This window comes from Pantherophis guttatus, chromosome 4, assembly GCF_059756535.1.
Source record: "Pantherophis guttatus breed Tessera chromosome 4, ASM5975653v1, whole genome shotgun sequence".
NCBI lineage: Eukaryota > Metazoa > Chordata > Lepidosauria > Squamata > Colubridae > Pantherophis > Pantherophis guttatus.
This window is the reverse complement of record NC_142066.1, coordinates 31,898,730-32,004,143: the sequence shown is the minus strand read 5'-3', so window position 1 is coordinate 32,004,143 and position 105,414 is coordinate 31,898,730. Positions and strand designations below refer to the sequence as shown.

The 105,414-nt window shown below is 40.0% G+C and overlaps 3 protein-coding genes, 1 long non-coding RNA gene and 1 other non-coding gene across 17 annotated transcripts; 2 read left to right on the top strand and 3 right to left on the bottom strand.

Annotated features, from left to right (window-relative positions):
* Window positions 1-5,346: 5,346 nt before the first annotated feature.
* On the bottom strand, window positions 5,347-14,666 carry LOC117669139 (integrin alpha-X-like). Its single transcript, XM_034423344.3, has 7 exons — window positions 14,519-14,666; window positions 12,921-13,001; window positions 11,869-11,996; window positions 10,499-10,644; window positions 10,116-10,266; window positions 7,114-7,258; window positions 5,347-5,678 (listed from the first exon to the last, which is right to left on the bottom strand). Exons 1-7 carry the CDS (start codon window positions 14,568-14,570, stop codon window positions 5,506-5,508), a joined length of 876 nt encoding a protein of 291 aa, XP_034279235.1. The 5' UTR covers window positions 14,571-14,666; the 3' UTR covers window positions 5,347-5,505.
* Window positions 14,667-16,582: 1,916 nt separating this feature from the next.
* Window positions 16,583-32,261, top strand: LOC117669140 (testicular acid phosphatase homolog). Its single transcript, XM_087893553.1, has 11 exons — window positions 16,583-16,672; window positions 19,430-19,525; window positions 20,070-20,156; window positions 22,008-22,145; window positions 25,180-25,278; window positions 27,697-27,792; window positions 28,561-28,693; window positions 30,163-30,245; window positions 30,994-31,100; window positions 31,796-31,965; window positions 32,051-32,261. Exons 1-11 carry the CDS (start codon window positions 16,583-16,585, stop codon window positions 32,134-32,136), a joined length of 1,185 nt encoding a protein of 394 aa, XP_087749679.1. The 3' UTR covers window positions 32,137-32,261.
* A 1,653-nt stretch (window positions 32,262-33,914) lies between these two features.
* LOC117669142 (uncharacterized) lies at window positions 33,915-58,519 on the bottom strand. 3 transcript variants are annotated; one of them, XR_004592381.3, is made up of 5 exons: window positions 58,135-58,519; window positions 37,795-37,915; window positions 35,440-35,712; window positions 34,347-34,441; window positions 33,915-34,167 (listed from the first exon to the last, which is right to left on the bottom strand). It is a non-coding gene; the product is annotated as an uncharacterized LOC117669142 (long non-coding RNA). The 3 variants fall into 3 exon arrangements; XR_004592379.3 differs by lacking the exon at window positions 58,135-58,519 and adding an exon at window positions 40,130-40,261; XR_004592382.3 differs by lacking the exon at window positions 58,135-58,519 and adding an exon at window positions 38,943-40,007.
* Window positions 38,966-39,055, bottom strand: LOC117669188 (small nucleolar RNA SNORD88). The gene has a single exon (XR_004592390.1). It is a non-coding gene; the product is annotated as a small nucleolar RNA SNORD88 (small nucleolar RNA).
* Window positions 40,156-102,344, top strand: LOC117669136 (protein kinase C and casein kinase substrate in neurons protein 1-like). Of its 11 annotated transcripts, XM_087893938.1 has the most exons (14): window positions 40,281-40,334; window positions 44,559-44,666; window positions 44,917-46,087; window positions 62,936-62,993; window positions 71,562-71,629; window positions 73,696-73,852; window positions 76,361-76,596; window positions 76,993-77,154; window positions 79,684-79,859; window positions 82,367-82,487; window positions 85,143-85,240; window positions 93,805-93,899; window positions 100,440-100,550; window positions 101,930-102,344. In XM_087893938.1, the coding sequence occupies exons 5-14, from the start codon at window positions 71,570-71,572 to the stop codon at window positions 101,950-101,952; spliced, it is 1,239 nt and encodes a 412-aa protein (XP_087750064.1). In that variant the 5' UTR covers window positions 40,281-40,334; window positions 44,559-44,666; window positions 44,917-46,087; window positions 62,936-62,993; window positions 71,562-71,569; the 3' UTR covers window positions 101,953-102,344. The 11 variants fall into 11 exon arrangements, with proteins under 11 accessions (XP_087750058.1, XP_087750057.1, XP_087750063.1 ...); XM_087893937.1 differs by lacking the exons at window positions 44,917-46,087; window positions 62,936-62,993 and having other exon boundaries at window positions 40,250-40,334; XM_087893939.1 differs by lacking the exons at window positions 44,917-46,087; window positions 62,936-62,993 and having other exon boundaries at window positions 40,313-40,334; window positions 44,559-44,613.
* The last annotated feature ends 3,070 nt before the right edge of the window (window positions 102,345-105,414 follow it).

Below are 105,414 nucleotides of genomic sequence, written 5' to 3'. Positions count from 1 at the left end.
TGGAAGTCCATGCATCTTTTTTTTTAAAAATGTTATCTAATTCTGGGTTTTATTTAATTGACCAAACTAAGTAATAATTTTAATTAGCAATTTTATGATGTTTGTGTGTCTATATTTTTCTTGACTGTACACCGCCTTGAGTCCTACGGGAGAAAGGCGGTATAGAAATATAATAAATAAATAAATAAATAAATAAATAAATAAATCTTAAAGTTGCTGAGGTTGAGATACACTGATACAATCTTTGGTAAATGTCTCACGTTGGATACAGTAGTGCAAGTATAGCCTAGACTGGGTGTAATTTTACAAACTTTTCAAAGGCAAGCCAGTTCATCTTCTGAACTGAATGGCTGTTTCTTACCTTGAGTAAGTAAATTGAGTAATTTCTTACCTTGAGAGGAAAAAAACCCCCTCTTGATTGTGGGGCAGATGCCCTTTTTTGCCTTCTCATTTATTGCTGTCTCCAGGGAAACATCTGCAGGTAGTTATAGCTGCAAAATCTCTATTAGACATGGCAAAAATTAAAAACAAATATGTTGTTTATCCCCAAATCTCTTTTGGGATAAACAACATTATGCAAAGTGAAGAAAGGAACAAGAAATAGCATGCCTGAGAAATTAGAGGCATGAAACAAGAAAAGTTAGAAATATAACCAAATCTGGTTTACACCAACACCATTCACCATTCCTTTCTGTCGTAAAGCAAAGCAAGTTCATGCACTTATACATATATATCCTTCTTGTTCCTTAAACTTTATTGCTATCTTTCTGAAGAACATATTAACTCCATCAACTTTCTCAGTTTTCTCCCAATTGTTGTTCTGTAATATATGAACTCTTCAGTCTTAATGTGTTCTTTTTTGTTTTTCCACTCAAATTTAAGGACCCCATTTGCATTCAACTTTTATGCACATCTTAAATTTTCCCATCTACTTGCTGTATTTTTTACCATTTCTACCTAAATTGCTATCTTTCATTGTGTGTTCTCTGCCAAAGATATCTAGTAATATTTAATAGGTTAGCAACTCTATTTGGCTCCTCACAAATTCCAAATCCAATGAATTCTTTCTCAGTTTCGGGAGGAAAGTTTTAAGCGGCCAAAATCACCCCATAATCTTAATCCACAATTGAAGGAAACAATCCCTGCAAATCAAACAAATTTGACAACCTACGCCTTATTGAATAAGTCATGATTGGATGGATTCATGAAACTGGCTGATCCATAATGTCATAGTTAATAAACTATGAACTAAGTTTGACATGTTAATTCACAAACAAGCATGCTAAATTATATTTGGCTTATTGTTGTATGTGAACTAATCTTCAGTAGTGACTGGAGGCTTTTTTCCAAAGAGAACAAAGTTTACATAGTAAAAATAGATTGTCATCTGACTAGTTATAAAAACAAAGTTTAGATCATGTCTGCTTCTCAGTTTCAAGTCTGCTGTCTTTCATCAAGATAATAATTAGTAAAACAAGGTGATATTACCAAGCAGCTGGCCTACCCATGAATGCTAAACACTATAAATAATAAAAAACACAACTATTATTCATGCTATAAATAATAAAAGGAAATCTCTAAGCTGAATGGAGACAGCAGACTAAAAGGTATTCTTTGTTTTGGATACCAGGCAATTTAGCACTAGTCCTGATTGTGTAAACACCAATAAGTATCTGGAAACCATCTACACTTGTCTGGAACTGTAGTTTCCATCTGAAATCAAGGTAGGCAGGATTTCCCAAATTTGGCAACTTTTGAGGTGCATGGACTTCAATTCCCAGAATTCCTGCTGGCCGGGGAATTCTGGGAATTGAAGTCCACGCATCTCAAAGTTGCCAAATTTGGGAAATCCTGAGGTAGAGGCAGAATGATGAAGCACCCCTCTGGATTGGGGTAACAAAAGATCAAGATTCCAATTGTACAGTAAAAGTCCCATTATAGCAAGTAAAAAGGGGCAGGCTATAATTGTACAGTTGGGGCCACCATTTTGATTTCTTTGATACTCCCACCTGTGATCCTCAGTAAAGAATTTATATTCTGCATACTTTCATTATCCAGCATGCATTATCCAGCATGTATGCCATGAAGACATTTTCAGCTTTTTGGCAGGTACTTGTTATAACTGCAAAACCCTTTAGGAAATAAGTTTTTTAAAAACTTTCTGACAAGATTACCATAATTCTTTTTTAAAACATCCTTTTACATACAAAGATTAACCAAATTTCCCTTGAAAATTCACACAGGAGTTGAAGAAAAGAAGCCTTTCCTGCTCTGCGTGTCTCAATGCAACACAGAATCTGTGATATACTACTGCTGAACATGGAAGTTTTATTTTCACCATCCTGATTATTAACCCTTGTCATTCTCTTCTGGATTTGACTAATCCTTTCTGAAAGCTATCAGAGAGTGCATCATTTGTAACAGTGATTTTGAAATAGTAAGTATATATTGAATCACCTGTTTCCATCTTTCTTAAATACAAGTAGCATTTGACTTAGAATAGTCCATTTAGTAACAGTTGCACGGTCTCAGAGTCGTGATCACCTTTTGTCACCTGACAAGCAAAAGCCAATGGAGATGCCAGATTCACTTAACAACCATGTTACTAACTTAACAACTGTAGCAATTCACTTAACAACCGTGGCAAGAAAGGTCATAAAATGGGACAAAATTCACTTAAAAACTGTCTTGCTTAGCAACAGAAATTTTAGGTTCAATTATGGTCATAAGATTATGATCATAATTATGGTCATAAGAGGATTACTTGTATGGTGTCAGCCCACTTCACTGAGTAATTTTAAATTCTTATATTACGAGAGAGAAAAACCTTATATTTTCTCTGTATTGTTGTATATGGTACACTTTTTAGATATAATCATTTGATATATGGAAACAACCTCCCTTAAATCCAAGGGAGATTACTTCTGAGTAAAATTGCCTTCAGGATTATTTATTTGCATGCTTTTTGCTCGTCGTGCTTCAAGAATTGAATTAAAATGATGTTGCAAATCAGACTGGGCAATATGTGGTTTCTAAGATTATGCTAAAGCAGGGTGGATAAAAATCAATGATTTTTTTTTAAAAATCAAAAAAATCAGATTTTTTTGATTTAAATCGGATTTTTTTGATTTAAATCGGATTTTTTTGATTTTTATTGAATTTATTTTAATAAAAAACTTTGGGGGTAAAAATCTATCTTAAGATAGTTTTCTATTTAAGATACATAAATAATTTAGTTTATTCAGGATGAAATGGAGCTTAGTTATGTAGCATGAGTCGGTATATTCTGCAACACTGGGACTATCGGTGAGTCAACAGTGGGTCAAAAGAGTAGAAGAGATGACAGTTGCTCTTTAAAAATTATGATTTAAATCGAGTTGATTTAAATCAAGCCTTTTTACTAGTGATTTAAATCATGATTTAAATTGTGATTTAAATCAACTCGATTTAAATCAAATCCACCCTGTGCTAAAGTACAGCTTCCACCATCTCTTACTCTTAGTCTTGCTACCTAAGGCTTCTAGAGTTTATGGAGGGCTACTTGCTGCTACATATTCCTGCTGAGAGACTTGGTGAAGAAAGCCCTCACAGCTCACAGAGCACTGATGAGGCTGTGCAGAGAGCCACACAGATGACTTTGGAGAAATTATGCAGAAATGTTACAAAATCATGTTGTAAATAAACAAAGAAAAGGTTAAGATGAAACCTAGGCTGGCTCTGTTCTAGTTCTAGTTCTGTGGGACATAAGAAGAAAAGAAGGAAAAGCACAGTCAACCCATTAAGATTCTGTTACTGTAGTCTGTATCAATATGTACCATTTCTGTCAATTTTGTGTAGTTTGTTTCTGGTCTAGACTACCTCAGAGATCTCACATAGGACATCAAACCCTGCCAGCGTTTTTCCTTCTCTCTCTATTTTATGCCCCAAGAAATTAAGGTAGGGTTTGTCTTCTTCTTAATGCCTTGATTCCTTGATTTAAGGTATGTTTTTAAACATGTTATTGTAATCATTTGTGTAGTGAAATTTTGCTTTGCATCTTGGAAAAACCATCTGGATTTAACCAACCCCATTATGGACCACACTGATCTGAATTCACACTGGCCATGATAGATGTGCAGATGCCCTCCATAAGTGGGGTAAAAATAACATCATCAAACTGTGGGGCTGAAAAATAAATTATCCAACATATACCAAATTTTTCACACTATAAGATGCTCAGGAGCATAAGACACACCTAGCTTTTGGAGAGGAAAAGAAGAAAACAAAATCTGCCTCTGCTTTTGCCTTCCAGCAATTTGCCTCTGTGCAGCAACAGCAAACAGCCTGGTCAGCTTCAGCACAGCCTGATTTAGCACAAGTAGCTGATTGGCTTCGATCAGCCTCCCAGAATACCGCCAATCAGCTGTTCCAGGCTGCAGGGATTGCTGCCACTGTGGCCACCTATTGCCGCCTCTGTGTGCTCCATTTTTGGCCTCTGCACCAGTGGTGGGTTACCCCCGCACTGGTTCTATAGAACCGGTAGTAAAACTGGAGGGAGGCTGCGCCCACTGACCCTGACGTCATCAAAGTTCTTCTGCACATGCGCAGAAGCTTCTGCACATGTGCAGAGGAGTGCGCTCTCTTCGCTTGCGCGCACACACAGCCCTGTTGCAGATCAGTAGTAAAGGTAAGTAGAACCCACCTCTGTTCCGCACATCCTGTTTTTGGCCCATTCCAAGCGACATGGGAGAACGGGCTGAAAATGGGATGCACGGAGGCCGAAAATCGGGCGTGCAGAGGCGGCGACAGGCAATGGCAGCGATGAGCAGTGGTGATCCCCACAGCCTGGAACAGCTGAGCGGCGCTATTCCGATCCAACAGCCAATCAGCTGCTCATGCTAAATCAGGCTGTGCTAAAGCTGACCAGGCTGTTTGTTGTTTGTTGCAAAGAGGCAAATTGCTGGGAGGCAGAGGCCGAAAGGGGGGGCCAGTGGGTGGGTGGGGCTTCAGCAACATTCTCTCTATAAGACACACAAACATTTCCACCCACTTTGGGGGGGGGGAAGTGCACCTTATAGACTGAAAAGTACAGTAAGTGATAGAAAGCCAAAATAGAGCCTATAATGGAGACTTTTATTTCCTGGCTTTGACAAATGAAGGAAAAAATTATATCTGTGAACCAGACATGTGTTTGTAATATTTTAGATCTTATATTTCATATTTTGTGTTTTTATTGAAACATGATGTGAATGTGCCACATGATAAATAAATAATATATAGTGAGCATCTCTAAGGTCATTTATACAGCTTTCTACAGAACGGGAATATATTGTTGCTATATTTTTTTAAAAAAAGCAGATACAAGACTGATGAGCTAATGGTTTTATTGGCATCAAAGGGTCTTCAGTATCATATTGGATCTAGATTAAATTCGTAAGTTTGGCTCCTTGAAACTGAACCAAAAATACAACTTTTTAAGCTTGTCCTGCATTTCTCTGCATTACTCTCTTCTTGCTGCAAACTATGTTAACCATGGGAACCAGGTCCACATTTCCCAACCTTGGCAGCTAGCTGGTCCAGCTTGGATTTTACTTGATCCAGGCCTTGTACTAATTGCTCCAGTTTCTGCAGCACACGGGGGTCTGAGCACGAGGTGCAAGAAATTGAGGGTGCTAATGTGGGCTGTGGAACCACAGTACCTAGAAGACACAAAGCAAACTTTCTCACAGTGATCTGCCATTCCATCCTTTCTTTATCAATTGCAATAATTCTTTCCTCACCACCCCCCTTTATATATAGAACCCTCTGAATATTGACATATTCACCGAGGTATGCGTAGCAGTTAAGGATTCAGCCACATGGGTTCCATTTAGGAAAGGGGTTATGGTTGTTAGGATTTTAACCAATAAGGAGAAGCAGATAGTGACTGATAAGAACTATTTCTGTCTCTGACAAATGTATACAAATGTATAATCTATGACTGAATTTTGGTCCATCACATTACTCCAATTAAGCGGCAAGAATTTTATTAAGGAGAAAAATTGGTTGCTGTTTTTTTTTTAATGTTTATAACAATTTTATGGTTACTGGTTTATCTTGAGATGCTTAATAAAATTATTTTCCTTCACTTGGCAGGGATTTACTTCTCATGATCAGTTTTAAAAGGTATATAGTAAAGCTTCCATCAGGTTAAACCCAATTCCTAGTGACATCCTGGGCATGTCCATATAGTTTGGAAGTAATTTGCCACAGCCTTCTCCCAAGATATGTTTTCAACTACTGTACCCAATCTAACATAACAACTCTGGTATTATGCAGTAAACTTCTATCTAAGAACCAACCGGGTTTTGTTTTGCAATATCAGCCTAGTTGCTGACATCATTTTTCTTCAAATTCATGAGCACCACCCCATTCAGGCCAGACAGGAAGGCAATTTTGCCTTCCCTTAAAATATAGGAAGTTACTTCAGCTACCCCTCAGAAATATTGCTACATTTTGCCTCCATTTATTCATCTAATGCCATTTTGAAGCCATTTATGCTGGTTTCAAAATGGAGGCCATCATCACATCACCTGGAATTAAATTCTTCAAATTCATTCTTGTACAAATAAAATCATCATCAATCCAATCATTCACCTGGTCTTTACTCTTAAAGTGCATATAGAAATTAAAATAAAATAATTCCTGCAATCTTTGATATTCAGTCATGAGTGTCAATGCTTTAGTAGCCGGAATGGCACACTCCATACACAATAAGGAGATATCAGCTAACCTGGAAGAACTTCATGGTTTATAAGAGGACCAAAACTGGCCCTTGTTTTTAAAAAAATCTGTGATCCCCTTTTGTCACCTTCTGATAAACAAGGTTAGTGGGGAAGCTAGATTCATTTAACAACCATGTTACTAGCCCAACTACTGCAATGATTCATTTAACAACTGTGGCTACAAAGGTTACAAATTGGGGCAAAGTTCACTTAACAAGTGTTTCACTAAGCAACAGAAATTTTGGGCTCAGTTGTGATTGTAAGACAAGGACTACCTGTAATACATGCATAGATTTGCAACGTGCCCTTAACCCTTTCTGGGTATATGAATGGGTACTCCTATATTCCCCAAGATCCTAAATCCTATTACCGTGACTGGCGCAAATCTTCTCTTTCAGTTGGATATCCATAAGATCTGAGAACTGTCTCAGCATGAGGGTATGTTCCATGGCAGGTCGGGAAGCCATGGCGTGAAGCTCCTGCTGGAACAGTCTGCTTGTAACCACTGGACCAACCTTCCAGGAAAAAGAAAGTCAGTGAAAGATCATTGAGTACTGATGGTCCAAGGACATTTGTAGAAATGAAGAAGAAACTAGGCTTCACTCCTACTTGGCCCTCTGCCCTGTTAGAGGATGGACAGTGAGCTTCAAGGAGTACATATGACCCAGAATTCATCTACTCCAAATTCCCAGTGCTCTACACTTATCGGTATAAGAAACATTGCTGCCTTCATTTAATATATTTTCTTTACAAACTGTAAAAGACCTGAATGCATGTTGTTGATTAGTGGAATGGTTTAGATCTGAGAAGTTGTGGGTACTCCATCACTGGAGGCATTTAAGAAGAGACTAGACAGTCATTTGTCTGAAATGGTATAAGGCAGTGATGGCTAACCTTTTCGGCACTGAGTGCTGAAACTGGAGCGTCTGCGTGCCGGAGCACTGGAACCCGGAAGACAGCAGCTGGCCAGTGCGTATGCGTGCAGCGCCCAGCTGCTCTTCCGGGTTCCGTCGCATGCATTCGCAACGGACAGCTGATCTTCGCGCGACGGAACCCAGAAGAGGACTCTGCATGCCACCTATGGCTCGTGTGCCATAGATTCGCCATCACGGGTATAGGGTCTCCTGCTTGAGCAGGGGCCTGGACTATAAGACTTCCAAAGTCCTTTCCAATTCCATTATTCTGCTATTGTTGGCTCCCACCATTTCTGTAAGTGAAAGTCTACCTATCTTATAGTTGCCAAGTTTGAGAAAGGCTGCGACAATGCAACCAGGTTCTAAAATTTATCTTTTAATCTAGAAAATCTGGAAAGGAAGATGAAGATTGTTGCAGGGAAGAATGTTATGGCATCCTCAACAGGCAAAAACAGAATAAGGGGCAAGGATTTAGCAAGGAGGACAACAAGAAAACACAGCCTCTGCTTGATAAACTGGCCTAGAGGCATTTCAGTCAAGTTGCAGGAAGCTGGTGTATTACCTGCCACAAAGCAACACCAAAACAGCTCTGACAGAACTTGTAAAGGAGTGTTCAGTTGCAAATGTTGATAATTATACATCAACTCCTCTTCCTTAGGTTTTAAACAGGTTAATTATTAACTGTTACCAGCAGGCTGGACTGATTTTTGGAAAACACGGTTTCCAAACATCCTTGCAAACTGCAGACCAAGCAATTTGCCAACTCTTACCGACAACAAGAAAAAATTCCTGTTGGTTGCTATATTGTTGCTGGCCCCATTGAAACTTTGGCAGGCAGTTGTAATTAGAAAATCTCTGTGTTTCAGGCTAGTTTTTGAAATAGTCGTGAAACTATTAGTATAGTTTCACTACTATGAAATAGTAGTGAAACTAAACTAAGTGAAACAGTTGTTAAGTGAAATCGCAATTGTGTTTAACTTGTCACTTCAGCTTTATTTTACTTTACTGACCCACAAAGGTCTTACACATGCAAGGATTGATCTCAAACTTATTTTTCAATAACTGGGAACTGGGAACAGTCATTAAATGAGACAATCATTAAACAATGACTACTTGTATTACAGACAGCTAGCATTTCTGGGAACATTTGGAAGTCTGAGAGTCTGATATAGCCATACTCACAAAATGGTGGTGGTTGAGAGGGGAAATTTGCTTATTGCTTATTGATAAAAAAGCTGCTCTAATTTGTTACAAAGCATCCATCCTATATAGCAGAAGACAAACTGGTGACAAAGCTTTGTGCTATTCCTTCCAGCTCCCCCTCCCCAGGATATTCTTTAACAACATCATCTTACTTTTATTTTTTATTTTTTATTTTATTTTTTTCCTGGACTAGTACACACTTTCACGGAGAGAACTGGGTAGGAGCCAATGACTATTTTTATTTTGGTAGCAATGATGATAATGGGTGATAATAATAGTTATTAATCTGTGTGTTTACAAAGGTGTGGTACAATTCCGAAGAACCTAGTAATTACAAAACTCCATCCAATAAAAGTAGTTCATGAAATAAAAGTCAAAGCAGTAAGTACATATTCACACTCATACAGTCCAAACACAACAACTACACACCGGGTTCAAACTAGTGGTGGGTTGCTACCGGTTCACCCCGGATTGGGTGAATCGGTAGCGTCGGCGTTGGGAAATTCCACCCACCTGCCCGAGCACACGCGCGCCCACAAGCAAATCAGGGATTTGAAACCCACTATTGGTTCAAACAACATCCCACGATACCTCCATTAATTCCAACAAAATAAGAATTAATGTAGAAATAGTTAAAGAGAGGAAAGTGGCCTCATTGCAATTAGATACTTTTAGATGTAGGTGTCTATGTATATGAATGTTACACAGATTGATTGATTTCCTATTTCCTATACAATGGTTCCTCGATACTCATTGGTTTCGGGGGACATGATGAATACCAAAAATGATGAGTACTAAACAATTTTTCTCACAAGAAATAATGTGAGTTAAAGGCAGCCGACACCGACAAGTTCTAGTTTGCATTGAGTACCAAACAAACAGAGAGTACTGAATAAAATTTTCACCTAACTCAATGAATTTCAAAGCAGTTGGGTACCAAGGCACTGTACATTATTCTGGGCAGCTAACAGTTAAAGCGAAGTAAAAACAATAAAAGCAACCAGAATGAAAAACAACAAAACTTGAGGCTGTAAGCTGAAGAGTGACTCTGGTGGCCTTCTCCATGATCCTGGTTGGGTTCTATCATCTATGCCAGTGTTTCTCAACCTCAGCCACTAGAAGATGGGCTGGGGATTCTGGGAAAGATGACATGTTCAAGTTGCCAAGGTTGAGAAACACTGATCTAAGCTCCCTGAAGGTGGGGTAGGAAAATATGGAAACGAAGGACAAGACAGGCAAATAAGCTGGACCTCACCCCAACAGCGAAGCGCGTGATTCCAGCTCTGTCAGCCGCCTGGACAACCTCTGCATAGTTCAAGGGATCCCCAGTTTTCTCTCCATCGGTCACAATCACCAGGAACCTCTTGGCATTGCTGCGAGCACCTTTCTGTGGGGTGAACTGTTCCCTAATAAATAGGAGGGGAGGGGGGAGAGAGAGAGAGAGAGAGAGAGACCAAAGTGCCATTGCCCACTTCCTTTTCCAGATCCGTATCCTGGCCCAGCAGAAGACATTCCAAGGGTTGAGGATTCTTCCATGGCAATGGCTCCATGATAGGGGATGTAAAGCCCCAGATCCAACCAAGCAGGAAGGAGCCCAGCCCAGGGTTGGGGAAGAGGAAAGGCTGCCCAGAGACCTACACAGCTTTCTTGATGGCAGTGGCTGTGTAGGAAGAGCCGTGCAGCTGACGGATTTCTTCTAGGACGTTGTTTAGGTTTTGGTCATTTTGGAAAGTTCTGAAGTCAAAATGCTCCTGAATTTTGTTGGAGAACTGCAGTAGGGAGAACTAAGGAGGGGAGGAAAAGGAGGATGAAAGTGGAAGCAGCAATCTGGAATTTCTGAATAATTCATATTGATTTATTAATTAGCTGTATTCCCACAACAGGCAAGGTCAGACATTCCCAAGCTGATGCTTTTCAGATGGTCTGTTAGTTCATCCTTCAACTCTTACAAATCCAATTCAAACTATATCTGGGACTGATTTATTTCTGGCAATATATTTTAAGGCCTGTTTTGACATTCAGGCATTCTCAGTATGGTCCCGTTTGTGAGTTTAGAACTCACAAGAACCATTGGCCAATCATCACTTGCTGTTTCTGGCTAATAAAAGAATTTTAAATTTAAAAGAAACAAAGAATAAAAAAATCAGAAAATAATTACTCACTCACCAGCCAGCACTTGAAGGTGTGAACCTACCTGTTCAGGTATATGGTTAAACCAGAGTTTCTCAACCTGACTAATTTTAAGATGTGTGAACTTCAAGTCCCAGAATTCCCCAGCCAGCATGCTAATTAGCCAATTTAACATGGCATAGTATGTTACATGAACATAGACAAGGACAAGGAAATCTGCTTTATAATTTTGTTTTTTACAATCCAGAGGCTGATTAGCATCAATAGCTGGTTAGCATTTCCCTCTCTCTCCCTCCCTCCCCCCTTCTCTCTCTCTCTCTTTCTTTCTTTCCTTCCTTCTGTCCATCTGTCCTTCGTTCCTTCTTTCCTCTCTCCCTCCCTCTTTTCCTTTCCTTCTGTCAGTCTGTCCTTCCTTTCTTCTTTCCTCCCTCTCTTTCTTTCCTTCCTTCCTCTCTCCCTCCCTCCCTCTTTCTTTCCTTCCTCCCTCTCTCTCTCTCTCTCTTTCTTTCTGTCCATCTGTCCTTCCTTCCCTCCTTCTTTCCTCTCTCCCTCCCTCCCTCCCTCCCTCCCTCCCTCTTTCTCTCTCTTTCTTTCTGTCCATCTGTTCTTCCTTCCTTTTTCCCTCCTCTTTCTTTTTCTCTCCCTCCCTCTCCCTCTCTCTCTCTCTCTCTCTTTCTTTCTTTCTCTACAAATTGTAAACCTTTTAGGCAGTTCTTCTTATTACACCATTTCTTACCATAGCTCACAAAGGTATTCCCCTCCTCCCCAAGTCTAACAAAATATTTTCCCTTCATTCCCTTGCATTCCCTTGGCTTCAAAGAGCAATCCAGATTGAAAATATTATCCCCCTTATGGGATTCCCCATTCTTCCAACTGACCAGAGTGTTTTCAGGAAAAGTTTTACTGAAGAGTGTAACAAATAACTTCTGTGCATGAAATTCTGCATATCGAACGCTGCTAGACCCATCAATCAATAACACAATGTCTCGGGCAACATTTGGACACTCTGGAAAGAAAGGAACAAAGGAAAATCTCTCATTTCAAAGTCAAAGCTATCCTCTACTGTTCTGAACGTATCACAACCAATGTCCAGCTGAGGGCCTCCTGAATATATATATATATATATATATATTGAAAAAGTTTTACAAAAACCAATTTTTCCCCATTTCCCCCCCCCATCCCTCCCTAACCCCCCCTAACCCTCCCCTCTTCCCATGACTTCCCCAAGGTGAAATCCGTCCACATTATATTATATCATACTTTACCACCCCTCTATTCTCCCCTGTGCGCTATACATTTCTACATAACAATATGCTATTTTAGCCCCTATATACTATGCATTTCTACACAACATCCTGAATATTTTAATAGCTTCCTAACAAACAAAAATTCAATTTTTTTCATCTTGGTATTATAGACTATTGTGAGGAAAAAGTCACAGGATAAAGGTACTGTCATCTTGCCAGGGGAAAAAATGCTGGAAACATTCTTTCTCATCCTCAAAAAAAATCTCTTTCCAAGATACTCCTGATATACATAAATGAACAATAAAGAACTGTATTTGAGTACATAGAGAATGCCCTTTTCATGACTTTATTCTGCTTTCAAAGCATGGTAGATAGAACCTGATTTTACCCATTTGCGCTAACACTGAACCCACTTCATTTCTAATCAATATACAGCTAGAAATTATGGTTGACAATTCACCATATATGACTTATATCCAAGCTTGTCCAGAAAAGTCTAACTAGTTAACAAAAACAAAAACTGAAATTTCTAAAATGCTAGATTTAAAAAAATCTCCAAACATTAATAGAAAAAAAGAAAATAAATCTCATTACTTATTTTCAGTGAATCTAAGAGCTTTCCCATTTAAAGATAAATTATAAAATTTATAGAATCCAAATTTTTATTTTTATTTTTCACTTACCCTGATTTTCTGGCTTTCTTGGGGAAGCTGTTGTGGTATCTTGAGAAAGAGCGTCAGAAAGATCAAAAAAGTCGCCTGACACTGTAGAAAAGGAAAATAGTGAAATATTATCAAAAATATCAATGCAATTTTGAACAGAATTTTCTAAGGCCAGGACTGTGCTAATATATATGTATGTAACCATATGCATATCAGTTGTGTAAATGCATGTATCAAAGAGGAGAAAAAGAAATTTAAAGGCTCTCTATGTCTCTATCACTGTGCCTATAAATTATATAAATATTTGTAAATACTTAGCCAAGGTTGGCTGATGGCTAGATAATCAAATGGTCTGCTGATTTTTTTTTTAAATTATAACTCCGATTAATCTTAGCATAAGACAAAACCATTAATTTTAGGAGCTACTAGATTGCCAGTTCAGTAACTATATTTATCCTCATTCAAATGCATAAAACCATTAAATCCAGACCAAAGCTTTAAATCATTGCAGCACGGTTTATATGCCAAGAAAGTATTTGTTACATATTCTTAAATACACATGTTGTTTTAGTCTAATAAAGATGGGGTAACGATGGTTTTCCAGCTGTTGTACTCCAGCATATGCACCAAGACAAATTCCTTGTGTGTGCAATCACATCTGGCCAATAAAGAATTGAATTCTATTCTATTCTATTCTATTCTATTCTATTCTATTCTATTCTATTCTATTCTATTCTATTCTTCCATCAGACATAATCAGCATGGCAATTGTCATAGAGATAATCAATAGAGCTGAAAGGGACTTTGGAGCACCCACAACTTCTGAAAACAATCTGTTCCACTGGTTAATTGTTTTCACCTAGGAAGCTTCTCCTTAATTCTAGGTTGCTTCTCTCCTCAATTAATTTCCATCAGTTTTTTTCTTGTCTTGCCTTCTGGTACTTTGGAAAACAGGTTGACTCTCTCTTCTTTGTGGCAGCCCCTCAAATTCTGGAATACTATTATCACGTCACCCTTAGTCCTTTTCTCTAGACTGGCCATTCCCAATTCCTGCAACCTTTCTGCATATGTTTTTGTCTCATTTTGATCATAAGGGATATTCCTGGTTTAATGGAGATTTAAATCTCTGTCTTATTGATTCCTGAACATTCTTAATTAGTAGACTACAATAATTTTCATGTTGGTTTGATTAAGGATTTTTTTTAAGGGTGGATGGACTGTGACCCCAGGCTGCTGTTATGTTCCACATATGTGGTCACCAGAACTCTGATCACAACTCTGATCATGATTGCTGAAGGATGAACGCAGACTGCACAATTTCCTGGCATTTCATTTTCATGAGAAGTATAACATTAACTCTAAAAGAGCCACATTGTCCAAAGTCACGTCGCTCTCAAAACCTCCCCCTAATCTTAGATATGATACTTTGTCCACTATTTGGGGACCTTAGTTTGCCCTAAAAAAATTAGTGATGCTAATCATGGAAAATTTGTCAATCTCTGGCTTCAAGGGACTATTCCAAGAGCTATCAACTACGTCCATCAACAACTCCTATCTGACACAATCATCTCTCTTTACCTGACCACAGCACCAGCTGCAGTTGAAGTATTTGTACCCACCTGTTACTCCAAGGAAAAGGAAGGTGACAATAAAAACTCCAAGTGCTCCCATGGCTGGCCTCTAAATTGTTGCCAGTTAGTTTTTAGTTCTGAGGGCAAAAGCTGTTTGGAGAGTAAGCTGGAGACTGAAAGAGACCTGGCCAGAACAGGTCATCTAAATAAAAAACAGCTTCACTTTCCTGATACTAGCAGCCACTCTCCGATATACAAACATTTGCTCCATTAGATCATTGAACTCTTGGGCAGTAGTCATGTTGAGTCACTGCACAGACAGTCCTTGACTTATGATCGTTCATTTCGTGACCGTTCGAAGTCACAATGGCACTAACTGGTTTTCACACTTACGACGGTTGCAGCATCTCCATGGTCACGTGATCAAAATTCGGACACTTGGCAAGTGGCTCATATTTATGACGCTTACAGTGTCCCAGAGTCATGTGATTTCCATTTGCGACCTTCTGACAAGCAATGGGGAAGCTTGAAATTCACTTAACAACCCTGTTAGTAACTTTACAACAGCAATGATTCGGTTAACAACTGCGGCATGAAAGGTTGTAAAGTGGAGCAAAGTTCGCTTAACGTGTCACTTAGTAACATAAATTTTGGGCTGAATTGTGGTCATAAGTCAAGAACTACTGTACAGAAATATGAGATGCCTTATGTAGACATCAGTGGCACTTTAATGATGGATGAGTATCATTATATATACGTGGATAGATCCCTATTGAATATCCCCATGATTAGTTTGCCAGACTTAAGTCCAAGATTTGCTTTGACCCTTGGCATCTTTAACAGTGGATTGTGGTTCAGTTTCTCCCAGAAGTTTTGCTACCCATCAATTATAATACCAACCACTGCTCTGCCTAATACTTATCCTCTTATCTTCTAAGTGCCCTACTGGCCACTCTGCACAAAGATATGTTGTCACTTGTACAGTAAAGTTTGCAGGGCTTTGCCACTCAGATTAGAGTTTCAGAAATAGCAGGAAGGCAATTATTTTAAATCCAGCACTCTTGCCTTGCTATTATTTTAATGTGAATCAAAAGAGCAAATTAATCCAGCATTTTAAAATCTCTCAACCAAATCAATGTGAAAATGTATGATTAATGTATATTTTGAAGTTCCACTTTTAAAGTGGAATTCTGTGTCTGGTGGAACATTTCCAACTGGTCAGCTCATTTGTATAAGGTTTAAGTAAACATGATATTTTGGAATATCTGTACTTTCATCATTCTGTACAGAAAACTCATGCCCTGACCATTCATATGGGGAGCTGGACAGTTAGAATATTTGTTGACCTTTTGCTCTGAAACCAATCAATAGCTATTTCAGGATCTGGTTTCAAGAATAGGAAAAAAAAAAGTAAGGTTTATCATGACCGTAACAGGTTTGGATTTAAAATGAATCTAGAAACTGGATTAGGCAGACTTAAATTGTATTTTTCCACACCGTCTCTCTTTAAAGATTTGATCTTACCTACTGGAAATCAAGATAACCCTGGAATCAAATGTTAAGGGAATATTTAGCTATGATAATTTCAACTGCTTGCATTTATTCATTCTACTGACCTATTAAGTCAATGAAAACTTAAAAGTCACTTTTTTCAGGGCCTTTGTAACTTCTTACAATCACTAAGTGAACTGTTATAAGTTGAGGACTACCTGTAAATTATTCATTAGTAGCTGAGAACTGTTGCCTCGTATCCATAGTTGTAGAGGAGAGACGCAGGTTTACTCACAGGATTTCTGTCTGTCATATAATCATGACAAAAACAGAACATACAAACCAGCCAGCCCGCCCGCCCGCCTGCCAGCTAGCCAGCCAACCAACCAGCCAGCCAGCCAGCCAACCAACCAACCAGCCAGCCAGCCAGCCAGCCAGCCAGCCAGCCAGCCAGCCAGCCAGTCAACCAACCAACCAGCCAACCAAGTTTGTCATTCCTTGACCAAAGTTCAATCCTTCCTCTGAAAAGCATCTGTGCCTAAATTTTCTGGGAAATTAGCAGGATTCCATCAGGCACTATGGTGCATCTTCATACATGCATCCTCTGAATTTGGCTCAGTCATGCAACTTCTAATGGTGGAAGAGCTCAGCCTGAAACAAGCAGAATTACCAGTCGCCACACGTCTTGACCTTTATCTGCAGTTTGAGCACGCAAGACGTAATGTCTTGGCTGAGATTTGTAATCGTGGAGAATAATCCTCTCCCCCCCCCACATCTCACTTGTCCACAGAGAAATAATTTTAAAGATGATGAGCAAGTGTGAGATGATTGGGGAAAGCTCCATAACTGAGATAGAACAATCCCCTCACCTCCACATGCTTTGTGGTGGGGCACCTGTTATAATCTGTCAGCAAGGAGGAAAAACAAGATAATTACATGGTTTCCTTGAAGCTAGAGCTATATAATTGGAGCCCTCACTCTTCTCCTGTGTTTTACAAGGGGCTTAAGACCATGAAGTTCCCAGCTTGGATTCTTCTCCTCCTGGAGATGCTGTTTCCCTCAGCTGCCCAAGGAAGAATACTCCGCTTCATTACGCTGGTACACAGACTGGGACAATGGCAGAGCTAGGAATCCCAGGGTCTCTGGCCAAACAAAATGGTTTCGATCAGCCTTCTCCCATTAAGTGCTCAAACCCATTATTTTCTTGCAGTCAGGATAGCCAAAGAGAAAGCTGGCTGGAGTCAAAAGTGGGGAATGCAGCAGCTATAGAGAACATCCTGTTAGAAGAGAAGGCTGGTCTTATCACTGGGTTTTTTTTTCAAAAATAGACTGGACAAACATTTGAAAGGTTAGATTAGAAGATCCCTGAAGTTCTTTCCAGCCCTATGATTCTATTTTTTTATGTTCTCTTTAGCGCAGCCTGTGCCAGGGATTGGAAATAACTATCTGTTTGGTTCTTGGGATGGGTTAATTGGATCTCAGGCGAAAAAGATGGAGACCTAAGTTGTGGACTGTATAGAGTTTGATCTGGTAAAAGGGCACCATGTTGATTGGGTTTAGTTAGTGCCTATCCAACATTAATAGTTCAACAAAAATGCTGTATAATGATTACTTTGTCATGTCTCCACTTAGTCCTAACTAGTTGCATGAAAAAAAAGAAAGCAAAAATATCAGTCTTGTGCAAGTGATAGAGACAACTGAAATATACTTCAGAAGGATGGATTTTATAGCAACAGAAGTTCTAATATGCTATCGTGTCCATGATCTATATCATCAGCAGTATTATAGCTATCTTCCTCAGAAAAAAGAAAATATGGAAAAGAAAGCCCAGGGGCGGGGGAGAGAATGTGTCTGTGTGTGTCTGTGTAAATGAGAGAGAGAAATGGATTTAATACAAAAAGATAAATTATAGTAGGAACTATTTTGTATTTGTGGGTCAAGAGGGTTCTTACCTCTTTTTAAAGTCCATGCCTTGTGGCACAAAGTACTTTATTATCTTATTTCTGAACATTATAGATGAACCCAGATATCATAGTCCTCCATTTCTAATTTATGCTCATCTGGGTGTTGATTGCTGCTGGGTAAGTGTTTTGGTCTTTTCTGTTTCCTTTTTGGATTGTTAACTGTCCCTTTTGCACAGTATGTAGATGTTATTTTTATGTCTATGTGTCTATAGATTGCTGATTTGTCAGAATGCCCAGGTTTCCAGGAATTCACTAGCATTTTTGGACTTGGTTTGGTGTAGGATGTCATGGTTTCCCAGCTGAAACCGTGGTTAAGTCTGTCTATATCAGGGGTGTCAACCTTGCGTCGTCACAGCGTTGTCGCGTAACGTATCATGACTTTTTTTCCCTTTGCTAAACCGGGCGTGAGCGTGGCCAGCACCTGACGCATCTGGCCCGCAGGACACGAGTTTGACAGTCCTGGTCTATATGTTGTGAAACTAAAGAGTTTTCATCATGTCTTCTGACTGCTAGCTGATGTTCATGGATTTGCTCGGCTAGTCTTCTGCCTGTTTGTCTTACATAGTGGCTGTTGCAGTCTTTACATATTATATTATAGATGAACTCTTGTTTTTTTTTTTCTGGGCTGCTGAGTCTTTTGGTTTACTTACGATGTTTTGGAGGTTTTAGTTGTAGTTGGTTTGTGTACTACACCAATGCCATGTGGTTGTAATAGTCTGTTGGTGGTTTCTGAGATGTTTTTGATGTATGGCAATGTTGATGTATGACTTGTGTTGGTTGTGCTATATTGGGTTGAGTGATCAGGCCCATTCTGATGAACTTGCAGATTATTACAGAGACATAGACATAAACATCTACATACTGTGCAAAAGGGACAATTAACATGCCAAAAACGGAACAAAAGGACCTCCCCTGCAGCAATCAACACCCAAATGAGCATAGATTAACCACAAGATTGACATCAGACCAATAATCAAGAAGAAAACAATACCCCAATCAAAGAATTACCGAGCAAGCTAACAGTGAACAGCCCACCAAAGAATCACCAAGACCACTTTCATCAACATTGACAGGGCAATCCAACTAGAATTGAGGGCAAACCCCACTCCCTACTAGCACTGATGATTTTACCTAATTTGGGTAATGAAATGTCTGCAAGAAAAGAACCAAGCTCAGAGAGTATCAAGGACCCTTCAATTCAACCCTGAGCTACTAATATTCTCCTTTATCTGCTAGATGGGTTTGCACAAGTTGCTATGTTAGGCTGGATAACCTGTGGTTCAGCATATTATGGGATTTTAGCCTTGGCACGTTGTGTAAATAAGCCCATTCACCCTAAACTATAACCGAGTTTACTGATTTGGACATCCGATGTTGGATGAACAGAGTAATGGTGCTTTACTGATCCTTGTTTAAGGTAGTTATGTAGTTAACCCTCCTTAGAATTAAAGAAAAATTACTTGGTTGTCTATAATTGCCAATCTTTCACCTCTTCCTTTCTCAGGTTTATCGCCATGGTGACCGATCTCCCCTTAGCACTTACCCTACAGATCCCCACAAAGCAGCAGCTTGGCCACATGGTTTCCAGCAGCTGAGTGAGGTACGTTCAGGGCTGAATTTTAATTATTGTTATGGCAGCCTGTGCCGGCATGCAGAAGAGGGATCAAATGACAGTCCTTGCTTGATGCCAGCTGAGGCCTGTCCTACATAACATCTGCCTGTCCCAGGTCCTTGACTCAATAAGTGGACAAAAATGCCGAATACTGTCTAAACATTTGGCAACTTTTTGACCCACCAAAATAATAATAATAGTAATACTGTAATTTCCTGGAAGTAACCTTATAAAGTATCCTGTTGCCAGCAGTTGCCTGTGCAGGAGCTAGATAAAAGTTCTTGAAGGCAGCTATAAATCTTACCACAATACAGGAATGCAAAAGCTAAGGAATAACAAACAAATGCTTCAGAAGCTTAAGTTCCTTGCAGACAAATCCAAGAAGCAGAGTAACACCAGGTCTTGTATCAGACCAGAGGTCAGCCAAGAAATCAAGTTTGCACATATTCAGGCTGTTATTCGGTTTATATCTTACTCTGCAACCCCAAAGCAAGCCTATTAATATTTTAATATTTGCTTTTTCCCTGTTTAGGTGGGCATTTTGCAACAGAAGGCTCTGGGGAAATTCCTCCGGGAAAGATACGCTGGATTTTTGAGCCCTTCCTACAAACCACAAGAAGTAATCTTTCTTTAATAATACATTGGTGAACATAATTCAGCTCCTTTGAATTCCCGAGGCAGCAAACAAACTGAATGGAACTGTAAACAGGGGAAGAAAAATAATAATTAAAAATAAACAGCAGCAACCAATGAATCCAAGCCCTAACCACAATCTTGCTCAGACTTTTTAGTTTGTGGGTGGGTGTCTTTGGCTAGATCTGTCAAAACCAAAAGATCTTAATCTAAGACCAGCATTTCTCGAAAAGTCATTCTAAAAATAGGAAATCTCCCAATTGTTTCTCCCTTACTCCATCAAGTTGCCACAGGATGTCAAAATATGGTATTTGCAGAAAATCCTCTATTAAATATGTAGATTAGGGTCAAATTAATGGAAGAGAGTAAGCAATATATATGAATGAGTACATTCATATGGGTTATAAGGGATTGCATTACCTCTGCTTTTCAAATAAAACCTAAATACTGTAGCCAGCATTGGTCTCTTTCCTTGCTTAGTTACATTTATCAGTGCAGAATGAAGATTGGCTTATTAATAGTTCTTAGCTTGTATTCAGAAATGCTGTACCATTAAGTAATACAAGTAAGGGGAGTTTTAAATGCATGCAATGTACACATAGCGTGGGGTACAGGTAGTCCTCCATTTACGACTGTAATTGAGCCTGGCAATTACGGTCATAAATCATGGCAGTTGTAAAGCAGGTCATCACACAACCAAGCCAATTTTATGACCTATTTTTGCAGTAGTTGTTAAGTGAACATGGTGGTTGTTAAGTGAACACTATCGGCTGTTTTTTTCTGGAAACCAGAAGTAAATGCTGGTTTCTAGCAAAAACATAGTTAATCGCAGTCACATGTCAGGCCAGCTGGTTGCAAAGCACCCAAAATGCAATCATGTGACTATGGAGGGGCGGACTGTCCATCGGTACTTTGGAACAGGGTTGTAAATAGATTTTGGTGGGTCTGTTGTAACTTTGGACAGCCTCTTAGTGACCGATGATAAGTCAAGAACTGCCTATAGTGGTTAAGAAGTCGGACTAACATGGGGAAAACTCTGTTTGTAGTTCACTCCATTCAGACATGGAAGATAAATGGACGATTTGGGGCCAGACACTCTCAGTCAGCCCAACCAACTTCACAGGGTTATTGAAGGAAGAAATAGGAGAGAGCACTAGTGATGCACGCTGCCTTGAGCTTCTGTACCAAAGAATTTAACTAATATCAAACGTGAATACTGCTAATATCCTACGGTGACTGCCGTTATAATAAACCAGTAATAGTCATTTCTTCAATTAAGGCACAAATACAGGTAGTCCTTGACTTACAACCATTCATTTAACGACTATTCAAAGTTACAACAGGGCTGGAAAAATGGACTTATGACCAATTCTCGCATTTACTGTGAGTGCATTTGTGCATTCACATTGTCCCTGTGTCCCTGTGGTTCCTTGATCAAAATTTGGGTGCTTGTCATCAAGTATATACTTATGAAAGTTGCAGCATCCCAGGGTCATGCATTCACCTTCATGACCTTCCCAGGGGGCTTCCAACAAATGAAATCAATGGGGAAAGCCAGATTCATGTGATTTACTTAACAACTGTGGTGATTCACAGCAAAAAAGGTCCTAAAAATCTGGCATAACTTACTTAATGACTTCATCACTTAGCCATGAAATTTTCGGTCCCAATTGTGGTTATAAATTGAAGGCAAGCTTGGTCCTACCATCTCCCTAGTTCTGTGGAGGAAGAAATTGTGTTCCCCAAGAAAGGCTACACTAACATGTATAATGTCAATGTTTTGGTCATTGTTGTGGCTAATATAGATAACTCACTGCATGGTTATCCACTGTTTCAGATCTACGTCCGCAGCACTGACTATGACCGCACCATCATGAGTGCCCAAGCCAATCTGATGGGACTCTATCCAAATTCACATCCAGAGATTCCTTGGAAACCTGTTCCCATCCACACCGTGCCTACTAAGTATGACAAAGTAAGTGAACACAACCTGTATGTGGTCCATTAAATGTCATTCTCTTTGTTTATATGGCTGCTCGTGATACATTGCAAGGAACAGTTCAGTGAAATGACATGTGGGGCAGTAGAAAAGGAATTTACAACAACAAAAAGTATAAATATGTAACTTCATAAATTTGTGGTATGATTGTTTAAAAAATAATTATAATATGGATTACAAGATATGTATCCAAAACTTTGGTGAATGGATAACAGCCTTGAGTACTAATTCCTAACTGAAAAGTTCCCTAGAAATAAAATACTCAACTTATGACTACAGTTGAACTCAGTGGTGAAATCCAAATTTTTTTCCTACCAGTTCTGTGGGTGTGGTTTAGTGAGCGTGGCAGGGGAAGGATACTGCAAAATCCCAATTCCCTCCCCACTCCTGGGGGAAGGATACTGCAAAATCTCCATTCCCACCCCTCTCTGGGGCCAGCCAGAGGTGGTATTTGCCATTTCTCCGAACTACTCAAAATTTCCTCTACCGGTTCTCCAGAACCTGTCAGAACCTGCTGGATTTCACCCCTGGTTGAACTCCAAATTTCCACTGTTAAGCAAGGCAGTGAGTCATGCCCCATTTTATGGCCTTTTTTTTGCCATGATTGTTAAGCGGTTCACTGAGGTTGTTCACTGCAAGATTCACTGAGTGAATCTTGCATTCATTAAGGGAATCTGGTTTCCCTCATTGACCTTGCTTGTCAAAAGCTCCCTAGGAAGATTGCAAACGATAATCCAAGGACCCCAGGACACTGCAACCACCGTAAATATATGCCAGTTGCCAAGCATCAGAAGTTTGATCATGTGAGTGTGGGGATGCTGCAATGGTCATAAGTGTGAGAACTGGTCATAAGTCACTTTTTCAGTGTTGTTGTAATTTTGAATGACCATTAAACCAAGAGTTTTAAGTTGAGGACTACCTGCAAACATTTTCAGTATACTTTTGACAGTTGAGGTGAATCTGGTCAGCGCCACCTATGGAAAGAATATATTATTTTAGAATATGCCCTGGTAGTAACTTTGGGACAGTCAATCTCTCTTATCCTGACCTTCTTCAGAAGAATTTTCTTTTGGAGAAAAACAGGAGGATGAGGATAAAGCACTATTTTTTATATGCTGCTTGTGTCTTCTATGTGAACGACAGGACATAAATCTAACCATAAATAAATAAACTGGATGAGGATAAACTGTGCATTATGTGTGTTCTTTTTTTTTCTTGGCCCTAAAGTATCCAGGGGTCATTATTTTTCTACAAGAGTCAAAAACAGAGTTTTGTAGAAATTTAGTTCCACCTGGAAGCAAACATTGGCTTAACATAAAAGAGAGTTATAGCATTGCAATAAAGTTTTTTTTAAAAAAAAATAATAATAATGAAAGAAATGCTGATCACAGAGAGATTTGATTCTCATACACTGCTTCTGTGGCAGCGAGCTCTCAGTCAGTATTCCAACATATATTTTAATTAGAATTTAGGGAAAACCTGCTTCAATAGAGGCACAACCTGTTAGCTTTCTCATTTGGATTCAGGAATATCTGCAGAGAATCAAAAAAGCCAAGTCATCAAACTCCTGCATATGCAACATACATAAAAAGATGTGGGGTTTTGATTGCCTGATTGTGTAACACCTTGATTCATACATATACACACCACTTCCTTTGCATGTATTGCTCAGGAGTAAAAGAATGAAAAATAAAATAAGACCATCTTTTGCACTAGTAAGCTTTCATTTATTATTTGCACATATGGTATTCCACATTTTTGGCTTTGTTAGCCAGTGCTTGCTGGCTAAAAAATAATTTTAGACCCAGTTACTAATGATGTGTTCACTTTAGGGTTTGAAGAAAAACAGAATGCACACTAAATAGAAGACTAACAATAAAAAGAACAAATAAATATATGCAGTTTGCATCACATGAAAAAAAAAATTCTTCAGAGGTTTATTTTAGAATGCTGAAATATGGTAATCTTAGCTTTAATATTATAATTTTGTTTATTTTTTATTGTATATGCTTCCCTGGAAGTCTTGCAGATTATGAAGGTAAATTATAAATGTATGGGAACAAAGTTTTCAGCTACGTATTTCTTAAAAGTTTTTTTTGTAGTGGAAAACTAGGAGAAATTATATCACTAAATCCATCTTTAACAATGTTGTAGGTGATCTCATCCTTACTTCTCCTCTTGCTATTTTACTACGTTTTCTTTGCTATCCTACCATAAGGGCATTTTTGTATGATTCCAGTACTCTTTGCTAGGTATTTATTCTGCTCCATAGAACTTGGGAAGACTCACCTTGTCTCTTAAGTCTACTTAATTTATCTTCAGCTCTGTGTGGTTTTTTTAATAGCTTTTGAATCACATGCTAGCACAAAATTACTACAACAGTAAAACCTTAATAAGGTTTTAAAACTGGTACAAAGCAAGTATTTGATTTTGGCAATTGCAAATCTGCCATTCAAATCTTTGTATTGGAAATAAAATATGAACTGGACTGATGAACCTGCGAAAGATTTAGTAGTACAGGTAGTCCTCGACTTATAACAGTTTGTTTAGTGACCTTTCAAATTTACAACAGCAATGAAAAATGTGATTTATGACCCTTTTTCACAATTACGACATTTGCATCATCACATGATCATGTGATCAAAATTCAGACGCTTAGCAACTAGTTTATACTTATGACTGTTGCTGTGTCCCAAGATCATATGATCACCTTTTGTGACCTTCTGACAAGCAAAGTCAATGAGGAAGCCAGATTCACTTAACAACGGGCTTACTAACTTAATAACTGTGGTGATTCACTTAACAACCGTGGCAAGAAAGGCCATAAAAAGGGGCAAAACTCACTTAACAATTGTCTCACTTAACAATACAAAATCGGGCCTCAATTATGGTCGTAAGTCGAGGATTACCTGTATTTAGTCAAAGCACCTGATTTCTTTAACAGTGAACCCAATAGCTTCAGCCTGGAACAAATTATCTAATTCTCTATATTCCCTACTTCTGTTCCCAGCTTTTAAAACCACCAACCAGAACCTGCCAACGATATCAACAATTGATGGAAGAGACTATTAATTTGCCAAGCTATCAAGTTAAATTGAGAAAATGGAAGGTATGATGGAATAGGGCTAAGAAAAGGAAAACAATTTAAATCTAAATTCTAGAAGTAGGATTCCCCACAATCCAAAATTGAAAAAGAAGTTGCTGAATGGTAAAGCCAAATTAATCTTCTACCAGTTGTAAGATACGTAAATTTGTAGAATAGCTATTCTATCGCCAACATTTTTTGCTCATGGAAAGTGATAATGTTTTCATACAATTTTAATTGTCCCAGCTTTTTTCCAAGGAATCATTAAAATTATTATGATTCTTTTCCTTGATTACCATCACAATTGTAGTCCTTGAGAGTCTGAATATCAAGTCAGTGTGTTATTTTATGAAGAAGTGCTGAAAATCAAAGTCTGGAAGAGATCTTCAGAATACATTTACATAGTCTCAAGAATCAATCAGTCAGTCAGTCAGTCAATCAATCAATAAACCATTTTCCTATCTAAACATGATCTAAATGAATTACTGCATACCTACAAGATATGCTTCAAGTCTCCACTAGCCAAAACAGATTCTCCCAGCCATCCACTTCAATATTAAGTCTAGACACTTTGACTGTAATTAGGCTTTTTTAAAATCATGGTAGACAAAGTAAATAGGTTGTCTTCTGTCTCGCTGAAGTCTTGCAACCCATTAAGCATAGATTAACAAATATAATTAATATTTCACTTAACATGTTATGTCCAAACAAACTATATTATGCTTAATGTAATATATGTTTCCTACAATATGCTAGGATAATGTTTGGATTCCCTAAACAAATTATCCAAGTTCATTTTAGCCTAATTTTGCATGTTGGATGAACCATGCTTTTAGATACTTGATTTTTGAAAAAGACAAGATATTGCTGAACTACAGTATTTAATAGCTGGGAACAGTAGGGAATCCTGGGACTTGTAGTTCAGTAGTATGTGAAGGACCCAATACTGATTAAAATGCTTTTATTTCACCTTTTATCTGGATGGTTTCATAGTGGCTTGCAAAATAAGAACAAATAAAAATCTAAAGCATTTGTAATAACAAAAGAAATGCAAAACATATTAACAGTGGCCAAAATATAAAACTATAGCAATACAGTGAAACTTCAGTTTATGGACTCCTATATAGTAGACCAAAGGATATCTTGAAATAACAGACAAGTCTGTGGCATCTGAAATACTCCAGATAAGACAGTTAAATATAACTGTACATTAATTGTATGCCATTTGCAATTATTTTGGTCATTTGACCTTGAATGACAAAAATTATATCATTCATCAATTTTGAAACAAACTGATCCATTTTACATCATCCTATAACCATGATGGTGAATCTATGGCATGTGTGCCAGAGGTGGCACGCAGACCCCTCTCTGTGGGCACACGCGCTGTCGACAGCTGCTCTTTTGGTTTCTGGGGCGTGCATATGTGCGCCGGCCACCTGATCTTTGGATTTCTGGTGCTCTGGCGCACTCGCCTATGCACACTCGTGTTCTGGTTTGGACACTTGGTGCGGAAAAAGTTTGCCATCATTGTCCTATTTTTATGTAGATGTCATTTCCATTGATTTTAACACCTATTAATACAAATGGAGTTAGTTATTTGTGAATGAGTCTCTGGGTACTTAACAACAAAACAGCATGAAAAAGAAATAATAAAAATCTAGGAAAAGCAATATCATAAAAAGCACACATGCTAATTTGCATCATTTGCATAGTCATGTTATAATACAGGCTGATATAATGTGTTATTTAATAGGCATTTAGGAATAAAAAAATACATCTTCCATAACTCTTTCATTATATTTAGGTCTCGCTTTATTTGAAACAGTTGCCAATGTCATCCTAGACAGAAACATTTAAAAGAAAGCATCTTCTTTTTATCAGGATCTATTCGATGAAGAGAGATTACTGGTTGATTTGCAAGGGAAGAGTTCACTGCCTCAGAATTAATCAGTACTAATTTACACATGGCTTATCCCAGATGGGATACAGGACAGGGCTTGAGTAGGATTACTTCAGTGAGAAATGGCTCAATATAAAGTTTTCTTGTTGAAAAAACATTTTCAGATTTCAAATGCTTCATAGCACAATTGTAATATCTCAAATAAGAATAATAGCGTATACTTTGATTAGGCTGTATGAAAATCTACAAAATCATCAAGTGAATCAATCCTAGGACCCAGATATGATTTAGTGGTTTCTGAAATTAATCTCTCTTACTGCTGCAGTGAGAAGAATCTCTGCTAGGCAGATCTAAGTTTGGGGAAACAATCATAACTTCTCCTAAATTATTTGGACCTAAATAGTTCATGTCTGCTTAGATTCACCCTGAAAATCTGCAATGAATGAAAATAAGACTGCAGGGTTAGTTGAGACGGAAATAATTGAGCACAATGAACCTTGAGTATTTTAGTCAACTATTTCTGTTTTCCTCTCTTGCAGGGCTTTATAGAAAAGATGGCTAATTATACAGGGCTTAAATCTGAGCAGCTGACCCTGAGAGGCCTCTGGAAGGTGCATGACACACTCTTCTGCCAGGTAAGATTACAGATAGTCCTCAATTTACAACCATTTGTTTAGCGACCATTCAAAGTTAGAACTGAAAAAATTACAACCATTTTTTACACTTACAGCCATTGTAACATCCCCAAGGTCACATGATCAAAATTTGGACACTTGACAATAGACATATACTTACAAAGTTTGCAATGCTCTAGTTCAGTGTTTCTCAACCTTGGCTGCTGGACGATGTGTGGACTTCAACTCCCAGAATTCCCCAGCCAGCAGAGCAGAATTCTGGGAGTTGAAGTCCACACATCGTCCAGTGGCCAAGGTTGAGAAACACTGCTCTAGGTCATGTGATCACCATTTGCAACCTTCCCAAAAGGCTTACAATGAGCAAAGTCAATGGAGGCAGCCAAATTTGCTTAACAGCTGTGTGATTCCCTTAACAACTACAGTGATTCAACTTAACAAAATGGCAAAAAAGGCTCTACAATTGGGAGCAACTCACTGAATCAGTCCCTTAGAATAGGGCTCTCCAAATTTGGCAACTTTTAAGACTTCTGGGCTTCAACTCCCAGAATTGCTCAGCTGGCATAGCTGAGTATTTCACATAACATGGTTGGCTGAGGAATTCTGGAAGCTGAATTCCACAACTCTTGAAGTTGCCAAGTTTGAAGGCCCCTGCCTTAAAAATTTTGGTCCCAATCGTGATCGTAAGTTGAGAATTACCTGTATATTATAGCAAGAACATCATTTAATTAGAAAATTTCTCTTTGATTTTTTTTTTCATTTTCCATACAGAAAATCCATAATATGACTTTGCCTAGCTGGGCTACACCACAGGTTCTGGCAACTCTTTCAGAGATAGAAGTGTTTAATATTGAAGCGCATGTGGGAATGCACGCTGCCCAGGAGAAAACTCGATTCATTGGAGGTACGATTAAATTTGAATTATTTGCTCTGTTTGGAATCAAGACCTAGAAGTACATGGTAAATGTCTCAAATGTGCTCTTTTTTCTTCAAAAGGCAACTGGACTGGGTTTTTTTTTCCTTGAGGAAGAAAACATTTTGCTTCTCATTCAAGAAGCTTCATCAGTTCTGATGGCAGGGAGATGGAAGAACTGATTAAGCTTTTTGGATGAGAAGCAAAACATTTTCTTCTTCTTCCTCAAGGGAAAAAAGAACAGTCCAGTTGTCCACCTTTGAGACAACTATGACCTGGATGACTGAGAATCTCCACAGACATATACAGTAGTCCTTGACTTACTTTACTTAGTTCATTTAGTGACCGTTCAAAGTTACATCACTGAAAAACGTGACTTGTGACCATTTTTCACACTTACAGCCATTACAGCATTCTCATGGTCAAGTGATCAAAATCCAGACACTTGTCAACTGATTCATATTTATGATGGTTGCAGTGTCCTGGGATCATATGATCATCTTTTGTGATCTTCTGACAAGCAAAGTCAATGGGTAAACCAGATTCATTTAACAACCATGTTACTAACTTAACAGTTGCAATTATTCACTTAATAACTCTGGCAAGAAAGGTCGTAAAATGGGGCAAAACTCACAACAAATGTCTGACTTAGCAACATAAATTTTTAGCTCAATTGTGGTCGTACATTGAAGACTACCTGTATGGCAAATTCTGTAATACTAAGTTAAAAAGTAAACACAGGACAGTTTGACGGAAAACGACTGAAAGTACAAAGTGTGTAGCAGTTTGGAAGTCTGTCTGTCTGTCTTTCTTTCTTTCTTCTTTCTTTCTTTCTTTTTTTCCTTCTTTCCTTCTTTCTTTTTCTTTTTCTTTCTTTCTTTTTCTTTTTCTTTTCCTTTTCCTTCCTTCCTTCCTTCCTTCCTTTCTTCTTTCTTTCTTTCTTTCTTTCTTTCTTTCTTTCTTTCTTTTTCTTTCTTTCTTTCTTTCTTTCAATTTCTATACCATCTCCCATATAAAGTGACTCTTAGCCAGGTAAACTTACCACATTTCCCCATTAGCAATCTGTAGAATGATGCTAGCATAATTGTGCCAAATGAGAACAGGCTTTCTATCCATGGTTGAATGATGCCATAGTAATACTATTATTCACTAGCAGGGAATGAATACTATTCATTCGTTCACTCTTCAATCTCATTGGGAATTCTGCATTTCAGAGTCCAGCAACTAGCCAAGTTAGCTTGATATCGCCACCATGTGGCAGGAATTGCTGTTTAACATGTCAAAACAAAGTCAGGGCTGAGGGAGATCAGGACCCCTTCAACTTCCTTTCTAAGCTTTAGTACATTTTCTGATGCAACACTGTGCAGCTCCTCTCTTCTCGGTATTTTTCAGCCTTGTGCTTTTCTGAATGTCAGATACATTTCAGTATATTATCTATCAGCATATTTTCCTCTCTGCAGGATTGCTGCTGGGTGCTATTTTGAGCAACTTTTCCAAAATGGTGTGCCAGGATCTGCCTCTTAAGATGATAATGTATTCTGCTGTAAGTTCTCCCATTCCTTACAATTGCAAAGATCCACTTTGGAAAATGGGATAATCCAGAGAATTTAGAGCAATCTTCTCCTCTCTGCAGCTATCATTATCTGCAGCACAGAATTGGTTTTAGGCAGAATTTGATCATTTTTCTATAATCTTGAGAATTCTAGCTTCTGCCTTGTACGGATGCTGTTATGGCAAAATTTCAGGGCTTACCAGAAAAAGATGGAGCCTTGCCTCCCTTCCTCCCACCTGCCCCAGCTGAATGAACATCTTATTTCAAAATAAGCAAAGGAATTCAAACAAGGACGGATCAAATCCAGTCATGCTTCATTATATCGGTGGTTGAATATTTAACTATTCCTTGGTTTATTTCAAATCTATATAGCTACCCACCTCACCATGGTGATTTTGGGCAGATAACATAAACAATCAAAAAAAGGAAAATAGCTATAATTGCCAATGAAAGAAACAAAACTGAACATAAGCAGAATAGACTTTTTTTTTTAACTTTCTCTGGACTTAAATACCTTTCTTCACTTTGAAAACACTTTTCCTTCCATAGGGCTCTGGCATTCTTGGTACAAAATCCTGCCCTGACGGTACAGAGAGTACAATTTGATATGCCAAGTTTTATTCAAGAATAAAGATAAGGATAGGAAGGCAATCATGGACATGAGAAGTGTGGGAAGAAAGAATATTCTGGTCTATTCTAATATGTAAATGGCATAATTATTTCTTCTTGTTTTCTTTAGCATGACAGCACCTTGATTGCTCTGCAGGCAGCCCTCGGGGTTTACAATGGCCATCCACCACCCTATGCAGCTTGTCATGGATTTGAATTCTACCAAGAAAGCAACAAGTAAGTTTAACAAAAGAAGGGTGGGCAGGTCTCTCTTTTGCATGTGCCAAGATGCAGACATGGTTCATTGTTCTCCACCACATTCAGGACAATTCTTGGGATTTTTGTATGTGTTCAGCATACAAAGTCTTGTGAATATTGAACCATAGGATCTAAGATTGGCCAGATCACCTGGTGTTAATTTGACAAATCAGAACCATCTTCAGCTTGCAAAGATATCCAGACAGGATATTTAAACGAGCTTAATTAGGCAGTATCCTACAGACAAAAAAGATTATTTAACTTTTGCCTTTCCGTATTATGTAGTTCACTGAAGTATGTTAAAACGGAAATTTTTGCACGCCCTGAACTTGAGAAGGTACTAGATTCTAAACAAAACTCATTTCCATTTTGTCATTTCATTTTGCTCTTCCTTTCTTACAATATCCCTTCCGAGCCAGACTTTTCATCACTTTCAAAACCATTTCCTTGCAGCAGAGCTGGCTGCCTTCAAACAACCTGTCAGCAAATTTAGTTGCTGACGCATTAGTCAGACTGTAGCATCACGATAGAGAGAGGCTGAGGTGGCAGAACCTGAACCTTTTCAAGGATTGTGCAAGGGGAAAAGCAGCAGCAAATAAATATATCTTTTGGCAGATACGTAAGGAGGTAAAGCAAGTTCCAGAGTGATGTTAAAAACTATTTTCACATTTCAGCTCTTTCAGCGTTGCCATGTTCTACCGCAACAGGAGTGACCAGAGGCCCCATATCCTACCTCTGCCTGGGTGCCCCACACCTTGCCCATTGCCACTGTTCATTCATCTCACTCGTACAGCTATCCCAGAGGACTGGGATGCTGAATGCCAAAACCCTCAGAGTGGTCCAGGTAATGAGATCATCTTCCCCCTCCTCTCTTAGCACAGAGCTAGTTAATTGAAACTTTTATGCCAGATCCAATATTCTATTTGCAGGGCGTGCAGTGATAGCCCTGGCTGCAGCAGTAGGTGTGCTGAGCGTGGCACTGCTTGGCATGGGTGTCTTGTATTGGAGAAGGTGATAATGAAGATAAGCTGAATGGCAACCATCCAAACCCCATGGAGCAAGAAGCAAACTGCCTTTTTGTATTTTTTTTTTTTTTAATATGGTGCAATGCAGCCATCTCGGACTTCTCACCCGCCTTGCTCAGCTAGCATTCTAATTGGGAGAATGTGACAAAGGGGGGAGCTGACACAGACTTTGTGCCAGGCAGTTCCTAACCAACTACTTGGAGGTCAACGCCAGCAGGAAATTCAGCACAGGATGTTAGTAGGAAAAGGAATGCAAAGCGCTTAGCTGAAATGCCATTATGGCACAACTGTTAGATTTTAGCGCTTATCAACTACATGTCCTGCACTCTAAATTCCTAGTAGATGCTTTCCCTTTAGCATGTTTGGGTGTCCAGCCCAATTAAGGTTCATTTAAATACACTGCATCAACTTGATAAAAGAATATTGTCCCCCCTCATTTCTCCCCATCTTGCCCAATATTCTGTAAGCTCTGCACTAAACAACAGGGACAGCTTCATTATGTCATTTCTGTTCCCACTAAATGCTGCACTCAGTAGTTTGAGAAGTGTCCTTGACCAAAAAACCCTGCATTTTCATGACTTTAGTAGTTTCTCATCATCTAGCAGGAAAGCTGGATTTTTGACTTTACACAACATATATACTACAGTAGAAGGAAATTTTTATTTAGTAGTTTTGGGGTTAAAGCTGCCCATTTCAGTACTGACTGGGTTACCAGATTCACAGAACATGTTGCATAGGACAGGATTGTTAAGCTATTGTGCAAAACCCAGTTAAGTGTTGCACTACACCCAATGCTGCAAGGTAAGTCAGGTTCACCCACCTACTCAAGGAACCAGTTTCCTATCAATAAAGGAGGCATCCTAGGGGGAAAAAACCCCAAACCCATTTCAAAGATTAAGTTCTTGGGGTCTACCTGACATGAGGCAAGGGTAACAGACCAGTTCAATGGCAGGGTTACCTAGTGGTATAGTATACTTTCACATCACTATACCAAAGGCAGCTGCTACTTTCCCATTACAGGCACATATTGTGGATACTTCATTCATACATTTAGTCTTGCCAGTAGGAATAACCACCCCTTTTGTTTAATGTCAATAAGCTTGTTTGCAGACAAGCTGCATGAAAAATAAATGTACTTTAGTATTTCATTTGTGACTAATACTTGCAGGTGCCATGAATTCCCAAGAGATGGCTATATTGTCTCGGCCAGGATCTCTCAAAGGGACACAAATTCATGAATACAGGGAACCGAAAAGAAACCCAACTGTATGGAAAGGCAGGCAGTGTCCTTGAAAAGAACATTGCTTGGAGATTTTCTGACTGGGCAGCTATAATATTTAGTAGCCCAAGATCACCTTCCAAAAATGTAACTGCTACATTTTGCTGCAAGTCAAAGATTCTCCCCCACTCTGCAGAGTAATTTTTGCTGTTCCTTTCCCAGCCACCGAACTTGGCTGCTTGACCCAGTTCTAAGTAGCATCTACAGCAGAGGTTCACAACTGATTGCATCATATGGTATTTTAAGTAAGCTGCACAGCTCTTCAGTGGCTACCCTTTTCCTGCTACTAAGAGCAGGGCTAGGAGTCATAAAAAAACACTTGAAGAGAGGGGTTAAGAAAGTAACCCCTTTTAAGAAGGCATGCTTTGCAGCAGCATTACCAGCTAGTTTACTCAGATGGGTGTGTGTATAAGGCTGCTGCTGGAGTCCAAAGTCATCAAGTATTTTGCAGTTTAGTGGTATTGCCCCTTTGCAACAGACATAACAAAGTTATTCACCAATTAATGAAATGTTTATTGAGTAAGAGAGTAAGTAAACCTCCCACTGCTTTCTAATCAGGATCTGGTAAGTAAGCCTCTCACTTCTGCATGAAAAACAGAATAAGAGACATAATGGACAAACAATGCCAAATCCCTCCCATCGCAAACATTGGATCCAGGAAAATTTCTGAACTGCATTTCTTCTTGGGGAAGAAGGTCTTCTATGCAGGCTTCCTCGATGCTCTCGTTAAAAGGTGGGCAGGCTGAATGAAACAAGTAACACAAAATACATTAGCATCTCAACACCTAAAAGTTTGGACAGCCAACCCCAATCAAGTATCACGAGATTAGTTGGATTTCAATTCCCATACATTCGATAGGCACCAAACTGGGGTAGACCAATGAAAATTACTAATCATATTCGCAGTACATAATTACTTACCAACAGCCTTTTAAGGGTCCTAGTAGGCTACACTGCATACGTTCCAGAAGAGCTGGCTCACATTAAAGCCTGCCAGCAACTGTGTAACATCTCACCTAGGAAAAATAAAAGATATTCAAATTAGAAATCTACTCGGGCTTTCTCTGTAGTGGCTCCCTCCCTGTGGAACATCATTTCTTCAGAGATAAAATTGGCCCCCACTTTGGCACTCTTTCCCAAGGCCTTGGACATGGTTCTGCCAATGAGATTGGGGACTTCAGAGTGACATGGAGTCCATCAAGTGGCTGGTCTAATTATTGTCGGGGGGGAGGGGGGAGGGGGCACTGTATTGCTTTTGTATTGGGAGTTTATCCCTGTAAACCCACCAAGTTGGGTGGCTGTATAAATTTTCTTAATAAAATATTTAAAATGTGCTTTGCTTAAATTCCATTCTCGAATAATACCATGCTCCGAGTGTAATAGAAGCACGGTTTCAAAGCAACAAGGCAAGTTAATTCAGTATTGTGTTTCATTTCCATTTACCCATCTTCCAAGAGTAATTGACATTTTTTGCCCATTAAAAACAAAATGTTTACAATACTCAGCATCTAAAGCTTTATGCAAGTGATTATAGGTAGTCCTCGATTTACGACCACAACTGAGCAAAACCTCAATTGCTAAGCAAGACAATTGTTAAGTGAGTTTTGCCATCTTGCCAGAGTTGTTAAGTGAATCACTGCAGCAGTTAAATCAGCTACACAGTTGTTAAGTGAACCTGGCTTCCCCACTTTGCTTGTCAGGAGGTCTCAAAAGTGGATCCCAGGACACTGCAACTGCCATGAGTCAGTTGCCAAGTGTCCAAATTTTGATTACATGACCACAGGGGATGCTGGAAGAGTTGTGTGAAAAATGGTCCTAAGTCCCTTTTTTCCAGTGCTGTTATAACACTGAACAGTCACTAAACGAAAGGTTGTAATTTGAGAACTGTATAAAAGCATCCTAATTTATGGGAAGGGAAAAGAGGCAGAAGGTAAACAAAGCATGGGGGGGAAAATTCTGAAGATGGTTCTAACATGAAGTCCTTCCCTTCTGCATTTTAATATTATATCCTCACCTTCCACTATGAGATCCTGTCTCTCAAAAGCAAGACATTTGGAGAAGGAACACTAGGAAAAGAAGGAATCAACAGGCCAGTCCATTCCAGGAGGCAAAGCGCAGATCATCTCCCTCTCTGTTCTGCCAATTCTTCCCTTTGTCAGGTTCTGTTGGAGGTTAAATCTGGTTTATTTCTTATTCCAAGCCAGGAGGAGAATGCAGGCAGAGAATGAAGTCTGAGGCAGGCTGCATTTTGGAAAAGAGGTCTCTTTGTTTATTTGATGTCCAGAAACTACAATGACAAAGCATATATACTTAAAAATGAAGCATACCTTAGGGGAAAAAATTAAACTGCTTACAAACACACAGAATAGCGGGAGGATATGATATATTCCAGAACTCAACATACAGGGAGGCTGGGGGGAAAAGAAGGGGGATCATATCTGCAGCCCTTTCCCCACTTTTTTGATACCTCACTTTAGTTCTGGGATAATCTGCAGGTGAAAATGAACAAGCACAAGAGAATGCACACTGAAAAGAATGCCTCAGCCCTCTACTCCCAATCACTTAGAATACAAGAGACTCTTTGAGACTAAATTTATCGGGCTCAACACCTTTCAGGAAAAATGACTTATAAAATAACTGAAACTCTTCCCTCCTAGAGCATGTAGATAAAAAGGAAACTATTTGAAAGGAAGAGTTTACTCTTTGCATTGCAAACACCAAGTTTTCCCACTCATTTACAACTGGCTTGCTTTCTTTTTCTTTCCAAGTGCAAGTTTAATTGCAACAAAATTGTTCCTTTGGCTGCAGTGGGGGAATCATTCAGATTCTATTATCATTTAACTCAATAGGAATCTATAGAGCAATTGGGTAGGAAATGAGGAATGGAGACTCGGGAAGCGAGATGGAGAAGTGGAATGGTGTGAATAGTTTGTAGCCAAAATTTGGAAAGTCCAAGGCTTAAAGATATTATTGGGAAGAGTGGTTATTTCTTGGCTTGTAAACTGAAATGAGCTAACAAGAAAAGGCATTTGCACAGGCAAACAGACTTGAGGTCAGAAATATATAGGCATTTGTGAATAGACGTATTTCCTGGTTTACAGACAAACAAAATCCACCCACAAAACACTTAGCTAAAACATACATACAATAAAAAAAACTTTACTTTTAAATGAGTTTAGAACAGTGGTTCTCAACCTGTGGGTCGCGATCCCTTTGGGGGTCGAACAACCCTTTCACAGGGGTCGCATAAGACCATTGGAAAACACATATTTTCAATGGTTTTAGGAATAATTTTATGGTTGGGGGTCACCACAACATGAGGAACTGTATTAAAGGGTCGCGGAATTAGGAAGGTTGAGAACCACTGGTTTAGAACATTCCCTCCTGACAGACTTGGACTGTTCTTAAAAGGTCAGGGAGAAAATAGGGAACACGGTTCTCTTCACCTCATTTTGCTGGCCAGGCAAGCTAACATTTTCCTAACAGGATTTAAAAATTCTTTTCTCTGGGGCTTATAGGAATTTAACAGTTGCGCTTATCTCGAGGGCACACAAAGACTTTGACACACATACACAAGGGAATGCACATTGTAAGCCGCCCTGAGTCTCCAGAGAAGGGCGGCATATAAATCAAATTTTTTAAAAAAAAAAAAGGAAAGAAAAACAGAACTCGGGTTTACACAGTTTCTCACTTTAAATCTTAAATTAGGAAAGGCAAAAATCTCAATGAACATATTAATTGCCCAGCGATTGCACAGAGCAGGAGAAAGATCAGTTACATTTTTTCCCTTTGTTTTTAAGTATCTTTATTTAGCCAAATTGGTTTTCCCGCTTCATCTCTGAACAAAGTCCATTTCCTGCATAATTGGTGCATGTGCTTCCCGCCTGGACAGGCAACTTCCTCTGATCAGAGGCTCCCATTAGTCCCTCTAGTGGAGAGACAGCAACATGTTTCTGGGGTGGCTGCCCACACATTGGCACATCAGCAAGGTTTATATACAGTTTTAGCCTTTGGTGTGAGTGAAATGTTTTTATGACCACAAGGAAGCAGGAAGTATAGTCTTTATGGTTGGAAGAAATATTCTGTTATCTTCTTTATTAGCAAAGATCTTCCTGGCCAGGCAGGGTTGTAAGAGCATGGGCACAAGTATTAAAAACTGCCTGCTTTTAAAATGTTGACTACAGGGCTGCTTATCAGCATTTTATTTCCTTTAAGGAAAAATTGTATTTTAATAGTAGGGTTGGGTTTCTCTGACTTCAGATTAGAAGGCTATTAAAAGGAGGGAGGGGGAAGATCAAAGGCTTTTGATCTTATCAGTTCTTTTTGTGCAACAATAGTGTAACACAAACCCAAGCCTTGCTGGTCCTACCTTCAACCATTCCACATGTAGAATGGCCTCCTGTCTTCCATTTGCAGAAACATCTGGACTTGCGTTTGGTTTGCTAGTAATTTCCTGTTTCCAGGATCTGGTATAATCGTATCTGCAAAATCTAAAGGAGACACAGATGGGTGTGGGAAGGGAGGGATAAATAGGTCACTTTCAGAAAGTTATATTAAAGCAAAAAAAGCAACAACTTTCTAACATGCTCAAATCATCATACCTACCACTCAAGATTTTTATTTGTATCCCACTTTTATTTTACAAATAATCCGACAAAAGCAGTATTCCAATTTTCCACACAACCTTGTGCAGGGGGGGGGGGGGTTGGGCTGAGAGTGACTGGCCCAAACTCACCCAGCTGACTTTCATGGCTAAGACTTGAACTCAGTCTCCCGCTTTCCCGTGCCTTAACCTGTAGACCAAACTGAGCTTTCTTGATACTCACAATTAAATTATTTGGAGGACAAGGCAACAGTTTTTTCTCTGTTGCTTGGCCTTTTTCATGATACCTAGAAGGTCTATTCATTAAATGGGTATGCATGCACACTTTTTGTGTGCATTTAGAGCAGTGTTTCTCAACCTTGGTAACTTTCAAGGTGTGCAGGCTTCAACTCTAGAATTCCTCAGTTGGTCATGACAGAGTGGGAGAAACTTATTCTTCAGTTAGCTTAGCTGTTATGGCAAATACAAGTAGTCCTCAATTTATGACCCAAATTGAGCCCAACATTTCTGTTGCTAAGTGAAACATTTAAGTAACTTTTGCCTCATTTTACGACCTTCCTTGCCATAGTTAAATGAATCACTGCAGTTAAGTTAGTAACATGGCTGTTAAATGAATCTGGCTTCCCCACTGACTTTGCTTGTCAGAAGATCACAAAACCTTCAGAAGGTCACATTAGAAACATTGCAACTGTCATAAATGAGTCAGTTGCCACATGTCTGAATTCTGATCATGTGATGATGGGGATCCTACAACGGTCGTAAGCATACAGTAAGTCACTTTTTCAATGCCGTTGTAACTTTGAACAGTCACTAAACAAATTGTTAAGTTGAGGACTACCTGTACCAGTGTTTCCCTAACATGGCAGTCACTACCAGCAATCAAACACTCCCAAGAGCTTCTTCCTCAACCATACATTTTAACAGGCAGGCCAGGATTCTGTTCCTCAGTCCCCCAAGATGTCAAAGGCAAGGGGGGCACTGTTATCATCATAGTAGTCTGTGCCCAGTGCTAACATCATTGGAAGAATCCTGTTGCCACTTTCTTCTCATCTATACTCCTATCCCACCTACCTACCAAAGGAAAAGGAAAAGATGCTTAATTCAATTAAATCAAAGGTAGGTACAAGTACAAATTAGGCAAAACGTGGCTCAAAACAGTAAAGGAACCTTGGAGTCCTAGTGGACCATCCTTAAACATGAGCCAGCAGTCTGTCAGCAGCCAAAAAAGGTAATACAATCCTTGTTCGTATAAGCAGAGGCACAGGATCAAAATCACATTAAGTACTAAGCATCGCTTTATATAAAACCTTGGTAAGGCCACATCTGGAATACTGCATCTAGTTTTAGTCACATTACAAAAAAATATGTTGACACTTTGGAAAAAGCGTACAGAAGAGCAGCTAAGATTATTAAAGGCCTGGAGACTAAAGCAAATTAATAATGGTTGGAGGGTTTGACTAGTGTAAAGAAAAGGACTAGTGTGGACATGATAGCAGTATTCCAGTATTTGAGAGGCTGCCACAAAGAGGAGGGGGTCAATTTAATTTCCAAAACACCAGAAGGCAGGACAGGAAGCAATGGATGGAAATTAAGGGGAGAAGCAACCTGGAATTAAGGAGAAACTTCCTAACAGTGAGGACAATTAACCGTTTGCCTTTAGAAGTTGTAGGTGCTTCATCACTGAAAGTTTTTAAGAAAAAACTGTCAGTCACTTTTCTGAAATGGTATGTAGGGTCTTTTCTGCTTAAGCAGTGGGGTTGGACTAGAAGACCTCCAAGGTTCCCTTCCAGCTCTATTCCGATTGATTGGATTCCCAATCCATAGATCCTTCAAGGCCTTTTCTATAAGGATCGGATCGGATCTTCCTGCCCATATCATAGTCCTATTTCTTATTCCAATCCTCCTTTGCTAAGGAGTCCCCTTTTTCCCCTCCCCAACTTTTTAAACGATCAACAGGTCCGGCTTTCACCTTCTCGTTAAAAAAAAGGAGAATCATTGCTGACAGTATCACAGCAGCAAATGAAAGTGATCCAAATAATCCTTAACACCCCCCGCTCACCTCCAACCCCCCCCTCCCTTGCGGCCCCCCGCAAACACCAACCTGTAACCGTCCGCCATTTGAAACAGAAAGGAACGCCGGCGCACGTGGCCTTTTTATACCGCTTTGGCCCCGCCTCGCTTTTCCTAACCTCGCTCTCGCAAGACCTTACATTTTACGCATGCGCGCTATCAAGGGATGCGCGCTCGAAAGGAGGTAAAGTCTCCGCCCTTCGGCCGGTCTTTAATGAGCGCGTGCGCGAAAGGAGGTAAAGAGAAAGCAAGTTGAAACTTTTATTAACGTCGTAAAGGCGTAAAGGCAAAGAGGAAATGGGATGTGGGCTCGCTTGTGTTTTGTTGAGTTTCTTTGGCATCCGGCTGCCTCTTTGTCAGGGCAAGGCTTAATAGATAAAGCCGTAGGACTGTTGAACTAATTGACTTGTCCAGCGTGTCTCAACTTTTCAACTTTTTAAAGATGTGTGGACTTCAACTCCCAGAATTCCCTTTTCAGCGATGCTGGCTTGGGACTTCTGGGAGTTGAAGTCCACACATCTTTAAATTGCTAAGGTTGAGTCACAACTACCTTTGGCAATGTAAACTGGAAAAGTGCATGTGCAAAGGAGTATATTGTAACCAAATAGGCAGCGACCTTTAGAAATTTTAAGTTAAAATTCTTCTAAAAACAAAAGGAAAAAATGCAGTCCTATTGGAATGGACTACATCCTCTAGGTCTAATTTTGGTTTTATGACTGATTAATGTATGTAGGTTTATTGGGATTTAAGATTAATAATTTGACAGTGTCTTTCCATTTACTAACTGCTGTCCTCCTTTCTAGGCTGTAGGATGAAATTGAGGGCAAATTATTGGCTTGCTATGCAAATTTTAAGGCTAGTAGCCTACATCATTTTAAAGATGAATTCTTCAAATTTGTGGAGGAAATGTGTATTACCAATTAAGGTTTAAGAGAGCCATTTTTTACTGTAGTGGTTAAAACCACAGACTAGAAAATAGAGAGAGAGTTCTAATCCTGTCATAGGCACAACAGCCAAGTGAATGACTGGGTCAGTATGCTCTCTCAGCCGTAGGGCAAAAGCAGTGCAAACCACTTCTGAAAATGGGATAGCCAAGAAATAACGAGTCACCTGGAATCAAAACTGACTTGAAGATGCACACAGAAAATATTATTCTTAGAGGAACTATTAACAATTATTTTCCAGAAAGCACCAAAAAGAATATTGTTTCCCAGAAATATGATTAGCCACAGAGGTAAAATGCTATAATTAAATTGTCTTTCCTAACAATAATGATTTTATTGTTATTAAAATGCTTCATTGTCAGAGAGAAAGATAAAGTATTAGTTGTGATGTCTATACCAATTTCTCTTACAGTTACCACTAAAAAATGTTATGAAGCTTCATAAATCACATATTTGGAAACAACTAATTTAGGGAAAGTTAAATCTTTGGCTCTCTTAGGATGAATAATCTTTTATGGTAGTAAACAGAAAAAATATAGACAAAATCAGATGTATTAACATGCTTAAATAGCTGGCAAAATCACAAAGGCTACAAAATGTCAATATCAACTAATCAGATGCTAAGTATACAGCTTTAAGCAATAGAAAATTCTACAACAGAATTATTGTAAGTCAAAATCCTTAGGGATTTTTTCAGACAAAGTAAAAATAAGTGACATTAAGTACTGCAGTAGGAATTATTGGCATGCAGCGGTGCTGATTGAACGTTATTTTAAAGCCAGAAAAATTATATATTTGGCCAATAGCTCCTTGAAAGTGACTTGCATTTGGAACTTCAGCCACTGTACCAAGCACTTGGTACAAAAGGAATAGAGTAGAGTAGAGTAGAGTAGAGTAGAGTAGAGTAGAGTAGAGTAGAGTAGAGTAGAGTAGAGTAGAATAGAATAGAATAGAATAGAATAGAATAGAATAGAATAGAATAGAATAGAATAGAATAGAATAGAATAGAATAGAATAGAATTCTTTATTGGCCAAGTGTGATTGGACACACAAGGAATTTGTCTTTGGTGCATATGCTCTCAGTGTACATAAAAGGACAAGATACATTTGTCAAGAATCAGAAGGTACAACACTTAATGATAGTCATAGGGTACAAATAAGCAATCAAATCATACTAGGAACCAATCAATATCAATATAAATCATAAGGATACAAGCAACAAAGTTACAGTCATGCAGTCATAAGTAAGAGGAGATGGGTGATAGGAACAATGAGAAGACTAATAGTAATAGTAATGCAGCCTTAGTGAATAGTTTGACAGTGTTGAGGGAATTATTTGTTTAGTAGAGTGATGGCATTTGGGAAAAAACTAGTTGTTCTGGTGTGCAGTGCTCTATAGCATTGTTTTGAGGGTAGGAGTTGAAACAGTTTATGTCCAGGATGTGAGGGGTCTTGTAAATATTTTCACAGCCCTCTTTTTGACTTGTGCAGTATACAGGTCCTCAATGGAAGACAGGTTGGTAGTAATTGTTTTTTCTGCAGTTCTAATTATCCATTGAAGTCTGTGTCTGTCTTGTTGGGTTGCAAAACTGAACCAGACAGTTATAGAGGTGCAGATGACAGACTCAATAATTCCTCTGTAGAACTGTATCAGCAGCTCCTTGGGCAGTTTGAGCTTCCTGAGTTGGCGCAGAAAGAACATTATTTGTTGTGCTTTTTTTATGACATTTTTGATGTTAGGTGTCCATTTTAGGTCTTGAGATATGATGGAGCATAGAAATTTGAAGGTCTCTACTGTTGATACTGCGTTGTCTAGTATTGTGAGAGATGATAGTATGAGAGGGTTTCTCCTAAAGTCTACCACCATTTCTACGGTTTTGAGTGTGTTCAGTTTCAGGTTCCAGTCGCACCACGAGGCTAGTTGTTCAACTTCCCATCTGTATGCAGATTCATCATTGTCTCGAATGAGATCAATCACTGTTGTGTCATCTGCAAACTTTAGTAATTTAACAGATGGATCGTTTGAGATGCAGTCACTGGTATAGAAAGAGAAGAGAAGTGGAAAGAGTACACAGCCCTGGCGGGCTCCTGTGCTAATTGGACAGGTATCTGATGTGATTTTGCCTAGCTTCATCTGCTGTTTCCTGTCTATTAGGAAGCTTGTGATCCACTTACAAATGTGTTCAGGTTTAGTTTAGTTGGAAGAATGTCTGATACGATGGTACTGAATCAGGGGTGAAATTCAGCAGGTTCTAACAGGTTCTGGAGAACTAGTAACAGAAATTTTGAGTAGTTCAGAGAACCAGCAAATACCACCTCTGGCTGGCCCCAGAGTGGGGTGGGAATGGAGATTTTGCAGTATCCTTCTCCTGGAGTGGGGCGGGAATGGAGATTTTGCAATATCCTTCCCCTGCCACGCCCACCAAGCCACGCGCACAGAACCGATAGGGAAAAATTTTGGATTTCACCTCTGTATTGAATGCTGAACTAAAGTCTACAAAGAGGACCTTTGCGTAGGTACAATACACAATGCACAAGAAAGCTAGTGAGATGTGTGTGTGTATATATATAAAGGTTGTGTGTGTGTGTGTGTGTGTGTGTATTGTATATATAGATGTAAATATATATAAAATTACTCTTGCATCTGGGGAGAAAAACCAAGATCTACAAGATCTACAAAGATCTACAAAGCTATAGAATGTCTTGCAATATGAGAATTATGTATGTAGTCCTCAATTTACGATAAGTTGCTTAGTGCCATTAGTGCCAAAGGTACTTACAACCAGGTTTCAAAATTATAAAGGCTAGTCATCTCCTCCCCACCCCCATGGTCATGTGACTTCATTTTGGGTGCTAGGCAACCAGCCCACATTTACGGACATTTGCAGTATCCTGCAGACACATGACCACAATTTACGATTATTTAACTGAAAATCAGCATTTACCTAACAGTTTTTGGCAAAAAATGTCCCATAGCAAACAACGAGTTTGCTTAATGACTCTATACGCCGCTTAACAATCATTCAAAAAAGATCTTAAGATCCTGCTTTACAACCATCTTGAGTTACAACCATAATAGGCAGACCCTGTATTTTTTTTTTAAAAAAAAAACCACCTTCCTAAAACCGAAATAAATATATTCTGTCTTTCACAAACCTCTTCTTCTCTTTGACAATTTGGAAAAATCTTTGGCTTGCCTTGCTGCTGATTTTCTGAAAATTCCTAGCATGTTCTTCCTCCAAGTGGCCAAAAGAGAGACAGTCATTTTTCTCTGTGGTCTTTAAACAAGCACATACTCTGAGCAGTTCATGCCCTCAAAATGCCAACACAAGGGACTGAAATCAGATACGCCCCCAAAATAGATGGTTGGTGAATTCCTGACCCTGGAGTTGGGCTATGCTGTGGAAGCAAACGTAGGGACCTTTCTAGCTGTGTAGAGGGAAAAGGAACAGAACAAACAAAACCTAAGTTTTGATTTTATGCTGGACTTCCTAATATAGCAATTTCCACTTGCAGGAGTGGGTTGCAACAGCTACTGTAGAAGTCACTGCTTTACCCACAGAAGTTGTTGGTAAGAACCTTAATCTGGAGTTTGGAATCTGAGCTTTCATTGGTTTAAAAAGAGTAAGTGCTTAGTTCTTATAATCATGGAGGGGGTGGGTGGGAAATTATTGGTATTTGCTAACAGCAGACCTGTGAATAAGAGTTTCTGTACAGAAAGACCTCAACTTATGACCATTCATTTAGCGACTGTTCAAAGTTACAGTGGCACAAGTGACGACCAATCCTTGCATTTAAGGCCATTGCAGCAAGTCACATGATCTAAATTTGAGCATTTGGCAATGTACATAAACTGTATCTATGATGGTTGCAGGGTCCTGGAGTCGTCCGATCGCCATTTTGCAACCTTCCCAGCCAATTTCTGACAAAGTCAATGGGAGAGACCTGCTTTGATTATCAACTGTGTAATTTATTTAACAACTGCAATGATTTTCTTAAGAACCCCGGCAAACGAGATTGTTAAAATCAGGTGAACTCACTCAACAACCACCTTACTTATCAACAGAAATTCTGGTCCCACTTGTGATGTATAAGTCAAGGACTACTTGTAGTAAGGATTGAAAAACCCAAGGACTTTAAAATGGCGCTTTCTGTTATTTCCATTATTACATACTACTTGCCAACTGCTCATAATATATATCCCAATGTCCTCATGTTCCTTTAATTCTTGCAGTAAACATGCCCACATACATATGGAACATACGTTCCATGCACATGCTTCAGACAGTGAAACTAGAATTTGATATGCCGAAACAAAATAGATCAGCCAGTTTTACTGACAACCCTAGCATATTCCTGGTCCTGCACAGATCAGTTTACTCTGGTTGTATGCTTTCCATTGTAGTTATTTGTAGCTTTAGGGTGGAGCTCTATACTTTGGGCTCTGTCCCCCCTTTCCCTATATATTGCATGTGAGTGTGTCGGTTTTCTTTTCTAGTGTTCCTAGCACAAATCAGTCACAGAGTAAGAAATTCTACCTACTCTGGTGTCTTAGAGAATTTAGAGAGAGAAAGAAAAAATAAGAATATGCTCCCTTATGTATGCCTCTTCAGTTTCCTGGAATAGAAAAGCTGTTCTCTCCCAAGTTTTGGAAAAGATCCAGGGGTACAGCTGTGGCAGCTGTCGGGGCGTGGAGGGATCAAGAATCTGCTGGGACAGCACGTAAAGATCAATGCTATGCCTGTCTGGGACATCGAGTGGGAAAGGTAACAGCTTCCTCTTAGTATGTCCCAGCTACAGGACTGTGCAATGCTCAGAGCTTGCTAGCATCAGTGGCTCGGTAACAAAGGGTTAACTAGTCCTCTCCCCCCCACCAAAAAAAAAAAAAAAACACCACTCCTGAAGTTTGACATTCCCCAGCAAGGAGGAATTTTCCAGGCCTAAATTCATCTCCTACCAGCAACAGCCCTTTTTCCAAGTTTGGAAGATTGGAAATCGCAACAGCATGAAAGAGAAAGCAGAACCGAACAAGGAAGACGGGAAAGGTAAGTTCAAGTAACTTGTACTTGTGAATGTGTGCAGCAGTTATGAGAGGGAATGAGTAGAACTTGGACAATCAGGGAAGACGTTAGGCTCCAGAGGCCACCCCAGCTATGGGAAGAAAGACAGAGCTGAGAGGAAGAAAAAGCAAAGAGAAATATGAGAAGAGCAGACATTGAGGGATGAGTGTGTTGTGTGAAGAGAGACACAGCAGAAGCAAATTAATGTGGCAGGGAAGAGCGTGCAGAGTTTAAATTTTTGTTTCATTGTCCATGAACTGGACCGCTGCATCAGATCTCCAATTAGGAGAGTGGAAATGATCGTACAACTTGCTTCATAGTATTGTAAAAATTAGGAACAGTTAACTAAAAAAATTTACCGTCATGAAATTATCCAAACCACAACTATTTATCTGTAATACATCATGCGCTTTATACTGTAAAAAGAATTGTTGCTTTTTGCAATTTGGCAATAGCAGAACCTGTACTGGATACTATTAAGAATTTTTTAAAAAAAGGCTAGGATTAAAACATCAATTGAATCAATAATTTAGTAATATTTTAAACTGGAGTAGATGATCTACCCTAGACAGTTTAGTGGATTTATTTGCATGCACAGGAATACACACACATTTATTTGAGGAATAAATGTTAGAGTATAAGCAGCATAAGATTGTTGTATCTGGACAATAAAATAACGGTGCATCATTTTAATAAGTAGATGATTGATCAGATAGATAATCAATTGATTAGATCTGAGGTGCAACAGATCCACAATTGTTAAAATACTAGAATTTTTAAAAATCATTCTTTTTGACAAGTAAATTTCTTTGAATTAGTGATGATTACTTCAGTGGTGATTATTTCTAATTAAATGTACTGTTGAGATTATCTTTACTCAAAGTTGTATTTTACCACAGTTTTTATTGCCATAATTTTTACTTTTTGGTGCTTGCTTTTAACATTGCATTATTCCCTGCTCTTAGGGTTTTTAAAAGACCTTTAAATGGAAAATTTTAGCAATCAGGTAACTCCCATTGAATGATTGATTGAAAAGATTAATCTTGTAAATGAGTCAGAAAGATAAATTTTCAGGATAAAATAGGGTTAGGTAGGAAGATATATCTCCGTTTGAAAGAGGAAAAGGGTGCACAGTAGAGAAGGTGCATTCATCACAAAACTTGTAAGGAGAAAAAAGAAGAAATTTGGGGACCCGATAGCTGATTTAAGAAAGTAGAAGATTAAATATTAAAAGAGAAAGACAAATAGTAAAAGGGAAAGCTGTCAGGGATAAGTGAGGAAGGGGAAGAGATAAAGGGGGAGGATGATACTGAACTAGAAGGAGGTGCTATGAATTAGTGAGGGTGGCAGGCACGGATGGAGAACTGAGAGGCAGGGAAAGGCAAGAGAGAGAGAAAGAAAGGTGGGAAGAGAGTTGGGGTGAGGGTGGCTGGGAGGAAGAGCAGCACAGCTAAGTCTTCTCTGGCACCTGCCCCAACTCTCTCTCCCCTCCACCATCCCACTGGTGCTGAGCCATCACCATCTGTTGCTCTGGAACGGAGCAAGCGGAGGACGGGTACGGGCAGGATGGGGGCTCCACCAGAAGGTAGGTTTTCCAGCCAGAAGCAAAATTGCTCAATGGGCATTTGTAGAAGTGGGGGGGCGGAGGAAAGGGGTGGGCCCATAAAATGGAAGTTTAGATACACTCGGAGAGTGGCTGAGGGTGTTCAGTCTTCTTCAAACTTCTACCCTCCACATAGTTGGACTGGTAGCCCCTTTGGTATCCAGTGGGCAAGGGATAATGGGAATTGTAATCCAGCACATCTGAAGGACTTTTCCAGGCCTGGGAGAGTTAGTGTCCACTTCCCTGCCTGTGATTGTTACGCAAAATAAATGGGGAAAAAGTTTATGGGGTGCAAATGGAGAGACTTAATTACTTTGTCAAGGAAGAGGTACTATCTGTCCTGGTTCTCCAAATATTGTTCCCAATACTGTAGAATAAAACACAATGTCAACTGTCCAGGTGATGAATCCAGGAAAAAAAAGCTTTTTGGGGACGTATGAACATTTTTTTGAGAGAGAGGGAGGGAGGGAGGGAGGGGGAAAGGGAGAGAGAGAAAAGGATACCTGTATCTATAAATGTGATGCTGGATGGAATCCCAAATTCATCTTAAATTATTCTTACGTTGTTTTTGTTTTATTTCCTCTTATCAAATTTTTATTGCCTTTCCTCAGAAGTCTGGGTGGCTTCTGTGGTTTTCTTTCCTCCCCATTTTATTCTGACCACAACCCAATGACAGGAAGGAAAAACTAAGAGAGAATGCAACATGAAAATTTAGAAAGCAAGACTATAATTTGTGGGGCTGATATTTGGGGAGGAAGATGGCTGCGTGTGGTAGCTATAATGGCTGGGACTTTTTGGACCATAGATGGCAGTTGGAGAGTATTTCTCAACCTTAGCAGCTTGAAGATGTGTGGACTTCAATCCCACAATTCCTTAGCCAGCATGCTGGCTTGGGAATTCTGGGAGTTGAAGTCCACACATCTTCAAGTGGCCAAGGTTGAGAAACACTGCCGTAGAGTAAAGCAAAGTTGGCCGAGGCCTCTGCTGTTAGCAAAAGGATCATCAAATGATTGTAGTGTTTGTTGAAAGTAATCCTTGGATGAGTCGATGCGGTTTGGATTTGGGGGTGATTTGGGATGCTTCCCAGTGGACATGTCTTAGCACTGTTGTTAGAAAAAATATGTAAACAAATGAATGGATTTTCTGTGAGTCTTTTAAAAGATGAAGGAGCCAGTATAAAAAGGGAACATGTGCAGAGGTTTCTGTGTGGGGAAAAAATGGGATTTTCATGACGTGGTGGCTACCATCTTGACTTTTCTGACTTCCTCCAGCATCCATACTTACATGGAAGCTTAAGCTTGCTTTTCAATAAAATTCCAACAGGTTGATTGGGTAAGAAAGTCCCCTTCTAAAAAAAAGCAGTATGTTGGGGAGCATTTGGAGAGATTAGTGGGTTGTTGCGTTTATTTAAACAGGATCTAGTTGTGTGAATTATTTCAGTTTGATTTGGATAAACTTAATAAGTGCTGATCATATATTGATGGGGAAAGCTGTCAAAATTAATTTTTCTACTTAAGAAACAGTGCCTGAATTTGCTTTCTCCCCCATCCCCTTCTCTCCTCATTCCTCTGCTTTGTACAATATACGTCATCTTGGTTATGCATCAAAAGACAGGGAATATCCCACAATCCATATTTGTAAGCCAATTTGGGAGCCTTTATTTTCCCCTAATGAACAGGGAAGAAATTAGTAATGATCCAGGCGATCTGAAACCAAAGGAAAACTGAAGTCTTAAATTTTAACCAGCTTTGACTGACTTGGAACTGAGATTCTAAGTGTCATGGACAGTTGGGGGTGCCAAGAGCTTTCATTCTGAACCATCGAAGAAAATTTGGGTAGATCTTGGAAAGCTGGCAAGTCAGTTCCTAGAATTTGCTTTGCCTCCACCCTGCTGTGGGAAATAAAGAGACAGCCTCCATCTGGCAATTTTGACCAGTTTTTTTTTAATTCCCCCCCCCCTCCATTTTTTCTTAGTTGGATGGAAAACTGCAGGCAGTGCAGCCAAATTTGAGAGGCAGAGAGGAGCCATTTCCCCCAGAACAAACCCTGAGCCATCTTCGCAGCCCAGCCCAGCCCTTGCCAACTCCAGCTGGGAACTGCCTTCTCTCCCCTCTTCTTATTTTCCAGGTTCTTTTTTCTTTCTTTTTTGGCTTGTGAAAAAAGCAGTTGGAGCCAAAATAAAATTAAATCGCAGTGCTGGAACTCAGTGGTAGGAGGGGAGTTTAATGTAGTCCTAGAGGCTATAAAGAATAGAAAATGGAAGAAACGGCCATTCTGACTACCCCAGTAATGGAGCCTGGATGAGGAATAACTTTGGTGGGGTAAAACCTCTGAATAATGTGTGAATTGTTCAGAGCTGTTTAAACTGAGAAATACACAGTTTAGAAAGGCAAATATACACTTCGTGGCAGGACTGTTAAATCTTTAACAACTTCTGGCACACAACAGTTCAACAGATGTAGATTTTGGACGCACTGGCAGAGAAGACTGTATCTGCTGATGATATCACATTATTTGGAGACGTTAAAAACAACATGGGCGCTGGACAGAGCTTAAAATGAACAACTCCAAAATGTAGGAATGAGAAGAATATGGCAAATGCAATGCAGTGTAACTAAATGTAAAATGCTAAAATGCAAAATAAAAATAAAAAAAAAAGGCTTAGTTGGGACCTTCAAATATAATATATAAAAATATAAAGTCAGTTTGGTCTAGCAGTTAAGGTATTGGCCTAGAAACTAGGAGATTGTAAATTCTGGTCCTGCCTTAGGCGTGAAAGCCAGTTGGGTGACTTTGAGTCAGTCACTCTCTCATAGCCCAACCCACCTCATAAGGTTGTTTTTTGTGGAGAAAATGCGAGGAAGAAAGAGTATTATGTATGTTCGCTGCTATTTATTTATAAAAATGAATTTTTATAAATATTTATTATTTATAAAAATGAAAAAGCATAACAATCTAACAAATACATAATCAATTTCTCTGGAATATCTGTTACTCTGAGAGATACTTCAGAATCCTGATGGGATTACCAGATTCCCACTGTTGAAATACTGTATGCCTCCAACTTTCCAATGTGGCACTTCGTAGATATGGGATTCCAACTCAGGGGTGCCATTTTAAACAAGGCTGCTGAATTGCATTAGAAAATCTCTGGACCTCTATCTCCCACCTAGCATCTCTCATTTTGGTGGCCAGCATTATTAACCCTATTGATTGGAGACTCCTGGGAGGTCAGGGCTTCTGAAAGGCTGAAGTTTCCAAAGCACTTCTGATTGTAATTTAAACATGTTATTTATGAACTAGAAAAAAAGGACATTTGAAAGAAGCAACATTAATTGTTCATGGAGGAAATGTTACAATGCTTGGACTTTTTTGCTTAAGAAAAGGGGGCATGATATATAATAATATCTCAGTTTAATAGACACCACGAGCCATTTACCAAATTCTGGATGCAATAAGCCAAATTTTTATATTTGTGCAAAACCTGAAAATGGGTTTATTAATAAACTATATTTTTGGTGGGTTTGCAAAACATACAGTACCATCAACTAACCACAGAATCTAGGTTTGTGACCAGAGATGGGATTCAGCCGGTTCGGACCGATTCAGGAGAATCAGTTGTTAAGATTTTGCACAGTTCGGAAAACCAGCTAATTGCACCATTGGCTGGCCCCTCCCACCATGCCCCTCCCAGTCACTCCTTATCTCGCCTTGCCTGCAGCATAGCAGCTGCTGCACTCTGGTTCCCTCGCTTGCTAGCTTGCTTGCCTTGACCACGTGGCCCCTGCAGCCCAGCCCACTTGCCTGCCTTCACCTCAGTCTCGCACGCAGCCCAGCTCCCTACCGAGTCTTCCTTTGCCATTCTCCGCTGCCTCCCACACGGCTCAACTACCTGCCTGCCTGGTGAGCCTTCCTTCGCCTCTTTGCCAGCACGAGGGGCCTCCAGCTGCTGCATCTTTGCCAGCACAAGGGGCCTCCAGCAGCTGCCTCTTTGCTGGTGCAAGCATCCTCGGCTTCTTGTGCCAGAAGAGTGGCGGCTGGATGCTTCTTGTGCCAAAAAAGAGCGGCGGCTGGAGGCCCCTCACGCCGGAAAAGAGGCAGTGGCTGTAGGCTCCTTGCACCGAAAAAGAGGGGCGGCTGGAGACTTCTCGTGCTGAAAAAGAGCAGCAACTGGAGGCCCCTCGTGCTGGCAAAGAGGCAGCGGCTGGAGGCCCCTCGTGCTGGCAAAGAAGCGAAGGAAGGCTCACCAGGCAGGCAGATAGTTGAGCTGCATGGGAGGCAGCAGAGAAAGTCAAAGAACGACTTGGTAGGGAGCTGGGCCGCGCACCGGCAAAGAGGCAGCAGCTGCAGGACAGTATCTCAGGGCGGGGTTGTATGTCCAGGTGCACCAACAAATGCTAGAAGTATCCACCTGCCGTTTCCTGCTGCAAAACCCTTTTTAAAAACCCTGACTGCTGGGTAGCAAGACCCAGCAAGAGATGAGACATCGGAGAATCACTGTTGCTGTTGCTGCACAAAGGTAAGTCTAAGGCTCTGGCCACCGCCGCTTTGGCCTGCCTGCACCGCCCACCTTGCCACGAGTGACATCGAATTGATCATGCCCACTCAGTCACATGACACCTCCCCAGCCACGCCCACCCAGTCTTTAGGATGAACTAGTTGTTAAATTACCATATTTTTTGGTGTATAAGATGCACTTCCGCCTCCCCCCACCAAAAGTGGGTGGAAACGTCTGTGCATCTTATGCATTGAATGTTGCTGAAGCTCCGCCCATCTGCCAGCCCCCACCCTTCAACCTCTGTCTCCCAGCAATTTATCTCCTTGCAGCAAACAAGCCTGGTCAGCTTCAGCACAGCCTGATTTAGCACAAGCAGCTGATTGGCGGTTGGATCAGCCTCCCGGAATACCACTTATCAGCTGTTCCAGACTGCAGGGATATCCACCACTCATCACCCCCATCGCCGACCATCGCTGCTGCTGCCTATCACTGCGTCTACATGCCCTATTTTCGGCCTCTGTGCACCCCATTTTCAGCCTCTGTGCGTCCCATTTTTGGCCCGTTCTAGGTGGTGGGGTTAGGCGGTGGCAGCAGTTTAGTATACTTGCTTAGTAAGTAGCCCCTGTCTTCTTCCTGCTACATTTTTGAGCTCCATTTAAAAAAGATTAAACTACAAGATTATAAAGACAAGAGCTGCTAAAAAAGTAAAGAAAACAAACCATGGTTGCTTTGCTCTGCTCACCTGTGAGACTGATTACCTTATTTCTGGTTTGTTTACAATTGTAATTAAAATATAGCCTTCATCTTCAAACAGAAATGCTCCATAAATACGTGGGCAGAAGAGAGAAGAATGAAGGGTTCTGTCTGAATGCAAAATTGGATTCACACCTGAACTTCATCATATGACTGGTTACAGCAATGGGAGTGCCACACCTGTGTACCTTTCCCCTTAGGGGTTGCAGTGGACCCCCAGTGTGTATAGAGCAAAAGTCTCCTTTCCATGCACCAGGCAATGATCTTGCAAGACAGAAATCTGCCTGCATCTTTGGCCAACAGAAGACATTTTGGCAGAACGATGGACTTTCACAACATAGAAATTATCAGCTGGGACCCCTGTGCAAATGCCTCCCTCATGCCCCACCACTTTATTCATAGCGTTTCAAGGAGCCTCAAATGATATTTGAGCTTCCATTGTAATTATTCTTAGTTTTTCTAACACTGCTTCTTTGTTCCTGGAAGGAAAACCTCTAGTCAAGAAGGAAATGAAATGGCAACTCCACCATCATTTTCCCCCTCAGGAGTCCTTTATCTAGATTCTGTATCCCCACAGTGAGGCAGTAGAAAATGAATGTTGGAATAATATTTGATTTTATTAAATTTGGTAGAAGGAGTGATGGGGAAAGAAAGGAGATGCATACAGTGGTTACATTTTGAAGTCTGGTTGTCCTCTTTGCACACTTCCTAATTGTGTGGGGCAGTTTTTTGGATTCACAGGCTATTCTGTATAAGTAAAGTAAGAATGAACAATGTGCTTCTGTTTTCCTGTGCTTGAAGGAAATTTAATGTTGCAATGCACTGATGTTGTGCCAGAGGTCCATTCCCTGCTTCTCTTCATCAGCATCCCTTACCATTTCTGTAGTCCACATATACCAGGACAGAGAAATTGTGCCAGAGCCCCTACACATTACAAGTAGTCCTCAATTAGTTTGCCGATTGTGGTTGTAAATTGTGACAGTCGTAAAACAGATCATGTGACCAACCCAATTTCACAGATCTCTTTTCGTGGCTGTTATAGAGCAAACACAATTTTTAAGCAAATGTTGCAGATAATAATAATAACAACAACAACAACAACAACAACAACAACAACTGGTTAAGATCAGGAGTACTGAAAAAAGAAACAGAAAGCTTTATTTTGGCAGCTCAAGAACAAGCCCTAGCCATAAACTGCATGAAGGTAAAAATTCAACATGTTACCACCAAGAGCAAATGTAATGAGAAAGATGAGGCAGTCGACCACCTGATCAGTGTGTGCAGCAAAATTTCACAAACTGACTACCTACAACGCCATGACCGCGTTGCTAAGATCATTCACTGGAAATTGTGCCAGAAGTTTGGATTTGAGTACAGCAAAAACCACTGGGAACATCAGGTTGAGAAAATTTTAGAGAATGAGAAATTCAAGATCTTGTGGGACTTCAGGATTCAGACTGACAGGCACTTGGTCCACAACACACATGACATAACAATAGTTGAAAAGAAAAAAGTATGGTTCATTGACATTGCAATACCTGGTGATGCACGGATTAAAGATAAGCAGCAAGAAAAAATCACAAAGTACCGGGACTTGCAAATTGAAGTTGAGCGACTGTGGAAAAAGAAATCGTGTGTTGTCCCGATTGTAATTGGAGCCCTTGGAGCAATACCCAAAGGGCTACCCCACTATTTAGAAATTCTAAATTTACCGGACTTGAACATTTTGACTCTACAAAAAACCAACCTACTTGGAACAGCTTACATCCTCCAACGATACCTTAACAGTTCCTAGGTCCTTGGTTAGGACTCGAGCTGCTGAGCTATTAACCAGCCTCAAAGGCTGTGAATCTCACTAAAGATTAACCAATAATAATAATAATAATAATAACTTTATTGTCATTGTACGTGTATACATAGTATACCCATACAACGAAATTCACTTAACCCAAAGACCAGGTCCAACACATAACAATCCCCAAACACACTTTTACCCACCACAATTCCCCACCCCTAAACCATCCAAACATCCGCACAACAGACCAAGTAATCCTGTCCAACAGCTCACTGATTGTGGCCCTTTAGCAAACCCATCGTTCACTATGAGGGCGCTTTTGCCAGAGACAGGAAGTAAATGCTGGTTTTCAGCATAATTGTCAAAAATTGTAGTCACATGCAACAGCTGTAAATGAGGGCTGGTTGTCAAGTACCCAAAATGCAGCCACATGACCACTAGTGGGGAGCTGCCGGCAATCAGAACCTTTGGGGTGGGGTCTGTTGTAATTTTCAACAGTTGCTAAGCGACTGATTGTAAGTCAAGGATTACCTGAATTGCCTCTCTTGTGCTTGCTCTTTTAACGTTTTTAAATTGATGCGATTTGCTGAATAGGGGTGGAGAGTTACATAGGTAGGGTGACTGTTGGTAAAGGGACTACTTCCCCTTTCCTGTAGCTATGAAAGGAAGAGATGGAATAAAGTTGTACAATTCAGTGCAGTTTTGTCTATGAGTTGGAAGTGCATAGCAGGTAGCTGAAGTGTGTTCCTCCTTCATCCCTCTGCTGGCCTAGCCTTGCCAACCACATGGAAATATTACATCTCTAATGACAGCACATCTCTCTCATTCTGCTGACCATGAACTTATGCTCAAACCCATCACTCCTTAGCTGGCTGATCACTTGGCACTTTGAGCCTTTTTAAAATCCCAAATACTTTTCAAGTTAGCATGCAGGATTTGCCAGATATTTATTTATTTATTTATTTTGAAAGATGCATTCGGCTTATGACCAAATTTGGTTTTAGCCAAGGGGAAGATTACAAAATTAGGCTAAGAGGAGAAGAATTTACGTCTCAGTGGTATATTTTTAACATTCCTAAATAATTTATTAGGACCAGTTTCACAGAGTAGTATTTCTGTGATTATTGTTGGGATCTAAAACAAAAAGGATCAAAGGAAGATTAGATGCCCACCTACATTGTGCTAGGGGCACAGTGCATGGACAATGACTGGATTTGCATCGTGTTGGTTGAAATGTTGGGGATTTTTTTCACCATAGTTAGTAAACCAATAACTGGTTGGTTTACATAATATACATTATGTAGAGAAACAATCTGGGTTCTCACCCTTCCTCAATCACCACCTTTTTAATCATAAAAATACATTCATTCAATTCAAGGCTAAAGAAGGCAGGGTGTTATAGGATTAGAAATGTAATCATCACTAGAAACCAATACTGTTGAATATATTTTGCAAAAAATATGACAGCAAGTTCCAACTGGTTTGGTTAAATTCATGCATTCATACATTTATTAGACTATTATAACCTGTGTGGTGAATAACACACAGAAACTTTGTTTAAAAACATACTAAAATATTAACCATAACAGGTTCTTTTGAGTTACAAAATTGCAGGAGGGGGATTTGATGTTTGAGTGTGATAAAATCTCTTAATGAACTCTTTGTGCCATAAATTGGTTTTGAATCAGTATTCTTTAGCAACTACTATGATGATAAACCACATAACAGCACTATCATATACACACATATACATATACATATACATATACATATACATATACATATACATATACATATACATATACACACACACACACACACACACACAGAGATGACTTACTCTGGAAAAAAATACTGTTGGGGTAAGACACCCCTAACATCCCTCGGGGTGTGTGTTCTGTTAAGATATAGCCTGTTGTGCCTTAAAATGGCTTCTACTGGACTGCCTTAAAATGGCTTCTACTGTACAGCACAGTGGAGTTGCCATGGTAATGGCTTCACAGTACTTCACAAGGGGGCTCCCTCTGGTAAGGGGGAAAATCCAATATTAGAAATTATGTTTGGTCTGGACATTTTCAACAAGGCTTTGATTATTCTTGAGGACAAATGTATGGCCATGATCAATAAAACATTACTGCAACTTGGCCTGCCTGCACCACTACAAGACCGACACGACATACTTCACACAGATTACATATAAGAAAAGAACTACAACGTTGAACAGCTTATTGCATGGAAAACATTTTTAACTAATTTAATTCTCGCCGAAATCAGGGCTCAGGGTGAAGTTGCTCTTCCTGTCTAATACAGGATTGGGATAAATAAATACCCGGGCAACATCAGGTTATCAACTAGTAGTCTACTAAAATTAATATTACTATTATTAATATTAAAATTACATACATTGTACATTCTAGGCTGTTTTGATGATATTGTAAGCAAATTAATACATGCTATGCTTGTCTGTCTGTGCTTTTGAGTCAGCTTTTGACCCTTGACAACTGGGTAGATTAATCTCTGCAGTTTTCATAAGGTTTTTCAGAAGCGCCATTGTCTCCTTCCGAGGGCTGAGAGAGAGTGACAGGCCTAAGCTAGCTTCCTGTCTAAAGTGGGACTAGAATTTCCAGTCTCCCATTTCTAGCCTGATGTCTTAATCACTACACCAAATTAATCTTATTATCTTTGATGCAAGTAGTCAATTACAATATTTGAGGAAATCAGGAAAGTTACCGAACAATATTGGACAATTTATTAAATACATATCCCACTTTTAATTTAGGACTTCAAGATCATCCTATTGATCCCTTCTCCTATCTCTCCCTACAAATGCATCCCTGTATGGTGGGTTGGATTAGAGAGTGACTAGGTGAGTGGATGAGTCTATGCCCCTAATCCAGCATCTTCCAGCTCTGTACAATGCTGATTTACATTGTTTTTGTTGGTTTGTGGTCCATTTTTAAAAGGAAGAAACACCAATTCAACATTTAAAAAAATATTCAATTCCTTTTTTTTAATTGCCAGATTTGCTATTGTAAATCACTAGAAAATTATTGTGCAACTTATTTAGATCAATAGTATTTAAAATATGGCTATTCCCATTACCGCAACAGCAAAGAATTATCCAAAACCAATTTCAATTTCTTAGCCTTTTAACCACGATTTTTTTAAATATTATCTTCATCTGTACCAAGATCTTTCTGGAAAAATACATTGAATATGGATCTTTAAAATATTTCTGTTTTTCCTTAAGACTACGTACATATTATATGAATGATAAGTTATAATGGCTGAGTTTGCACACTATGGTATAAATCATGATTTGCAAACAGCAAAGCTGCTAAACCAAGACAGAAATTACCATTTTATGGTTTTATGTCACTCACTTGTCTAGATGGGCTTCAGGGGAGTTCACAGGCCAATTGTGCAGTATTCATATCTTGGGAGTTGTCATCATGATAGACAAGATAGCAGTTGCAGGCCAGACCATGGAAACAGTCCATATCTAATCCCAGGATTTAAGAAAAGTCAGATGCCAAGCATGGAACAATTTGCAGCCTGTAATAACCATAGTCCATGTAGAAACGAAGGTTCTGCCTTCACAGGAAAATAGTAATTCTCCAATATTTGTTTCCAGTTTTGTCCTGTTTAGTTGCATGGTCTTATCTAATTGAAACCTACCCTATTATAGGACAAAATTGTTTTCTTGTTCTTGCAGTTCTAGCAGATTTACTATTTCTAGGGTCTCCCAAGTGAAGGGAAGGAATACCAGTTTCTGACACTTCTCTTACTTAAATTAAGCCTGAAATTGAAAGAATGGGGTGGAAGCAGGGTGGGGCGTGGAAAACTTGTCTGTGGCATGCTGACAGCTGCATGCATAGCAGAAGATAAACAAGAATGTGGGATAATGGGCTAATTGCTAGGAAGCCCCTAACATAACCCTCTGCTCACTCAGAAATAATTAGATGGACTTTAAATGAAGGGTGGGTAATTTGGCCGGTCTACCAGCTAAACTCAAAATCCCTAAACAAGAGATTAATTCTAACTTCCAATAAGAGACATTTATCCCTTCTTTGAAGTCTGCAGGTTAGGAAAGATTATAAGTGTCAAAGCAAATATTGGGTATCAGAGAAAAAAAAATGAAAACACCCATCCCCAATTCTGACACTGGATAGGCTACCAGATATACAGATAATTCAGAAATTATTGCAAAGATGAAGATCCAGTTAAGTCTGAGAGGGTCTCCTCAGAGTGCTGTCGGTCAAGTAATGTCGACTGGCGACCCCCAGGGGGAGAGCCTTCTCTGTGGGGGCACCCTCCCTCTCTGGGGGCACCCGCCCTCTGTGGGGGCATCCGTCCTCTGTGGGGGCACCCGCCTTCTGGAACGAACTACCCCCAGGGATACGACTGATCCCGGACCTCCGTACTTTCCGCCGGGCTCTGAAGACTTTTTTGTTTCAGCGAGCCGGGCTGGCTTAAGATTTTAATTGATTAATTTTATGGGTAAGAGGTTTTAAAATTGGAAAGCCAAATTGGATTTAATTATTTTTTAAACTATTTTAACTTTCATATTGTATGTATTTTAACCCTGGCTGTTCACCGCCCTGGATCCTTCGGGAGAAGGGCGGTATAAAAATTTAATAAATAAAATAAAATAAAAATAAATAAATAAATAAATGATCTGGCCTACCATTGGGGCTTCACCCCCCATTTAAAAGAACCACCAGATAGGGTGGAACCATTGGCTATGCTGGATTAGAATTGATCGCTGTAAACCTAATACATCTGCAGAAAACCAGGATGGAAATAATGTATCCTAGAATAAACCCTCAAAGAACATATGATGACTTTTTTCTAGCTTAGTAATCACAGCTGCAAAATTCCAGGTACCTAGTGTCTCTAGTATCTATGGAGATTCTCAGTCATCCAGGTCACAGTTGTCTCAAAGGTGCTTTTTCAAAAAGAATCTGGACTGTTTTTCCTTGAGGAGGAAGAAGATGTTTCGCTTCTCATCCAAGAAACTTCATCAGTTCTGAGAAGCTTCATCTTCATTCCCAAGGAAAAAGCAGTCCAGTTACCTTTTGAAAAAGCACCTTTGAGGTGCTTAGTTTCCGATAGCTATTGAGTAGCGACCACTGGATAGGTGCAAAAACCAGTTCCTCCTTCCCTTTGACTCATAGGAAATTACACTAAACTGGCACTAACCACTCATTTTGTTAAGCCAGGGTTTCTTTAATTTTTTAAATTAACCACAATTGATAAATTTAGAGGCACAGCAAATGTAATGATGTAATTTTAATTTGAATTTTAAATGGGGGATTTTAACTGTTGGGCCAAATTGTTTAATATATTTTTAAATTGTTTTTAAATTTTGTATTCTAAGTTTTTTATCTATGGCTGTTCACCGCCCTGAGTACTTTGGGAGAAGGGCGGTATATAAATTTAAATATTAAATTAAATTTAAATTCTGCATAAGAATCCAGGAAATGCTGACTTTTACGTTTCCCAAAACAGTGCATCCCTGATTTGTTATTTGAAATTAAAGTCACTTTCAGAGAAGGAATAGCTTTCAGACGTTCAGAAAATTCAGTTGTCTACAGCACATTTCATTTTATGGAGCTGAACAGATCCTGATTTTGCTTTTTGCATCCTTGCTGGGTTGATGCTACTGCTGTGCTCTTCTCTGCAATATGCTATTTATTTTCCAGCCCGCAGTCCCAGTTAACTGCAAACACATGTTCTCCCATCTGCAGCCTTTTCCCATCCCACATTCCTCTTTTTCAAATGTCTTTTCCATCTAGTATTCAATGGATCAGTCCATTTTCAAGCCGTGCTGTCCAAAATCCCTTGGCAGGCTGGCTGGAAGTTCAGGGAGAGGAATGGTGGGGGATGAAAAGGAGAAGCATAAACAAAGCCAAGGAAAGAAAATGGAAACCCACAATCAGGCAAGACTATTATTGGGGCCAACCAAGTACAATTATGGGCAAGATTATATAGTTTTCAGATCCCTTCATCTGATAAAGATCTTAAATAAAGCAGCTGCATCAGGCAAGGCAAATGAAAAGGCAACATACAAATCCAGAAGTGTGCATGGTTAGAGTTTTATGGTGGAGGAAAGGAAAAATCAGACTTCAGTGTACTACCTCAGAGGTGGATCTCTAAATCCACAAATGTTATGCCAACAATTACAGTAGTGAAATGATTTTTTGGCAGGAAATTAAACAGAAGAAATGCATTCTAGCCCCAATCAGTTTAATATTACTTTAGAAGTAAAAAAAGAATCATTCTCTATTAAATCTGTGGTTTTCTAAATGTGTTAGATTTCAACATTTTGGGGGTAGCAATGCAGTACATCTGGAACGAACCAGGGTGAAGAAGGCAGTTTCATTACATGTCATTTGTTTGGATATAAAAACTCAAAAATGCAATAGTTAATCAGCACTGTCGCCAACATTAGACAACAAACCAGTCCATACTGCTGAATCATCACATCAGTGGTTTATTTGGTTTTGGGTTAGCATATTTTGTGGACTCATTGCAAATGGGTTTTAGTTTATGGCTTAGTGTTACTCAGTCAGTCACAGATTAATCAATAAGCCATTGTTTAAAAAATCATTCATATCAAGGTAGGGAAGTGGATATGGTTGTTGAACAAGATTGTGCACTGGAAGTGCGTAATCAAAGGCCCAGGGATCAGAAATAGCCCTTGAGCAACACTATCGGAGACCTGTAATGGTTATTACAAAATTACAATTTTCATGCAATAGAAGTGGGAAATAATGAAATATGTAACAACTGAATTTAATTATAATATAAATCTACATTTGATTAAATAGGACTTAATTGTTTTGTAGGTCCCAATGCACCATTTAAAAATGAAGTATGGCATTGGCCCAGAAAAAGTGAAACACTCCTGCACCAAAATTCTGGTTGCTCTCTAGCTCACCAAAAATAAGCTGATTATATTTGACCCATTAAGTTCCTCCCTATTTCCAGTAATAGTTCCTTTGCTCTAGCAGAATGATGATATATACATTTTTAATTTATGTCAGTTCTTGTTCCAGGTGGCAAAGTATTCCTGTATAAAATATCTCAAAGTTGTATACAGTTCAATTGAGTAATTACATCCAATGGTTTTTGAAGTTCTGTCCCCTTCTTTTGGTGCTTCTCCCAAAGGATTTATTTTTTGAAATTATTGCATCGTGAGTTTCTTCCCTATATGAAATGTGTTTATTCTGCAAAATGCAACAATACTTTTTTTAAAGCCTGGTCCATAATAAATTTTACTTGATAAGTAGGATCCCTACATTTCCTGAAAGGTTTCAAAGAAGGGAAAATCAATCATTAAAATATATCACATCAACAGTATGAATGCCTATAATTATTTTTCTGTTTTTCTATTTAGGTTAACTATAAATTGTTAGGATTTGCTAAACTGACAGAGGACAATTAAGCTTAGAATCTTGTACAATACCTAAGAAAAGATCTGAAACATTTCAGACCAGAAATCTATCTAATCAAGTATATTCAGATGCTTCTAGGCATCCGGTAATTAAGGGTGTGCCTCTTGAGTTTTAGTAAATGACATTAATCTATCTATTGTTGAATAAGTTTAGAAAATTGTGGGCTTCACTTCAAACTCCTGATCTTAAAAGGCCACAGAGTTTTTAGGGATGCTACAAATAGGACAAGGTCAATTTTTGGTGTTGGGGAATACAGATGGCTGCAGGATGCCCACCCAAAGTTGTAATTTATGTATTGTGTAAATAAATGTTTATTGAATTAACTGTGGTTATATGAATTAACACTGTGATCTTATACTCAGAACCATTCACTTTATTAAAAAATTGCTAAACTAATGTAAAGAAAAGCGTAGATACATATAACAATCATGACAAAAATATAAGTATAATTAATTATAATAAAAAAGGAAAGAGTTTGGAAAATTACTAATAGAACAACTTTAATTTTTAGCTATATTATCTGAAAGTTTTCTTCTTTGCCCCTTTGTAAAAGAAAATATGCAAATATTGTCAAACAACACATATTAACAATTCATTGCTAAAGTAAGGTGTAGATACCTACTTTTAGTTATAGTATATGTATATTAATCGATTTCAAATACAGGAATTAATATCTCAAAAGAACTTGTGATTTATTAACACAGTAATCAATCCACACTTACAGCAGCAGTCCTGTTGATTTCAACCCCATATGTGACAATAGGAGGACAAGATCAAATCGGGTCTGTATGACAATTCACTGTCGCCAACATGCCACGGCCAACTTGCTGCAGGACAACTCGCTGTGGCACAAGAATTACGCTATATTAAAAAAATGGTGGAATAGAATCATTAAAGAAAGGATGGAAAAGGAGGGACAGAATGAAATGTGAATGGCAAAAACTAAGAATAATTTTTATTTATTTTAGATATTTAAATAGAATTGTTAAATTCTCCTGCAGCGAATTGTCCCGTAACAAGTTATCTGTGGTAAATTGGCCCATGGTGAGTTGGCCGTGATGAGTTGGCCATGGTGAGTTGGTTGTGGCAAGTTGTCCCATTCCTGATCAAATCATTTTTGTTAATATTCCATATCCTGTGTATCTCTCCAATTACAGTCAAAACCAGCCCTTTATTAAACATTCCCTGAAGTGTCCAATATATGCCTAATTTTAGATCACAGGAAACATTCTGATCTTAAAATGAGATGAATACCTTCAGTGCTTAATCTGCTGAAAGACAGATACTTCCTCTACGCCATCTTAAAACTCTGACCAAACAATTTCCATTAGTGTGCTAGCACAGGACATTCAAACCTGTTATTCTGGAGGTGACATGTATGACTAATATAAATTTTATCTGCTTCTATAAAAAATGATTGGAGCCAGGTCACAGTTAATTCCTCCCCCGAAACTCCAGATGCAGCAAAAGCATCTGGACTAACTAAACAAAGAGCAAACCCTTAAGTTGAATCAACTGCCAAGAAACACTCAGGAATAAATTAAACTCATTTTTAATGCTGCAAAAAGTTTTTAAAAACAGCTTCATCAGAAAAGAGTTGATCCAAATTGCAGTATTTGAGAGATGCAATTTAGATGCTAATTTTAAGCTCAGATTACCCTAGTATCCCATCGCCATTATTTTTCCATATATGGCTTGAAGCTTTGAGTTCAGCTAATCACCATCATTCTTAAAGAGAATTTTCATTAGTTATCCCTTACTTTTCATCCTGCCCCAGATCTAGCCATAAACTAAAAAGGTTCTTTTTTTTTCCTGGATGATTAAAGCTTGGAAGGAAAAAATAGTGATCTCCAAAAATCCAGAGAGAATCTTTGTATGGGCTGATGAAATTCAGGGTGGGATCTGGAGTGCAGTCAGCCATGATAGGCATTGGATTGCCAACTGCCACAAAACTTTATTTTTACCACATTATATAAAACTCCCTTTTTCTGAGCCATGCAATCCTAAATTGATTGACTGGCCAGGTTCTAAGAAATTTAATCTTGTTACTTGGGAACTGTACTTAGAACAACTGCATCACAAGTATTGTGCATCTTAGAACAACTGCATCCTCTTCAAGGATTCCTACCAGGGTGGATAAAAATCAATTATTTTTTTAAAAAAAATAAAAAAAAATCAGATTTTTTTGATTTAAATCGGATTTTTTTGATTTAAATCGGATTTTTTTTATTTTTATCCAATTTATTTTAATAAAAAACTTGGGGTAAAAATCTATTGTAAGATAGTTTTCTATTTAAGATACATAAATAATTTAGTTTATTCAGCATGAAATGGAGCTTAGTTATGTAGCATGAGGCTGTATATTCTGCAACACTGGGACTATCGGTGAGTCAACAGTGGGTCAAAGAAGTAGCAGAGATGACAGTTGCTCTTTAAAAATTATGATTTAAATTGAGTTGATTTAAATCAAGCCTTTTTATTAGTGATTTAAATCATGATTTAAATTGTGATTTAAATCAACTCGATTTAAATCAAATCCACCCTGATTCCTACTCTAAACACTGGAATGTTTCAGTTCTTAGAATATGGTCAATCTTCAAGTACAAATATGAAGTTTTCTTGGAAGGCAGGAAGAAGAAACCCATTTTTTACAGGACTCTGATAGAGAAACAACCATTTTGTGAAAATTAGCTGTTTTGTATCCAGAATGGCATCCCAGCTTTTTTTTTTTTTTTTTTTTTATTGAAAAGGTTTTCAAATACAAATTTTTCCCCCTTTTTCCCCCCCCTCCCCCCCCCTCCCTAACCCCCCCTCCCCACCCTTCCCCCCCTGTGACTTCTTCGTAACAAAAAAAACCCTAATTCATAACAGATTACTTACTCCCTCCTCAAAATACTGACCTTTACTTACTAAAAGTATTATAAATCCCCCTTTATCCATACATTTCAGAAAAGAAGAAGAGAAAAAAAAAACAAAAAAAAACAAACACATTATACTATAACTATTATAAAATAACTCTAATTTAGCATAATAGTGTTTTATATCTATGCATTATTGCAACAATTCAAAACCACCTTCCACTTTAAAACTATACAATAAGTCCTACTTTAATAACATTTCAAAGCGGGCTCCCCATAAAATCTAATTTAACATTTATTCCACTCTATCCATTTCCTCCACTCCCCTAAATGTATCACTTAAAAATCCCTTTTCTTAAACTAATCAGTCTGTAGCTAGCTTATTCACCCACTGTCTTACAAATTTACCATACACAACAATTCTTGATATCTTTAATTCACTGCCCACACTACTTAAATATATATATATATATATATTCCATTATATCTAAATAAAAAAAGAAAAGACAATAACTTTAAATTTATAGTCCATATAATATCTTCTTGAAGTCTTTCCACTGGATTGTTAAAACCAACATCCATAATAGGGTGACATAGCTTGCGGATGCAACAGTTTATTCAAGATCTCCAATCATATCTGCCCCCATCAGTAGTAAACATCTTCTTATATATATAAAAGTAAAAACAACCACCCGAGTGACATTATAATTGTATTCCATATAATAATAATTGTGGGTTTCATCAGGATTATTAATTTCCATCATCGTATTGGGTAACAACCCGATCTTCTGCATGTCCCAATGTGATTCTCTTGCCTTATAATTCAAGATAATTATAATATATTTATCAACACAAAAAGAAGTATCAAAGTAGATAATTCAAAACCATCAATTTGAGGCTCTTTCCATGTCCCAAAATTACGGCAATGCAGAGATCTGCCACTATCCTCAGGATGATATTGACCAATATGTCGCCTCCTCTATGTTTTCACATAATCATTCATATTTTAAAATCACTGGCTTCACTGTTGCTTGGGTTAGAAATTTCTATTTTTGTACAACCTATTTCTTTTTTTGTTTTCTTTTTGTGGGTTTGACCTCCATCCTAATTTTTTGTGTCTCGCATTTCTTTTTTATCCCTTGTATATCCTCTAATTGGTTTCCATGCTTGTCCTTGCCTTGATAAGTCATCACATTAAAATCAGATGGCACTTCTCTCAAATTTGTAGATAATCCAGCTGGGGTATCCGATAAATCCAAAGGCAATTTATCTGGTACAGTCTCTGTCTTTAGTTCCAGCTCCTTCTGCTTATCCTGTATTATATCTGAAGACGTTAAATTCATTTTCAACCTATTTTGATAAAATTCTTCCGCCCTTTCAACAGTATTTAACTGGTATCTTTCTCCTTGATATCTCAATATAATACCAACTGGGACGTCCCACCGGAATTGAATATTTCTCCTTTTTAACTCAGACACCAGAAAGCCAAATTTCTTCCTTTCCATTAGTATCTTAGGTGGGAGTTCCTTGTAAATCCAAATCTTTCTTCCATACAATTGCAAATTAGAATTGAAGGAATTGAAGGAATTTTGCACAATTTTATTCCTAATTTCTTTATCTGAAAAATAGATTACCACATCTCTAGGCAATTGCCTTTGCTTGGCAGTCCAGGAGTTTATTCGATAAGCTCTGTCAATCCTACAAAACACTTCCTCAGGTTGAATCTTTAAAATCCCAGCTAGAAATTCAGAAGATATTTTCCTTAAGTCATCTCTGTTATTTTCCTGCAAACCTCTAAGTCTTATTGCATATTCTGTGAAATTATATTGTATCTTTAGAACCTCTTTTTGAATCCTCTGTTCCAGATATTCTACATTACCAGACTTTTGGTCAGCATCCATTTTAAATTTTTCTTCTGAACTATAATCCTGAATATTTAACAAATCATTTTCAATTTTTTGAATTCTATTGTCCAATTTATCTTGAATTTCATCCATTTTTGACTCTAGTAAATTAGTATTTGTATCCAACCGAATCATGAATTCTGACAATTTTAAAATTTTTTGCTGCAAAAAGTCAAACTTGGATTTCACCAATTCCTTAGTTTCCTGCTTAAATTTTTCAAGTTGCTGATTCACAATCTCATCCCTTCTTTCAATCTCCTCTAAGAGAAATTCTATTATATTAAAATCAGGTTTCTGGGACTGAAGAGTTAAAACTTGTTCCTTTAAATTCTTAGTGGGGGAATCCCCCCCACCTATTTGTTTGTCTGACTTCACAAGCCTCAGTGCCATGTTTCCGCCTAAGCAGGCTTTGTTAGAAGAAGAAAAAAAAAAAAAACAAGACAAAAGACTTCCAGCCAGCAACACTCAAGCCTCCAGGGAAAAAAGAGAAAAACAAAAACAGGAGCGGAGTTTTGTCTACAAATGTAGCCAGTGGTATTTATTCCGCTACATTGTAATAATAAAAAACGGAAGAACTTTCCCTCTCAAACTCTTCTCCAGCCGCGGCAGACGCCATTTTAAAAAGAAACTTTTTTCCTCTTTCTCTTCCTCTATTCTCTTAAGTAATTTTTAAAAGATAAGTAAAATACTTGCGCTTCAGTATTACAGGTCCAGCTCACATTTTCTTTGAGTAATCTGTCAAATTCGCAGGCTTGCTTTTGACGCCTGGCTCTGCATTAGCAGAGGTCTCCCAAAGCCCGGAGCAGCGGCTGGGGATATGGGGCATCTCATCCGCTCCATCCCAAAAGTAAAAGAAAAACTTTTGGGACTCTGCAGAGAGTTCTACCCACCCCTGCCGGCTCTATCTCCGTTTCCTCATGGGAACGGAGTTTTTTCGAGCCGCCGTTCCGTTGTGAAGGCGGCTCTGACAGGCAGTGGAAGCTGACGATCCCAAAGGAACGTCTGGCGGCGGCCAGCAGCAAACAGGAAGTCGCATCCCAGCTTTTTTGATCAGCAAGTTAATAGCTGAACTTAAACTCTTAATGGATCCTTCTATTGACTGCTAATAAAATGGATCTATTTGCAATGGGATCACTCATTGCAAAAAAAAAGAGCGTGGATGCATCTTAAAGACAAGCATGGAAAGTGACACCAAAATCAATATAGCAATTGACAAAAGATGTGAACTTTTATTCAGGGTTTCTTACACTGTACTGTATAAAACTCACCAAATACTCTAGGGGCAGTGTTGAACTATGTAAGTACTATTTAGAAATGTACAATTTCTAAAAGTGCCTCTTCTATACTTCTAAAAAGAGAATGCTGAAATAATGCATGTCATACAATGTTAACTGTAATAGTTGGGATAAGCAACTTCTAAAAGATCAGAAGATAATGTATGGAGAAAGATAATTTCTTAAGATAAACATATGAAGGGTAGATCCTGAAATTGCCAAAGTGATCAGGCAACTCCCAAGGGTTTTATCTATTGCTTTATGAGGTCCAAGATTGGGAATGTCTGAATTGAATTCAGATAAGTAGCTTTGGATTTAATTAAAAATTTCTTCTATAGTTTGCTTACTCCAAATCATCTATGCTGCTAATGCATCAATTTTTATGTGATCTACGTGGTTTGAATCTCTTTTGTAATTAAGAGTTGCAAAAAGGTGCTTATCATGACAAGTATGTTTGCGCAGATGTATTTTCTTACTCCATTTTCTGAAATATGATCAATGGAGTCATTTATTTCATAAATAGAGGGGGGAGATTTTCTACCTCATCTCATATGGGGAAAGTCTGTCTATCTGCATGAAGCTAAGGAACTTGGGCAAAAAAACCCCACCCAGCTTTTCCCAGCTGGTGGGACTTTTAGTCATTGAATCAGGATAAAGCTGGAAGGGACCTTGGAGGTCTTCTAGTCCAGCCCCCTGCTCAAGCAGGAGATCCTATATCATTTCTGACAAGTGACTGTCCAGTCTCTTCTTAAAAAACCTCAATTTTTTTACATACCTAGAGGTGTGTATATGAACAAAGTTGTTCTGATTCAATGTGAGTCACTTTTGAACATTTAAGAGCAAATACTTGCAGTTTTCTTCTGCTTTCAGGGATTGATTGGTTTAGTAAATTTATAGGCCACCTATCTCATACACAAGACTGGATAGCTCACAATAAAACAGAATGAAAAAGAACAAAAGGAACCAGAGTAAAAAACAACAAAAATAACATAAAAATAGCAGTCAAGGAGATTCACAAATACTTTTAACAAGCCGTGAATCAGACTCATCCATGTAATTAAGGCCCCAGGCTCAGTGCAAAATCAGTTTTTTAGATCCTTCTGTAAGGCCAACAGGATTGGGGCAAGTCCGGTGGTGGGATTCAACCAGGATAACAACTGGTTCTCTGAGGGTGTGCTTCACTTGCACGTGTGCCAAACACGCTTCACATGCACGCAGTGCGTTTGAAAACAGCTCTAAAATTTACCTTCTACTGCAGCCCCGGTGAATAAAACAGCTAAGGCGTGGCAATCCGCTCTGCCGTGCCTTAAGACAAAGGAAATATAGGTCGGTATAGCGCAGGGGAGGGAGGGAGGGTCCAGCTGATCATCGAAGCTACCAGTTCGACCGAACCAGTCTGACAGGCTGAATCTCCTGCCAGATCTTACAGGATGGATAGACACCACTGGGGAGAGATAGTCCTGTAAAAAGGTTCTTATAATGGTGGGCAAACAGATACCCATAGGTCATTTGCAGTCCCCTTTTTATGGTCTTCAGTCCTTCCCCAAAAATCTGTAAAAACCAACTTGACATCTTCCTGTCATGGGAACTGCACACATTTGGAAGAGAGAATGAGGGGCAAATAAATGTAAGAAGGGTCTTGAGATTCTCCTTTTTCATAGGGAGATCCCACTTTATCAGATTACCCTAATAAACTGCTTTTAAATGATCTTCTGACTCGGTTGCTTATTGGAAAGGTAAACCAAGGCAAAACCTAGGGCCAGATTTGGCTATCAAAAGCACGTGAAAACTGTAATGGAAGCCCTAAAAAAAACTTTATCATAATTTTAAATTCAAAGAATTTCATTCTCATCAAATGCCCCAGGACAGGAGGGAAATTAGAAAACCGAGCCACCCTCAACATGTATAAGAAAGCACCTTCCACTTTCTATAAACTTCTCATTTCTGGATACTTCCACTTCCCAAAAAGAGTACCTCCATTTACCAAACGTTTGCCTGAGAGACAGGAAGCTGTATCATTGTACCCATGAAGCTGTGCTATTTTAACACAATACTCTTAGACTGGCCAGGCAAAGTGTGATAGCCAAAGCAGCATTCATCTTGATTAGGGGTTAGTCTTAGCTTGGTTAATTTATTATTCAGGGTTTTTATACAAACTAATCCAAGGAAAATAAATGAAATTATATTCCATAAACGCAGGATTTGGGTGTCCTACCCAGTGCTTTGGTTTATGAGGAAGCTCTTGGAATTCAGAGAGGTTGTTTTTTTTTAAAAAAAAAATTGTGTTTTACTTGAAAATATTGTATGTAGATTAGATGGTATATTTGCCATTAACTGGCTCATATTTAAATCAAAAGGATCTATTATTTATGGAAGGAGCACATTCTCTCCCTACATCTTTTAAAAGTCCAGGGTTTCCAAAGAACTCTGGAGAAGAGAACAAAGTAAAGAGGGAAGATGTTGTTATCTACAGTATATAATCTAAAGATGAATGTTAGCTCTTCAGGGTAGTCCAGAGAAGAAGCACCATCACGAGAACTAACTGGTCTTTATTATAAGATCACAGTAACAGAATCTTGCAAAACTGGTGATCACTTTTAAAGCCCTTCATGGCATGAGTCCAGGTTTCTTGAAGGACCGTCCCATCCTTTTCGTGGGATGGGCCTGTCCCACTCGTGCCAACAGAGGAGGCATGATGCAGGTCCCATTAGCCCAGGAGGAAGGTCTTCTCTACTGTGATTTTTGCCCTCTGGAACATCTTGCCCTCTGATGTGAAACTGGCCCCAACCCTCCTATCCTTTCGTAAAGACCTAAATACCTGCTCTGCAAGTTGGAGAACAGCACAGAGGAGTTGGTTGGTTGAGTAACAACAAATCCCTCCTCCCCCATTCCACTTCCACCCTCTCCATGTGTCCCTGATTTTAATTTTTGGTTTTAATTTATTCATGTTTTAATATAGGTGTAACTTTTATGTCTGTAAGCCATCCAGAGTTACCTTATGGTAAGATGGGGGAACCAATAAATTTTATAAATAAAAAATAAAATAAAACTCTTAAGTATTTTCCCCTCTTTTCTTTTTACCCTTCAAAAAAATAGAGAGGGATCCTTATGTAACACGTCCCACATCCTTCTCCTTTGGTGGGCTGAGATATCAGTCTGTAGCTCTCCCTTCTGTCTTCCAAGGTCATTCTCACATACTATTAAATTAGATTCTTCATTATTACATCTGAAATATATTTCCAAAACAATTGTTGAAGATGAGACTTTTATTTGATATTTTTGGATGCACTATGAAATGTGTTCCCTCTAAACAGGTGACACTATGTCTGTGATATATAGCGAGGTGGCTGCCGATGAGCCAACTACCAACAGCTTCTGGATGGTGAGTATCTGACAACAGGGACAGGGTGGCAGGAGGGGAGGAGGTTCAATTTATGTTTATGCAACTTGTTTGACTCATTTACTGAGCTAGCCCATTTTAGATCACCAGAATACCTTGAATCTTAAACTAACCAAATGTGTGAGTTTGCACCACATGCCAAACTACAGAACAAAAATACAAAACAACATCTGGTGGAGCATATTGTGTGAACCTGGCCTCTGAGAACGATGGAAGACATCTCAAGTGACCTACCTTCCTTCCTTCCTTCCCTCCGCACTCCTTTCTTCCTTCCCTCCCTTCTTTTTTACTCCCTTCCAACCCCTCCCTCCCTCTTTCTTTCTTTCTTTCTTTCTTTCTTTCTTTCTTTCTTTCTTTCTTTCTTTCTTTCTTTCTTTCTTTCTTTCTTTCTTTCTCTTTTATAGGGCCACCCAACTTGGCCCTTATTATTCTGGATGGCTAACATGTTGATAAAACAATTTTAAAAATCTATTACCAAAGAATAAAAAACCAGCATTGGTCACCAAACAAAACAATTAATAGAGACCTCTCAAGAAGCCATCTAACCTTCAACCTTCACTTCCAACCAGGGTGTTAATGCTTTATGAAAGGCCAGCAAGATCAGGTCTAATCTGATCTCAGGAGGATATAGTGTTCCAGAGAAAAAACACTATGAGGAAGGGAAAAATCATCTTTAATTGAAGGGGTCCAGAGTGTGCCCCCTTATTGGACCTAATAGGGCGGGGGGAAACAATCAGGAAGAGGCAAATAACCCAACCTCATATTATGGGTTACAGCACTTCATATTTTTTTAAAAAAACATTTGTTTGCTTATTTGCATCCTGCCTTTATTATTTTTACAAATAACTCAAGGTGGCAAACACACTTCCTCCTCCTATTTTCCCCACAATAACAACTCTGTGAGGTGAGCTGGGCTGAGAGAGTGACTGGCCTAGTCACCCTGTTGGCTTTCAGGCCTAAGTGGGGGACTTGAACTCACGGTCTCCTGCTTTCTAGCCTTGTGCCATAATCACCAGATCAAAGTGGCTCTGAATTTCATCCAGAAGCACAATGACAGCTTGTGCAGGTCTCAGAGGAGAGGTGTAACATGGGCATCCCAAAGACCACCTGTAAGCTGCCCATTCTGCTGAATTCTGCAACTTCTGAACTGGCTCCAAGGGCAGCCCCGTATGAATTCCTTGGGATAAAAAGCAGTGAATCAAGACTACATGACATTGACGAAAGGGTAGCAAAAAGATAAATTGGGAGAGCTGAGGTGCTGAAAGTTTCTGATTTTCCTAAAAGTAATGAAGGCATGTCCAAGTTGTAAGCTAGAGTAGAAAGTTGAAAAAAAAATAGAAAAAAGCAATAACAGTCCCAAATTGCTGTGAAGAAAATCACATTAGGACATCAACAGTCTGCTTATTCAAAAATTCCCTTTCTCTTAATGCGGATTTTTCATTATCACATAACTTGATCTTAAACAGGAAAAAGAACTTGACTATAGCACTGCAAACTTCAGTATCAGAATTTTCTGTTATGTCTGGCTGCATTCCTCCCCTAGAGTTTTTTAAAATAAATGATAACTTAAAAGCAGTGTTCCTTGAACTTCAGACTAGCTACTCATACTTTAGCCTACTGTGTTGAGTGAACCCAACTCATAATTTATGGTTCTCTGTGTTGTGCAAATTCAGAGAACTGGGTTAATTGAGCACTCTGTAATTTGGTAAATTATGGATTAGCATGTTGTGCAAAGACTTCCAGTTTTGAAAACACATTTATCCCATTACTCTATATTCTTTTAAAATAATTAAAAGTCATAATACCTAATTTATGCTTGTTTTTCTGGAACACTTAATGATAGTGCTTGGGATTCTCTGTTTTTCAAAAACCTCAAATGGGGTTGGTTTGATTCTGGTTGGAATTCACAGGAGGACCCCAGAGGAGGTAGAACTCTGTGGGATTTGGAAGAAAAGGCATTAAATGATAGGCATTGTTTTGAAGGGGCATTCCTGCACCACGAAACTGGGACCGCTCCCCAACCCTTCTTCCTATCCCTTCTCCTGCAGCCCAATCACTACCAGAGCACAGTCAAACGTCTGGATGATGGGTACCGTGTCTGTGACCAGATTGTAGCTTGTTTCCAGGAACGGGCAAAGATTGAACGTAACTATGCTTTGATGATGGATGAATGGACTCGCAAATGGCAGCCCCTTGTTGATGCAAGTGAGTGGTTTCATCCTTTTTCTGTGGGTGTTCCAAATTCTGGTTTGCTTTATATGCAGGTTTCATTTGAAAGAAATGGGGATCAGGAGGAAAAACTGATAGAAATGTATGTTCTAACTGTAAATTAGTATGCTTGTTATTTCCTTCAGGATTAAGGCCAACACTTTGCCACACCTAGAATGTTACTTGCAACATTACTAGAGTGTGTTGTAAATCCAACCTTTCTTGTGTCTTTGATGCTTGTCCATGTCTCCAAGTTCTGAGTTATGCAGTTTTACCTGATTTATTTCTGTAGGCAAAGCATCAACCCACCACAAAAACAGAAAGCAGTATAGGGAGTTAGGGGAATTAATTATTATCCCACCAGCCTTTTTGGGTCTTTCCCCACTTATACCTAACTATTGCCCCAAAGCATCCTTGCAACATCTTTTTCCTACCATGTGTCCCAGTGGTGGGTTGCTCCCGGTTCTGTCCGGTTCTTTAGAACCAGTAGTAAAAGTGGTGGGAGGCGCTGCCCACCCGCCCAGACGTCATAATTGACGATCTGCGCATGTGCTCCCGTTGTGAACCGGTTGTAAAAGTAAGTAGAACCCACCCCTGATGTGTCCATGATGCTGCCTTCAATTTGTCCCCAGTCCATGTGTGAAACCTATGTTAAAAGGTATTTCCCTTTTAGTCCAAAAACATTCAAGGACAACCTCAGATTTTGTCACCAATTACACATAATAGCGATTGCAATGATTAGGAATTGTGGAAGCGAGGGACAGCAAATATTGTACAGTTTTCTAGAGATCACATGGATGTAAAGTATTTCAGCTCAGCAGCGGGAAAAGTCTCTTTTTTTCTATTTCAAGATCCACAAAAGTTTGTTTTTGCCATAAATTTTTAGTTCATTCTTTTTATTCCTAGAATATAGTATGGAACCATTTCAAAAAATGTTCCAGGAAAATTCTCCTTTCAACTTTCCCAGCCATGCTGTATTTATTTAGAATGTTGATATAGCTAGTCATAATACTATAATGCATTTCCTGAAACTAGCCCTAGTTGTAACTTCAAAAGATAGGTGGATAATTCCCATGATATGGGACTGGGTGATTTTTTTCCCCTTTGAAGTAATGATTTCATCTTGATAAAGTGTATGGGAGGATAAATAGTTCTTACGGGATGGTAATACTTTGCTCTGATGCCTACAGAAGAAACTGGTTTTCCATGGATAGTTGCTGTTGACAACCGATGCAATTGAAAAGCCGAATAAATCGTGCCTTTTAAAAGTTATCTGAGAAAGTCTAGCTGTTCTATATTCCAGAGACTTGCCCTTCGGCATTTTAACATCTATTATACGAGAATGCTGTTAGGTTTTCTTTTGTTTTTAATGTACCTGAAACTGCAGTCTTGAGCAATTAGTAAAATGCTGGGACTCATCTGCAAATAATTCAGGATACATATATTTTTTGGAATTATCTCCTAGAGGCCAGGTGATGTCATTCCAAAGGATGCTATCATCATATTATTATAGACTGTAAACCATAGTTGGATAGTCTGTGGTCAGGAAGTGTCCTGTCAAAAATCAATAATAAATGTTGCACTATAGAAAATCTTGAGGTCCATTTCTGTAGCCCATGAGCATAGCTGAAATACCTGATATAAAATTCATGGCTGCCTGTTGGCCAATGGTATTTGCAAGGTGTGATTTAAAAAAAATCAAGCTGTTGGCTGTGATAAGGCAATCAAAGCACCGTGATGAACATAAAAAAACAGATGGAGTTTCAATTACACAGTCACAGCTGCCATCTTTACTTTTTAAATCATATTCTATAGATACTCCTACAACTGCCATATCATTTATCTGGCTGATTCCACTTAAATAGTAATAGCAGTTAGACTTATATATCACTTCACAGTGCTTTATAGCCTTCTCTAAGCAATTTACAGAATTAGCATATTGCCCCCAACAATCTGGGTCTTCATTTTACCAACCTTGGAAGGATGGAAGGTTGAGTCAACTTTGAGCTGGTCAGAATCAAATTCCTGGCAATTGGCAGAATTAGCCTGCAGTACTTGCATTCTAACCACTGCACCACCATGGTTTTGTGGTAAAGCAGCACTTCTCATGTTGCCCCCTTCAAGATGTGTGGATAGCACAGGTGGCTGTGGAATTCTGGGAGTTGAAGTCCAAATGTGGCCAAGGTTGAAAAAGACTCTTTTAGAGTAGGCCAATTTCTGTCTACCAGTCTGAATATGGATCTCTGCCCACCTTCACTTCCCATGCACTGACATCTGTGTTAGTGAAGAAAATCCCCCACATGATTACAGCAGAGTAAAAGTTTCCAGTGAAGTCAATTTTTTAATGACTTCTCTACCTAGATCACTTTTCCAGTTCTCCAGTTCCTCAATAAAGCATCAAGGTTGCATTCTTAAAATCCCAAGAAATCACTTGTTCTCAATTTTGCTGCAGTGAAGAAATTTATGAATTCCTGTCATTCCTTATCTTTCTTCCTTCACTTCTAGGTCCAGCATATGGTTCCCTACTCCGGGCATGGCAAGCTTTCCTGGGGGCTTCTGAGCGGTTAAGCAGACTACACATGGAGATGCAAAGGGCTTTGGTCTCTGAGGATGCTGGGCGTATCCGATCCTGGCAGCACGACTCCTATCACCGCAAGCTCTTTGGTGGCTTCAAGGAGGCTTGTGAGCTAGAAAATGGTTTCCAGCGAGCTCAGAAACCCTGGACTAAAAAGCTCAAGAAGGTAGGGAGAACCTTTGGGAATTCTCTAGGTGTAGAGATAGGTAAAGACATGGAGGAAGAGAATCCAAGGATTTAGGTTTGTTTAGGAAGCAGAAGAAGTCTGGTGAATCAGGTTTATTTTTATTGTGAGTTTGTATTTCCCTTTCCCTTTATCCCTGATCTGTATCCTTTTCCAACCAGGTCCAACATGAAGCAATAGAATGAGGTTGGATGGAGTCCTCAGTTTATGAATAGTAGGAGGCTAGCATTGGCTGCCTATGTAGACGTATAGATTAAGGGTATATGGAAACTAAGGGTATATGGAAAATTAAGAAGCAGGATTTCTGGGACTACTGGGTCCCAACTGTCCTGACTTTTCATCCCTTTCTTCCTCATCCTCTTCAACTTCTACATTCAGACAGAGAAGGCCAAAACTCTTTATCACAAGGCCTGTCGCAAAGAGCATATCGCAACACTGCGGGAGAGTGGAATTCAGGCAGCATCGGGGACTGAAATATCTCCAGATCGGCAACGTGCTTTGCGGGAAGAACATCAGCGTTGTAGCCAAGAAACCAACAAGGTAGGGGAGTTTTCCTACCTCTCCATCTTCTCCATTGCTTCTGGCTGGTGGGGCAGTTTGTCAGATAGGCCAACTACAATGGCTAAAATTGTGGCTGGTATCTCCATCTATTATATGCTACTGTTGGCTTCACCATCAGCTGGCCATGACAGGTAGTCCTCAATTGACGACCACAATTGAGTCCAAAGTTTTTGTTGCTAAGTGAGGCATTTGTTAAGTGAATTTTGCCCCATGTTATGAACTTTCTTGCCACAATTGTTAAGTGAATTGCTAGAGGTGTTAACATGGTTGTTAAGTGAATTTTAACAGAAGGTCGCAAAAGGGGATCACGTGAACCCGGGAAACTGTAACTGTCATAAATGTGAGTCAGTTGCCAAGCATCTGAATTTTTTTTAAAAATTGTTTAAAATTTTTATTAAACGAACATTAAAAACATTGGATATAATGTGACCATCCCAGTCTTATCATGTCTATACATATTTTTAACATAACAACAAATATAATTATTATTTAACATGCATTACTATTTTGTTCTTATATACATACCCCTTGTTTAAACAAATTTACATATTTGTCTAAATATTATCCAGTACCCATTTTACAAGCGTCTGAATTTCGATGACATGACCATGGGGAGGCTTCAATGGTCATAAGGGTAAAAAATGGTCATAAATCACTTTTTTCATTGCCGTTGTTACTTCAAACGGTCACTAAATGAACTGTTGTAAGTCAAGGACTACCTATATTTTGTTTAAAATATAAAGCAGAAACAGAACTACAGTTCCCAGCATTCTTCATTTTAGCCAGAGTGGCACAAGTTGTTCTGAGTTATATTTTAGCAACATCTAGAGAATTAACAGTTCCCTGATACTTTTATCAAATATATCAATTGACTGGCGGGGTAAGAGAACATTTTCCTCTCTTATGCCTTCAGTATAGGGGGGTCTTTGACTTAGGACATAATTGGGACCAGAATTTCCATTCCTAAGCAAAGTAGTTAAGTTAGTGATACCCAATGTTGTGTCCTTTTTTACCATGGTCATTAAGCAAATCACTGCATCTGTTAACCAGGTGGTTATTAAACGAATCCTGCTTCCATCTTTGACTTTGCTTGTTGGAAGCCAGCTGGGAAGGTTGCAAATGGTGATCACATGAACCCCCTCCCCCCAAAAAACCTACAGTTATTGTAAATAAATGCCCAATTTGATCATATGACCATGAGGTTGCTGCAAAAATCATAATCAGAGCCTCGGTGGCGCAGTGGTTAGAGTGCAGTACTGCAGGCTACTTCTGCTGACTGCCAGTTGCCTGCAATTTGGCAGTTCAAATCTCACTAGGCTCAAAGTTGACTCAGCCTTCCATCCTTCTGAGGTGGGTAAAATGAGGACCCAGATTGTTGGGGGCAATATGCTGACTCTATAAACCACCTAGAGAGGGCTGTAAAGCACTCTAAAGCGGTATATAAGTTGAAGTGCTATTGTTATAAACGCGAGGACTGGTTGTAAGTTTTTTCAGTGCCATGGTAAGTTGAACAATTGCTAAATCAAGGGTTGTAAATTGAGGTCTATTTGTAAAGTATTTTTTACTGTGCAGCAATGATTGAGATCTTTTGCTAATATCTGAGTAATGTTTGGGACTTGGGGATTTATCTGGAATAAAAAATCCACAATGATTTAAAGCAAACAGTTTTTCTTTTCTTTGATTGGAAATGCAATTATGCAGAACAATACCGTTGTTGCCTGAGTGCAGCAAACTAAAAACAAAATCTGTTTGAAGAACAGTGTGACCTTTAAATATTCTGGATTGGGTTCAAAAAGAAAATTAAATAATTATGAATTGCAGATTTTGTTTCAAGTCAGCCAATTCAAACCTTTTTGCTCATCAAGATGCTGGGTGTGCAGAGTTTTTTTTACCCAGAATTGCAGAACAGTAAGAGCAAATTACAAACACATATTAACAATGTGAAGGACACAATTCTACACATACAATGTATATATAACAAAACATTTCACACAAAAGCTAGTATCCCCACCAAAATCACCTCAAATATTACAAAGTGTTGACAACCTCATCCCAAGATCTCACAGGATCTCAGAAATCTCAAGAGATTTTTTGTGAGATTTCATGAACTTGTAAACATTCAGCAATTATAGACCCACATACACACACATATATATTAAATGGTAATTTAATTTGGAGTGGTATGATGCGATTTGAGTGGGAGTGCATATTCTAACACCCACAGGCACTGATCTCTGTCTACCTCCTACATTTGTTCAGGTTCCCTGGTCTAAGGCAGGAGATAACCCATCAATCTTATTCAGCTCCTCAAAGCAGATGAGTTTCTTCCTCCCTCTCCCTGCAATGCAGCAAAACCAACCAGTCTGGTTACTGTGGACCACAAGGAGTGGCCTGCAGCTGAAGGAGCATTGCCTTGTCCAAGACATCTGAGAGCACATGCTTAGGGATGGGGATCCCAAAGATTGGAGAATTTGAAAGTATATGAATTTTCTTGGCTCTGGTCAACAGATCCGTGAACGTTATGAGAAGGCCCTACAGGAGCTCGACCGTAGCAGCCCTCGCTACATGGAAGAAATGGAGTCTGTGTTTGAGCAGGGGCAGGTTCTGGAGCAGAGACGGATTGTCTTCCTCAAAAGTGCCTTCCTTGCCCTGCATCGGCGTCTGGATATGACTGCAGATTCCAGGTGTGGAAAAAGGAGTCTTGCATCAGGCCCCAAGAATAACATATAGAGTTGTTTCTTTATTGTTGTTGGCCTGCAGACGGAATCTTGCCTGACTAAAACCACAATCTGCATAGTTATAGATATATTCTGTGAACTGCTAGGGAGGTTTGTCTTTGTCCTCTTCCTGCCTACCAGACATTCCAAACTTCACTGCCCTTTTGCCTTCTGGATTTCCTCTTATGAAAGAAGCCATTCCTCATTAAAAGGGATGGTAAAATGGCCATTATTGGACACCAGGAGCATTTTTTAGTTAAAAATGCAATTTATCTACTTCATGCCTGTCTGGAATTCTGGGAGTTGAAGTCCACACATCTTAAAGTTACTAAGGTTGAGAAACAATGATCTACTCTGTCTATCCTCATGGATGCCAGATATGGATTACTGGCTAAAAAGGGATGAAAGGCCACTCCTCCAGATGTGCAGTACCACCATTTGCCATTAGATGGAGGAATAAAGCTAAGGGTGATCATTGAGGGATCAAAAAAGTCAAGATGCCAACTTTAATTATACAGTCAAACCATCATCTTGACTTTTTTGATCAGAAGATGACTGGATGCTTCCTTCATTCCCTTGAATCTATCTCTCCACAGGAAAACTATACCGTAGATGTCTTCTGCCCTTTTTACTAGAATGCCACATTCCACAAAAGAACTTGTAATTGATTTACAATTAGGTAGTCAGGATGCTTCCAGATGGATACTATAATGCTATTATAACCCTAGCTACAATTTTGGCACCAGTCCTGGGTTCAACAACCCTCCCCATTGCCTACCCTATAGAATATATTCTCATCACAGCTGCCCTGAACTTTCCACTAATAGAGAACTCTTTGGGGTTACTTCCATCCCTCCTGCAGAAAAAAAAAATCACAATTGTCAATGTTCTACAGCTTTTACTAATATTATTAGGCAACAATTTATAAGCACATGAATGTTATACTGAACTATTGAATGACTTGCCCAAAACTAAATATCTCCCCTTCCCCAACCCTTCTGAAATCTGCTCACTCTACTGTAATTGTTTCTGCCCATGTTTCCTGCAGCTGGACACTTGATGTTGAAATGGGACAACTTGACATGTCCAACTTACCTTGGCCATCTTGCTGTGGGTGATCCTCTGTAGGCAACTCTCCTCGGGACAGCTTTTCACAGCCAATTCACCATGGAACAGCTCACCATGGAACAATTCAACGCAGGATAATTCAAGAGAGGGATAAGTGAGACGGGTGACTCCATGCTTCGACTCACCCCAGCCTCGAGGATTTCTAACTTGACAAGGTTCAAACCTAAAGCAAGACAAGGCCCCCTGCAATTCTCTTGCCCCTCTCTTGAATTATCCCACATTGAATTGTCCCACAGTGAGCCGTGGTGAATTGGCTGAAGTGAGTTGGCTGGGGTGAGTCAACCGGGGTGAGACGGTTGGGGCAAGTCAGCCACAGTGAGCTTGATGTTAAGGCTTAGGTAAGTCTTCCATTTCCCCTTTTCCTTTCCTTCACATACAAACTTCTTATTTTTGAGCTACCTCTCCCAACTTCTCAGCTTCTCATAAATGAAACTTCTCATAGATGAAACCTCACTGCTAGTTGATTATGTGATCGATAATGCACCATCAAGCCCAACTCTTAATGATGAGTGTAGGACAACTTTAGGTTTGAACCTTCTCAAGTTAAATGTCCTCGAGGCTAGACTGAGCCAGAGCTTGAGTCACTTGTCCCTCTTTGGTCCCTCTGTTGAGTTATCCCATGTTGAATTGTCCTACTGTGAGTTCTCCTATGGCAAGTTGGGCACAGGAAGTTGGCCTGGTGAGTTGGTTGCAGGAAGACAGCCAGGGTGAGTCAGGCGGAATGAGTCATAGGAGCGGGTTGGCCATGGCAAGTCATCCCATTCTGCTTAGTAACCACAGAGAGGTTCGCTCCATGACAATCAATGCCTAAGCTGTTCTTGCCGCTATCATTTCTACTAAGAAAGTCTCATTCTAAACTATCCCCCATCTCACGGCCTGACCTTTAAAACAGAAGCTAGTTAAACTATACCTTAGCATCTCTCCAAGGTAAATCTTATCTCTTCCCCAAATATGTTCCACCATTTGCCTTTCACCCATCTGATCTTCTTTCCTACATCCTGCAATCTAGCTGCTAAAACTGCAACCTGCCTTGCCTTGTAGCCAATTTTCCTGAAAAGCACCAGGTTGCGCTATCAATCAGAACATAAGACTGTTCAGTCTTTCTCTCTTGGATATATTTTTTTAATGGTTGGAAAGCACAGTAGAATTCCACGTGGCAAATGTTGCAACTCAGTACATCCTGTAAAAACCTGTAAATCAGTTTCACAACGTTGTAAACACCTTGAGGGCAGCATCCTCGGTTAGACTTGTTTTGTACACATTGCTCCTAAGTGGGAATGTTTTGTGCACGGGTGCGTGCTTGTATATGTGATAATCTTCTCATCTCTATATCTCCTTTTCTTCAGTGTCCAAGCTGTTTATAGTGACTTGCATCAGGCCATTGAGGAGATAAATGACCAAGAGGATCTTAAGTGGTGGCGTAACCGAAATGGCCCAGGAATGCCCATGAACTGGCCAAAATTTGAGGTGGGAAACATTTTTTCTTCAATGATAGGAGAGGAGCATGTTGCTTGGTCTCAGAATCCTTCTGATTTCCATTTATGCACATATAGAAAAATGTCCCAACATAGTAATACAAGTAGTCCTCGACTTACAACAGTTCATTTCGTGATCATTCAAAGTTACAACGACACTGAAAAAAGTGAGTTACTGTATGATCATTTTACACACATATGACAGTTGTGGCATCCCCATGGTCATGGGATCAAAATTCAGACATTTGGCAACTGACTCACATTTATGATGCCTGCAGTGTTTTTAGGTCATGTGATCACTTTTAACAAGCCAAGTCAATGGGGAAGCCAGATTCGCTTAACAACCATGTTACTAATTTAACAATTGCAGGGATTTACTTAATAACTGTGGCAAGACAGGTCCTAAAATGGGACAAAACTCACTTAACAAATGTTTCAGCAACAGAAATTTGGGGCCTAATTATGTTCGTAAATCAAGTTCTACTTGTAGTTTCCAGTGAGAAAAAAATAAATCCACTGTTCAGTTTATTCTAAATCTAGATACTCTCACTTCTCCATGTTGTTTTTTCCCCTCAGAAATAAAGAATTCTTTCTGCTCAGAGCCTTCAGGTTGACAGCCAACCATTGTTTTTAACATCCTCTGTGACAAAACAATTCAGCTGATAGCTAGGGAAATATTTCAGATTGTTTGATAACAACAATAATCTCCTTTGTCCCTTTTTTGACAAGTTACCAGAAATATCTTGAAAGAAGTAAAGATTTTTGCTTTAATTTAACATCCCATTTACACCTCTTAACAATTCTGGCTTAGTGCCATAAAAATTAGATTATGAGTTAAAAATTAGAGCTAAACTCCACAGCTTGGTTTAGAAATCTTCAGACTTTCAGGCTGACAATCTGATTTAATTAATTATGCTATTTACCTTTGTATTTCTTTCAAGGTAAATTATAGGCTTTTACTGTAAAAAAAAATTCTTGGCACCAAATGAAATATAAAAGACACCTAAGTTTTGATAGTGCAAGAATTCCTACAGCTACACTCTTCTCTAGGGTTTTGTACAGTCTGGCAAATGGGGCCTGGTTGAAGGAAGGCTTCAGGAATCTATTTATATGGAATACAGAAAACAGATTTGGAAAGGATCTTGGAGGTCTTTTAGTCCAACAGCCTACTCAATCAGGAGACTTGATACCTGTGATGGCAAGCCTATGGCAGCGTGCCGGAAGTGGCACGCTGTCGCCCATTTCTCTTCTGGGTTCCGGCACGCACATGCACACTGGCCAGCTGGTCTCTGCGCATACGGGAGCACCGGAAACCAGAAGAGTACTCCCTGGCGTGCATGCATATATGGGGAAGCTGAGCTTCCAGTTTCCGGCGTGTGCATGCACGCCGGCCAGCTGGTCTCAGCTCACACAGGCGTGCCAGAAACCGTAAGACCAGGTGACTGGCACACATGCGCACGCCGGAAACTGGAAGCTCAGGTTTCCAACGCGCACATGCACACCAGGGAGTTGCTCTTACAGTTTCCGGAGCTCCCATGCATGCACACCGAGGAGTTGCTCTTCTGGCCTCTGGCGCTTGCACGCACGCATGCACACTCCCATTTCGGCACTTGGTGCCGAAAAGGTTCGCCAACACTGCTTTATACATTCTAGACAAATGGCTGTCCAATCTCTACTTAAAACCTCTAAACATTGAGCACCCACAACTTCCAGAGGCAAGCCATTCCACTGATTGTTTTTAAGAATTATTAATGGCTTTTGAGAAATAGTGACTACAGGTAGTTCTCAGCTTACAACAATAATTGGCAGCAGAACTTCCATTGCTAAGTGAGGCAATCATTAAGTGAATTGTGCCCAATTTTATGACCTTTTTTGCAGGGTCATTAAATGAATCACATAGTTATTAAGTGAATCCAGCTTCCACCATTGAATTTGTTCGTCGGAAGCTGATTGGGGAAGTTGCAAATGGCAGTCACATGATCCTGGGACACTGCAGCTGTTGTAAATATATGACAGTTGCCAAGTGCCCAAATTTTGATCATGTCACCATGGGGACACTGTAACAGTCATAAGTGCAAGGAGCAGTTGTAAATCACTTTTCCCAGCATCTTCTTAACTGAACAGCCACTAAACAAATGGTGGTAAGTTGAGGTCTATCTATATTCCACACATACAAGTCAAGAGGAAAATTGCAAAATAATACTAAAAATTGTTGGGGGCACTAAAAAAAAACCCCACTAAACAAATTGCCAGCAGGTTTTGATGAAAAATTTTTTCAGAGTAAATGTATTACTTTATTAAAGTTCCCATACATTTTTCAATACTTTTTTAGAAGGGCAGGTTTTATTTTTCTTCTTTGACTAGCTACCATCCATCTCTTGAGATAATGTCTTGCTGGAAAACCCACTTCACCTATCTCCAAAATATTATAATGCTTTTCATGCTGTGGTGATTCGAGACTTCCGGCGGGTGACTGACAGATCCAACTACCTAAACAGGTATCAACATCAACAAAGTTCTGTCTGTTGCAAGGCTGCCCTTTCGATTCCTTAACCACTTTCAACTTTTCTTCTTCTTTTTTATTCTGAATGGGATGCAGCCCAAATTCAGATTTCACGTTTTCTTCCTCTCCTCTCCTGCTACCCAGGATTGGAGTCCTGATCATGAGCGGCCACAAGTGAAGATCAAGAAAACTAAAGAACCAGAGAAAGTGACTCCCTGCAGCATCTCCCCCTCCCAGAGCTGGTGAGTTGTATCTCCACCTTCCTCTTCCTTCTCACCCTCCAAAATCAGTGAAAGAGCTAAAACAATAAAATCATGTTGGACAATGTGTAACTTGTAGTGTCCATCCTCCGAACTCAATAATCCTCATATTCCCAGGATAAGAGGACTTCACCTTTCAAGGATTGCTAATTGGTTCAAAATCAGAAAGTACAGAATAGAAATGGATGGGCACTTTTCCCGATTGGGGGGGAAGGGGGGAACAGGAGCTGGAATGATTTTGAGAGAGCTACAAGCTGCCCAAGTTTGCAGATATGATTACAAACAAGATGGTGAAGACTGGAAATAATTATGAAGTGAATAGTCAAATGGCAACTATAGTCTAGTTTAAGTAAGTGTAATGCGATGCCCCAGTGGGGCAGAAAACCCTAACTTTGCATAAACCCAGAGATGATTTAAATTGCTTATGACTAACTGAAAAAGGATATTGACCTCAAATGGAGAATTTGGTGAAAACATCAACTCAATGTGTAACATTGGTGAAAAAAATCAAATTCCATCAGCAAGGACTGAAAATTGCCAACATTGTAATGCAATATATCAAATTCCAAGTTAAGGATCACAAGAAAATGGATTGAAAACTGTCAACATTGTAAAGCAATAACATAAATCTGTTACGTGTATAGTTGGAATACCATATATAGTCCCAGCTGCCAGGTTTAAAAAGGATACAGTAGGCTAAAAAAAAAAAAGTGCAAAAGTGAACTCCCAAATGATCTGGGGGAATCAAACATTCTTCCTGCAAGAAAAAACTGGAATATTTGAACTTGAAAAGAGGAAGAAGGAGCCTGATTCACATGTGGCATAGGAAAACCCTAACTCTTAAACATTAAGGTCAGGGGTTATCCAGTGAAACTGAGGAGATTTAATTAATTCAATTTAATTTAATTAATTCAATTTATATGCCGCCCCTCTCCGAAGACTCAGGGCGGCTGAGTCTTCAGAGAGAAGAGAAAGAAACAAGGGCTTTTTTATAGACCATATAATTAAAATATATGGCTGTCACTGAGATACAGTGATAGCCACAGATTTGGATGGTTTTAAAAGTCTTTGGGCCTCTATCAGGCTCTATCAACTACCTTATCTTGGGGGGGGGGGATTCAGAGGAACAATGGGGAGAGGGAGGAACAAGAACTTCAGAGACATCTGGCTGACCACTGGAAAGTTGTGGTGTGTTATGTTCTTAGTGATCAAGACGCTCTTCTACTGGAATCCTTGCAACTTCGTAAAGTGAGCGAATAGTACATGACAACAGCAGGAATCCTGTAATTAAGAAAGGGTGATTTGCCTACAGCCAGTTACGGTACTTATCTGACTAAGGCACCACACCAACCTATGATTTGCTTAATCATTATCAAATAAGCCACATTTGGCTGGGTTCAAATTCAATGCTGAACCATAAAGCACAGTATACAAAACAGGATGGTTGGATTCACCCGATATGTGTGTGTGGTTTGGGCTTAGTAGTTGTGAAACTCTTGAATTTCATCACCAAAAAAAAAAAAAAAATGAGTCAGACCCTCCTTGACTGATAAGTCTACTCCAATGATTTTGTGGACTTCAACTCCCAGAATTTCCCCAGTCAGTCTGTTGCATCTTATTCTCTCATACTCTCCATTTATCATTAATAGGTACGAGTGGAAGTGGGAAGGCACCTTCTCACTTGTGAGCAAAGTATGTAATAATTAAAGAGGAGAGAGATTTATTCTCAGTTGCTGTGTTGTTGTTATAACATGAGTGATGGCAAGAAGACAATACTTCTGGTTGGGATTTTGTTTTATTTGGAAGGCATCTTTCAGGTTGTGGCATTTTATAAAACTTCATTTAAAAAGCATTCAGGCTGAGCTTAACTATTTCATAATACAACCAAATGCTCTATAGCAGTGATGGCTAACCTTTTTGCCATTGTGTGCCAAAAGCGGGGGGAGCACAGGGGGGGTCACGCGCGTGTGCCACACCCATAATTAAATGCACCCCGCCCTCCCTCGCATGCACGTGGGACACACTCTTCCCCCCCCCGGCCCCCCGCTTTTGGCCAGGTGGGCCCGGTAGCCCTGTTTTTCACCCACTCCAGAGGCTTTCTTGGAGCCTGGGGAGGGTGAAGATGGCCACCCCACCCTCCCAGGAGGCCCTGCGTAGGCTGGAATTGGCCTGTTTCCTCACTTCAGTGGGCCTGGAAGCTCGAAAATCTGGAGCTAAGCTAGAGCAACGCTCGCGTGCCCACAGATATGACTCCACGTGCCACCTGTGGCACGCATGCCATAGGTTCGCCATCATGGCTCTATAGCCATTTTAGAAATTTGTGCTGATAATTTTTCTGCAGTAAGTTATTTTGAATGTTTATGATTTACAAAAAAAACAACCTCACTTTCCAAAGAATTGAGACTTTAAGTTTGCCTTCAGGATCAAGGAACATTTGAAGACTAACGTTGCTCCTTTACTTAAGAGAGCGACATCTATTTTGTAACGCAGCCCTGCAGTTATAGAGCTGAAATATATTCTCTCTGCTTAACCATGTCAACAACACTTGCAAAGTATAGGTAGTTCTTGAGTCATAACCATAATGGAGTCCTGCAACTACGGTAAGGTGACCAGATTTTAACATTGGTAAAGAGGGACATTGTGGGCGTGGCTTATTTTATGGGCGTGGCTAGCTGGTCATGTGACTGGGTGGGTGTGGCTAGCTGGTCATGTGACCGGGTGGCCATGGCTATGTGTATAGGGTAAGGTGAACAGATTTTAACATTGGTAAGAGGGACACCATTGTGGGCGTGGCTTATTGTGTGGGCATGGCTTGGAGGCCATGTGACTGGGTGGGCGTGGCTAGCTGGTCATGTGACCGGGTGGCCATGGCTATGTGTATAGGGACTACTCAGAGGGCTGGAAAGTCATTTCTGACAGGTCCTCACACTTTTGACTGGTCCTCACACTTATGACCATCCTCACATTTATGCCCGTGCAGTATTCTTAACAACCATGTCACTCATTTCACAACTGCTTCTCTTCACCATGGTGACAAGATAGGGCAAAAAACGTAAAATGTGAGGACAGTCGTAAGTTCGAGGACTGGTCAAAAGTGCAAGGACCAGTCAAAAATAACTTTTTCAGCCGTCTGAGTAGTCCATATGCACAAAAGGACTAACCAGAGGGCTGAAAAAAGTCATTTCTGACAGGTCCTCACACTTTTGACTGGTCCTCACACTTATGACCATCCTCATATTTATGCCCATGCAGCATTCTTAACAACCATGTCACTCATTTCACAACTGCTTCTCTTCACCATGATGACAAGATAAGGCAAAAATGTAAAATGTGAGGACAGTCGTAAGTTCGAGGACTGGTCAAAAGTGCGAGGACCAGTCAAAAATAACTTTTTCAGCCCTCTGAGTAGTCCATATGCATTAAAGGATTACAGCAATAGAGAGGGATGAAGGAATGGAAATTAGAGTAGGAGTGAGGGTAAGAGAGGGAGGAAGAGAGGAGGAGAAGGAGAAAGAAAGAGGAAGTAGGGAGGAGAAAAAGAGGGTGGGGGGAAGAGAAAGTAAGAAGGAAAGAAAAGAGAGAGGTGGTAGGTTTGAGGAGAAAGATTGCTGTACAATAAAAAAGATGAAAGGGAAGAAAGCCAACCCCAAGCAAATATAAAGATATTAAGATAAAGAATGAATTGTTAAACTTTAAAGAATAAAAGAGAACAAATATGAATAAATAGCAATAATTAGAAACACACATACAAACATACAATGTATTTTCTTTGAACAGAATATTTGGCTGGTTCACAAATTTAAACAGCGTTTAGTCATTTCAATTAAATTTACAATTTCTATATTTCCTTTTTGCCATATTTATTCCTCATCTATTTTTTAAAAAAACCAATATTACCCTTCATCCTCATCTCTAATCTTAATCAAATTCAATTTTTCCCTTCTAGTCTATATTATACCCCTTCCCATTGTCATCTATTTTTATATCCATCCTCACATTTTTTAATTATGTAATTATGTAATACAGTTGTTTAATACAAATTCAACATTTTAATATAAATCAATTAGTTATAAAACTATCTTTTTTGTATATTAATCAATATGAACATGAATATTCCAATTATTTCCATGCAATCCAATTTCTTACAAATCAATTAATTATATTTACCAATAATAATAAACCAAATAATTTCTCCCATATATTCCTCCGAACCACAACTTAACCATTTCTGCTTTCAACACAATATACAATTAATAGTATCTCAATTATTACAATTCCCTAGTTAAATACAGCTTTTTTTCCTTTGTGTTTTAAAATCTTGAACTCTCCTCCTAAATTTCCCATTGTTTGCAGTTTTTCACCTACCTTTTTTGGGGAGGAAAAATAAAAATAAAAATAAATCTCTCTCTGCCTCATTTTGTCACGCTGCACCAAAGACCCTGGTTTCGTTTTCGTTTCTGAAGCTTAGCTAGGGGAAAAAAAAAACTGCTTTACACTGATTGCCTGTAGGGCGGCCCTTTGAAGCCCCGGGCAAGAGTTTAAACAGTTTTTTTTTCTTCTAGCCATCAGCTGGGGCTCAAGAAAAATCGGGACTTTTTTGAAACGCCGCGGGACGCGGGACAAATTGCTCAAAAGCGGGACTGTCCCGCCAAAAGCGGGACGTCTGGTCACCTTAAACTACGGTCATAAATTGTGGCAATCGGAAAGTGAGCCATGACCAAACCTGATTTTACAACATTTTTATGGTGGTCATTAAGTGAACATTGAGGTCATTAAGTAAATCCATTGTTCACTATGGGGCAGTTTTTGCCAGAAACAAAAAGTAAACTCCAGTTCCCAGTTGTAATGAGAGATTACAAACCCAATAGTGTAATAACCATGAAAGGATTTTTTTTAAAAAATAATGAAGACAACAAAGAAAAATTTGCAGTTTCACTGCAAGCAGTTTATAAATGAAGATTCAGTCATCCAGGCCAAAAGTCTCAGTTTTAATAAACCTTGGTCCAATTGCTATGATTTAACCCAATGATGGCTAACCTTTTTTCCCTCGGGTGCTGAAAACGCGTGTGCGACAGTATACACGCGTGTGCCCACACCCATAATGCAAACCTCCCCGCGTTCCCCCATGCATGTGCGCACAACACCCCCACTCTCCCCCTGTGCATGCATGCGCAACGCCCTCCCCCGTGCTCCCTCACCGCCCCCGCGCATGCGCACACAACACCCCCATGCCCCATTTTGGGCCTAGCAGGCCTCCCTGAAACTTCCTGGGACCACAAACTGGCCACGGGGGAGTGCCGTACCACCTCTCCCCGCACATTTATTTATTTATTTATTTGTTTGTTTCCATTTCTATACCGCCTTTCTCCAAATAGGACTCAGGGTGGTGAACAGCCAAAGTAAAAAACAGAACATACAAAATTTAAAAACAGTTTAAAATAATTAAATATTTTGGCCGTAAATTAAAACAACCCAATTTAAAATCAATTTAAAATTTAACTCAAGCCAGCCCAGCTAGTTGAAATAAATAGGTTTCAGGGCCCGACGAAAAATCCGGAGGTCTGTTATTGTACGTATCTCTGGGGGGAGGTTGTTCTAGAGGGTGGGCGCCGCCACAGAGAAGGCTCTCCCCCTGGGGGTCGCCAGCCGACATTGTCTGGCAGACGGCACCCTGAGGAGGCCCACTCTGTGCGAGCTTACTGGCCGGTGGGAGGCTATTGGTGGCAGAAGGCGGTCTCGTAAGTACCCCAGCCCTAAGCCATGGAGCGCTTTAAAGGTGGTCACCCAACACCTTGAAGCGCACCCGGAAGACCACCGGGAGCCAGTGCAGCTCGCGCAGGAGAGGTGTCACATGGGAGCGCCTCGTCGCCCCCATAATCCCCCGCGCGGCCGTGTTCTGGACCAGCTGGAGCCTCTGGGTGCACCCCAGGGGGAGCCCCATGTAGAGAGCGTTGCAGTAGTCCAGGCGGGAAGTGACGAGTGCCTGAGTGACTGTGCGTAGGGAGTCCCGATCTAGAAAGGAGTGCAACTGGCATATCAGGCGAACCTGATAAAAAGCCCCCCTGGCCACGGCCGTCAAATGATCTTCTAAAGACAGCCGTGCGTCCAGGAGGACGCCCAAGTTGCAAGCCCTCTCCGTGGGGGTGAGTGATTCGCCCCCAATAGCCAGCGATGGCGTCAGCTGGCTATATCCATATAGCCACAGCCACTCGGTCTTGGAGGGGTTGAGTCGGAGCCTGTTTCTCCCCATCCAGGCCCGCACGGCCTCCAGGCACTGGGACATCACTTCAAGGGCATCGTTGGGGTGGCCTGGGGTGGAGATGTACAGCTGGGTGTCATCAGCGTACTGATGGAACTCCACCCCGAAGCCACGGATGATCTCACCCAGCGGCTTTACATAAATGTTGAACAGAAGGGGCGAGAGGACCGACACTTGTGGCATCCCACAAGCAAGGTGCCTCGGGGTCGACCGCTGCCCCCCTGTCAACACAGATTGCGACCGGTCAGAGAGGTAGGAGGAGAACCACCGCAGAACGGTGCCCCCCACCCCCAACCCCGCCAACCGGTGCAACATGATACCATGGTCGATGGTATCAAAAGCTGCTGAGAGGTCTAACAGGACCAGGATAGAGGAGCAACCCCTATCCCGAGCCCTCCAGAGATCATCCACCAACGCAACCAATGCCGTTTCCGTGCTGTGCCCAGGCCGGAAGCCGGACTGGAGCGGGTCTAGATAGACAGCTTCATCCAGGTACCGGGGAAGCTGTTGCGCTACCACACGCTCAACAACCTTCGCAATGAAGCGAAGGTTGGAGACTGGACGATAGTTAGCCAAAACAGCCGGATCCAGAGAGGGCTTCTTGAGGAGAGGCCTCACAACCACTTCTTTCAAAGCAGCCGGCAGGACCCCCTCACTCAAAGAAGCGTTAACAATCTTCTGGCGCCAGCCTCGTGTCACCTCCCGGGAAGCCAGTACCAACCAGGAGGGACATGGGTCCAATAAACATGTGGTCGCGTTCAGCCGTCCCAGGACCCTGTCCATGTCTTCGGGAGCCACAGGATCGAACTCCCCCCAGATAACACTCTCAAGACCTGCCTCAGTCATCCCGTCCGGACATACCCAGTCAGAGGCCAGCCCTTCCCGAATCTGAGCGATTTTGTCATACAGATACTGCACAAAGTCCTCAGCTCGGCCCTGCAAGGGGTCATCCCGCACTTCCAGGTGAAGGAGGGAGCGGGTCACCCTAAACAGGGCGTTTCATGCATGCGTGTCTCCTGCATGCGCAGTAGAGAACTGAAAATCAGCTGGCCGGTGGGAGGCGTACGCGCATGCACAGTGGAGCTGATCTAGGGCAACAGCTTGCATGCCATAGGTTTGCCATCATTGATTTAACATATAAACTATAAACTATAACTATAAACTATAATTATAACTTATAATTATAAACTATAAGCAGTTCTATGAAGCTGAGATCTGCTTGTAATTCGTATGTGACCCAAGGAAACAAAGAAACAGAGGTACAGAAGACTAACTAAGCAGTCTGTCACAATTTTACCCACTTCCTGGTTTTTGTAGGCCCAGTGACATTAAATCTGTTCTCAGGGACCTGGTGACCCATGTCTCTTGCAGACCAACAAGCCAAGACTTCTTGAAACAAAGAAATTATAAGTAGTCTTCAACTTACAATCATTTGTTTGGTGCCTGTTCAAAGTTACAACAGAACTGAAAAAAAAAAGTGATTTACAAGAAGTTCTCACACAGACAATCATTACAGAATCTTTGTGGACAGGTATTCAAAATTTGGGCGTTTGGCAACTATCATGTATTTATGATGGTTGCAGCATTTCAAGGTCGTGTGAATACCATTTGCAACTTTCTTAGCCAACTTCTGACAAGCAAAGTCAATGGAGGAAGCAAAAGTTGCTTAAGGATCACATGATTCGCTTAATAACTGCAATGCTCACTTAATAATGTAAAGATTGCAACAAAGATAGTAAAATCGGGGATGATTCACTTAATAACCACCTTGTTTTGCAGTGGAAATTCTGATCCCAATTGTGGTCCATAAGTCAAGGACTATCTAGAATCTCTAACTTCCTCTTCCTGGAATCTCATTTTGGAAAGACAGTTCCTGTATTTATGGAGTCCTTAAGAAAGTTCAGCTAGTTAGCAGGTCATCCAAGTTTCAGAATCCTTTTAACTACCAGTATTTATAGATCTTCAGTCCTTTATTAGTTCCTACATTTATGAGTGTCACTCACAAAGGAATGACCAAATGGAGATATATATCGGGATCCACAGAAATCCAGATGTATATCTCCATTTGGCCATGAAATTCACTTGGTGGTCTTCAGTAAGTCAGTGTCAGATCTTCTTTATACTTACACACATTAAGCTATAATATAATAACGCATAATGTGTTTATTTGTGGCTTACCATGTACATTGTTTTAGCCTCTTGTAGGATATGCAGAAGACCAGGGTAGGTATAATAAGCAAAGGTTGAACAAGGTCACTTATAATCACATTCTCCCTCCTTTCTGCAGTCCCAAGCCAGCACCTTCACCAATAGCAGGTCAGCGGGTTCGTGCCGTGTACGATTATATTGGCCAGGAAGCAGATGAGCTAAGTTTCAAGGCAGGTGAGTGTTATCGTCATAATCCTTCCAAACAACATCATTCTTCAAAGGAAGTCTCATCTCCATAGAGACTGGCTGATATTAAAATGGATATGAATCTGTTCCAACCTCCTAAAATGGACTCCAATTTCCCTTCTCTTGTCATCTATATTATTCCCTTCTCTTCATTTCCTCGAAAATACGACCTACCTGAAAATAAGCCCACCCTATTTTTTATGTGTGTGCCTAATATAAGCCTTCCCCAAAAGTAAGCCTTGGTGAGTGGGGGTGGGGGTGGCCACCATAGGAGGATGTGAGCGCACACGAGCCAACGGTGTTTGGCAGCAGCCGCAGTCCGCACAATAAGTAAGTAGGGTGAGGTGCAGGGCAAGGCAGGCGATGTGGACGTGCTGCGTGAGCTCAGGGAAAGCAAAGCGGCGATGGGCCGCAGTGCCGGGCAGCCATGGGAGGCTCATCTTCGCCTGGCGATACTGGCAGTAGACAGAGGCAGAGACGCAGGGGCAGGTGATCCAGATGCGCAGACTGTGGGAAAGCCAAGCAGTGGTGGGCAGGAGTGGCAGGCGGCTTGCATGCAGCCCACATGTTACGCCGGGATAGCCTGTCTTCTACTCTGTGCGTTAGGATTACCTGCCTTCCACTCTGTACAGCTCCAGAGTGTGCCGACTAAAGGACTGGCGAGCTGCAGCTGCTGCCGAATACTGTCAGTCCCTGTGCGTTTGCCAACTCTTTTGTGTGTATTGGGGGGTGGGGCGCCCAGCCGGGCTGACCACCCTGAAATCGTGGTTTCCCGAAAATAAGTTCTAGTGCTTGTTTTGGGCACAAAAGAAAGTAAGATTGGGTCTTATTTTCTGGGAAACATGGTATATGAAATTCTAAGGGTTAGGGTTAGGACTGTTGGAAAACTGCTGGCCAGGCTGGAAGGAGGAGTCAAGCAAGTGCCTAGTTTGGAGTCCTTGTGTAGCTGTAAGTGGCATAAGCTTGACATCCCCCACCCACTCCTCAAGATCCATGAAGCCTTCTCTAGTCATTCCCAGGGGAAGGCAAGCATTCTGGTGAGATTCTTTTAATATAGTGGTTACTGACTATTGTTATTCATGAATGGGCTGTGGTTGTTTGCACTTGACAAGGGTCAGGAGATAGTGGTGTTGGATACAGTCTTGTTCATCTAATATTATTTTCTCCCATACCAGGGGTGTCAAATTCGATTTCATTGAGGGCAACATTAGGGTTGTTTTTGACCTCGGAAGGCCTGAGTGGGTATGGTCGGGGTGGGCGTGGCCATGGTGGGCGTTTGACACAGGCTCAAGATGCATTTTTTCCCCTTTGCATTCAGAAAAGCTATTCCAGACAAAGGGAGATTTACTTTCTGACACAAATAATCTCAATTCCATAATGTAGCAATTAAAGACATGTAGAGTCCCCATTAATAAAAGTTCTTTGAAATCATTAAAATTTTATTCCAGATATTCATTGTAAAGAGAAACACCGTACAACACAACAAAATCATCACAATATATTGCTAAATGTCTAGAAAGATTCAGAAAATATCCATGCTGTGTGGAAACATTTCCAGCTCCATTTGGACTATAACTGGATACACAATTAAATCTCACTGACTTCACTGAATTTTATGCATACCTGACAAAAGCTGCCTTCTATTTGCCAGATTTGCACACTATCTAGTCATAATATGATTTGATTTTAACTCTGTGTGTTCTGTAAATTCAGCCATTTGTGCTTTACACAGTAAATCACAATTTAGAAATAAGTACTGGATGTTTTCACATGACATACTGCATTAAAAAAAATCTTATAGCTTGTGCATACTACCATATCCTACATCCAATCATGTTCTGTATTTTAAGTTCTTAGGCTCATTATATTGTTTACAAACCATTATGGGGGAGATAACACAAACCAGTTGTAAGTCAAAACCAATTACATTACAGCCACAGATAAGTGAGCAAATTCTTTGGATTAGGCCTGCTCCATATTTTTAAACTGGATGAAACCAGGAATCCTGTGTAAAACAGCCAACAGGAAGGAAGATAGAGTGCACGGGGCTGAGAAAGAAACATATAAAAGCCCCCCCCCAGCCCGTTTTCAGCCGCCAGATTGCTCTAGGAGGCTGTAGGGGCTGAAAATGGCCCGAAAATGCCCAGACTGCTGTAGGAGGCCGTGGAAGCTAAAAACAGCCCAAAAACTGCCCGTCCATGGCCTGTTTTGGCCAGCAGAGGCATTGCGGGCTGGTCCTTTATTTCCAGGCCGACCCCACGGGCCAGATTTAAGCACCCCGCAGGCCGCATCCGGTCCGCAGGCTTTGAGTTTGACCCCTCTGTCCTATACCAAAGTGGTCAGGATTAACTGAGAATAGTCATGCCTCTTCCCAAAGGTGCTCCATGCAATTTAGATACAGTGCTATCTATCAACTCTTCAGATGAGAGAAAAGGATACTAGCATAACAGTTGTCCCACTGTTGAACTTTATTCTGTCATAGAAAATGCCATTAAATTGCATCCTCGTTTATAGTGAACTAAGGAAAGAACATGGAGGGTTCTACTGACTTTGGTTTCCTTCTGTCCCACTAAACATACCAGCCAATGTACTTGAATGGGTTGAGGCTAGGTAACCAGTTAGCTTTGATGGAAGATTATATCAAAGATGGAGTTCTGTCTGTCAGAGGTTATTCCAGCCAGGGCTGAAAAGAGTGGTATTAAGCCTGCAATTTTATCCAGTCAAGACACACAACCAGGAATGCTAGTTCTAGCTTTATTGTAAGGTTTGGGTTTTGATTTATTTTTTGTGCCCTTTGAGTCATTGTTGATGCTAACCAACTGCCTGGACTAGTCCCTGTAATTTTCTTGGCAAGATTTCGGAAGTGGTATGTCATTACGTGCTTCCTAGGGCTGAGAAGGTACGATTGGCCCAAGGTCACCCAGCTGGCCCATTGCCTTAATCACTACTCTAAACTGGCTCTCAATTGTAACATTACATTAAAAGAATCTTGTGAGATGAAAGTATTCTCCCCTTCTTTCATTTCCAGAAAACTAAGGAGAGTCTCTTTTGAAACATCTCCCACACCATTTATTTATTTTTATTTATTTATTTTATTTTATTTTTATACCGCCCTTCTCCTGCGGGACTCAGGGCGGTGTACAGCTGAGATAAAACATAGCATATAAAATTTAAAAACAGTTTAAAAAACAATTAAATAATTTCGGCCCAAAATTTAAAACAACCCAATTAAAACTGAATTCAATTAAAACTGAGAGGATGGGATCAAGCCAGCCCGGCTAGATGGAATAAGTGTGTTTTCAGGGCCCGACGAAAAGTCCGGAGGTCTGATATCGTGCGTATCTCAGGGGGTAGGTCATTCCAGAGGGCAGGTGCTGCCACAGAGAAGGCTCTCCCCCTGGGGGTCGCCAGCCGGCACTGTCTGGCCGACGGCACCCTGAGGAGGCCCTCTCTGTGCGAGCTTACTGGCCGGTGGGAGGCTATTGGCGGCAGAAGGCGGTCTCGCAGATACCCCGGCCCTAAGCCATGGAGCGATTTAAAGGTGGTCACCAACACCTTGAAGCACACCCAGAAGACCACAGGAAGCCAGTGCAGCTTCTATGGCTTTTACATGGCAATTGTCCCATCTGAGATACTCCCTTCTAAAGCCATCCCTCCATACCATCTAGACAAGATGGGCAGCGTACAAATCAAATCATAAATAAACAAACAAGCAAATAAATAAATAAATAAATAAATAAATAAATAGGTTGCAGGAGAAAGGAGGAGCTATCTCTTTTTCACTAGCCTCAACCTATGGCACTCATTAATTGTCTATTGGGTGGGTAAAGACTTGACTCCCTCTTTTTCTTCAATTCCATTCAGCCTGGGGACCTATTGCTAAGACTGAGAGGGGCAGCAGGAGAAGAGGGCAGCCAATTCATCATTAGTATTCTTGACAGGCTAGACTTAAACTTCATCCATCCCCACCTTTGCAGTACTGAAAAGTGTTTTATCTTCACTACAGTTGGCAGTAGGAATTTTAATTTGGATTTGCATAAGGCAGGTAAGATTAAAGTATTCCTTCTTGCCTCACAGCCCTATTGAATATTTATTTATGCTGATTCTAATGGGAAACCTGTTCCCCTTTGTCCAACTGTGGCTGATCAGCAGAGTACCTAAGTTCCTTTGTTCAGGAGACCATAACCAAGGATCTTCTCCTCCTTTTTGTGTGCAGAGGGAAACACTAATACAGGTAGTCCTTGACTTACAACAGTTCATTTAGTAATGTTTGAAGTCACAACGGCACTGAAAAAAGTGTCTTACGACTGTTTTTCACACTTACAACTGTTGCAGCATCCTCATGGTCATGTGATCAAAATTTAGACTTTGGCAACTGACTCATATTTTCAATGGTTATAGTGTCCCTGAGTCTTGTGATTACCTTTTGCAACTTCTGGCAAGCCAAGTTAATGGGGAAACCAGATTCACCTTAACTACTGTGTTACTTACTTAACAACTGCAGTGATTCACTTAATAAATGTGGCAAGAAAGGTCATGAAATGGGACAAAACTCACTTATGTCTTGCTTAGCAACAGAAATTTTGGATTCAATTGTGGTCATAAGTCGAGGACTACCAGTAATATTTATGAACAAGACCAGATGCCTTACAAACCAAACATAAAAGGCAAACATCATGCCTAGTACTTCCAGCTTCAGAGTTGTTACTGTATACCAGATCTCCAAGGTACTTCAAGTCTCAGCTAACTGGCACCTCTGCCTCTTGTTCCAGAACATAGACTCATGCGTACACATCATTTCATCCTCTTACTCATTAAGGCTCAGCAAGGCACATGTGTCTCATTTTCTCAAAGCTGTGGGAGCTGATTCTCGAGAGATCTTCCCCAAACATTACTTTTCCTTAAGGAAACATCAAGACTCTGGGCCATTAACAAGCAATCTTCTGAACAAAGGCATGGCTAGCCAACAACCACAATGCTATTGTGAAAGTATTGTAACACCACAAGAACAACAAGTTTAGCTACAGTTGCCTACTCGTAGGCATAATTGAAATTGGTGGGCATGCCAGCTCCCTTGAGCAATATCTAACCTGAATTGGGAATTAAGGAAGTGGCAATCCACCAGATCTGAAGAGTTCCAGGAAGGGAAAGACAATTCTAAAATCTGATTGATTTCAGTCTGCTTTTAGTTAGCAAAAATAGGTGGTATATTATAACTGCTTGTTTTTGACATATTAGAACTTGAGATGAGATGAGTGGCTTTGAAATTGTGTGTGTGTGTGTGTCAGTTGCCCCCAGTTCGGACCGGTTCTATAGAACCGGTAGTAAAACCAGTGGGAGGCTCCACCCACTGACTCTGACATCATCAGAAGCGATCTGAGCATGTGCAGAAGCAAGGCGCACAAGCGCGATCCCATTGCAAACTGGTAGTAAAGGTAAGTAGAACCCACCCCTGGTATGTTTGTGTGTATGTGTGTTTTTACTTAAAATTCATGTTAATAAAATGCAGAGAGGAAGATGGGCCTGAAAAAGGATGTAATAAACAAAATTTTTTAAAAATATTACCATCTTTTATCTTGATCTTTTGTTTAAAAAAAACAAAAATTCATTACTCTAAATCATTGCTTGTACAGTTTTTCTTCCAGCATTGTATGTTAATTCTTTTGGTAAGTCTCCATGCTTGCACAATCCACCTTTTTGCTTTAATAGATTCTAAATTAATCGCTGGGAATATAGCCAAGAAAAAACAAATGCGTTCCCAACACATAGTCATCAACCCAGAATCATATTAACAGTCCTACTATTCTAAATGTAACAATACCAGAACAAGGCTAGTATTAATAGCAATACTGTTTTATGTATCTGTTTTATACATAACTTCAACTAACTTGTTCCTTACAATAACATTAATAAATATTTAAAACATTTTCACTTTTGGATACCATCTTGAAAAAAAAAATTCTGAAAAGCAACCTAGAAATCCTTGAATTATTTTAGAATATGTACCAAACCATTCTCTAATACAGGTAGTCCTCGACTTACAACCACAATTCAGTCCAAAATTTCTGTGCTAAGTGAGACATTTGTTAAGTGAATTTTGTCCCATTTTACAACCTTTCTTGCCATAGTTGTTAAGTGAATTACTGCAGTTGTTAAATTTGTAACACAGTTGTAAGCTTCCCCATTGATTCCCTTGTCAGAAGGTTGCAGAAGGTGATCTAATGACCCTGGGACACTGCAACTGTCACAAATCACTTAGTTGCCAAACATCTGAATTTTGATCAGGTGATCACAGGAATGCTGCAATGGTCATAAGTTTTTTCACACATAAGTGTGAAAAACGGTCATTAGTCACTTTTTTTCAGTGCCATTGCAACTTCAAACGGTCACTAAACGAACTGTTGTAAGTCGATGACTACTTGTATTTATGGAAGTGGATGGCAAATCAGTTTATTGACTCAAGCCATTTCACCCTTTCCATTATCTGTAATAATTTATGAGATCCTCCCCTGCTTTTTTTTTTTTCAGGAGAGCTTCTCACCAAATTGGAAGATGAGGATGAACAAGGCTGGTGCAAAGGAGTGACTGACAGTGGACATGTGGGCCTCTACCCTGCCAACTACGTGGAACTCTTACAGGGTTAGATAGAATGGGCAAAACCGGGGGGGGGGGAGAACTTACCTAATCAGTAAAATTACATCTATATACCAGGGTGGGATTGAAAAATTTCAGCAACCGGTTTGCTGCCCGGTTGCTGGGTGGGTGTGGCCATGGAGGCGTGGCCTACTTGGCCTTTTGAACCACAGCGGAGGGGGCATTTTCGCCCTCCCCAGGCTCTGGAGGCTTTTCTCGAGCCTCCAGGAGGACAAAAACAGCCTCCCCAGGCACCGGAAGCCCTCTGAAGGCCGGAAATGGGCCCATTTCCAGACTTCTAGTACTTCTGATAGGCCCATTTTTTGCCCTCCCCAGGCTCTGGAGGCTTTCTTGGAGCCTCCAGGAGGGCAAAAATGGCCTCCCCTGGGCTCCGGAGGCCCTCCAGAGCCTGGAAATGGGCCTGTTTCTGGACTTCCAGTAGGCCTATTTTTCACCCTCCAGAGGCTCCAGAGGCTTTCCTTGAGCCTCCATGAGGGCGAAAACGGCCTCCCCTGGGCTCCAGAGGCCAGAAACAGGGCCGTTTCTGGACTTCCGATACTTCTGGTAGGCCCATTTTTTGCCCTCCCAGAGCCTCCGCATGCATCCTGCACTTACCTGTCATCCAAAACGGGTGTGTGGAAACTCCTGGGAGGGGAGGGGCAGGGTGGGCAGGGTCAGCCAGTCCTTGGAACAACCAGTTCAGCGAACCAGATTGAAATTAACATCCGGTTTGCCTGAACTGGTCCGAACCGGCTGAATCCCACCCCTGTCTATATATAGTTTGCATTTCTGAGATCACAAGACAGAAATTTCTGATTTCCAAGACAGAAAGATGCAAAATTCAGTTCCTTCAGAGATCCAGTTGCATTTGATAGTCATGGAAGTTCTTAGCTTATGCAGGTGCAAAGTTCACCTTGAAAACTGTGGGAAATACTAGTGAAATCTCAGAAGCTGCAGTGGGTTGGTGGGTGACACCTCACATGGGTGGTTCTGGCTTCTGCATTCAGCATAGCTTTTTGTCCTTCCCTTTAGTTGTAGAATAAATGAATTGCAAAGCAAGCCCTCTGAAGCTCCATTTACATATTGTATTCACAGAAAGTAAGCTTTTTGTCGTTTTGGGGGTGGCACAAATTGGTAAAATAGACTCGAATAATAAAGACTCAGAAACAAAGCCGTGTAAAAGTATAGTTACCAAATCATAGCACTTATAAGTAAATACAAACACATACTCACATACATCTACTGGACACGTACATCCGGTGTGATTTACAACTCGGTATGCCTGTAGATTTTTATGTGCTTACATAGTTATTCATTCTTTCTTCTTGTTTCTCTGACACACAAACAAATCATGGTGCCTTAAAGCTCTTCTTTATTTGCCACAGAGGTTGAAAGCACCCTGCCCTGAAGGGCTGGTCAAACTTCACAAGAAGCACAACAAGAAAGATGTCCCACAATCCCACAAATTCTCTTTAGTCATATCTTAATCCAAAGATCTGCAACACGTGAGATGGATATACATTTGAAAATGGCCCTCACATGGCAAGTTAGTGAAGTATGGGAAGTTTGTAGGACCCAACCACACCGTTCTTTCAACACATCCCTGGATGACTGATATTTGGGGAAGAAAAACTATTCAAAGACAACTGCACTCCACCTATAGAAGTACAGTCCATCCATCAAAGTGTGAAAACTGAGAAATAAAATGAATTTGTGAACATCTGTGGGTTGTTTTCTAAAATTGATACTTTAGTAGCTGTGGATTTTGGAAAATAAAGAAATAAATAAGCATGACAGCCAGTTTTAGTTTTTTGTTTTGTTTCCAAGCTTCTAGTTCTTATGACACACATTTAATCTTACAAATACGTGGGCAAGGCTGATGAAATCCAATTGGTCTACATGTGACTTGTTTCAGCATTTTATTTACACTTTTCTCAAAGTATCTATTGTCAGTTTAATTGATAATAATCCAGAAGCTGAATTAAGATACAGTATGTATGTCATACCAGTCCTAGCAGTGGTGAAATGTAAAATTTGTTACTACCGGTTCTGTGAGCGTGGCTTAGTGGGAGGGTAATGTGACTGGGTGGGCGTGGCCATTTTTTTTTTAACTTTTAAAACCATTTTTTCTACAGCGTCTTTGGCCGAAGAGGTTGTAAAAAAATGCTTTTAAAAGCCTCTGACAATCCCAGTTGAGCCACGTGATCATTAGAGGCTTTTTTGTTTTTTTAATTTTTAAAAGCATTTTTTCGACCAAAGAGGTTGCAGAAAAAATGTTTTTTAAATTTTTTTTAAAAAGCCTCTGATGATTGCGCGACTCAGTTGGGCATGGGGGGGGCAGGGATTTTTGCTACCGGTTTTCCGAATCACCCGCTGCAATCGCTACCTGATCAAGCGATCCAGTCCGAACCGGGATCATTTCACCCCTGAGTCCTAGTCCATGTGGTTGATCTCCAAAAGCTAAGTGAGGTTTAAAGCTGGTTAGAATTCGGACAAAAAGCATCAGGAAATCCCAAGGCTATTGACAAGACTGAAAGTTGAAAAACCATGATTGAAGAAGATAATGACAAAGCACTTCTATATTGTAAGAAAACTGCATGGAGATGGACTTAGCAAATTTGAACTAGGCTCAAAGGAGAACATATCTCAGCTGAGCTTTGTCTCATAGTCAACTGTCATTTGATTTTCCCACTTCAGATTAAATAAATCTTTCTTTAAACATTAAAAGAGGCATTACAAGGCATTTCTCTACCCCAGGAAACATCTGAATCTCCCCTGCAGAAACATAAACCAAGAGGATCCACCCTTAGGTGTCAGCCATAGAAAATCTCACCAAGATTCTGACAAATAATAATGGTACGATTTGGAGGGAGGAATTAAATACATTAACTATTTAACTGTGCCATTAACTATTTAATCGTGTTAATTAAATTGCTAATTAACTGTTTAATTTTATTAATTAAACTGTTAAAAAAGAAAATGAAACAATTACAATATATGGAATAAAACAAAGTACAACAGCAATAGGAGCTCTAGCAAAGCACATGCTTGGGGCAAAGATATAAATAAAAAAAGTAATAACTCAAGTACAATTACTGAAACAATGACTTAACAACCAGCCAGTGGGACATCCATACCTCCCAGCCCAAATTTGTGTATGGAAACCATCAGGTCTTCAATGTTTTGCAAAAGATTGACAGAATGTGCCATCCAAATCTCCAGGGAATGCTGTTCCACAGAGCTGGTATGGCAGCAGATACCCATTCTCCCTAAAGTTGGGAAGAAAACTAACTACAAGTAGTCCTCAATTTATGACCACAATTGGGACCAAGAATCGCTGAGCAAGGCAGCTGTTAAGTGAATCACACCTGATTTTATAATCTTTTTTGCCACTACAAGTTGTCAAGTGAATCAGGTGGCCATAAAGTGAATTCAGATTCCACCATTAACTTTGCTTGTTGGAAGCCAGCTGGGAAGGTTGCAATTGGCAATTATGTGATCCCAGGATGCTGCAATTGTCATAAATGCATGCCTGTTGGGCTAAGTGCCCAAATTTTGATGACATGACCTTGAGGATGCTGTGATGCTTTTTAATGCTAGGACCCATCATAAATCACCTTTTTCAATGCTGTTCGAATAGTTGCTAAATGAATGGCTATAATTTGAGGACTACCTGTAAACATTCGTCACACCTTATGATTTACTGTGAGCAGCACTAACATAACTTCCTAGGATGAATTGGGGCATTTGCATACATGGTCTTGCCCTGAGCCTGCAGCATCAGCTCCTGACTTGAGCAATGCCACCTTCTGTGTTCAGTAGCTGAGCTGAGTTAGTTCCAGCTCAGCTATGATCAGTGGTGGGATTCAGACGGTTTGCACCAGTTCAGGAGAACTGGGAGCTAATGTTTTTTGTAGAGTTTGGCGAACTGATTCCTAAATGGCCAGACTAGCGTGCGTTCATGTGGCGGCAGCGGAAGAAGCAGTATCAGATCACGGGGGGAGAAGTTTCTAAGTTAAGTAGGAAAGTATAAGGAGAGGGGGTGGGGAAAAGGGAGGTCAGTGGAGGAACTTTATCAACTACCTTTATAAATGCTTTGCTCCATATTTGTTTGAGAAGCAGGCCACTGAGTTTTCCGGTTAGCAAGCAATGCTCGGTTCAGCAAGTGCTCTCTTAAGCATGCGCCAGAAACCCAAGCAATGTTCCAGAGGACCCTCTTCACTTGGGGTTTGGAGTTGAGCAACGGGTCAGGTCTTCCTGGGCCCTGGTCATCCCCACGCCTTCCCATGCCACTGATTTCTGGTTGGCCTGAAGTAGGCTCAAACCTGCCATTTCTCCCAAGATGGTGGATGAAGGTGACAGCATGGGAAGGATGGCTGGAATGGGGGCACTGCTGCCCCCCGTGAACCCCTTGGAGCTAGCTGGGGTGAGATTCGGCTTCTGCCGGAATCTCACCACTGGCTATGATGCATTTGAAAATCACAGACAGTGATTTTTTTTTCCCTTTCTTTTGTAGTGTGGTCTGCTATGCTATGTAGAACCATTGGTCCATTGGCAGGAGCTCTCAGCTCAATCCACCTCCCAGATCATGGGTTCAAATGAACTTCCCTCCCCATAGAGGTTCAGATGTTATAGCAACAGAATAATAGAGTTGGAAGCAGGAGACACTATACCTGTCCAATCTCTACTTAAGAACCTCCAATGATGGAGCACCCATAACTTCTAAAGGCAAGCCGTTCCACTGATTAATTGTTCTAACTCTAAGGAAATTTCTCCTAATTTCTAAGTTGCTTCTCTCCTTGATTAGTTTCCATCCATTGCTTCTTGTTCTGTCTTCGGGTGCTTTGGAGAATAGACTGACCTCCCCGCT

Coding starts and splice junctions, on each gene's coding strand:
- LOC117669139 (XM_034423344.3), bottom strand. CDS start 14,570: ATGGGAGCACTTGGAGTTTTTATTGTCACCTTCCTTTTCCTTGGAGTA. Junction 10,645..11,868: donor CTTTTCCTGAAAACACTCTG/GTCAGTTGGAAG, acceptor TCCCCTCCTTAG/TTCTCCCTACTGCAGTTCTC. Junction 5,679..7,113: donor GAAGATTTGCGCCAGTCACG/GTAATAGGATTT, acceptor TGTGTCTTCTAG/GTACTGTGGTTCCACAGCCC.
- LOC117669140 (XM_087893553.1), top strand. CDS start 16,583: ATGCAACTTCTAATGGTGGAAGAGCTCAGCCTGAAACAAGCAGAATTA. Junction 19,526..20,069: donor GTTTCCAGCAGCTGAGTGAG/GTACGTTCAGGG, acceptor TTCCCTGTTTAG/GTGGGCATTTTGCAACAGAA. Junction 27,793..28,560: donor ATGACACACTCTTCTGCCAG/GTAAGATTACAG, acceptor TTTTCCATACAG/AAAATCCATAATATGACTTT.
- LOC117669136 (XM_060692766.2), top strand. CDS start 46,048: ATGAAAGAGAAAGCAGAACCGAACAAGGAAGACGGGAAAG. Junction 46,088..71,561: donor GAACAAGGAAGACGGGAAAG/GTAAGTTCAAGT, acceptor CCCTCTAAACAG/GTGACACTATGTCTGTGATA. Junction 71,630..73,695: donor CTACCAACAGCTTCTGGATG/GTGAGTATCTGA, acceptor CTTCTCCTGCAG/CCCAATCACTACCAGAGCAC.